General features: G+C 40.6%; 6 protein-coding genes across 7 annotated transcripts; 4 read left to right on the forward strand and 2 right to left on the reverse strand.

The window, feature by feature from the left end:
- The first annotated feature begins 553 nt into the window (after positions 1 to 553).
- PPTC7 (protein phosphatase targeting COQ7) lies at positions 554 to 48,279 on the forward strand. Its single transcript, XM_079763181.1, has 6 exons — positions 554 to 1,048; positions 25,134 to 25,313; positions 32,617 to 32,815; positions 37,121 to 37,244; positions 40,524 to 40,653; positions 41,968 to 48,279. The coding sequence occupies exons 1-6, from the start codon at positions 823 to 825 to the stop codon at positions 42,024 to 42,026; spliced, it is 918 nt and encodes a 305-aa protein (XP_079619307.1). The 5' UTR covers positions 554 to 822; the 3' UTR covers positions 42,027 to 48,279.
- Positions 48,280 to 53,166: 4,887 nt separating this feature from the next.
- Positions 53,167 to 75,091, reverse strand: RAD9B (RAD9 checkpoint clamp component B). The gene is made up of 10 exons (XM_079763180.1): positions 75,040 to 75,091; positions 72,746 to 72,816; positions 71,054 to 71,197; positions 70,733 to 70,847; positions 67,945 to 68,044; positions 62,487 to 62,593; positions 59,296 to 59,402; positions 59,146 to 59,210; positions 58,415 to 58,537; positions 53,167 to 53,720 (listed from the first exon to the last, which is right to left on the reverse strand). The coding sequence occupies exons 1-10, from the start codon at positions 75,074 to 75,076 to the stop codon at positions 53,498 to 53,500; spliced, it is 1,092 nt and encodes a 363-aa protein (XP_079619306.1). The 5' UTR covers positions 75,077 to 75,091; the 3' UTR covers positions 53,167 to 53,497.
- Positions 75,092 to 75,295: 204 nt separating this feature from the next.
- On the forward strand, positions 75,296 to 84,744 carry VPS29 (VPS29 retromer complex component). Its single transcript, XM_079763185.1, has 4 exons — positions 75,296 to 75,373; positions 81,277 to 81,468; positions 83,828 to 84,063; positions 84,314 to 84,744. The coding sequence occupies exons 1-4, from the start codon at positions 75,371 to 75,373 to the stop codon at positions 84,429 to 84,431; spliced, it is 549 nt and encodes a 182-aa protein (XP_079619311.1). The 5' UTR covers positions 75,296 to 75,370; the 3' UTR covers positions 84,432 to 84,744.
- Positions 84,745 to 84,992: 248 nt separating this feature from the next.
- Positions 84,993 to 94,361, reverse strand: FAM216A (family with sequence similarity 216 member A). 2 transcript variants are annotated; one of them, XM_079763184.1, is made up of 7 exons: positions 93,982 to 94,361; positions 92,560 to 92,594; positions 90,577 to 90,698; positions 88,341 to 88,470; positions 88,076 to 88,259; positions 87,434 to 87,516; positions 84,993 to 85,805 (listed from the first exon to the last, which is right to left on the reverse strand). In XM_079763184.1, the coding sequence occupies exons 1-7, from the start codon at positions 94,071 to 94,073 to the stop codon at positions 85,690 to 85,692; spliced, it is 762 nt and encodes a 253-aa protein (XP_079619310.1). In that variant the 5' UTR covers positions 94,074 to 94,361; the 3' UTR covers positions 84,993 to 85,689. The 2 variants fall into 2 exon arrangements, with proteins under 2 accessions (XP_079619310.1, XP_079619309.1); XM_079763183.1 differs by having other exon boundaries at positions 92,554 to 92,594.
- Positions 94,362 to 94,762: 401 nt separating this feature from the next.
- Positions 94,763 to 103,294, forward strand: GPN3 (GPN-loop GTPase 3). The gene is made up of 8 exons (XM_079763182.1): positions 94,763 to 94,888; positions 95,615 to 95,723; positions 98,660 to 98,827; positions 100,113 to 100,237; positions 101,039 to 101,154; positions 101,296 to 101,392; positions 101,923 to 102,051; positions 102,704 to 103,294. The coding sequence occupies exons 1-8, from the start codon at positions 94,841 to 94,843 to the stop codon at positions 102,764 to 102,766; spliced, it is 855 nt and encodes a 284-aa protein (XP_079619308.1). The 5' UTR covers positions 94,763 to 94,840; the 3' UTR covers positions 102,767 to 103,294.
- A 1,709-nt stretch (positions 103,295 to 105,003) lies between these two features.
- ARPC3 (actin related protein 2/3 complex subunit 3) lies at positions 105,004 to 115,723 on the forward strand. Its single transcript, XM_079762241.1, has 7 exons — positions 105,004 to 105,133; positions 107,306 to 107,405; positions 111,358 to 111,434; positions 113,302 to 113,370; positions 114,431 to 114,557; positions 114,902 to 114,996; positions 115,452 to 115,723. The coding sequence occupies exons 1-7, from the start codon at positions 105,128 to 105,130 to the stop codon at positions 115,512 to 115,514; spliced, it is 537 nt and encodes a 178-aa protein (XP_079618367.1). The 5' UTR covers positions 105,004 to 105,127; the 3' UTR covers positions 115,515 to 115,723.
- The last annotated feature ends 4,189 nt before the right edge of the window (positions 115,724 to 119,912 follow it).

The following is a 119,912-nucleotide window of genomic DNA, read 5'->3' on the forward strand; positions in this document are numbered from 1 at the left end:
CTCCCATTCTAATAGAGACATACAACATTTTCTCGAATTTTCCTAAATACTATGCAAAACGGCTCTTCTCCCCAGATTGCCAGCCCTAGTGCTTCCAGTATATAAATTCTGAAGGCGTCACTAGATATGTGTACTTCAATTTCTTTAATATATATACTACAGAATAATATTCATGACCTGATCCTAGCTTCTTTCAGGTTTTTCTTTAAAGGAATGGTGGCATTATTTAAAACAATAGCCTTTAAATGATATGGTTAAAACAGGGGAGAGAACTGTCAAACAGTCCACCTTAATTCTTAATAATTTAGGTCCCGCGTCTAGGGGAAATCCTCGAAGTCCTGGATGCTGGGCAGTGAAGTAAAAAGCGACTACAACTCCCAGGAGACATTGCGTCCACACCCTCTGCGCACTCTCGAGCTGGGTGATTGCGAAGGGCACCGAGCCCGAGGGGCGGGGCTTGGGCATAAGCCGCGAATAATGGGCGGGGCTGTGGGCGGGGCCATAGAGGGGGCGGTGCTCCCGGCGCGGCCCGGAACACGCTAGTGGAGCGGAAGATGGCGGCGGCAGCGGTGGCTGCAGCCGGGACCCCAGTCGGGCTGAGGCGGAGGTGCCGCCGGCTTTGACCTCGCTCTGGCTCCGGTGCGCGCGGCGGGGCGTGTGCGAGGCTCCGCGAGGCGGGCACGGGCGGTGGCAGTGACCGCGCGCCGCCCTGAGGAGCGCCCGAGCGGCGGCGCGGCTGCGGCTGAAGAGAGAACCGGCTCCGGGCCTCCGCGTCCTCCTGCTCCTCGGGCCCCCCGCCTCCTTGGGGGGGCGGCGGCGGCGATGTTCTCGGTCCTCTCGTACGGGCGGCTGGTAGCCCGCGCCGTGCTCGGCGGCCTCTCCCAGACCGACCCCAGGGCCGGCGGCGGCGGCAGCGGCGGCGACTACGGGCTGGTGACGGCCGGCTGCGGCTTTGGCAAGGACTTCCGTAAGGGCCTCCTCAAGAAGGGTGCGTGCTACGGGGACGACGCGTGCTTCGTGGCCCGGCACCGTTCAGCGGACGTACTTGGTGAGTCCCCTGGCCCGGCTCTCCCACCCCAGCCCGGAATCCGCCTTTTGGGGACTCCCCTGCTCGAGACTTCCCTCTTTCCTTCGGGCAGCGAGAGGAGCCCGAGAGCCAGTAGTAGTTCTCTTGTAGGGAGCGCTTACTATGTGCCAGGCGCCGTGCCAAGCGCTCGGAGGTGCATTTTCCGCTTGACCAACCCCCATTTTAGAGATGAGGAAACTGAGGCGCAGAGCGGTCAAGCCACGTACTCAAGGTCATACAGCCTGAGAATGTGACCAGTTTGTTCGAGTTCAGAGCCGCACGCTTAGTCACTTGGCTGTGCCAGCCCTGGACGACCTCGTCCCCTCCCTCCCCGCCCCCCCTCCCCCAGACACCTGCAGGCTCGTAACCTCGCTCTTGTGCCCTCCCTCCGCCCTCCCTCCGCCCTCCCTCCGCGTGTCCCCGGGAGCTCTGCTTCTTCGAGTGATCCTGACGCCACAGCCCGGCCTGGGGCTGCTGGATCCCGAGCAGACAGACTGTCGTGAGCCCCACAGCCCCGCCGCATTCTTTCGCCGCCTCGATTGTGACCAGATCTCCATCCTTTTTCCGAGTCTTCCCGAGTCTCGCAGTGGGGGCCCCTGGCCTGGTGAAAAAACACTCACAGTGCGTTATCCCAAACTGTTGTTGCCCACTTGAGGTCACCGAGGGTGGAGGAAGAGTCTCCTTGATCCAAAATAGAATAGTCAAACCTTCTTCTAGACTGCAGCCAAGAAAGCCTTGAGAACTGGTAAAAGCCTTTGAGGCCACAGGTGCTTCCCAAGGCCTATTCCTGTGACACCTTTGGAGGTGGGAGACTAGGGTGAGAGCTTGCAGAAAGGGCTAGATATAGATCACAAACTTTACCATAATGTACGTCTGTAGAGACCATGTATACGCCATGGAATCCTGTGCGTATTTCATGTCTTTTAATAAAGCACTTTGAAATTGAAGGACATGCTGTCATTGAACTTGGGTTCAAATGTCACTTTGGTTTCACTTCTCAGGTGAGATTGAGTTTTTGATTACTTTAAACTTCATGTGCTGAGGCAAAGTTTGGCATTGGAACAAATGGTCCTGTAACTTTTTATGACAATAATTACTTTTTAATTTGATCTCAGAGTAACTGCCTATTATCTTTGCTTCTACTACATGTAAATATTGGTGAACATGTAACTGGAAAGGTTGCTCTCAATGTAATTTATGAATTACCCCATTACCTGGGTTAAACAAGTCATTTAATGTTTAAGCAACACTCTAGATGTTAACTTTTAAAAGAGAAAGACAGACTCCTTAGAAGGTTGAGGAGCTTGCAGATTGAAAATGCTATAAATCTGAAGTCAATTTGACCTTGATTCAGTGTCTTTATTAAAAGGCTGTCAGTGGCTATCTTTTTCTATTACATTTAGAAGTGCTTCACTCAATGAGCTTGTGACCTGTGCTGCTTTTTCAAATTGCAGTCATAGTGCAACAGGATAAGGGATAATGAGCCACTAAGGTTCCCCCTTACAGATTTGCTATGTGCTGGCTTTTATGAAAGATTTGTGAAATTTTGGTCAAACCCATTTTGAAAAAAGTATCAACATATCATCTTGGCAGAAACCTGGCCTAATTTGGTACTCAGCTTTGCAACTTACTAGCCCTGTGATTCTGTGGTTTTGGGCAAGAGTCTCAGCTCATTTTCCTCATCTAGACTAAAGGATGCAGGGAGTAGACTATCTGACCCTCAAGGAATTCCGACCATCAGATCATATTTTGTTTTGCTTTGAAATGACAGCACCCCTTGTTATTTTGCACCTCAAATAGCAGAGATTACTTCCTGTCTTATTCATATGGGCACCTCCAGTAGATTTCTTCTGTGTTATATCTGGCTTTAATCAGTGGTTCATAACTTCCGCTGGTGTGTAGTCTCTGAGAATTTTTGAGTGCCCAAAGGCTCATTCAGGGAATTTACTGACTCCATGAAGTCCATCCATGTACTATCTAGAGGTCCATGCATGGGTTCCAGATTTTAAACCACAGCTTTATACCCCTCCTGAAAGGAATGCGGCCAGGCTTCTTCAACTATATTTGACAAAGAGCTATTTTAAAAGTGTGTGTGTGTGTTCTGTGTGAATCAGGGGGAGACGTTCTCTAGGACTGTCCTGTTGTTTTGGAGCTCTTCTGGAAAGTCATCTTGGAAGCCACCTGAAACAACTTAGGTTGGCCTCATTTGTCTGATCTTTGACTTACGCAAACCAGTACTTACGATGGTGCCTTCTATCATCACAGGTCTGATTGTCTCTTGCTGTGAAAGAGATGATGAATCTCAGCGAGTCTTCAATACTGCTTTTTACTCTGGAAGTTGGAGTTTTAAACTGAATTGTATCAAAAGGTTATGTTGAATGATCATGTTATGTTGAACCTCAGTGTTTTGAACTTTCTAGTTCTATAGATAATTCATTTTGTTTGGATTGACCCTCTTTATTGCTAAGTATCTGTGGAACTCACTTGTCATCTAGGGCTACTTGACTGTGGAATGAAAGCTGTTTATTTTTTTCTGTATTAGAAAGGGAAAGCTGTTTTATTTTAATTTAGAATTGATCTGTTCTATTAGTCATGCAGTGACTAAAGGTATTTTATGCTTTATGGCATTTTTTTGAGTCCCACTGGATTTCTTTTAGGAAAAACCAACTATAATGGGTGTGGTGAGACATAGGAACCACTCCTATTCACTGGAAAGTTGGCCAAGGTGCTTTCTCTTTATTAGGTCCAACAGGAGTAAACCAGAACCAGCAGGAGCTGTTTGCACTTTTCTTTTTCCTTCTTCCCTGTAGTTAGTAGTTCTCTTACTCTATATAGTGTGGATGCCTAAGTCCACAAGAATATCAGAACTGCCCAGCGTGTAATTGCGGGAGCTGCCTAGTGTGTAATTACTGGGCCTCCCATAGCCCTAAGCTACTTAACAATAGAATTAAAGCCTGGTGAGAGTTTAAGACTTAGTAACCTTGGAGTCCAGTTCTTTCATTTTACTGATGAAAAAACGGTGTCCTACAGAGGATCAAATGACTTTGCTAAGGTTACTCCGCTAGTTAATGGCAGAACTAGGGCTAGCACCAACACCTTTCCGTTACAACACTGGTTAAGTTTTCTTGACAAGATATATGAATTCAAAACCAGTCTAACTTCAGCTATTGTTTATCCTTTTAATGCTTTTTCTGCTTAAGGGTGTGTGTGTGTGTGTGTGTGTGTTCACAACTTCTTTATTCACTCAATGACTCATAATTAAAATGCAACAACAAAAGCTCCTGCATACTAAACCACATTTGATTGAAATCACTTCTTTAAAGAATGGCAGCATGGTCTGTGCCATGTACATTCTGACCTTTGAATATTGAGTTGTAAAGTAATTCTTTTTTAAAAATATATTTTTATTGATTTCAGAGAGGAGGAAGGGAGAGGGAGCCAGGGAGATAGAAACATCAATGATGAGAGAGAGTCATGGATCGGCTGCCTCTTGCACGCCCCCTACTGGGGATTGAGCCCGCAACCCAGGCATGTGCCCTTGACCAGAATCGAACCTTGGGACCCTCCAATCCGCAGGCCGATGCTTTATCCATTGAGACAAACCAGCTAGGGCTGTAAAGTAATTCTTATAAAAGTGTGGGATGTTGATTTAAGCTTGATTTAACTTGAAACCTTAAAAAAAGAAAGACAGCAATTTCCTATTTTAGCCTTTGGACTTGATTTGGATTGTGGCCAAGTGTTTTTGTGAGTAACACCAGTCTTAAAAGTAGTTGTTGGAAGGTACAAGGATTACATGAACAATGTCAAGATCAAAATTTTATTTAGGAAGTGAATAGATGAGGTAGAATTTGATGTTTTCCAACAGTCCATGATAATTTTAATATATTTGGTAGAACCTCCATATCTGAAAGTGAGTCTTCCTTTTAACAAAGTAGTCACCTTGGGAGAGTGTGTATGGGCACTAATTGTAGCCTTTTAAAAAGTCCTCTGTGGAATTTCCCTCAGCTAGATTTCAAGCTGCGTCAAGAAACCAGTCTTATTATTTTTATATTCATAATTTTTTGAAAGTAAAATTTTAGCCTGATATACCTGTTGCCTGTAGACATAGACATGATCCTGATTGAATTTTTAAAATTTGAGATAATAATTCACCTGCCATATCACTCAACTTTCAAAGTAAAAAATTCAGTGGCATTTCTTATATTCACAGGGTTGTACAACATCACCATTAACTTGTTTCAAAACATATTCATCACCCCAAAAGAAACTCCCTCCCCATTAGGAGTCACTCCCTCAACTCCTGACAACAGAAATTAGATTGTGACTCCAGATTTGCCTATTTTGGACATTTCATATATATGGAATTATGTCATATTTGATCTTTTGTGTCTGGCTTTTTTCACTTAGTATACTATTTTCAAGGTTCATCCACATTGTATGTATTAGTACTTCATTCCTTTTTATGGCCGAATAATATTCCATTGTATGGATATGCCACATTTTGTTCATTCATCTATTAATGGATATTGGGTAGTTTTCACTTTTTGGCTGTTGTGAATAGTGCTGCTATGACACATTCATGTATAGGCTTTTGTGTGAACATATATTTTCCATTCTCTTGGGTATATACCTACAAATGGATCATTCTGGACATATTGTAACTCTAACTTTATGAGGAACGTAATGTTTAATACATTTTTATATAGTTCTAATATAATTATTTTCTACAAGGGAAGTATTTTTTAATGGCAACAATCAGATATGTAAGTTCCAAGATCAGCAGTACTTTAAATATACCTGATTTCATAATAATCTATGTGATTATTCACATTCAAGAGAAAATTGTGGAATGTTAAGGAAATGTGAGTAATGAGTTTAGTAAAAGAACCTTTTAGGATTCATAGAGATAGCGGCGTTTAAGAAGCCACTGATCAAAAAAAAGTTACTGACTAGCTGTTGCCTGTCTTTTCTGATCTGTCATTCTGTAATAAATAAGGTTACAGGATTGATAGAAGAAGAACTTTACTGTTTTATATTGTATTTTATTTTGTTTTAGTTAACCCTCACCCCGAGATCTTTTTTCCATTGATTTTTTTAGAAAGAATGGAGGGGGAGAGAGAGAAATATCAATGTAAGAGACACATACATTGGTTGCCTCCCGCACACGCCTGACCTGGGGGCCTGGGATCGAGCCTGCAACTGATGTAGGTGCCGTTGAATGGGAATCGAACCCGAGACTCTTCAATCCAGGGGCTGACACTAGCCAGGGAGCAAACCAGCCAAGGCTGCTGTTATATTTTTTCTCATTTAAAAAAAAAATCTCTCTATATAGGTATATATAGATATATATGTATGTCTCTCTATATATATCTATGTATTTCAGAGAGGAAGGGAGAGGGAGAGAGAGAGATAAACATCAATGATGAGAGAGAATCACTGGTCGGCTGCCTCCTGCACACCCCACAGTGGGGATTGAGACGGCAAATTGGGCATGTAACCTGACAGGGAATCGAACTGGTTCATAGGTTGATGCTCAACCACTGAGCCATGCTGGCTGGGTTGCTGTTATTTTTTTAAACTCCTCCCTAATATTTTTTTCATTTTGCTGTATAGATATATTGTACTTTTTTCATAGGTTCTTATAAGGCACATTATTTTTAAAGTCATTTCCTCATTTGTTATACTGTCAGAGCTACTTTTCCTTTGTTCACAATCTTTTTTTCCTTTTTTTTATTAAGTCTTCATACAAGCATATGTTTTTATTGGTTTTGAGAGAGAGAGAGAGAGAGAGAGAGAGAGAGAGAGAGAGAGAGAGATATCAAGCCGACCAGGGATCAAACTGCAACCTTTTTGGTGCATAGGACGACACTCCAACCAACTCAGCCACCTAGCTAGGACCACAATAGTGTTTTTAAAGACAGCATGCTGCCGCCCTAACTGGTTTGGCTCAGTGGATAGAGCGTGGGCCTGCGGACTGAAAGGTCCCAGGTTCGATTCCGGTCAAGGCCATGTACCTTGGTTGCGGGCACATCCCCAGTAGGAGGTGTGCAGGAGGCAGCTGATTGATGTTTCTCTCTCATCAATGTTTCTAACTCTCTATCCTTCTCCTTTCCTCTCTGTAAAAAATTAATAAAATATATTTAAAAAATTAAGACAACATGCTGTGAATGAGATTTATCCCCTTTGTAAGTTTTCTTTAAAAATTTTTTTCAATTACAGTTTACATTCAATATTATTTTGTTTTTGTTTATAATCTTTAATCTAGAGATTCTCGAATTTAGTTTTAAATTTTCCTAAATTCCATCTTCTCTCTCAATTTGTTAATATCCTTAAAGGATTCTAGATGAATCTTTTTTGTAGAGCAAGTTAAATTTTAAAAGCATGACTTTTTATACTTTTCAGAAAATACATTTTTGTGAAAGGGTTAAAAGTTGTAGCAGAAGGTAGGAAGCAGATGTTATCTGGTTGTGGTGGGACCACGGTTGGTTTTGGTGGCAGGGAGGGGACATGGATGGGAGGAGGCTGATCCCTGAACTTTAGCACTGCTTTTTTGAAACTGGGCAATACATAACCTGAATGGTTGCAACAGTATCCAAATGGAGTTTGTACTCCTGTGTGACTCAAGAGGCACTATATCAGGTTAGAGTATTTGACCTACAACTCTGTCCTTTGAATAAACGCTTATGTCAAATTCAAGCTAAATGTCAAATTCATTTTACTTAGCTTAGGTCCTTGTGCTTTTTAGAGGGGCCTCACCTGGGGCTTTAGATTCAGAATTTTCATGAAAATGCTTTGGGAAAGTAAGTTAAGAATATTTTCTTTTCAAATAAATTTGACATTTCAAACCAGAAATTCTAGCCAGTTGAAAAATGTTGTGCCTTGTGATTTTCCCTTTCAAAGTCTCATTTTAAGAATTGGGGGTGCTCGCTTCAGCAGCACATATACTAAAATTGGAACGATACAGAGAAGATTAGCATGGCCCCTGTGCAAGGATGACACACACACACACACACAAAGAATTGGGGCCCTGGATTATTTTTCATGTAGTTAGTAATAAAACTTAGTACTTTATCTTGTTTGGGAATTGTTCGATATTTTAAAAATCTGATAGTTTCTATCTCCCCGAGATCCAATTTTTTCCTATTACTAAACAATTCACACAATTCACAGAATTGCATTGTAAATCAAGACTTTTTGCAAAAGCTGACCCACTGCAGAGAATGTGAGGCTGTTAACACATACTCATTTAAACGTGAGTTGGCAAGTGGCGCAGCTCTTGCAATTTCATTTAAAATTTTAAAAAAGAAAAGATACTAAATGTTTTAGAATAAGATCCCAAACAGGATTTTGGATGGATTGAGGTGGGAGTTGGGGAGCAATAGTAGCTTTTATTTATTTTAATATATTTTTATTGATTTCAAAGAGGGAGAGGAGAGAGAGAGAGAGAAACATCAGTGATGAGAGAGAATCATTGATTGGCTGCCTCCTGCACGCCCCCTACTGGGAATTGAGCCAGCAACCCGGGCATATGCCCTTGACTGGAATTGATCCTGGGACCTTTCAGTCCACAGGCTGATTGATGCTCTATCCACCGAGCCAAACCAGCTAAGGCTTATTTAATCTTTTAAGTATGAAATAACTGCTCTTCTTTCCACTCAATCTGTTCCCTCATCTATAAAGTTGACTCATCAATAAGGGCAGTACAGCTAGTATCATATTTAGGACTTGAACCTAAATTTCCTGCCTGCATGTCTAGTGTTTTTAAATAAGTGGTTTTGCTTTGTGTGGGGACTTGAACCTAAATTTCCTGCCTGCATATCTAGTGTTTTTAAATAAGTGGTTTTGCTTTGTGTGTATAAAAGTTTAAAAAAGTAACACATGTTCAGAAAAGCACAGTATAAAACATCTGTAACTCATAATTCAAACTATAGTCTGTGTGGTTTCCTCAGCCATTGTGTATATACAATTTTATGTATACACATTATTAAATGAAGATTACACATTATGTGTTCTTCTATGATGTTATTTTATGTTGTGTAAATTTAGCATATTTCCATACTGATAAGCATAACTGCGTCATAATTCACTGCAGTATAACCCCACAATTTATCTAACCAGTCCTCTATTTTTAGTTATTTAGATTATTTCCAATTTTCTGTTGCAAGTAACACTAGAATAAATATGTCTGCATCTGAATACTTACTTAGGATAAGTTCCTCGAAGAGGCGTTCCTGAGTGTCAAAGGCTATGAACATTTGCAAGGCCTCTGATATAAATATTAGCATAGGTCCCTCCAGAAAGATTATGCTAATTTATACTTTTCTAATTACTATGAAATTGCTCTCATCAATAAGCTTATTGTTGATCTTGAGTCTGTCATATTTGACAATTTATAAATTTACTAGGTTCTTAAACAGTTGTTTTAGAGGTGAATAAGTTTGTTGCTGGTGAATAGTTCTAGAATTGATTGAATTGTTGGTATGAATCCCAAGGACTACAAAATGACTCAAAAACTCTGCCAGAGACTACAAGTGACTTACTACAAAGAATGCTTTCTGTTGAAGGATCCAGTACTATTTTGACTCAGACCAATTCCAACACATTTGTGCACTTACTATTTTTTTACTCATTAACAGTCTATTTTGAAAAGAAAGGGAATTTCTTTCTTTTTATACTACTATGATTGTACATTTTGATCTTTCAAGGGTGCCATCATCAAGGAAGTTTTTTACTTAATCAAGGATTAATTTGTGTTGTCATTTGAGATGGATGCAAATGGTTAGCTGTGCTGAATGAAGCACACAAGAAGTGCTGCTGTTTTCACAATGTTTGAATAGGAAAATAGATTTGAGCTATTTGCATAAGAGCTAGAAAACTGTTCATGTCCTGTAGGTTGACCACTAATTGTTAATATGGTCATTAGTGTTTCTATGAGATAAGAAAGTCTAAACAGGGATGTCTTATGTGTGTTGTTTGAAAAAATCCACTTCTCCTGTTTCTTTAGTGGCAGCTTTGATCTTATTGATTTTCATGCTCATGTACTCTGAATTCACTGAACAATCAATCGGCAGTCTTTGGATAACAAGGTTAGTATGTTTTGTGAATACATTTTATACATACAAATTTATTTACAGATAATTTGAATTTACTGAAGTCAATTAATACTAATCTATAACTTTTATCAAAATTTCAAATTGAAGAAAATGGTTGACCTGATTTTTGTTACAGGCTTAAAGGAGAAAAGCTTTTCCATCTAAGTCAGGTGGTTAATCAGGCTCCCTTTTCTTGGAGTGTGACTTAGAATCTCGGAATTTTAGATGTTAAAAAAAAAAAGGAACTCTTGAGAGAATTTATCCTTCTGCCCCTTATTTCACAGAGAAAACTAAAGCTTAGAGAAGTGTTTTGACCAGTCTTCTACAGCCAGTAAGTGTCAAAGAAAGCAGGTAGTGCTGTCATCTCCAGACTGTTTTTCAAGCTTCTTTCAATCAGGCCTTCTTTTGACTGTGAGAGGAGCATCTTGTAGCCAGCTTTAACCCAGAGCATAATACTTTGTGGAACCCTAGGATTAGATAATGAGTTCATTCTCTTTTTGGAGTTCTTCATAACAGTTGGTATACCAGAGTATTGGTATTCTAACTTTTCAGTACAGTCAACTGGATTCATTGTTTACTGGTTGTTTCCTGTTAGTCCCTGACAGGTGCTGTGGAGAAGACCAAGAACAAAACAGATTTCAGCCCTGAAGTTTCATAGGCTCGTGGGAAAGGCACATATACACAGGAATAGTATAAAAGAATACACACACATTAGATTTTTGTGAAAGCATGGAGTCAGGCCTCAGGAGATGGGTAAATTGAGGAGGAGAATGGTAAGGCTGTCTGGTTTGAAGGATCAGCAACAGCAAAGAAGAAGATTCCCCAAACTATAGATGTTTATAGCAAGAGAATAGTTTGGAGTGGGGTGGGAATGGGAGGGCGGTTGAGAATTGATGTTAGAAAATATAGGTTGACCAAATTGTTGAAGGTCATAATTGTCATGTTAAGGAATTGAGTGTTGTTTTGCTTTTTTGGTAGGAAGCTATAAATGTTTTTGCTTTTGTTGATTTTGGTTTGGTTTGGCTGTTTTGAAAAGGCAGCAGGTTCAGATGGTACAGAATTCAAAAGGTATTCAAAATTAAAAAGGGTGCACAGTGAAGTTTTCCTGTCACTGTGACCTCCTAGCTGCAAAGTTCTTATCCCAAAAGAACCACTGTTATCAGTTTCTTGTGTACCTTCTAAAGAATGTTTTTATATATAAAAGTAAGTAAGTTTATATATAGGGAAGGTATTTGACTAGAAGAGTAACATGGACATAGCAATCTTGTTAAAAAATGGTAGAGGGTGTAATAGGAGAACAGGAGGCAAAAGACCAATCAGGAAGCTACTGAAATAGTCTTTGCTATAAAGGGCTTTAACTAGGGCAGTGAAAAGTAGTTGGCCTGCAGACATAGAATCAGCAGGACCAAAAAAGGGTGAAAGAGAAAGAGGAATTGAAGTTGATTTTGAGATTTTGAATCTGATAGCTTCCTTAAGGTTTCTAGCCTTGAGGTGTATGTGGGTTTGACTGCCATTAATTGGATTAGGAAATGCAAGAGAAGGATTAAGTTTGGGAATAGAAACAGGGAATTGCTTGGTTCAAGAGGCTTTCAGAGACAGAATCACCTGGCTTGAAGAATGTTTGTGTCCAGTTGGCCTTTACTAAGTCCTGGGTGTTCTAGCAGTGAGTCATTAGAATCTCCTCTGCAGTTTGGTTTTCATACTTTGCTAAAAGGCCTGGGCCCATTCTGAGCATTCTGACTCAGAAAGTGGGGCTTGGGTTCAAAAGTAATCTCAATGTGCAGTAAGAATTGAAAACTGTTGTGCCAGTTACCAGGTCAGCACACAGGGATGAAAAGGTGGTTAGCAGTGTGAAAGAAACTCAGTCCTGAAGGTGGTCACAATATGGAGAGGGAGAAATAAGAAAGTCATGATAGAGGTGCTGTGATTAATAGTAATCTAAGAAAATGGTTAGGCCTGCTTATGTATAACTAGTTGTTATAAGATTTCCCATTTAAAATGAGAAATTTCTAAGTCTGAACCATGGCACATAGTAGGCAGCAGGCATTTAAGAAATATCTATATATATAAAAGCCTGAGCGACCCACGGTCTGACTGTCTGACCATCCAACTGTCCGACTGGTAGCTATGATGCACAATGACCACCAGGGGGCATATGCTCTGTCCGGTAGCTATGACACACACTGATGACCAGGGAGCAGACGTTCAACACAGGAGCTGCTGAGCTGTGGTGACTTGACAGCTGCAGTTCTCGGGTGACATACCCGGAACCAGAGAGGAGGGAGCCCAATTCTGGGGTGCATCACCCGAGAACTGCCCTCTCGCAATCCAGGACCCCTCAGGGGATGTTGGAGAGTTGATTTTGCCTCAATCCCCGCAAGCCAGGTTGAGGGACCCCACCGGTGCACAAATCCCCGGGCCTCTAGTTTGTTAAGTAAGATTACTTCAGCGTCAATTCTGGAGAAAGAAAACTAATTCATTTCTTTAAAGTACAGGTGATTTTTTTTCTTGTGTGTTTTTTGGATACAAATATATGTTCCTTAGTGCTTGAAAATGTTATTGTTGGCCCAGCCAGAGTGGCTTAGTGGTTAAGTGTTGACCTATGAACCAGGGTTCAATTCCCGGTCAGGCCATATACCTGGGCTTGATAGAAGGCAGCCAATCAATGATTCTCTCACATCATGGATGTTTCCATCTCTCTCTCCATCTCCCTAACTTTCTGAAATCAATAAAAATATATTTGAAAAGCCCAGCTGGTGTGGCTCAGTAGTTGAGCATCAACCTATGAACCAGGCGATCACAGTTTGATTCCCAGTCAGGACACATATGTGGATTGCAGGCTCAATCCCTAGTGTGGGGCGTGCAGGAGGCAGCCAATCAATGATTCTCTCTCATCATGGATGTTTCTATTTCTACCTCTCCCTTTCTCTCTGAAATTAAAAATATATATATTTATTAAAAATATTTAAAAAAAGAAAAGGTTATTGTTAAATGTTTAATGGAATATTGAATGGTGGTGGATGTGTGACTGGGAAAGATGAATGGACAACTCATCTTTTATACACTATCTGTGAGTGGGAGTTATCTTTTGGTTGTGATCATAGACCAGTGCTTGTAAAGCTTGTAGCCTACAAATACTGGTCAAATACTTTTTTCTGATTGCTACAGGCTACACTGCTCCAAATAGTGTTATTTGGACTTTCTTAAAGACAGGCATAACTCATCCTATATAATAAAAGACTAATATGCAAATCGACCAAATGGTGGAATGACCAGTTGCTATGACACGCATGAACCACCAGGGGGCAGATACTCAATGCTGGAGCTGCCCCCTGGTGGTCAGTGCGCTCTCACAGGGGGAGCACCGCTCAGCCAGAAGCCGGGGTCATGGCTGGCGAGCACAGCGGTGGTGGCGGGAGCCTCTCCTGCCTCTGCGGCAGCACTAAGGATGTCTAACTGACGGCTTAGGCCCTCTCCCTGTGGGTTCCCCCGAGGGCACCCAGACTGAGAGAGGGTGCAGGCCGGGCTGAGGGACACCCCACCTCCCCCGAGTGCATGAATTTCATGCAGCAGGCCTTTACATATTAGCTGCCAGCTGAGCACTGTGGCAGGCTCTGTTAACACATTATTTAGCTCCTCACACCAACCTTGTGTTGCCCATGATATTATTCTCATTTAGGGGTGAAAATACTGAGGGTTAGAGAGCTGCCCAAGGACACCTAGTCCTGGAGCTAGAATTTGAACCCAGATCTGACTCTTGCCAGCAAGATGCCGAGACCTAGGTTTTTATCTTCCTGAAGGAAAGATTTCAATCAAGAGATAAAGTGCAGCAAAGCAAGAGAGAATTTATTGGCTACAGCAAAAACACACTTAGAACAGTGAAACAAGGAAGGGCATAGAAAAGGCAACAGGAAAACTTTGGCTCACTGGGAAGTCAGGGAAAAGGGGGCCTTGGAGGTTTAGGGGGCTAGCCTGGGATGAACTGCTACTGCCCACTGCTCCCCTGGTTGCAAGTCTGGTGGGGTTCCTTAGAGTGTAGGGCAGTGATGGCGAACCTATGACACGTGTAGCCATTTCTGATGACACGCGGCCGCCTTAGCGGCCGCATGCCGAGGATGAAACACTTGTGAAATAATGTTTTTTCCTCAAAGTGACACACTACCTGAGTTATGCTCAGTTTTTTGGTGAAGTTTGACATACCAAGCTCAAAAGGTTGCCCATCACTGGTGTAGGGGATACGTGCCTGTGTGGGATGGAGAGAGGGAAGGGAATGGTATGGGTGTGCTCCCCTGGGACAGAGCTCAAGCTGAGTCCCTTATGTTGAGGCTATTTATTGCAGGTGGGAATCTTAGGGGAGGTCTCAGGGGAGGGTCTCAGTGGAATATTCATCAGCTTTCCAGGAGAGCTCTTTCAGGGTCACGGTCTCCACTGATTGGTCAGTGCTGAGACAGGGGGTCCTGAGTCAGTGCAGCTGGTCCTAAGGTAGCCATTTGTCTGTTTTTGCTGTTTTTTGGGGCCTGGAGCTGAAATACAACTGAGGCCTAGATGTTATATTTAGGGAGGAAAATGTGTGTGTGTGTGTGGGGGGGGGGGGGGGGGGTGTCTGAATCTCATGAGGTTACCTCTTGTTTTCCCAGTTTTGCCCCTTGCCAGGTACCCAGGGCTTTCTGCCCTGGTGACCTTCTGCATCTGATTCATTGTCCTTGCCCTGCTCACGTCTAACTGCCTATAACAACTCCAAAACTATCTGCTGTGCTTTTGCCCAGTCTCTGTACACTACCTTTCAAGTAAAAAATTACCATTTTAAACTTTGTTTTACTGAGATGATTTTTGCTGAGTTTGAATACTACTTAGTTATTAGCTATTCTTAGGCTAATAATTGAGCAAAGCCCCACAATTAAAGCAGTGATGGCCTCATTGAGTCTTGTTGAGCTAGTCTGTGTGCCACAAGGACTTTGGTGGCCTTAGGCCAGTCCTTTCCTTCTGGGGACCTCCTAAAAGCCTTAACTCCTGCAGTGCATTGTTTGAGCTGATTGCTAGTGAGAAGTTCCTGGCCATCTGTATATATAAAAGCCTAAGCGACTATTTCAACCAAACAACTGGAACGACAGGTCAACCAGTCGCTATGACATGCACTGACCACCAGGGGGCAGATGCTCAATGTAGGAGCTGCCCCATGGTTGTCAGTACACTCCCACAGCAGGAGCGCTGCTCAGCCAGAAGCCTCTCCTGCCTCCGTAGCAGCGCTAAGGAGCGGTGAGCCAAGCGGTAAGGAGCGAGCACGCAGGCAGTTAGGAGCAAGGGGTCCCAGATTGTGAGGGCGCAGACCAGGCTGAGGGACACCCCCCTCCACCCCCTACCCCCACCCCCGCACGATTTCTTGCATTGGGCCCCTAGTGGTGTAATAAGCATTTACCTGAAGGGCAGGTTTCTTTGCTCTTAAAGCTCTATCCTCACCTTTATTACTTGATTTGTACTATATCCATATTAGTCACAATCATAGGTAACTGCCGGAAATGCCTGTCACTTCAACCTCCTCCCGCATAACTCAAGTTTTTATAACTTTAATATTTTTCTGATTCTTTCAGCTAGTTGTAATCTGATCTTCCTTGCTTTTGTTTTTATTGATGTATATGTACTTTGGTTTATTACAGCCATTTACCTTAAACCTCTCCAAACCCTCTTTCCCTACCACAATCACCAGCACTTGCTTTTAAGTTCCTGTGGGCAGGAAATCTTTTATTATATGTAAATTTCTTAGCCGCCTTTTGCCACGTCTTGCACATAGAAAATGTTCAATAAAATATGTTGGATAACTTTTAATATTGAATTTAAGTGTATAATGTAGCTCCAACTGGATTTATAGTTTTTGTCATCCCTTCCATGAAGGTAACATGTATTCATTACCAAAAAAATGGGAAAGTGTGGAAAATAAAAAGAAGGGGAAAAAATTACTTGTCCTTCCCTGGCTGGTGTGGCTCAGTAGTTGGGGCATCATCTGTACATTGAAAGGCCATGGGTTCAGTTCCTGGTCAGGGCACATGCCCAGGTTGTGGGTTTGATTGGGGTGCATACGGGAGGCAACCAGTTAATATTTCTCTCTCCCTTTCCCTTTCTCTCTCTCCAAAATCAATAAAAAAAAATCCATGGGTAAGGATTTTAAAAATTTACTTGTTCTACCACTCAAAGACCATTACTTAATTAAACAATATGTAGGGGAACATAAGTAGTGCTTAGAAAGTAAGTGTACACTTCGCTGGCTTATTCAAAGGAATTATGTTCTCATTTTTTAAAAAAGCCCAGCCCGCGTAGCTCATTGGTTGAGTATTGATCTATGAATCAGGAGGTCACAGTTTGATTCCCAGTCAGGGCACCTACCCGGGTTGCGGGCTCGATCCCCAGTTGGAGTTGTGTAGGAGGTAGCCAATCAATGACTCTCTCTCATCATTGATGTTTCTCTCTCTCTCTCTCCCCTTCTCCCTTCTTCTCTGAAATAAATAAAAATATATTTAAAAAAATAAAAAGGGCCAGTGTAGCTCAGTTGGGTAGGTGTTGTCCCGTGCACCAAAAGGTCACAGGTTCGATTCCTGGTCAGGGCACATGCCCAGGTTGGCGGCTCCAGTAGGGGGTATGCAGGAGGCAGCCAATCGATGTTTTGCTCTCACATCACTGTTTCTCTCTCTCCCTCTCCCTCTCTCTCTAAAAAAAAAATTCAATGAAAACAAATTTTTAAAGGCATTTTTGCCCTAGCCAGTTTGGCTCAGTGGATAGAGTGTAGGCCTGCAGACCAAAGGGTCCGGAATTTGATTCAGGTCAAGGGCACGTACCTTGGTTGCAGGCTCCTCCCCGGCCAGCCGTGGCCCTGGTCAGGGCTCATGCAGGAGGCAACCAATCAGTGTGTTTCTCTCACATCGATGTTTCTGTCTTTCCCTCTCTTCCACTCTAAAAATCAATGGAAAAATATCCTCGAGTAAGGATTAAAAATAAAATAAAAAACAAAACAAAAAAGGCATTTTTGATCTGGGCTACATGTGACTCTTTTTTTTTTTTTAATATTAGGTTAACCTTTAAGACCATAATTCTAGATCTGATCTTATAGATCTATAATCTCATAATCAGGAAAAATTTTCTCTTAGCCTAAAGGGCCAATACAAATAGGCACCCATCAGATAGCTGGACTTAATTGCTGTTACTCTCTTATTTAAATGTTATTAGTGTTATATAACATTTCCTAATATCTAGAAAAACTAACCAGCCTCAGCATTAATAGAAGCCCTTAATTTTGTATCACACTAAGGGCCCTTCCTCTACTGTTCATAACTTACCATAAGTGTGGCTCCCAGATGATTTGTCTGTTGCTTCCTCCTGACCTAAAAACATTGCTATCAGCATTTAGCATTTCAGGAAGATACTGTTGCAGCTCAAAGGAGTGAAGTGACCTATTCTGTGACTTCACCTTCAACTCTGCAGTTTGTGTGGTAGGGAGGCAGTGATTCATACCCCAGTCTGTGAGCTACCCAAGGTCCCCAAGCCACAGTTGAGCCAAAACACATTATTTCACATTAAGTATTTGATATTTAAACAGAAGAGCTAAAGTTAGAGGAAGAACACTTATTTTTAAAAGGTTGACTTTGAGTTTCTTTGCCTTCACAGTATCATTTCTTAACCCTCTTTATAGCATTTTCACTGCTTTTTTTTTTTTTTTTTTTAATATATTTTATTGATTTTTACAGAGAGGAAGGGAGAGGGATAGAGAGCTAGAAACATCGATGAGAGAGAAACATCCATCAGCTGCCTCCTGCACACCTCCTACTGGGGATGTGCCCGCATCCAAGGTACATGCCCTTGACCGGAATTGAACCTGGGACCTTTCAGTCCACAGGCCGACCCTTTCACTGCTTTTTAAGACAAAGCAACAGCCCAGAATAGTCTGGAAATTACTATCTCTAGTTAATGAAGTATTCTGGACAGTAGGTATGACTATGTGTATTCATATTCATTTTAACTTGATTAATTAAGCAATTTCATGTTTACTAAGCTAGAAAGGACTATTTTGTTTGGAATTCTAAAACATAAAATGAACTGTTTATTCCTGCTTTGAGCCAATATTTGAGTTTTGTTAACTCTCCTAGATAGTTCCTTTTTTCAGCAGAATTTCAGTTTTGCTTATAAGTTCCATTTATCACAGGGTTGAACCTTCCTTTCCATCCTTTCAGCTTCATTGCTTTAGCTTTTAAGTTAACTGTTCTGCTTAGAGGTCTTGAGTTCTTGAGGTAGGGTTGGTTTCTGGAGAATGAGAAATGCAGATTTCGTTGTTATTAATGCAGAGTATTGTTATTAATGCTTTGGGGAAACTTCTTGTGAAGGGAATGTATCACTTGCTTGTTACAGCAGGAAGAACATCATCTATAATTATAAAAGTGTAATATGCTAATTAGACCAGACGTCCTTCCAGACGTGCTGCGAGGGAAGCCCCGATCCCGGGTGCCTGCCAGTGGCCAGAGGGAAGCTGGTGCCAGCAGCTGGGAGAAAGAAGGCCTACTCTTGGATGAATTTTGTGCATCGGGCCTCTAGAAATTTATATAATTTCACCTCTAGAGAACTGAAAGGACTGTTAGTTAAAGTAAATTGTACTTTTGTGAATAACTCAACTGTTACATATATTTTTTCAGTAATCCTGCTTTTTTGTTCCCTTTGGGATAATTATTTGCAGATACATTTCACAGTTCTGAGTCACAGGGGAGTGTTCTTAATGCCCAAATAGTTGAGGCTTCAGAAATGTTGATACAAATGTGATCTGTTCCATTGGATAGAAATTGAATTTGTACTCTGATCTCATTTTTCTCTAGAGGCTTCAAGTTTGTGATGCCTCTAGACAAATAAGGTTGACTTGGAGAACCCTAGATTGTAGATTGAAGAAGAACCTCAGCATCTGAAAGAAGCTGGCTGTAGCACTGCCATAAATACTGTCTAACCAGCTTCCTCATTAGATGAACAGTTGCTGCAGAAAGTGTAAAACCAGATCCTTATTCCCCTGAGTACAGAGGGTCTCATGCTACTTTTATAATTTAACTCTTGTGACCCAACCAAATTCTTACTCAGTTTCTCCTTTGGAGTTTCAATTCACTATCAAGTACCCGTTCTAGTAGATAGATGTTTCACTGATGGAAAAACAATCCTGTAGAACCATCTTGCTTCATTAGGGGATGAGGATCCTGTAAAATGCCTCAAGACAATCAAAGATGCAAGGAATAAAGCTGTTACCTTAGAATACCAATTAATATTTGAAATTATGCCAGAGCCAAATTCTTCACTGATGCTTATATTAAAGTTGAAATTGAGTATTTATTCTTTGGGCATCACTTTTTTCTGGAAAATGTTGGCTTTGTAACTAATTTCATGCCAATCTGAAGATCAGTGTAGTTGGGAAGGTTTTAAGAAGAATGGCAACCTCATGGTGATGGCTGATAGAGTCCTGGAGAGACTCAGGCTGATGTTGGCTTCATTCAGTCTTTTAAGGAGAGCCTTTTGTAATTACACAGGTCACCATATGCAATTGGAAAGATAGGATTTCAATTGGAAAGATACGATTAGTATTTTCATGCATTATTTTATTTATTTTTATTAAATCTTTATTTTTGAAAGTATTACATATATCCGCTTTCTTCCCCCATTGATCCCCTCCAGCCCACCCCTGGTAACTAGAATTTTTAAAAATATATTTTTACTAGAGGCCTGGTGCACAAATTCATGCACGACCTGACCCACCTTGATTGGGGCGAGGGGACGCAGGAACCGCCCCAGCCCCTGATCAGGGTGAGGGGGGGCCGATCGGGGGCGGGGCCGGCTGGGGGGAGGGGTCATGGGTGGTTGGCCAGCCAGCCCCACCCCCTGGTCGAACTCCTGGTCAAAGGAGACAATTTGCATATTAGCCTTTTATTATATAGGATTGATTTCAGAGAGGAAGGGAGAGAAAGAGAGAAAGAGAGAGAGAGAGAGAGAGAGAGAGAGAGAGAGAGAGAGAAACATCAATGTTGAGAGAGAATCATTGATTGGCTGCCTCTTGCATGCCCCCAACTGGGAATTGAGCCTACAACCCGGGCATGTGCCCTGACTGGAAATTGAACCATGACCTCCTGGTTCATAGGTTGATGCTCAACCACTGAGCCACAATGGTCGGGCTGTAACTATAATTTTAAAATAATTTTTTAAAATGTCCTTACAAACAGATACATTGAAGTGATGTATCCATTTAAGTGAGATATACGCCCCCGACTGGAATTGAACCCGGGACCCTTGAGTCCGCAGGCCGACGCTCTATCCACTGAGCCAAACCGGTTTCGGCAGAACCTGGGACCCTTGAGTCCGCAGGCCGACGCTCTATCCACTGAGCCAAACCGGTTTCGGCATGTGACTATAATTTTTTAAATATACATATATCTTTATTGATTTCAGAGAGGAAAGGAGAGTGAGAGAGAAACATCGACGATGAGATAGAATTATTGTTTGGCTGCCTCCTGCACACCGCCCACTAGGGATTGAGCCCGCAACCCAGACATGTGCCCAGACTGGGAATTGAACTGTGACCTCCCGATTCATAGGTTGATACTCAACCACTGAGCCACAATGGTCGGGCTGTAACTATAATTTTAAAATAATTTTTAAAAATGTCCTTACAAACAGATACATTGAAGTGATGTATCCATTTAAGTGAGATATACCAGAATTATTTGTTCTCCTCTCTTAATTCTTCACTTTAGAAAAACAGTCCATGGAAAACATAAAATATTATATAAAAATCATAAATATTTTCTAGTTGATTATTTCCCACTTCATAAGACTGCATAAATGGTACAACTAAAGGAATCTTCTGTGCCCTTTAGTCTTCTCTCAGCCTTTTGCTCAGCCATTTCAGATATGTAACCATTATCTTAATCTAATAATGGTTTTAATTGGATTTTGGGTCAAAAGAAACACTTAAGCTAGACTGTGTGCTCACAGAATGTTATTAATGGAGACATAAGATGATTACAGTGAATTAAAGGAAATAGCTTCTATGTTCAGTGCAAACTCTATATCTTGGCATTCAAGGCCTTTCTAATTAACTCAGCCCACCTTTTCACCTCTAAACAAATTATATTCTGACAAACTGGATTACTTGGCCTTAATCAGTTGTCATATATGTGATTATAATTTGATGTCTAGAGTAAGAATGCAGTTCACAAATGAGCTATTGGGCCAGGAATTCTCATTCCTAAGATAAGATCTCCTTGAATTAACTCCTTGAATATATTACTCTCTCTACCCTCCCAGAACATCTCATCTGCCCCTCTGGTGTCAGTTCCGGATCTTTGCCAAAGCATGGGCTCAGATGGCCTTCCCAACAGCAGGCACATAGTTCCTGATTTCATACAGAACATTTTCTCAAAAAAATGCTCCACTGACACCTGAGACTAAGCACACCAGAGACAGAATTCAAAATCTGAAGTCATTCCCACCCCCTTCCCAACTGGCAAATCATCTATTCAGTACTCATTCCTGAAATTCAGAAACCTACTGATAAAAAAAAACCTATTGATAATAGAGCATAGGTATCTTTTGTATTTATTCCTTTGTATTTCCAGTGATTGTCTATTCTACTTTTCTCAGTACCGCGAACCTAAAATTTTGCAGCTGACTCTTGACCTCTGACCTCTCCCAGCCCATTTTCTCCACTGCTATCAGGATTATTTTCTTAAAATATAGATTGGATTATATCACTTGTATCCCTAAACCTTGTCGACTTATTATTTATAGCAGTGCTGTCCAGTAGAAATATACTATAACTACATATATGATCTTAAATGTTCTAGTAGCCACATTTTTAAAAAGTAAAATTAAATATAGTTCATTTCAATTTATTTAACCCAATATATGTAAAATATTTCATCATGTTCAGTAAAAAATTATTACTAAGACATTTTATTAATTTGTTTGTTTATTTATTTTGGTATTATGTTTTTGGAATCCAGAGTGTATTTGACATTTAATAGCCCATCTCAATCCAAACTAACCACATTTCAAACTCAGTAGCCACGTGTGGCTAGTGGCTTCCGTATTGGACAGCACAGGTCAATAGCATAAAGCTTAATGTTCTTCGTCTGCAATTTTGGGCCATCCACAATTTCAGCTACTGCTCTCCATATTTCAACTTCTCCCCACTCACTCAGGCACCAGCTATACCTAATTGTCTGCCATTCTTTTTCTTTTATTATTACCCTTCCCTGTCTGGAAATCTCTCTCTTTTTTTTTAATCCTCACCCGAGGATATTTTTTCCATGGATTTTTTTCCCCCTGAGAGAGTGGAAGGGAGGGAGGAGAAAGAGAGAGAGAGAGGGAGAGGGAGAGAGAGAGGGAGGGAGAGAGAGAAAGAGAAAGAAAGAAACATCAACAGGAGACACATTGATTGGTTGCCTTCTGCACTCACCCTGACCAGGGTTGGGAATCGAAGCACAACCAAGGTTACTTGCCCTTGACTAGAGAATCAAACCTGAGACTCTTCTGTCCATGGGCTAACACTCTTAACCACTGAGCAAACTGGCCAAGGCAGCAATCTTCTCTTTTAATATTTGTTTTCTTTACCTCTAAATGAAATTTCCCTTTATATCTGGATTAATTCCACTGTTTAAAAGGTGTCCTCTCTTTTTGTGGATTGAAGCTTTTGCTAATGTAGAAGAGGGAATATTCATTTATTTGTAGAAATAATTGCCTAGTATGAATTAAACTAGGTTTCAGATGTACATGTGAAAGATTATTCTGGTTTTAGCCTGATTCTAATCCCAACTATGGTTTTTCATATTATATAACTTGTTCTTTGTAAGTAAATTATATATGCATGCTAAGGCTTCCCTCCCCCTCCCCCCCCCAGCTGTATTGAAAAGTTTATATGGTTTTTTAATCTCCTTTTCCCTTAAAGAGATTTAGCCAATGGAATTTTGCCTGAGTTCTTTTTCCCATATAAAAGCAAACAGGTGCCTGAAAAGGTTGCACTCTATTCTGGGAGAAATCTGATTAATGTTGAAGGACTGTGTCAGGTCAGACTCTGTAACCTGCTCACAGATTATTTAATGAGTGCCGGGATCAACTCTCAACATTATCTCAGATTTTACTGGTTTTCTTGTGAAGGGCACTTGTAGATGAAACCAGTTTGTATATATAGTTAATTGTGGCTCTTAGATCAGAAACTGGTTAAGAAGAAATTCTTTCCTTGAGCAGGCAGTAGTTTGAAAGAATGAATGATTCATCAGATGGAGTTGCAAGAATTAAAATTGCATTCTGTGCTTTAACACAAATTGTTGCATTTAAACCCATGGTGAAATCTTATCCCTACTGATATAAGAATTCCTCAAAAGAAGTATCTTTTCAATAAACTATCTTAAATTCTCTTGGGGAAGGAAATGGGGAACATAAGCAATAGTGTCAACAATAAAAACTTTAAATAAAAAAGAAAAAAATGATCTTAAGAATTTTTAGGTATCCTCCCAACTGCTTGAAAAAAAGTGGTACTTCTTTATGGTAGGGTAGACCTGTCATCCTCCATGCTTCTCTTTCCCCTACCACCACTGCCCCCACCTCCCACCCCACCCAGTTCACCTGTAAGTCCTTTTGTTTCACCAGATCCCAAATCCCTGCACTCTAACTGCACTGCCACCATTTCACAATGGAGTTGCTAAGACTCCTGACTCATCCCTTCTTTCCACTGTTGTTCTCCACATCAGGCAGAAGGATCTTTTTTATTATTATCCTTATTACTATTGAGACTTTATTATTATACATTAATTAAAAATAAAAAACAGATGCTATTGATGTTAATAATGTATTCTCTTTAACACATTATATCCCAAATATTATTTCAACATGTAATCAATATAAAAGTTAATGAGATAGCTGACCCTCTTTTTTCATATCAAGTTTTCAAAATCCAGTGTGCATTTTATACTTAGAGTACATCTCAGTTTGGATCAGCCCCATTTCAAGGCTCACTGGCAACATGTGGTAGTGGCTGTTTTATTGGAAAGCTCAGCCCTGGACAGGATAGTGGTTTTCTCTTAGGGAGGAGGAAAGGGAATGGGGTATATTCTTAAATTTGTTCTGTATTTTACAGTTAGTGACTAATATTTGAAGTTAAAAGATTGAGGCTTTTGATATTCTTAATGATTGCCAGCTGTGGATCAGTTGCATTGTCACTAGCATCAGTACTTTTTTTTTTTAAATCATTTTACATTCTTATAAAATACAACAAAAATTAATAGCACAAATTTCTTCTATATAATAAAAGGCTAATATGCAAATTGACCAAACAGCGGAATGACTGGTCACTATGACACGCACTGACCACCAGGGGGCATATTCTCAACACAGGAGCTGCCCCCTGGTGGTCAGTGCACTCCCACAGGGGGAGCGTAGCTCAGCCAGAAGTCGGGCTCATGGCTGGCAAGCACAGCGGCGGTGGCGGGAGCCTCTCCTGCCTCAGCACTAAGGATGTCCGACTGCCGGCTTAGGCCCGCTCCCCAGGAGGAGCGGACCTAAGCTGTCAGTAGGACATTCCCCGAGGGCTCCCTGACTGCAAGAGAGCATAGGTAAGGCTGAGGGACAAGGGCCCCCCCCCCCCCCGCCCCGAGTGCACGAATTTCGTGCACCGGGCCTCTAGTACAATAATAATCCTGCTGAAATTGTATTCTTGGCTAGTAGGCAATGCCACTCTGTGGTAACTTGCATGTTTATTCATCAATATATGAAAGATCAAATTCTAAGTTAGAGAATATGACTTAGGAATATTAGTGTATAATATATCAAACTTGAGCACTTTTTATTCTGAATTTCAGGGTAAATATGTTTACTGGTATGTAGTAAAATGAACTGTCAGGAGGAGATGGGTAGGAATTCCTGAAAAGTTGGTAAGAACATCCTTTAAATGTAATTTTTTTTTTTTTTAGGGGTTGCAGATGGTGTAGGAGGATGGAGAGACTATGGAGTTGATCCGTCTCAGTTCTCAGGGACTTTAATGCGGACATGTGAGCGGTTAGTAAAAGAAGGACGGTTTGTCCCGAGTAATCCCATTGGAATCCTCACCACAAGCTACTGTGAGTTGCTGCAAAATAAAGTACCTTTGCTTGGTAAGTAGATATCCTATGTGTTTTCCTCTCTAAAGATGTCCAGGAAATGGTTAACAATAAAACCAAGAAATTAATCAGCCTACCTTTAAGCAGTGTTTGATAAAGAAGCTATTAAATACTTACTATTTACTTACAAAATACGACTGCTTGGAGAGAATGTAAATAGGTACAACCACTTTGGAAAACAATTTGGAATTGTAGAATATAGTTAAACATGAACAGATAGTATGCTCCAGCAGTTCCACTTCTAGGTCTATACCCTAGACTAGAGAAACTCTTATACATCTGTGTATCAAAGAGTAGGCACAAGAATGTTTACAATAGCATTATTTATAATAGCAGAAAATTGGGAACATTCTAGAAGTCCATTTATAGTAGAAAAACACACTTAGAAAAGGAATGATTTAAAGCTGCATGCAATACTCAGGAACAGCCCTGGCTGGTGTAGCTCAGTTGGTTGAGTGTTGTCCAATGCACCAAAAGGTCGCTGGTCAGGGGCATGCAGAAGGCAGCCAATTGATGTCCATATTTCTCTCAATGTTTCTCTCTCCCTTCCCCTTCTCTAAAGTCAATAAAAACATTTTAAAAAAATAAACTGTATTGTTTAGGGGTTCTAAAGTATGATAAAAGAAGAAAGAAAAGCAAGTGATTATATAATTCAGGATAGTGGTTCTTTCCAAGGGAGGAAGAAAGGAGTGAGGTCTGGCATGAAAAATTCAGTTGATTACCTGTGGGGAGTTCAGATTGCAGATAGATACCCCAGACTAATAGCAGTTAGCTGAAATAGCATGGCACAAAATAGATCCCTGTTAACCTTTTGCACTCGGATGTCGAGTGTGACTCGACATGGTTAGCATTAGAATAAAGGAATCGAGAAAAAAGCAAGCGAGTGCAAAGGGTTAATCTTGTTATTAGAAAATGTACAAATACCTAGTGCTTATTTGGTATACTAATGAAGCATCCTTTGGCCAAGCTTCCACAGTTATTTGTTAAATGGTTTCCTGGAAACTTACCCAGCCTTCTATGCAGAATTTCAGAAAGGGTGTTATTAATTTTCTGCTAATTGCCAGCATCTTTCTGGTTACTAAAAGGCCCCCCCCTCCCAGTCACCATCCGCATTTAAAATCAGCCTCTGTTCAGTGTTAATGGAGAGCTCTACATTATAGAATTTTGCCTTCAATTTAAATCCTTCTTAAGAACGGTTTCTTTTCATTATGCTGCCATCTTCTGTTTTCTCTGTGCTGTGATTAACCAGCTTATTTTATTTCTAACTAAAGAGAAATCTTGCCTTGAGGTTTCAATATACTGCTTTGTCTTAATCTGCTATTTTGGGCATGCAATTTGGAGCTTGCCTGGCATAGTGAAACATCCTAGATTCTCTTTCTAGTACCTCTCTGTCAACTTTCCATATGACTTTAAGCAAACCACTTAACCCCCTGACCCCTTGCTTCATATGTTGAATGGAGAAATGTGTGTGTGTGTGTGTGAGAGAGAGAGAGCTGGAGGGGGGCGGGGCAATTAAAGCTTCCTGCAGCACTCAGAAACATGTTGTTGAAGGAAAAGAGGACATTGCAGAATACCATCTAATAGTCTAACATCTAAAGAGAACCTATAAACAAATTCCAGAGGCCTGAATGTTTCCATGAATCCTCTACCCCGTAACCCCGTGCATTTATTATGACTTGGAATAACCAATTACAGAAGAGCAGCTATCCTATTTTTGCACTTTGAAAGCTTTCTTCTTGCTAAATTTTTTCCTTATCCTTACTTCCCTTTTTGTTTACCCTCATGTAATTGGGAGATCTTAATAAATTTAAGGACATATCAAAGGTTTTTTTACATTCAATATTATAGTTTTTTCTCCTAACAGACACATTGAAATAATCCTTTGTTACCATGTTTGACACATATGTACTTCTTTCTTACCTAATCTACAACTATCTAAGCTATTTGTAACTAAATTTAAGCATACTAGTATTTTGGCCGAGACAGACTGCTGAGTTTTATTAAACCTCAGATATAGACCAAGAGACTAGAAGTGGGGGGTGGAGAACTGAGCAAGAACATGTGCCACATGCTATTCATATTTTTGACAAATGGCTATTGGGCAGAACATATTTTGTATGATGATTCTATTAATGATAAATGATGGGATTTTTCTGTGCATTGAGTTAAGAAGGAAGGGTAATTGGCTATCTTGGCTCTAATGTAAGCTATGGAGTAGGTTATCTGACAGCACTTCCAGTTTGTTTGTTACAGTACCTTTGTTTTTCTTTGACATTTAATGGATAGAGACTAGATAGCTTAGCATTAGAGTGTCAGGTTAGTACCCATGCATATACTGTATAGAAACAACAAAATGGAATTTCTGAACATTAGGATGAGCCTAATGCTTATATTTAAGTGTTTTTAAATTATTAAGTTATACATTTTCACTTAGAAAAAATTATTAGCAAAAATTAAATTAGTGATTATGCTTTCTGTTATTTTTCTGTGCATGTTTGTGCATAGTATAATGATAACAGGAATTGAATCTACTGTGTGCTCACAACAGTGCCATGAACTAGGTTCATAGGTACTTTTTTGTTTTGTTGTTAAATATTTTTATTGATTTTTAGAGAGAGAGAAGTAGAGAGGGAGAAAGAGAAACATCAATATTGGGAGCAGAACAATGATAGGCTGCCTCCTGCACACCCCCTACTGGGGATCTAACCCCAAATCCGGGCGTGTACCCTGACCTGGAATCGAACTAGTAATTTTGGTGGTGCATGAGACAGCACCCAACCAAATGAACCACCCTGGCTAGGGCTCAGAGGTACGTTATTCACCCTTTTGTTAGGAAGAGACTGAGGCCTAGAGAGACTAAGTGACTTGCCTGCCGGCAGTCACACAGCTAAAAATGATGGAGCACTGGGATTTAACACAGCTAGTTCCACCCCCCGTTTTCTTTGTTTCATTTTGCTTAACAGTTTGGCCTTTGCCTACTATTGCTTTTTTAAAAATAAATTTCACTGTTTTTGATGTACAATTCTTTAAGTGTGGTATCACTTTTTTTTAAAAAGGAAACTTCAATACTAGCTTGTAATTTACTTGTTTGACTTAAGTTATCATCCTTCCTTTTCAAATATATTTCTCTAACACAATTTTAGTTGCTATTAAAAAGCTAACACTTGAGAGAAGCAAGATGGCAGCATAGGTAAGCGCCTGTACTTGCTGCCTCTCACAACCACATCAATACCACAACTAAACGGCAGAACAACTATCACCCAGAACCGCAGGAAGGCTGGCTGAGTGGAAGTTCCACAACTAGAGAGGTGAAGAAGGCACATTGAGACTGGTAGGAGGTGCGGAGGCGTGGAAAGTGCTGGCACCTGGATGTGCTGCTCTTTTAATCGTAAGGGAGATACAAGCTCCCACTTGCTCTGAACTCCAGTTCCTGGCAAGACTCTGGGGGACCCAGGCACATACGGGGAGAAACTGGGCTGTCTGGCATCGGGACAGGAATGCGAGGGCAGCTTTCTTTTAGAGGGGCTTGCAACTATCATTGTTCCTGCACAGGAGTTTGGGACGCGGAGAACCAGGGACTTCTCCAGTTCAGGGCTGACTGGCAGCCATTGCTGTTTGCTCCGCCCTGGTATTCCCAGAGATCCCGCTCCACCCAATTTACAACCCACCCAAGCTGTGCACATCGGTTTTTGCATATGAATAGCTGCTTCTTTGCCTAAAACCTGTCAAACTGCAGCTGGGTCTGAGAGCCCCAGAGCTTCCAAAAGAAAGCCCGAGGCCCTGCCAGCCTTGCTTCACAGCTGGGCCTCATCTGGGCACTTCAAAACCCCATACAAAGAGGAGGAATCTGCAGATGTCTCTGTAGCTCTGGCTGGGCGGCCCCAGACAGTGGCTGACCTTGCACCTCCTTGGAGATCCAAGAGCCAGCATACCCATTGGTCAGAGTGATACTATACCGGATTACAACTCTTCACATCCATAAGAGACACACTCAGGGGGCAGACTCATTGAGCACCAAAGCCCTACTGAAACAAGTCCTGCCCCATAAGGGTGTCTACTGCACAACAGATCTTCCAGTGTAGACACAGCTGGTCATCACAGCCAATTGGCTTGGAGGTCAATTCCTCCCACTGATACCAACAGCAATCAAGGGTTAATTACAACAAGACTGTGCAAACAGCCCACAAAGGGGTGCACCAAGAGCGTTCACCTCAGGTGACTAGGGAGGCTGAGCCACTGGGCCCTATAGGACACCAATCACACAAGGCCACTCTATCAACTCAAGAAGACTTAGCAGCTACCCAGTACATAGAAACAAGTCACAAATGAAAGAAATGGATGAAAGCAAACTACTGGATATAGAGTTCAAAACCATGGTTATAAGATTATTCAAGAATCTTACAGAAACGTCCGAGAAATTTAGTGAGACCCTCAAGGATATGAAAAAGGACCAATCAGAAATTAAATATACACTGACTGAAATAAAGAATAATATACAGAGATCCAACAGCAGACTAGAGGATCCCAAGTATCAAGTCAAAGATTTGAAATACGAAGAAGCAAAAAATACCCAACCAGAAAAGCAAAAAGAAAAAAGAATCCAAAAATATGAAGATAGTGTAAGGAGCCTCTGGGACAACTTAAAGCGTACCAACATCCGAATTATGGGGGTGCCAGAAGAAGAGAGAGAGCAAGATATTGAACACCTATTTGAAGAAATAATGACAGAAAACTTCCCCTACCTGGTGACAGAAATAGACTTACAATTCCAGGAAGTGCAGAGAACCCCAAACAAGAGGAATCCAAAGAGGACCTCACCAATACACATCATAATTAAAATGTCAAGGGTAAAAGACAAAGAGAGAATATTAAAAGCAACAAGAGAAAAACAGTTAGTTACCTACAAGGGAGTACCTATACGACTGTCAGCTGATTTCTCAACAGAAACTATGCAGGCCAGACGGGAGTGGCCAGAAATATTCAGAGTGATGAATAGCAAGAACCTACAACCAAGATTACTCTACCCAGCAAAGCTATCATTCAGAATTGAAGGTCAGACCGAGAGCTTCACAGGTAAGAAAAAGCTAAAGGAGTTCATAACCACCAAACCAGTATTATATGAAATGCTAAAGGGTATTCTTTAAGAAGAGGAAGAAGAAGAAAAAGGTAAAGATAAAAATTATGAACAACAAAATGACAACAAATACATACCTATCAACAAGTAAATCTAAAAATTGAGTGAATAAAAAATCTGATGAACAGAATAAACTGGTGAATATAATAGAATCAGGGGCATAGAAAGACTGACAATTCTCAGGGGGAAGAGGGTGTAGGGGTGTGGGAAGAGATTGGACAAAATCTTACACCTATGGACGAGGACAGTGGCGGGGGTAAAGGCATGGGGTGGTGGGGGGGAACCTGGTGAAGGGGAGCTATGGGGGGGGGGAAGAGGAACAACTGTAATAATCTGAACAATAAAGATTTAAAATTAAAAAAATAAAAGAACACTTTGTGGGGAGGGGGGGTAAGTGAGCAACCCAAGGACTTGTGCATGCATATAAGCATAACCAATGGACACAGATAGTAGCGGGGCGAGGGCATGTGCTGGGGTGCAGGAGCAGCCGGGGAGAGGTCAATGGGGGGGAAAAAGACATATGGAATACTTTCAACAATAAAGAATATAAATTTAAAAAAAGAAAGCTAACACTTATTGTGTATTATTGTAAGTGTTTGACATGATTTAACTAATTTTATCCTCACAACGCTATGAGGTAATTACTGTTATCCCTATTTTCATAGATGTAGACACTGAGGCACCGAGAGGTTAATTTGCCACAGGTCACACAGCTAGTAAGTAGCAGAGGTAGTATTCAGACACAGGCAGGCTGATTTACCTAAGACAGTGGTCGGCAAACTGTGGCTCGTGAGCCACATGCTGCTCTTTGGCCCCTTGAGTGTGGCTCTTCCACAAAATACCATGGCCTGGGCGAGTCTATTTTGAAGAAGTGGCGTTAGAAGAAGTTTAAGTTTAAAAAATTTGGCTCTCAAAAGAAAGTTCAATCATCGTACTGTTGATATTTGGCTCTGTTGACTAATGAGTTTGCCGACCACTGACCTAAGAGAATACTCTTTAATATTATGTGACAGTGTATATAGCCTGCCATGGTATGGATGTACTATAATTTATTTAACCAGTTGCTTAATTTTAGATGTGGTTGCTTCCAGTTCTTCCTGATATTAAACGCTGTTTTGATACTTAAGTCTTATTTGCATCTCTAATTATTTTCTTAGAATAAATTCTTACCAGTGGATATGCACATTTTTTAGGGCTATATTGCCCTTTAGAAAGGTTGTTTAGTTTTACTCTCTCTCTCCATTATGGAATGAGAGTGACCATGTTTGATATACTCTTGGTAACAGCATGCGTTATCTTCTTTTGATTCTTGTTAAACTAGTAGATAAAATAGTTAGTAGTGTGATGATCATTTTTCATGTATTTCTTGGTGAACTGTTTATATTTCTATATTGTCTTTTTTTCTTTAGGTATAAGTTTAAATTTTAGTACTTGAAGTAATCTTACTAGTTGTAATAACAACCTTTCATTCTGGGGAAGGTCATGCGAGCTATGTGCTGCAAAGGTACATGGAAGCTTTTGCTCTCTACTTAGAATGTGGTCTCTTCCATCTGAACATTATTAGTCTCTGTAAAGTGAACAGGTTGATTCCATAAGCCACCTGGGAAATTAGTCTTGTTACTTCAGAGTGAATCAGTTCCCAGTAAAAGTTCTTTGTGACCTCAACAGTTGGAAATCTGGTTAAAAATTGTAGTTGCGTGCCCTGTCTTAAATGCTAGTGAATTTTGTGGAGGCTTCCTACCAGTGACTAATGAGAAATGTCAGGGAAATGTAGCATTCTCATTCTGGCATTTAAGTATTAAAGCTTAATATCTCAACAACATGCTTTTGAGCATTTGGCATAGATAATCGCACTATTGAAATGAAATAATATGGTTAAATACCAGCCATTTTTATTGTTTTCTTTCTCTGCAAATGGAAGAATTCAGATCATCAATGGCCCACTTACTATGTATCATACAAATTCCTTTTTCTTTCCCACCATTTGGACCCTGATCCAGGTTATTAATGACATTTGTTGCGACATGGAGCATAACTAAGAAAGATCCTTTTTAAGCAAAGGCTCAAATTATGGCATGTTGTTCTTTGAGGTAATATGATAAAAATATGTGTACAAAGGCAGCCTTGGAAGAGAAAATAAATGGAGACCATTTTTGTTTCTAGGTAGCAGTACCGCCTGCATCGTGGTGCTGGACAGAACTAGCCACCGCTTACACACAGCAAACCTGGGAGATTCAGGCTTTCTGGTTGTCAGGGGTGGCGAAGTTGTGCACCGATCAGATGAGCAGCAGCATTACTTCAACACTCCATTCCAGCTGTCAATTGCACCACCAGAAGCCGAAGGAGTCGTCTTGAGTGACAGGTAATTTCCCCTTTCACTCATTAAATTGTGAACAGGGCATGGCTTACTCACAGGTTCTCTCCTATCCCCCTCAGCCACAGTGGCGATAGGCAATTTCCATTCCCAGATGAGAAAAAAAAGACATTGAAAATGTTCTCATCAGGAGAACCTTTTAGTTTGACTTTGAAAGATATTTTGCATATACTTGATATTGCAGCCAAGTTGAATTCTGATAAACACCCAATAATTTGACAAGACTGAAAATGCTATTTCAAGCTTACAAAATATCAATTTTTCATACCAAGATCACGTGGTATGTACAGTTGTGTTAAATTTTGCTAGAGAAATTAGTTATTGTTCATGCATGCCATTGTCTGTGCAAGATTTTGCATACGTTACTAGGGAAGAGTACAAACAGGCATCTGCTTTATTTATCAGAATAACTTCCTGATTCTCAGGGCCTCCTACTACATGTATCAAATAGAGCTTGCAGTCCAGGCAGAACCTATTAGGACCAAGTTAACATACAGGAAATGGAATCAAAAGTGGTCTTGGATATTTCTGTGATGATGCTGTTGAGGTGCTCTCTTTTTCTTCTGACACCTTCTCTTGGTTCTTTTTTTTTAATCCTCACTGGAGGATATTTTTCCATTGATTTTAGAGAGAGTGGAAGGGGGAAGGGAGAAGAGAGAAACATAGATATATGAGCAAGATGCATCGATTGGTTGCCTCCCGCAACACATGCGCCCTAATCAGGGCAGGGATAGAACTTGCAAACCAGTTACGTGCCCTTAATGGGGAATCGAACCTGGGACCCTTCCATGTGTAGGCCATTGCTGTTCTAACCACTGAGCACCCTGGCAGGACCCTCAGTTCATTTTTAAATTGGGAAGAGAACTTTTTGAGACAATCAGTACTTTTTAAAATCAACTTTTACAGTTTATCTTTTCTAAGATCAGAACACAGACAAGGCTAAGACAATCTGTAAGACCTAGGACAAACATTGTTGGTAATTCATTGATGTTGTTAACTGGGTGATAAACCTTTTGTAAAAATTGAAGCATTTTAGCAAGTATCTGTTGTCTCTACTTAATAGTCCTTATAAAACCATATCTTAAGCCCTAACTAAGATAAAATGATTATTCTACCATCTTTTATTTTTTGTTAATCCTCACCTGATGATATTTTTCCATTGATTTTTAGAGAGAGTAGAAGGGAGGGGGAGAGCCAAGGAGAGAGAAATATCAATGTGAGAGAGACATCATTTGGTTGCCTCCCACACGTGCCCTTGACCAGAATCGAACCTGCAACCCTTCAGTTCAAGGGCTGACGCTCTGTACACTGAGCCAAACTGGCTAGGTAGGGCATCACTACCATCTTTTAAACTGTAATGAGTATATTACATAATGAGGTATTCAGTATCACCCATCTAAAATCTGTTGTTAAAAAAAAATAAAAATCTGTTGTTGACTCCTAGAGAGAGGTAAGCATTATTTACTTTCAGATTAAGGCAGATTACCGTAAGTGGAAGAATATTTGATTATGGTCCCTTCTTCAGTGTAATACACATTAATATTAACCATATTGGAGTGAGCAAATCTTAGAACCCCAGGACTTGATAGATATTAAGTTCAGCTAACAGTTTTTAGAGAACAGTGTTTTAATTTTTCTTTATTTGATTCTTCTTGATTTGGCTTCTGAGTGCTAGAGCAGCCCTGCCTTATCTCACACACTATCTTTGGGACAGTCTGATTAGGGCAGCACTTGGCCTGGCCTACCAATGAGGTGGAGGTTTCTTCCCCTGGAGCCCAGAGACAGCTTATTAGCATGTGATTTCAGCTCGTGTTTCAGTGCAGTCAAAAGTTTCCAGCAGCACAGTATGTTCAATCAAAATGGGCAGAACTGCAGCTGGCAGAACACCAAGCTCATGGGTGGGAGTGTTGGGAGAAGAGGACAAATTGTCCAATGGTAGTGAGTCTCTCACAGGCAGAATAGCAAAGGACACTCCTGTGGAAAGAAAAACCTCAGCATAAAATCGAGCTTCAGTGCCAACCTGGTCATTAATCAAAACTTCTAGGATCTGACTAGCTTCCAAAGACTGAGCAAATGTGAAGTGTCTTGTATTTTCTCTTTATTCCACAGAAGAAATCAACCTGATTTCCACCAGTTTTAGTCCCCCGACCCTCTGCTGTATCTTAGCTATTAGTCCATCTTATCTATAAACTATTATTTTAACCTTGACTTACGGGTTTTCTTTTAGTAGCTGTTTTTACAAAATATTTATTATATGAATGTATAAATTAATTTGTTCCTTGACAAAGCCCATCATAGAACTTTTAGATGTGCTGCTTCTTTCCTCTGATGAGACGATGAACCAGAAATTTTCTCAGTGCACTTTTAAGGCATTTCCCAGCAGGCATGGGTGGGTTGTTAGTTTCTTGTGTTTTCTCTTCACAACTTTTATAACATGTTGCTTCTACGGGTTTGGGGGTGGTGTTTTTTTTCTGTCAAGCTTAGGGTGCCTTAGTTCTGGCCCCACCCTTCTGGGTCAATGTATGCATTTTTTCCTGGCTCTTGTCACTTACAGGTTAAAGCAGGTTATCAGGTATCTATCTCACCTTTTCCTCACCCTGGAGGCCTGGAAGCAGTGAATCTGGACATTGGAAGTGGCTGAGAATTGGCCTCTCAGGGGGCCATTAACCCTTTGTATATATGGTCTTTTCTGTTTTCTCCCCACCTGGGTTTTTCCCCCCCATTCTCTGCTTTCATTAGGTTTTGTCAGAGGAAAAAAATCTCCCATCTATTTTTTTTTTTAATATATTTTATTGATTTTTTACAGAGAGGAAGGGAGAGGGATAGAGAGTTAGAAACATCAATAAGAGAGAAACATTGATCAGCTGCCTCCTGCACACTCCCCACTGGGTATGTGCCGCAACCAAGGTACATGCCCTTGACCGGGATCGAACCTGGGACCCTTCAGTCTGCAGGCCGATTCTCTATCCACTGAGCCAAACCGGTTAGGGCTCCCATCTATGTTTTTAAAAGTTTTATGCAAAAAGATGTGGTGCAAAGTCTACCTCCTATTCCTGCCGCTAGCCACACATTCTCTCCTCAGAGGCAGCAGCCACTGTTATCTTTTTCACTCTCTGTACCTTCCTCTTTCATTAACAACATATCACAAAGGTTATTTTTGTGTGTTTTTTATTCCCCAATTTGGAGGGCCAGTTACTTTGTTTCTTCATTCATTTAGTCATTCAACAGATATTTATTGAAGATCTATGTGTCAGGCACACTAATAAATACTTATGCATGTGGAGCACTTTGTAAGTCCTGGGAGATACACAGTCCTCACTCTGCCAGAATAAGTATCCCTTAGTAATACTAACATAGAATTTCCAATAATACACTAGTAATTACTAGTATTACATTATTGCATGTGTTTTCCATCAATGAATTCTTAGAGGATTTGCATGCTCTCATAGTTATTCCACTATAACACAACCTCCTGAGAGCCAGGTTCAAGTCTGCAGGGAACTGATAAGTGGACAATGAATAAGAGAGGATGGAATGTGGCTCTAAAGAATTAGGAAATAAAGATTCATTTGCACTAGGATTTTAGAGACATGTTAGCATCTGACTCAGAAAAGAACCCTTCCTCCTTTGAAATCACATATGACTAATCACCACACTCTGTTTTACTTGGTAGTTTCAGTTAAGCTTTTGAAATCTATAATAATAAAAGCATAATATGCTAATTAGACCAGACTTCCTTCCGGACGACCTTCCAGACAAAGCTGGGGCTGTGAGAGAAGCCCGGGTGCCAGAGAGAAGCTGGTGCCGGCAGCCAAGGGAAGGAAAGCCTACTCTTGCACGAATTTTGTGCATTGGGCCTCTAGTATTTATATATGAGTGTTTAATTAATTGTTTTCAAGGTTAGGAATTTCAGAATGACTGGCCCTTATTATTGACTCCTAATATAAATTAGGTTTTGTTTTTTTTGAAATATATTTTATTGATTTTTCACAGAGAGGAAGGGAGAGGGATAGAGAGGTAGAAACATCGATGAGAGAGAAACATTGACCAGCTGCCTCCTGCACGCCCCCTACCGGGGATGTGCCCGCAACCAATGTACATGCCCTCGACCGGAATCGAACCTGGGACCTTCCAGTCCGCAGACCGACACTCTATCCACTGAGCCAAACCGGTTTCGGCTAAATTAGGTTTTTTTATAGCATTATTACATTGTAACATAGTGCCTGTTGAAAACTTTGAATGGTATCTCTAAAGAGCTTTCTTAACTTTGCACCTACCCTTTCCATGTCACAGCCCGGATGCTGCTGATAGCACATCTTTTGATGTCCAGTTAGGAGATATTATCCTGACAGCGACAGATGGACTCTTTGACAACATGCCTGATTATATGATCCTGCAGGAGCTAAAAAAGTTAAAGGTAATTAACTGAAAGATTGGCCCTTGGAAACAATGGCCCTCTCTGGGCAGTTAAATTTTCTCCATTCAATTGCATTATCTCTTTTTATAGTTTTGAAAAGGACTATTTTGTGAATATAGGAAACTAATAATAGTACCAGTTTTTCAATCAGTTGTAAATGGAAATATTCACAAATGGAGAACTTAAAGGAAAAAGGCTTTTCACCAAGCTTTTAGTAGGGTGGTAAAGGTAGGAAAAGTCCAGATAAGAAATTTCTTGTTTGCATTTTTCATTGTATTTTAATGGTATTTAATAGTGTTACCTCCTGGTCCTTTTCTCATTTTATTCTCATAAGAAACCCAGCAGGTGTTGAGGCTGGGAAAGATAGGAAGTCATCATACCAGAGCCAGCCAAGGCAGCAGTCAAGGGCATCAGGCAGTTAGGGGCCTTGATGTGATTTGAGCTATCACCAGTAATAAAGCAGTTCAGCTTTGACCCATACAGAGAATGGAAGAAAGTGAAAATCAGTGTTTCCATGTTCTTTGGCTTTGTAAAAATTGTAACTCTGGGAAAAGTTAGCCTTTTCTCATGCTTTTATCGCTAACCACTGTAACTTTGAGTAAGTTTTTAAACCTTTTTTTTTAATTTAATATTTTATTGATTTTTTACAGAGAGGAAGGGAGAGAGATAGAGAGCTAGAAACATCGATGAGAGAGAAACATCGACCAGCTGCCTCCTGCACACCCCCTACTGGGGATGTGCCCGCAACCAAGATACATGCCCTTGACCGGAATCGAACCTGGGACCTTTCAGTCCGCAGACCGATGCTCTATCCACTGAGCCAAACCGGTTTCGGCAGTTTTTAAACCTTTTAAGCAACATTTTCTTCACCTGTAAATTGGGGGTACAAAAGGCCCTGTTTTATAGGGTTATGGTGAAAATTAACTGAGACCAGGAGTACAGAATCCTTAGTACCAGGCCTCATCTGTGGGGTTCAATAAAGGCCAGGTGCTTACTGTAGTGATACTATACTCTGTGGTGACAGGGTGGTGAGCAGAAATGACATTCCCTGTCCTCTGGAGCTTCTATTCTAGTGGAGGAAGGTAGCTAATACAGAGAAAGAAAAAGATAATATACTGGGTGGGGCAAAAGTAGGTCTATAGTTATGAGTACGTGTAACAGTTTATTCTTGTACTAGAGGCCCGGTGCATGAAAATTTATGCACTGGAGGCGGGGGTCCCTCAGCCTGGCCTGCCCCCTCTCACAGTTCGGGAACCCTCAGGGGTAGGAGGCGACCCGGCGATCAGGGGAAGGCGACGCCCCATCACACCTCTGCTGCTGCCACTGCCGGCAGCGCAAGCCTCGGCTGGCTCTGGTTACCTGAGCCTCAGGCGGCCCTGGGTGGCTGGGCAGCCACCATCCGAGGCTTGCCTGCGCCTCGGGCTGGCCCTGGGCGACTGGGGGGGCTGAGGGGACTGGGGGACTCTGGAGGCAGGCGCGCAGAGTGGCCTGGCCCGCCTGCTGCCCCGGTGGGGCTGAGGGGACTGGTGCCGCCATCTTTGAGGGCATGGCAGTCAATTAGCATATCCCTCTTTATTAGATAGGATTATTTAATTGTTGTTAATCCTCACCCAAGGATATTTTTTCCATTGGTTTTTAGGGAGAATAGAAGAGAGAGGGACAGAGAGAAACATCAATGTGAGAGAAACACATCAATTGGTTGCCTCCTGCATGAGCCCTGACCAGGGCCCAGGCTGGGAAGGACCCTGCAGCCAAGGTACATCCCCTTGACCTGAATTGAACCCAGGACCCTTTAGTCTGCAGGCCAATGCTTTATTCACTGAGCCAAGTCGGCTAGGGCTTGTTATATTATTTTGCATACGAACAACTATAAATCTATTTTTGCCCCACCCTGTAGTGTTTATGGTAAATAAGAAGAAAAAGCAGGGTGAAGGGATAGGGAATAGAGAGGGTTGCTGTTTTAGAAAGATTGGTCAGGGAAGGCCTCTCACTGAGATAACATTGAAACAGAGGCCTATTATAATTTATACTGAAACCATTCTGAATCTTAGGATGTTAGAGCTAAAATGGACCTTGTTTCCCATTCCATTTTACTGATGAAGTTGAAGTAGCAAGGGTAAGGGAGTGGCTCAGGATTATACAGCTAGATAAGAATCTTCATCCTATATAATAAAACCCTGATATGCAAATAGACCAAACAGCAGAATGACCGGTCGCTATGACACTCACTGACCACCAGGGGGTGGATGCTCAACACAGGAGCTGCACCCTGGAGGTCAGTGCACTCCCACAGGGGAAGCACCGCTCAGCCAGAAGCCAGGCTCATGGCTGGAGAGCACAGCAGCAGTGGCGGGAGCCTCTCCCACCCCCGAGGCAGCACTAAGAACCCTCGGAGGATGTCCACCTGCCGGCTTAGGTCCACTCCCCGCGGGGAACGGGCCTAAGCAGGCAGGCAGACATCCCCAAGGGGTCCCAGACTGCAAGAGGGCACAGGCCAGGCTAAGGGACCACCCCCCCCTCAGTGCATGAATGTTGTGCACCAGGCCTCTAGTCATGATATAAAATTCTAAAGGTATTTTCAGTAGGGAAACTGGCAGCTCTTAGAGAGCAAACTGATGTTGGCCAGGAGCGCATTTATAAGCAAGGGGAAAAAAAATTTTTTTTTAATCCTCACCCGAGGATATTTTTCCATTGATTTTTAGAGAAAGTGGAAGAGAGAGGGAAAGACAGAGAGAAATATCAGTGTGAGAGAAACTCATTATTTGGTTGCCTCCTGCACATGCCCTGACCAGGGTCTGGGCCAGGGAGGAGCCTGCAACAGAGGTACGTGCCCTTGACCAGAATCGAACCCGGGACCCTTCAGTTCGCAGGCCAGTGCTCTATTCACTGAGCCAAACCGGCTAGGGCAGCAAGGAAATTTTTGAGGTCATCCCTAAAGTGCTATAAAAATTTGCCCTTTCAATCTCATCCTATTTTAGCAAAAATTCCTTAAGAATTTCAAGTGGGAAAAAAAGCAGAAATAAAAACCCAAACCTCAGGGCCCAAGGCCACCTATCAAAAACTTTCTGATTCACATTGTATGCAGGCAGCACTGATGGGCTCATTCCTTTTAGTGAGGGTGCAATGTTTATTGTCTTCTCTAACTGGAATAAAACGTAAATGGTGGAAACTGATTAGATAAATGTTACTATCTTAAAAAGTGATATTTGTAAGTATACTTGAATACAAAAATCATGTGAGACATTATGATAAAAATAACTCTCTCATCCTTCATCTTAGAATTCAAATTATGAGAGTATACAACAGACGGCAAGAAGCATTGCTGAGCAAGCTCATGAGCTGGCCTATGACCCAAATTATATGTCACCTTTTGCACAGTTTGCATGTGACAACGGACTGAATGTGAGAGGTAAGCAATCTTTAGGAAGGTCATAGGGACATAGTAAGATGGGAACATTCTGGGCTGTGGGGTGAGGTAAACTAGAGCACTAGAGTGAGACTGTTGAGATGTCCTCTCTTAGCTGTGAGTGGTGGCTTTGAGCTAGGTCATTAGGCCTTAACACTGGAAGACAAGAGCAAGTGCATGTCATCATGTCTTCCCCACAGAGGACGCCCTTCAGAGCTAAACTTCATAGGCTACAGAGGCAGGCGGAATCTGAAGCCCTTTATTGCCACCACTGCACTGCTTGGACCTCAGCCCAAAAGGCCTCCAAGCTCTGCCTGGAAGGACTGGACATTCCCAGCAGTTTAACATTTGCCCTTCACGGGTCTGACATTTCACTTCTCCCTTCCTCTGGCTTTGTGGGACTCGTTGACAGTATTTGCCTGCCAAATTGCCACAGCAGGTTTTGAAGAGGGAAGTAATGTTAACCTGTCCTTGCTTGAAGAGCCCTTCTATCTACTAAGTGATATTAACTTTGGGAGCAGGACAGTAGCTCTGTCTTGGAGCTGGGATGATGTGTTGGTGGTAACATATCAGAACTAGTACAGTTGGTCAGTTTCTTGCTAGTATTATATTATGACATGTAAAGCATTTCTTAGCCTTCCAGGAAATATTAAAATAGGAAAAAGCACATGCCATAGCTGTTTGGCAGATTAGAGTACAAGATTGTTCCTAATTTCAAAACAGTGGGTATGTTTGTCCAAATTAGGATTATGCATAGAAACATGTAACTTTCTTGTCAGGCAGAATTTATCTTAACCAGATTTTCTTTACTGTGATTGCTATAAACAGAGGAGGTAGTGGCCATTTTATCAGAGCTACTGTTTAAAAGAGCAGGGAAGGTTTTTTTTTTTAAGTGTCAGTTAAGTTACGTGTAATTTCTTGGTGTTTTTATTCCTTTCTTTTTTAAAAAAATACTTATTTAATTCAGAGAGGAAGGGAGAGGGAGAGAAAGCTGGAAACATCAATGATGAGAGAATCATGAATCGGCTGTCTCCTGCATGCCCCGCCACTGGGGATCGAGCCCTCAATCTGGGCATGTGCCCTGACCAGAAATCGAACCCTGACCTCCTGGTTCATAGGTTGATGCTCAGCCACTGAGCCACGCCAGCTGGACTTTATTTCTCTTCATCATTTTTCTTTCTTTCCTCTACTAGAATATATTGACAAATCAAACCTTCGTGAATTGCAAGCATTTGTCTCCTAGAACTTACTTAGGCTTACAGTTTTGGTTGACTTTACTTTTTACGATACATGACTACATTTTCATTTTTGTTTTAGGTGGAAAGCCAGATGACATCACCGTCCTTCTTTCCATAGTGGCTGAGTATACAGACTGACACACCTAGGTGTCAACTCCTGCCTTTCCTTCCATCATCCCAAATTTTCCCCAGCCGTGTGTGCTGATCCTGCTGGCAGGACCACGATTCTTTGCCACTGATCTCAATGGCCAGTGATGTAAGCCTTTTTGCCTGTCTTTTTGAGACCCCATTGAGATCCTTGTTAAGAACCACTACTGTCATTCACTAGCTCATATCTGCCAGCAACTTCGAAGAGAATCAAGATTTGAAGATTGGCCTTCACTTCTCATTGTCCTTTCCATGATGGGATCGGAGGTTTTCAAAGCTAAAATGGCTATTACTTTTCAAAAATGCTTGAAGTATTGAAGAAAATGAGTAATGTTGGTAAAGTGAATTAAAAATTACAGTGTGTAAAAGGGATTTTAAAAGTCTAACACAAACTCTATGTTATGGTACATCTCCTAGAAACATACATTATTCATCAAAAGAAATGTTACATGTGTACTATACAGTCTTTGTTATGATGATTGAGTGTGGCTTTGTGTTTTCATTATAAACTCCTATTTTTCAGGGGCTTATAATTCTGCTCTAAAACATTGCTCTGGATTATGAAATCTTGATCCACGAGCTTTTTTTCTTACAAATTGGAAGAAAATTTTAGTTTAATTCTATGGATGCAAACGTTTCATGGTTTTTAAAAGATGCTTAATTGTGATCCTATGATCAAAGTTTTGGCAGTTTATTGATTCATCCAACTCACAGGCTGGTGGCCTGATCTGCAGGAGTAGGGAGACTCTTTACCAAAATTTTAATGGGAATGTTACTCAAGATTGTAGAACTCCTCAAAGCCAAGGAATTTAATGTTATGGCTGAAATCCTCCCAGCTGTCTGACATGATGCCCCTGTGTGGGAGCTCTAGGCCCATAGGCCTAATGGGCTGAGAATGGACAGCTGTTATTTTGAATTTTGGGGGTCATGCTACTTCTAGTCTCACTCAGACCCTTTATTAGTAGCCTTGCTTTCTGTATAGCATGCACCAAATTCAGGGGGTCCATGTGGAAGGAGCACTGTGGGCAGTAGCAGCAACACAAGAGTCCATGAGGAAAACTAGTGATGATATGACATTTGCATTTACCCTACACAGAAATTTAGGGGTTTCTGAATCAAGCTTAATGTTTACAGTTTCCAAATAGCCATCTTGCAGTGTATAGTTTCCTTATAAAACTATCCCACATTCAGTTTTCCCATTATCTGCAAGTTCAAACTTATTTTTAAGGTTTGTGTATAAGTCGACTGCTGTAAAGATATATATTTTTGGGTCAGTCTTTTTCTTCATTAACTTGGTGGTAGAAAAATATAGTTAGCAATCCTTAAATTAAAGCCATGTTTTATATATAAGTCAGGTAACATTGGTGTATAGATGAGAATGCAATTAAACCTGAAGAGAATCTACTTGAGGAGAATATAGAAAGTCTCTTTCTCTAAAGGAGATACATACTCCCTGGTTTATTGCATTAAAACTTATGTTTGAGGTTACCTCAACTTGTTTTAAAAGATTTTGTTTTGTGAAATTGTACTGTATATTTGAGTAACTGTCAAGCTTTTGTTTTATTTAAAATTGTTTAACATGTACCATGTACATGTCATTACTATATTTCAATGCATCATGCTTGTAACAGGCATTTCATTTATAATAAGAATGAGTTATTCATTTGTAAACCGTTCAGTAATTTATCTACTATTCCTAAATTGGCATAATGTTAGATATCTATTTTGAATCACCTTTAATTACATGTCAGAATGCCTTAACTACCCTAACTTGACAAAACAGTTCTTTGGTAGAGGAGATGGGGGGTTGAGGGAGACTGTTTAAGTAATGAGAACCCATTGTGCTGTGATAAAACACAGAAGCCAGAGTGGCAAGTGGCGGGGTATTTATTTTGCACAAAATATTTGCAGTCTCTGTGTATTTTAAAAAGTAAAGAAAGTTGCATCCAGAAGGGTTTTGTTGCAAGAAGTACATTTATACTTGGGCTGATGACATTAGTTCTTTTATTGAATTTCTAATTATTTCTGGTCAGAGGTGTGTAGCCTATGATCTGGATATATTTTGCATTAATTTTCCAATGCCTACATTTGATTCCTGGTAGAGCAGTGCTGATTAAGTCACTGGCTTTGCTCTCATTTAACCCATCAAACACAATCTTTGTAAAGCTAGATTGGTGGTATTTTAACACAACTTATTTTATCAACTTATCTTTTTTGAGAAATTATTGTTAGAAATTGACAATATGTTTGTTCCAGTGATGTTGAATTTAGTGGGACAAGAATTGAGTTTCACCATAGAACTAACTTTTGGACCTGGCCTGTAAATTTAGTAATACAAAATATTTTCTCTTTTCCCTGTCCTTTTTGTGTTATGCACTTAATTTTTTGACTGCCAGTGGTCAGTTGGAGTGCTGCTTATCAAGTAACTCTCCTTCCACTCTCAGTGGTCAGAGGCTGTGTTGGACCCATGCTGGAATTTTCCAGTCACAGGACCCAAGCCTCTGTGGGGTATGACTGAGATATGCCACTTGGTGGGTCTGATTCTGAACTTGATGTGTGTGTTAATTGTATTTTAAATCAAGCAGTATAAAAAAGACACACACATTTGCCTCATGTAATGGACTTTTATAACAAAAGAGAATTTGGATTTCTAATTTACAAAAGGCAAATTATTTATCTCTCTCTGGATGCACCAAAGACCAGTAAAGTTTATAGCTTTTCCATCTATATTTATAAAGCAATACTGTATTATAAAAAATCAATATTTTTATCACATGCTTGAAATTTTTATTTTGTTCTGTTTTAAAATGTGCACTCTAAACATATCAGAACCTTATTTCTTCCTGTGAACTTAAGCTGCCTGCGCACAAAAAATATTTACCGAACGGATATGCAGTAGAGCCCTAGGCTCTTAAAAAGTGAAAGAAGAAATGAAGGGGAAAACAAGTTATTTGTCCTGAATTACTGTACTGGCTTGACATGGTCGATGGGTACTAAATCACAAAAGAATCCATTCCAGGTGTGTATGTCTGGGGGTTGGGCTGTGTCTAGATTAGCAACTAGATTTCCAGCTTTGCATGATGGGAGTGTCTCTCCTATCAGCTACATTTGTTTTGGATAGAACAGTAGCCTTCAGTACCACCTTCAGTACCACCAACCTACCGCATCAAGTAACAAGGCAGGAATTGTGGGAATTTACTGAGTTCGTTTTTGAGAGTTTTGGAGATTGTAAACAGGATTGACTAGAACTATAAGTGTTTGTACTTTGGATAAGTTCTTGGTTCCTTGTCACCTTATACCAGCTATCTTTGGTAGAAGCTACGGCATCAAATTTCCCTGGAAACAATCACATTTTTGCATTTAACAAATTTTACAATATCAAACAAAAAAACAAAATCTGCTTATAAAACTGAAAATATGAAACAAAACATTTGGATTTTATTCATAAAAAATTAAATTCTTTGTAAAATTGAACTTCTCAACTAAAAATTGGCAGTGTCAATGTCAAAATTTTAACGGTTAGCAGGTAGTTTGTGGCAAAGATGGCTAAATAATGAAGCAAGTTTGAATTTATACTAATGAGCTGCTTTTTTCTGTTGAGACTATCATTATTTGTCTTACCCAAGAGGCAATGACCTGAATTGGATGTCTGAAATATAACTTATGCAGGAATAGTTCTGTAAATACATTTAAATAAACTGTAAAGATATTTAATAAATATAGTATTTATACTAATCTGTGTACTCCTTTTAATTGAAATAGTAACTAAATAAGACACCAACCCTGACATTGAGTTTGTTGGTCTCTATCAAGTCCTCATTTCCAACACTCTTAGCCTAGCAGTGACTCCGTACTTTGTAGCTATTATTTTGTCTGTTACTAGTTCTCTGCCTTAGCTCTTTTCACCAGCTGGTTTACTACAACAGTTTATCTTCCTCAAAAATTCATCAAAATGGACTGATAATTCAATGTAAAATACACATGGTTTCCTAGCTGAGAAGGCTTTTGCATATTCTACATGGTATGAAGTGAAAGCACAGAAAAATCTGGTGTCATTTAAATTTAGCATTCTGTATCTAAAATCCAAATTAAATACAGTTTAACAGTATAACTATCTTTTACAGATTAGTGCAGCATCCAGGCAATTACTGATGATGATGTCTCCAGGACCTAACCCCCCTGCCCATTTCCAAGAGTGAGCCAAAAACTTCCATCCTCTGCAAGGAGATCTATAGTTGCCCGCGTATCATGTGAAATTCAGTGTTAGTCACCAGTGTAAGCATAAGATACATAAATCTTTAGCCTACATGTGAAAGAATTGCTTGAAATTATGTGGGTATTGTCAGTTTCCACAAAAAGCCCATTTTCATTCACTGAGGAACATTTTGGGATGAACTTGAGTTTTTATTAGGTTATTGTGGGTAGCTCTGACTCATTACTGAGCTACAAGAGCCAAATTCATTCTGGTTTTAGTTAGAAGTCTATTCACAGTTCTAAAGTTGACTGATCCACTCAGCCACCTTTGTTTATGAATTCCTCACAAAATCTGAAGTACAATTGCTTACCAGTTAACACTTCTTTGGGATTTGGTGGTTTCACAAAGACTTAACAAGATGTTACAGCATTCTAGTTTGTCAGGTTATAATTGACTTTTAAACAGGTTTGGGGGAGGGAGAGGCTTACATCATCAGATATTACATAAGAATGCTTCTGTGCCAGATATTTCAGTCTGTGCAGGTAACAAGATTATTCTTAAAGGGGAAAAGAACAGAGACACTCATTTCACTCCAAATCCAGGCTTTTTTGACAGTGGAGGTAAGTGCTCTATGTCAGATATACAGATATAACTTTTTGGCATCACTTCCATTAAATCCTTTTTTTTGTGTTACACTGCAGAAAATCGCATCTGAAAATCAGGATAATTTAAAGCTATCACATATAAGATTTTACAATATATAAAAAGACTCCAAAGTGAGGGAGATAGCTATATACCTGGTGTACCAGTTAATCAGATTTTGTAATCAAAACAAGGTAATTTTAAGAGAAACATCAAAAGTGCTTTATTCTAAGTAATGTCCATCGCTAGCTACACATTTCCCCCATCTTTCAGGTAATTTGTGGATACCGTCCCAATAGAACTTCTCTTGTTTTGAGGCAAACCATCCAGAGACCCCATTTTCCACTTCTATGTACGTTTTGAAGTGCTGCTCAGAAAGTGTGTGTGCCATGGATTGGAACAAGTGGTAATCTGAAGGAGCAAGATCTGGTGAATACAGCAGGTGGGTTAATACTTCCCAGGCAAGATCTTTTAACGTGTCTTTAACTGGTTTTGAAGTGTGTGATGGTGCATCATCATGAAGCAAAATTATTTGCTGTGTCTCTTGGCCCATTCTGGTCGTTTTGCTATCAAAGCATGGTTCAAATTGACTATTTGTTGTCGGTAGCGATCAGTATTAAGTTTCATCTGGTTTTAGAAGCTCATAATACACCACACCTTCCTGATCCCACCAAATGCAGAGCATTGTCTTCTTTCCTAAGCGATTTGGCCTTACAGTCACTGTTGATGGTTGACATGGATCAACCCATGATTTTCTGTGTTTGGGATTCTCAAATCCACTTTTCATCATCAGTCACAATTTGATGCAAAAAAAGACTTTCGTGCCGTTGAAGCAACATTTGACTGATGACTTTTCGGTTTTCCGTTCAGTTGATGTGGCACCCATTTTCCTTCCTTTAAAATCTTTCCCATTGCTTGTAAATGATTGAAAATTGTTTGCTGAGCAATGTTTAATCTTACTGCAAGTTATTTTTGAGTTTGACACACATCTTCATCCAATAATGCTTGTAATTGTTGGTCTTCAAACTTTTTTGGTTGGCCTGGACGTTCTTTGTCTTTCACATCAAAATCATCACTTTTAAAGTATTTAAACCAGTGTTCACAGTATCTTGAGATGGAGCATGTTCACCATAAGCTTCCCGAAGTATACGATAACATTTAGTAGCACTTTTCTTCAAAATACAGTAATGAGGGAGAAACCAAGATGGCGGCATAGGTAAACACCTAAACTACTGCCTCGCACAACAATATCAAAACTACAACTAAAAGACAAAATGGACACCATCCAGAACCACAGGAAAGCTGGCTGAGTGGAAATTCTACAACTAGAATGAAAGAGGAAAGCACATTGAGACTCAGAGGAGCTGCAAAAGGCTGAGGTATAGAGATGCGCGCGCGCGGAGAGGACGGGCGGCTGACTGCATGGCTGGCTTTCTAAAGCGGGAGGGAGACAGAAGCTCCCGACTGTGCTGAACTCCCGTTCCGGGCGAGTTTCTGGGAAACCAGACTCATTCGGAGAGAAACAGGACTGTCTGGCAGCGGGCGAAATTCGAGGGCGGCTTTCTCTCAGAGGTGCTTGCAGCGATTACCGAAGGACACTGAGACCCAGGGGCCTCATAGGGCAGGGCTGATGGGAAGCCAAGGCTGTCTGCTCCACCCTGAGACTCCGCCCCATCCAAGCTGAGCACAGAGGCTTTTGCAAGTCTTCTTCATAAGGGTGTCTCCAGCACAGAAGTTCTCCCAGCATAGACACAGCTGATCCTCACAGCCAATTGGCCTGGAGGTCAACTCCTCCCAGTGATACCAACAACAATTAAGGCTTAACTACAACAAGACTGTGCACACAGCCCACAGAGGGGTGCACCAAGAGTGTCCCCATCAGGTAATGAGGGAGGCTGAGCCACTGGGCCCTATAGGACAGCTAGCACACAAAGCCATGCTACCAACACGGAAGCAGCCAAAATGCGGAGACAAAGAAACAAGTCACAAATGAAAGAAATGGAGGAAAGCAAACAACTGGATATAGAGTTCAAAACCATAGTTATAAGGTTTTTCAAGAATTTCCTAGAAAAGGCCGATAAATTTAGCGAGACCCTCGAGGATATGAAAAAGGACCAACTAGAAATTAAACATACACTGACTGAAATAAAAAATATTATACAGAGACCTAACAGCAGACTAGAGGACCGCAAGAATCAAGTCAAAGATCTGAAATACAAAGAAGCAAAAAACACTCAACCGGAAAAGCAAAAAGAAAAAAGAATCCCAAAATTTGAAGATAGTGTAAGGAGCCTCTGGGACAACCTCGAGCTACCAACATCCAAATTATGGGGGTGCCAGAAGAAGAGAGAGAGCAAGATACTGAAAACCTATTTGAAGAAATAATGATAGAAAACTTCCCCCACCTGGTGAAAGAAATAGACTTACAAGTCCAGGAAGCACACAGAACCCCAAACAAAAGGAATCCAAAGAGGACCTCACCAAGACACATCATAATTAAAATGCCAAGAGCAAAAGACAAAGAGAGAATATTAAAAGCAGCAAGAGAAAAACAATTACCTACAAGGGAGCACCCATACGATTGTCAGCTGATTTCTCAACAGAAACTATGCAGGCCAGAAGGGAGTGCCAAGAAATATTCAGTGATGAATAGCAAGAACCTACAATCAAGATTACTCTACCCAGCAAAGCTATCATTCAGAATTGAAGGTCAGATAAAGAGCTTCACAGATAAGAAAAAGCTAAAGGAGTTCATCATCACCAAACCAATATTATATGAAATGCTGAAAGGTATTCTTTAGAAGAGGAAGAAGAAGAAAAGGTAAAGATAAAAATTATGAACAACAAATAAATGTCTATCAACGAGTGAATCTAAAAATCAAGTGAATAAAAAATGTGATGAACAGAATAAACTGGTGAATATAATAGAATCAGGGACATAGAAAGGGAGTGGACTGACAATTCTCGGGGGGAAAGGAGTGGGGGGTGTGCGGGAAGAGACTGGACAAAAATCGTACACCTATGGATGAGGACAGTGCGGGGGAGGTAAGGGCAGAGGGTGGGGTGGGAACCAGGTGGAGGGGAGCTATGTTGGGGAAAAAGAGGAACAATTGTAATAATCTGAACAATAAAGATTTATTAAAAGAAGAAAAAAATACAGTAATGAATTAAAACCTCCCACAAATGCTCTTTTTTTGGCACGAAATTTGACATTTTTTAAAATATATATTTTATTGATTTTTTACAGAGAGGAAAGGAGAGGGATAGAGAGCCAGAAACATAGATGAGAGAGAAACATCGATCAGCTGCATCCTGCACACTCCCCACTGGGGATGTGCCCGCAACCAAGGTACATGCCCTTGACCAGGAATCGAACCCAGGACTCTTCATTCCCCAGGCCGATGCTCTATCCACTGAGCCAAACTGGCTAGGGCTTGACATTTTTATGTGTAAAAATATCTATGATGTTTTTACACCTTCAGAAAATTTGACATGAAGTTTTGAAGCTTGTCAATACAACAAAACAGGATAAATATCAAATCGCATATATATCAACATATGTGTAACTCCATCTATTGAAAAAAGTCCACGCCCTGACCGGTTTGGCTCAGTGGATAGAGCGTCGGCCTGCGGACTCGGGGGTCCCAGGTTCGATTCCGGTCAAGGGCATGTGGCTTGGTTGCGGGCACATCCCCAGTGAGGAATGTGCAGGATGCAGCTGATCGATGTTTCTCTCTCATCGATGTTTCTGGCTCTCTATCCCTCTCCTTTCCTCTCTGTAAAAAATCAATAAAATATATTTTTTTTAAAAAGGAAAAAAAAATCCACATTATTAACCGGTACACCTAGTATTTTTATTCTTGACTCCCTTCCCCAGGGATTTTGCTTAAAATCTTAACAATATAAAAAGCAGGCCGAAGCCGGTTTGGCTCAGAGGATAGAGCGTCGGCCTGCGGACTGAAAGGTCCCGGGTAGGATTCCGGTCAAGGGCATGTATCTTGGTTGCGGGCACATCCCCAGTAGGGGGTGTGCAGGAGGCAGCTGATCGATGTTTCTCTCTCATTGATGTTCCTAATTCCATCTCTCTCTCTTTCTCTCTGTAAAAAATCAATAAAATATATTTAATAAATAAATAAATAAATAAAAATAAATAAAAAGCAGTGACCAAAAAGGTTATGGTACTACAAAAGACTGCATAACTATGTCTGAAAGCACCAAAACTCAAATGTTTGCAATCAAATACAAAAATGCCTATTAGTCACGAAACTCTACAAGAGGTATTGGGTGCACTCCAAATGACTGCTGAAGAACGTTTAAATACCTTTATAGCCTGGCCATCATGGCTCAGTGCTTGAGCATTGATCTATGAACCAGGAGGTCACAGTTCTATTCCTGGTCAGGCACATGCCTGGGCTGCAGGCTCTATCCCCAGTGTGGGGAGTGCAGGAGGCAGCCAATCAAGGATTCTCATCATTGATGTTTCTATCTCCCTTCCTCTCTGAAATCAATACAAATATATTTTTAAAAAAAACAAATGCCTTTATAAAACTGGCAAAGAAAATGCTAAAAGCTCTAACATGAACATGCATTGAAGAATTCTAATGAGCCTTTTTCCTGCCCAGAAAATGTCTGCTTTCCAAGTCGTATAATGGATTTAAAGCAAATTACATATAGTTAACAAGCAGCTATTTTTACATGTGGTTGTGGTATGAGATGAAGATGTTTTGAAAAGTACAAGTCCATCCTGCATTTCAAGGGAGTCCAAGACAATATAGACTAAGTGTGAAATGTGTTTGAGGTGTGTCAGTAAATGGGGTCATTAAATGTTAGAATATATAAAAACTGCCATTATTCATTTCCTCTTCACTGTCACTTGCTGTTGCCAGACTGTTGAAAGGGTTGTCACAGTGTTCTCGCTGGTCGGAAGAAACTGTTCTAAAGAACATGCAAGTAAACTGGAGGTGGGGAAAGTAACTGTACTGTTTATTCAAAGTAAAGTTCTCATTAAGTGCTCCAGGGAATAGCCCTTTTCAGAAACTTGGCCAATGTGGTCACCCTAACTTCGATGACGATGGTTCATGAAACACCCAGAACCTTCATGACCAGACCAATGCATTCTCTAAAACAGAATCCTTCCCCCAAAGGCACAGTTTGGGATCAGTGATCTGCTTCTGACTCCCCTGCCTGAGCCATTTAAACTAACGCCAGGGTTGTAAGAGACAGAGGACAAAGGCAGATTTTGCAGGCAATTCTGCTTAACTCCCATCTTCTCTCCTTTCCCTCCTCCTGTGACAGAAGTGAACCCCCCTTCCCAGCTAATGCCCATCCTTTCCTCCCTGTCTGCCTCACAGCCTCCCCTCTACTGGATAGGAATATAAGCATTTTGAAATAATGTCTCTAATCCGTAAAGTATATAAAAAGTCCCATCCTGTTCCTCCCTCCCTGCCTTACCTCTGCTGTAGTTGTCTACACTTGCTGTCTCCATTTTCTTATTCTCCTATTCAGTCCTATCTAAAAGCTCCTGACACCACCATTTCACAGAAACTCCTATTATGGTTACCAAAAATCCTCACATCCTTAAGCCAATGGCCATTTTCAGTCTTCATTCCCACTTCCTACTTAGACACTTTCTTCTCGTACCTTCCTCATGCCATGCTCTCCTGGTCGCTCTTAGACTTTCTACAGCCTTTGCATCAGGGTTTCTCAACCTCAGCATTAGCTTCATCTTGTGCCATTGTTTCCCCCTGGCTATCTACTCTAACCATACTGGCCAGCCTTCAGTTCCTTAAAGCCACCATGTTTCCTCTATCACAGGGCTTTGCACACACCACACATTCACCCAACATCCCCCATCCAATATTACTGTCCTAAAAAGTCTTTTGTACAGCTTAAGATAGTGACTTTTAGAAACAATATTTCTCCTTCTAGATTTCTAATTCTAACTAAGAAACTCATATTCCCAAACCAATAATAGCAGCAATAGCAAAACAGGCTTGAGTAAAATATTAATGTAAATGTAAAATTGAAACTCATTATTTAAGATACTTCTGTTTCTGATAAATTGTGTTTATCCTCAGTAGATTTCATAAGGTTTAATGTTAGCATTCTGTGAAGCTTATCATCAATCTAGTAAAATGTTGGTATTTTTATATGTTATTAACTGTGACTTTGCTATGAAGGAATTTGTGATGTTTTGGGGATAAAAGTTATATTGTATCACTATAAATAAATGATTTTCCAAACAGATTTGAAAAATGAAATGAGAAGAATATTTATTTTAGAAAACAAACTATATGACTAGCATATTATTTGTATTCAAAGATATGTATGCTATACACGGTCATAATTTATTCTTTAAAACAAGTGATCCAAATCCCTACTTGAATATACTATGTTAGAAATTACTCTGATGAAGGGATTAAGCAAAACAACAACCACATAAAAAAATAATTGTATTAACGGTCTATAAAATAAATGAGTCTTTTCTCCATCGCAGATTGGTTTCACCTCTCTAATGTCAAAAAGTAAGAAAATTTATCTTCTGGATATTAAGGGTGGGCTGGAGCAGGGAGACTGCAAAAGGGTGACAGATGATGAGAATTCTTGACTAAGACATGGTTATGTCTCAATGTTTTTCTTTTACCTTCCTGAGAGATGGAAACCCTGGCTCTTCCTCGGTGTCACTATTCACTCTTTTCATTATAGGACTGCCAGAATTTTCCAACGCAGCAATGTTTGAGAGAATCTCATCGGCATAAAGCTTTCTGGGTGCTACTTTTCTTGAGATAGACTCCATGGCCTTGCTATCTTTTTTGCCAGCCTTTGAATTTGAACATGCCAGATCTGACCTGAGGTATTAATATAAATTAAATGAATAAACAATTTACTTTGAAATAAATATATAAAAGCCTAAGCGACTGTTACGACCAAATGACTGGACTGACTTGTCAGCCAGTCACTATGACGTGCACTGACCACCACGGGGCAGACACTCAGTGCAGGAGCTACCCCCGGGGTGGTCGTTGTGCTCCCATAGCCAACCTCCCATGGCTGGCCAACCTCTCCCAGCCCCTGCCCCCTGCCGGCCGGCCCCCGTGATAGGCCCCAATCAGGGGGCCAGCCGGCCAACCTCCCAGGGTCCCTTCCCCCAGTTGGCCCCCCAATAGGCTTCGATCACCAGCCAGGCAGAAGGACCCCACCTGTGCACCAATTCATGCACTGGGCCTCTAGTTTTTATATAACTAATGGAGCAATATGGGATGACAATGATAACACTGGTTTAGGGAATATACTGAAATAATATGGAACTGTTTTCAAAGTTAAGATTTACATATATGATTATTTAGAAACTAGAGGCCCAGTGCATGATTTTAATCATGCACGTGTAGGCTGTCTGTCCGCTGGTCGGGATCCGGTGTGGCCGGCAGCTCCGAAGTCCCTGGGCCCCTAGGGTCCTGTGGCCGGAGCCCAGACCGGGGTCTTGCCTTCGCCTCCCACCCAGGAATGCTGGGGCTGCCGCCGCCTCCTCTGCCTTCGTGGAAACCCGCGTCCTCTGCGGACACCGGGACACCTCCGCGCTCCTGCGGCCCAACTGCCGCCAGACTCCTCCCCTGTGAGCCGCGCCGCCCGCCCACCCGCGCCGCCTCCAAACCTCCAAAACGCCGGCTCGCTGCCCCAGAGGCCCGTCTGTGCTGCAGCACAGCCATGGCGCAGACGCTGAGCTCGCGTCACCGCTGGCAACGCGAGCTCAGCGTCCTGCCGGCCCAATCACCACCCCAGCCACCCCGAGTCCCGCCCCCTGTGTCTCCCGCTGGCCCAATCGTGGGCGTAGAGGAGTGATGTTAATTTGCATATTACCATTTTATTAGGTATGATTCTCTCTATAGACTTGAATTTTTTTTAACCTACTGTGCATGAGACAATCTTGTGAAATGGTAACAGGACCAAGTTAAAAAAAGAGTCAAATAAATTACTAATACAGGCAGTCCTCGGGTTACGTTGGACTCAACATACGTCATTTCATGGTTACGTCGCCATCTCCATTTCTTTATTAAAAAAAAAAAGTTCCATCATTTCGACATATGTACATAGTGCTTTATGTTTTTTATTATTTTTTCTAATAAATCTTTATTGTTCAGATTATTACAATTGTTCCTCTATTTTTCCCCCCATAGCTCCCCTCCACCTGGTTCCCACCCCACCCTCTGCCCTTACCTCCCCCACACTATCCTCATCCATAGATGTACGATTTTTGTCCAGTCTCTTCCCGCACCCCCCACACTCCTTTCCCCCCGAGAATTGTCAGTCCACTCCCTTTCTATGTCCCTGATTCTATTATATTCACCAGTTTATTCTGTTCATCACATTTTTTATTCACTTGATTTTTAGATTCACTTGTTGATAGACATGTATTTGTTGTTCATAATTTTTATCTTTACCTTTTTCTTCTTCCTCCTCTTCTTAAAGAATACCTTTCAGCATTTCATATAATACTGGTTTGGTGTTGATGAACTCCTTTAGCTTTTTCTTATCTGTGAAGCTCTTTATCTGACCTTCAATTCTGAATGATAGCTTTGCTGAGTAATCTTGGTTGTAGGTTCTTGCTATTCATCACTTTGAATATTTCTTGCCACTCCCATCTGGCCTGCATAGTTTCTGTTGAGAAATCAGCTGACAGTCATATGGGTACTCCCCTGTAGGTAACTGTTTTTCTCTTGCTGCTTTTAATAGACTGTCTCTTGCCCTTGGCATTTTAATCATAATGTGTCTTGGTGTGGTCCTCTTTAAATTCCTTTTGTTTGGGGTTCTGTGCACTTCCTGGAATTGTAAGTCTATTTCTTTCACCAGGTAGGGGAGGTTTTCTGTCATTATTTCTTCAAATAGGTTTTCAATATCTTGCTCTTTCTCTTCTTCTGGCACCCTGATAATTCAGATGTTGGTACGCTTGAAGTTGTCCCAGAGGCTCCTTACACTATCTTCATATTTTGGGATTCTTTTTGCTTTTTGCTTTTCCGGTTGGGTGTTTTTTGCTTCTTTGTATTTCAAATCTTTTACTTGATTCTTGGGATCCTCTAGTCTCTTGTTGGATCTCTGTATATTATTCTTTATTTCAGTCAGTGTATGTTTAATTTCTAGTTGGTCCTTTTTCATATCCTTGAGGGTCTCACTAAATTTCTCGGAGGTTTCTAGAAGATTCTTGAGTAACCATGGTTTTGAACTCTATATCCAGTCGTTTGCTTTCCTCCATTTCTTTCATTTGTGACCTGTTTCTTTGTCTCCGCATTTTGGCTGCTTCCCTGTGTTGGTAGCTTGGCTTTGTGTGCTAGCTGTCCTATAGGGCCCAGTGGCTCAGCCTCCCTCATTACCTGATGGGGACACTCTTGGTGCACCCCTCTGTGGGCTGTGTGCACAGTCTTGTTGTAGTTAAGCCTTAATTGTTGTTGGTATCACTGGGAGGAGTTGACCTCCAGGCCAATTGGCTGTGAGGATCAGCTGTGTCTATGCTGGGAGAACTTCTGTGCTGGAGACACCCTTATGGGGCAAGACTTCCTTCAGTGGGGCTTTGGCGCTCACTGAGTCTGCCCCCTGAGTGTGTCCCTTATGGATCTGAAGAGTTGTAGTCTGGATGGTCTCTCTCTGACCACTGGGTACACTGGCTCTTGGATCTCCAAGGAGAGAGGCCACCCAGCAGGATCTACAGAGAGATCTGCAGATTCCTTCTCTTTGTTTGGGGTTTGGAGGTGCCCAGATGAGGCCCAGCTGTGAAGCAATGCAAGCTCCTGTTGAGCCTTTGGTCTTCTTTTGGAGGCTCTGGGGCTCTTTGACCCAGCTGCAGAATATTAGGTTTCAGATTGCAAAGGGCCAGGCCATTCATATGCAAAAGGCTCTGCATACAGCTTGGGTGGGGTTGTAAATTGGATGGGGCGGGGTCTCAGGGAATAACCAGGGTGGAGCAAACAGCAATGGCTGACCGTCAGCACTGCCTGGAAGAGGTCCTGTGCCTCTGTGTCCTGCAGCACCGTGCAGGAACAATGATCGCTGCAAGCATCTCTGAGAGAAAGCGCCCTCGAGTTCCGCCTGATGCCAGACAGTTCAGTTTCTCCCAGTATGAGTCTGGGTCCCCAGAGTCTCACCCGGAACTGGAGTTCAGAGCAGTTGGGAGCTTGTATCTCCCTCCCGATTGAAAAAGACAACAGCGTACTCAGTTGCCAGCCCTCTCCACACGCACGCGCCTCCATACCTCTGCACTTCACTTCTGTACCTCCGCACCTCCTCTGAGTCTCAGTGTGATTTTCTCTTTCCTTCTAGTTGTAGAATTTCCACTCAGCCAGCCTTCCCGTGGTTGTGGATGATGCCCATTTTGTCTATTAGTTGTAGTTTTGAAGTGATTGTGCGAGGCAGCAAGTTCAGGTGTTTACCTATGCTGCCATCTTGGTTTCTCCCCTATTATTTATTTACCACAAGTAAAGATCAGGAATTGTTATCTTTTAAATTTTTTTTACTGTTTCACTTCATTACTGCTGTGTATGTGCTCTATGTGAGTGATGTTGCGCCATAGGAACGGATATCCGACGTAACCCGAGGACCTACTGTGTCTGTATAACAAAATTTATACAGTCTTAAAAATCATGTTTCCAAGTCATGGTTTTGGAACATGTTCACAATATAATATTTTTTGGGTGAAAAACAGGATACAAAACTACATATGCTATATGATCTCAATCTTGTTTAAAAACACAAGTATATGCAAAATAAGTCTGAAAGGAAATATGGTGAGCCAAATGTTAACAGTGGCTATCTCTAGGTAGTGTAATTGTGGGTGATGTTCGTATTTTTCTCTGTACTTTCATGTATTTTCCAAATTTCCCATAGTAACTTTATGTTGTTTTTACAGTTGAAGCACCCTCACCACCACCAAATGAAAGTTATTAAGAGACCAAAGGGGAAAAAAAAAAAGAAAGAAAGAAAAACAATGGCTGTCCCTATGAGAAAGAGAGTTCTAGGTAGGAATAAACTTTCCTGTGCATCTTAACACCCTGTCACTCCTGAAAAGCAACTATTACAAATGAAAATGAGCCCTAGCCGGTTTTGCTCAGTGGATATAGCATAGGCCTTCGGACTGAGGGGTCCCAGGTTCAATTCTGGCCAAGGACATATGCCCAGGTTGCGGGCTTGATCCCCAGTGTGGGGCATGCAGGAGGCAGCCAATCAATGATTCTCCCTCATCATTTCTGTTTCTATCTCTTTCTCCCTCTCCCTTCCTCTCTGAAATAAAAAAATATATATTAAAAAACAACAACAAAAGAAAATGAGTTTTGGGTAATAACAAAGATAAATTAGAGAGTCTTGGTAAATTTTGACCAGAAAAGGAAAAGCAAATATCCAGAGCAAGGTCCGTGATATTTCTGTTACAGTGAAGTCTTCCTGATGCCGTCAAAATTTCTGATCGAATGTTTTACTCCTCAATTGTTTCCGGAATTATTTCAGAGTAAATGGCAATGGCTTTTTCCCAGCCAATAAAGATGTTAAAACATGACCTTACCTTTTTCGTTTTTGTGACAGACACAATGATTGCGGAGAAGATGCTCTACTTGGCTCATCAGCTAGTGTAGCCAAAATAAAGTTAGCTTCCAATAGCATATGGTCAATACTTAAAGCCATAGGTCTAAAAAGGCAAAATCAGAGCAAACATCACAATCATTTTCTGTTGGACATTGGGAAAATATGAAAAAATTATATCTAATTCAGGAATAAAAAGAAACAGTAGAAATAGAATTCCTTTTAGTCTTCTCACTGATTAACACAGTCCTAAGAGCTGAAATCATGAGATCTAATTTTATAAAACAGCTATCCAAACTCAATCTCATTTGAAAGTTCAGTCCTGGAGTATCATATAAAATATCATAGTTTCACAGAGATTTAAGCCATGTATTATTTTCTAATTAGGCAATTTATTCCTATCAAATTTATAAATGTTTTCACTCTGCAGAAGCATATATCTTTCTCAATCAAATTTACCAATTAAAAAATGTTATGGCATCTTTCTTTCTTTCTTTCTTTCTTTCTTTCTTTTTTAAAAAATTTTATTGAGGTATTATATGTGTACATATCTTACCATTAGCATCTTTCAAAATTTTAGTTTGATAAGTATTGCTAGTGAGGTTAAGGAATTCCTGAGGTATGAATTAATTTCAAAGTGATTATAATGGTTTTATTATTAACATATAACAAAAGAAAAAGAAAGATACTCAGAAAAGTTCCCTAAGGACCTACTTCCCAGGAAAATCAAAATGCATGGTTATAGGAGCATGTGTAGCTTCCGAAAATATCAGCATTCCCTAAAAGGAAAAGAAGAAAGAAAAATGAAATATTTCTTTAAAAACTACCAGTGAAAATTTTAATTTTGTACAAATTTTTCTTTACCTTCAATTCTTTGCAGCAAAATGTTATTTCAGTGTCAACCCCAATTTGAAAGAACTCGAACTCATGTGGACCCACAAACATCTCACTGTATACAGAACTGTTCAAATCTGTTCAATATAGTAGGAAAATGAAGAATAAAATTAGTTCTGGAGATATTTGTTAAGTTTGAATATAAAAATATAACCTAAGTGGTAAGTTAACCATAGCCATAAATTCCATGACATTCCTTCATTGAGAGGTGGAGTCTATGTCTACTTCCCCTCTCCTAGAATCTGGGTGGGTGGGCTCTCTGACTGTTTTGACCAATAGGACATGATGAAGTGATTTGGTGCTGGTTTCTGGGCCGAGGCCTTTAGCAACTAGTAGCCTCCCTGTCTATCCTCTATCCACTTCCTTTATCCTGCAACACTTGCTCATGCTGACTTCATGCTTTCATAAATGAAGAGGCCACATAATGTGCAGGTACTCTGGACAATAATCCAGCTGAGTTCCCAGCATCAATTACAAGCCATGTCAATGTCTGTTCAAATCCATTGCCTATTTTTCACTTGTGTTTTCCACAAAATTAGCTTCAATAAATATCTTTGATGTACACTCTCAGATAGGAGTGTATATACACAAATACGAGATTACTTTTTTTAAAAATATATTGTATTGATTTTTTACAGAGAGGAAGGGACAGGTATAGAGAGCTAGAAATATCGATGAGAGAGAAACATCGACCAGCTGCCTCCTGCACACCCCCACTGGGGACGTGCCCGCAACCAATGCACATGCCCCCGACCGGAATCGAACCTGGGACCCTTCAGTCCACAGACCGACGCTCTATCCACTGAGCCAAACCGGTTCCAGCACGAGATTACTTTTAATAGCTTCAAGGTATTTCATTACTTTCACACAACCCATCTCCTATTAGATCTGAAATATAGAAACAGGTATTAAAAGTGCTCATCTCTGGATAGTGGGATTTCAGGTGACTTTTGTATTAGTGCTTTTTAAAAATTATTTTATGATGCCCTAGCTGGTTTGGCTCAATGGATAGAGCGTCGGCCTGTGGACTGAAGGGTCCCAGGTTCAATTCCGGTCCAGGGCACATGCCCGGGTGTGGGCTTGATCCCCAGTAGGGGGCATGCAGGAGGCAGCTGATCAATGATTCCCTCTCATCATTGATGTTTCTATCTCTCCCTCTCCCTTCCTCTCTGAAATCAATCAATAAATATATATTTTAAATAAATAAAGATTATTTTATGAACATAAATTATGTAAGTACTAGAGGCCCTGTGCATGAAATTTGTGCATGGGGGGAGGGTGTCCCTCAGACCAGCCTGCACCCTCTCCAATCCAGGACTGCTGGCTCCCAACCGCTCGCCTGCCTGCCTGCCTGCCTGATTGCCTCTAGCCACTTCTGCCTGCCAGCCTGATCACCCCCTAACCACTCCCCTGCCAGCCTGATCGACGCCTAACTGCTCCCCTGCCAGCCCAATTGCCCCCAACTGCCCTCCCCTGCAGGCTTTTCCCTGCCAACTGTCCTCCCCTGAAGGCTTTGTCCCTCCCAACTTCCCTCCCCTGCTGGCCTGATCGCCCCCAACTGCCCTCCCCTCCAGGCTTGTCCACCCCAACTGCCCTCCCCTTCAGGCCTGGTTGCTCCCAACTGCCCTCCCCTGCCAGCCTGGTTGCCCCTAACTGCCCTCCCCTGCAGGCCTGATTCCCCCAAACTGCCCTCCCCTGCCAGCCTGGTTGCCCCTAACTGCCCTCCCCTGCAGGCCTGATTCCCCCCAACTGTCCTTCCCTGCAGTCCTGGTCGCCCCCAACTGCCCTCCTCTGCCAGCCCAGTCACCCCTAACTGCCCTCCCCTACAGGCCTGATCGCCCCCAACTGCCCTCCCCTGCCAGCCATCTTGTGGCGGCCATCTTGTGTCCACATAGGGGCAGCCATCTTGTGTGTTGGAGTGATGGTCAATTTGCATATTACCTCTTTATTATATAGGATAAGAACAAAGGATAAATGGTATACATTTTTTTTTAAGGGCCAAACAATACCTTACAAATATATTAATCTCAAACAAGAAGGCTCATGTCACTCCAGGGTGCTAGCATAGAGTAAGTTCAATAATAGAATTAAACAATTGGGTCTCTAGTCAAACATAACTATAACTACTCATTAGAAAGTTGTTCATGAGGGACAGCATCTCCTGGTTATTAAATGGCCATCTTTATTCATTTAATATGGCATTATGGAATATAAACCAGACTCCTTCACTAGTCAAGTATATATTTCCCAGATCATGCACTCCTGAGTGCCAAGAAACAATGTAGAGGAAATTTGAGAGAAACAATAATAGCACAAATGAGTTTGTGCCCTGTGCTCAGGTCACAGCTTACTGTGTGACACCAGCAAGTCACTTAGTTTCTCTGTGCTTCATATTCTTCAGATGGAAAAGAGGGATCATAATAGTACCTACATCACAGAGTCGTTACAAAGATCAAATGAATTCAGAAATGAAAATCATTTAGAACAGAACCTGGCACAAACTAAACACTACAAAAGTCATCTGACACAACTTAATCCCCGGTTCTACTGGTTTTTCACTTTAAAATAATATAGTTCCTCCCTTTGTATTCTTTCTTTACTGCCTGCTATCACCAAAAAAAATTATCCAAGGTCAAAGAGTCTCAAACAACTTGTGCCAAAAAGACCCCATAAATTTTATTGATACCAAAACCGATTTGATAGTGCCTTACTTTCTCCATTCCATCCAGGTAACTCTTGGAAGAACTGACTTAAGAAGTATTCACATTTTCTGCCCTATACATTTGCTGTCTGAAATATCTTACATTTCCAATTCAAATATACTTTTTCTTATGTAGTCAAATTGCTGGCCTCTTAATTTTTCTTTATGCTAAACACAAAGTATAATAAAGGATGAGAAAAACTTTAAAATCTTAACTTTAAAAGTTTTCTCAGTAACCATTTTCCTAATTTTAAAACAACTGGAATTTCAAAGTGAAGCATTTAAATTACTGATTGTGTAAATTTCCTGGATCTCTTAAACATTTTAATGATCTTTCTACATCTTACTGCTTTTTAAACAAAAATAAATATTATGCCACTAATATTTACTGCATGGTTAGTCATCAAGAAAACAAGGAAGTGATATTACATTAAAGCACTATGACAGATATAATCCTTACCCATTGATTCCTCAGTAGAACTCTTAATGCAAACTTCCAGTGGAGTAACTGCAAGAGTAACTTCCTCTTGACTTGATGTGAAAAGAACAATTGCCTCAGCAAGCACTCTGGGAAATGTAATAAAAAATATTACCTTCTCTGGAAAATAAAGAAACGGCTTTCTAATGGGACTCAAATCTTTTTTAAAATATATTTTTATTGATTTCAGAGAGGAAGGGAGAGGGAGATAGAAACATCAGTAATGAGAGAGAATCATTGATCTGCTGCCTCCCGCATGTCCCCCCCTAGGGATGGAGCCCACAACCCAGGCATGTGCCTTTGACCGGAATCGAACCCGGGACCCTTCAGTCTGCAGTCTGACGCTCTATCCACTGGGCCAAACCAGCTAGGGCAGGACTCAAACCTTTAATCTAGAAATAGGTTGGCCTAGATTTAGAAAAATTTACCCAAAATGTAAATTTTTCTTCTTTCTTCTATATGAGCTGCTATATTTTAGTATATTTTGAAACTGTAACTTCATTTAAAGGCCAAGAGAATAGTAAAATGCATTCTTAGTAAAGCATGTGAAAGCTGTAGGATAAACCAAATACTAGAATAAAATGCTTTTAGTTCTTTTTTTTTATGTAACAATTTTTTTTTAATTGGCCTGGGATCATACTCCTAAGGGAAATAGTAGAAAACAGAGCCGTTCTAATACAGTTGGGGTAAATGCTGGAGACCCAGCTGAGAGGTAGAAGTTTACAAGCAGTCTGCTGCCTATATTCTCTTTCCCTTTGTTACTTGTCCTGGATTACTAATTATTACTTTCAAGGTTATCTTGACATCCAAGTGCTTTTTCATTCTGTGCTCCCATTTTAAAAACAGATTTATTAAGATATAATTAACATACTACACAATTCACAGATTTCAAGTTGTTTGACTTGGGTTTCCCCAATGATTAATAATACTGAGCACCGCCCTAACCGGTTTGGCTCAGTGGATAAAGCGTCGGCCTGTGGACTGAAGGGTCCCGGGTTCAATTCCGGTCAAGGTCATGTACCTTGGTTGTGGGCACATCCCCAGTTGGGGGTGTGTAGGAGGCAGCTGATCAATATTTCTCTCTCATCGATGTTTCTAATTCTTTATCCCTCTCCTTTCTTCTCTGTAAAAATCAATAACATATATTTAAAAAATAATAATGCTGAGCATATTTTCATGTGCTTATTAGCCATTTTATATCATCTTTGGAAAAATGTCTATTCAAATCCTCTGCCTATTTTTTAGTTAGGTTATTTGCCTTTTTATTATTGCATTATAACTTCTGAGCTACTTTTGAAATTGAGGTGTTATTTGATAAAAAAAAAAAAACAAACAGATACTTAGAATTTTTGTAATATTGGTATTAGTGTTTCTTGATGCCAAAATGGAGGAACGCCTACCAAATTCATCTGGAAACATTTCCAGTGTTAAGGGGGAAGTTTTGTACAAGATACCAAACAACCTGATATGAAAAAAATGACATGAATGTGCAATTAGGGAAGAAAAATACCAATTGCTAATAAGTATATGAAAAGATGCTCAAACTGCCTAGTAATGAAATAAAAACAACAAAGAACTCTAGTAATACCATTTTCTACCTATTATGTTGGAAAAAAATTTAAAAGATCGTTCATATCTTTTACTTGGAAGGATTTTCCTACACTTTTGGTGGGAATGTAAATTGATACAAACTTTCCAGGTAGCAATTTGATAATCAGTATGTAGGCACATTTAAAATTAGTAAGCCTTTGAGTCAGAAATTTAATTTCTAGGACTCGATTTGTGTTTGGCAGCCTAGAAGAGGCCCCACTGATCCCACCTCCTCTTTTTCAGGTCCTATGTAAATCCCCTCCCCTTGAGTGTGGGCTGGACAGGTAAGATTCACTTCTAGCAAAGAGAAAATGGCAGAAGTATAAAACAGCAATTCTGAGATTAGGATATAAAAAGACCATGGCTTCCATCTTGGGAGACTTCCCCTCCTCCTCTCTGTCTCTGTCTCTGTCTCTGTCTCTGTCTCTCGTCACCATGTAGTGAGAACAATCAGGCAGTCTAAGGAGAGGCTTGCCTGGTGAGGAACTGAGGCCTCCCAGCAACCATGTCAGTGAGCTTGGAAGTAACTCCCTCCACAGCTTTCAGATAAGACCACTGTCCTGGCTGATGGCTTAACTTCAACCTTGGTGACCTTGAGCCAGATGCACCTTAGTAGTAGGAAGTAACAAATGTCTGTTTTTTAAGGCTCCAAGATTTGGGGAAATTTGCTCCACAGCAACAGACAACTAACACATTACCCTATGTACTACTAGCAGCATTGTTTGTGATGGCAAAAAGTTGGAAACAATCTTTTTCACCAATACAGCAGTTCCCCCTTATCCGAGGTTTCACTTTTCTGGATTTCAGTTATCTCCAGTCAACTGTGATCTGAAAATATTAAATGGAAAATTCCAGAAATAATTATGTTTTAAAATGCTTGCCATTCTGATTAACGTGATGAAATCTCATGCCATCCGGTGCCATCCTGCCCAGGATGTGACTCATCCCTTTGTCCAGTGTCTCCACGTTGTATATGCTACCTACCCGTTAGTCACTTAGTAGCTATCAGTTATCATCAGCTAGACTGTCGAAGTATTGCAGTGCTTATTTTACTTATTAATATCTCCAAATCGCAGAAGTAGTGATGCTGACAATTCAGATATGCCAAAGAGAAGCCAAAAAGTGTTTTCTTTAAGTGAAAAGGTGAAAGTTCTCCTTAATAAGGAAAGAAAAAAGTCATGCTGAGTTGCTAAGATCTATGGTAAGAACAAATCTCCTACCTATGAAGTTATAAAGAAGGAAAAGAAATTCCTGGTAGTCTTGCTGTTGCACCTCGAACTGCAAAAGTTACAGCCACAGTGGGTGTGGTAATGCTTAGTTAAGATGGAAAAGGCATTGAATTTGTGGGTGGACGACATGGGCAGAAAACATGTCTGACTGATGGCAACATAATGCACCAGAAAGCATTGAGTCTATAGGAAGACCTGAGCAAGTCACCACATTCACCTAACATTTATTACAGTATATTGTTATAATTGTTCTATTTTATTAGTTATTATTGTTAACCTCTTACTGTGACTAATTTATAAGTTAAACTATCATAGGACTGTATGCATAGGAAAAAAACAATATATATAGGGTTGAGTACTATCTGCAGTTTTAGGCATCAACAGTGGGGAGGGAGGACTCCCGTATTGTAGGATAATGGATAAGTAAATTACCAATCAGTCATACAATGAAAAGTTATATAGTCATTAAAAATAATAAGATAGATTTAGGTGAACTGACATAGAAACTGAAAAAAAAACAAGTTGCCAAACAAAAATAATAGTGGGACATTTTCTTTGAAAACACTATGTATAATATATTATAAAAAACTATGTAGGTCCGGGCGAGGCCGTGTGCCCCTGGATCTGGGTGAGGCTGGGTCCCGGGTCCGGGTGAAGCCACGCGCACCTGGGTCCAGGTGAGGCCACGCACCCCCTGGGTCCGGGTGAGGCCACATGCCCCTGGGTCCGGGTGAAGCCGTGCCCCTGGGTCCGGCCGAGACCAAACCAGAGGGAGTCAGACCTGCATTACCACCATTTGTCCACCATCCAGAGCTGAGGGGTCAGTGCCGACATGTGCACATGAGGAACTGGTGGACATTGATATTGGGTCTCAAAAGAACTGTTGGTCCAGAAAGAAACTCACTACAGACTGATTCATTTGCCTGTCAGCATAACTATTATTGCTCATCTCACATTCAGTTCTTATAAGTATATCTCTAGTGACACATGATTTCGCTCATCTAGGGGAAATGATGAACAACATAGACTGATGAACAACAACAGAACCAGAAACAAGGAGGCATCGATCGGACTATCGGCCTCAGAGGGAGGATAGGGGAGGGTGGGGGGAGGGGGGAGAGATCAACCAAAGGTCTTGTGTGCATGCATATGAGCCTAACCAATGGTTAAGTTCAACAGGGGGTTGGGGCATCCGTGGGGAGGGGTGTGGGATGGGAATGGGGGGATGAGGACAAATATGTGACACCTTAATCAATAAAGAAATTAAAATAAAATAAAATAAAAAAACTATGTATAATAAAGTATGTGATATCAATTTGAGAGGCGGGAAAAAGAGATCACAATAATTATAGGGAGAGTTACAGAGAAAATGGCTATAAATTTAACAAAATAGCTATGAAAAGAAGAGCTAGAATGATATACACCAAATTATTAATAGATATTATCATTGCCAGTAGAATAAAGGGGACAGGTAGAGGAGAAAGATTTTCATTTTTTAATCTTTGCAATCTTCTATAAATTTTAGATGTATTTCGAGAACATGTATTTCTTTGGCAATTTAAAAAACAACAAGGATAAAATATATTTTGGCTTACAAAGTAACTAATGTTTGATGTTATGGCTTAACTGAAAAATTGAGTACACTGACTCATTCTCTAGAGGAAAAAACTGGAAATACTTAAGGATAAAATCAGTTCATATAAAAAATGCTGAAATTTCCTATGCTGTGTGTTTTAAGACGCAGACAGAAGGCACCATGTAAATGCAAAATATTAGAAAATATATTTTTCTCTTGATATCATTTGATGAAGAAAGCTACTGATGGAATATTTTTAGAATTTTCTTGGCCACTAAATTATTATTGCTACCATTAGGCAATTACAGTAATTTTCAACCAGTGTGCCACAAGAATTTTTAAGACATGCAGTACATGATTAGTCAGGGGCACTGACCTCTTTTCTCTTAGATTGTCCAATTTTTAAAAATGACAACAGCTCTCTCCCTCCCTCTCCCTTCCTCTCTGAAATAATAAAAACTTATTTTTTAAAAATGACAACAGCCTTTGCCGGTTTGACTCAGTGGACAGAGCTTCAGCCTGCGGACTCAAGGGTCCTGGGTCTGATTCCCATCAGGGCACAAGCCCAGGTTGTGGGCTCAATCCCCAGTAGGGGGTGTGCAGGAGGCAGCCGATCAATGATTTTCTCTCATCATTGATGTTTCTATCTCCCTCTCCCTTTCTCTCTGAAATCAATAAAAATATATCTTTAAAAAAAAATGACAACAGCCAACACAACAATAGCTGTCTGGCGTGAATGAGTCAAAATTATACTTTTTTTTTTTTTTTTGTCAAATCAACAAAACATATATTTTTTGGTGTTATGCAAACCAAAAACGAATACTTTAGTAATTATTTTATGTGTGCTGTGGGATGAAAAAGGTTGAAAATCGCTGATATACTATTATCTTTATCAAGATTTCCTCTTGATCCTATCTGGTGATTTCTCCAAGTCCAGGATTAGCTTTAAAACAAAAAAGTGACTTATTTAAAAGCTCTAGGACATTAATTCTTTACTCTGTAACCATACTATTTTCAGAAAAAGAATCAACAGAGAATTCATTACCTTGGCTGAATCATTAGTATATTACTACACGTATTCTTTTCAAAAACAACTTGCAAAGGCTGACTTTCTTGAAAACACACATTGTGAGTCTTTTTAATACCTTCAAAAGAATAAACAACCTGTTAATTTTAAGTTCAAAATTAAAATATTAAGAAGTTTTTAATTTTCACAGCCAAATTAAAATAATATAAGTAAAGTTATATTTAATATCTGGCAGGTGCACACAGCATGGAGAAGCACTATTCCTTAATGAATGTGTTTATCGCTCCCTAGTGGACACCAGGCAATATGTCAGACCATCTCACCAAGCAGGCAATAAAGAGTTCCCACATTCTTTTGAAATACAGTTAATTTCTTAAATTGTGTGTAAAATAGTGATTGCCCACTACAGCTCAGCTATCTATGGTTCAGTATCTGTCATCCAGGCCTGATATTTCTGAATGGGACCTTTGGAATATAAAGCTGAACATCTAGCCTGTGAATTATTTTCCTTTGAGAAAAATGTGTAGCAATAATAGCTATGGCCCTATATGCCAGGAACTGAGGTATACATTTTACATACATTACCTCTGATCCACACAATATCCCTATGGGGCAGGTACTTAATCTCAGAAGAGGAAACAATAACTCAGTGAGGCTAAATTACTTTTCAAGGCTATGCTTTTTAAAAATATATATTTTTTAAGTGATCCCAGAGAGGAAGGGAGAGGGAGAGAGAGATGGAAACATTAATGATGAGAATCACTGATTGACTGCCTCTTGCACACCCCATACCGGGGATCAAGTTCACAACCTGGGCATGTGTCCTGACCAGGAATCAAACCGTGACCTCCTGGTTCATAGGTCGATGCTCAACCCCTGAGCCACGCCAGCCAGGCAAGGCTATATATATACCTTTTTAGAAAGTACAGCAGGTCCTGGAATAATGTTTTTCATTCAAAGTCATTTAATTATAACTTGATGAAATGCCATAGGAACTTAAATCTTGTTTATACCAACTAGCCTATGGTAAAATTGTTTTCAGTTATATGGGTTTTTTTTTTTTTTTGCCTACAAAAGACATTAAGTGGAAACTTAATTGTATAGTTAGAATTTGAATCTAAGTTTGAATATAGAGCCCATGCAATAAAATCCAGTGGGCTATAACTTTCTACAGCATAATAATGTTGCTGTGTGAATCAAAAGGACTTACTAAAGATAACATTTCTCAACTTATTGTTTTACTTAAGTAATAACAGCAACATTTAATAATTTTATAAATATTTACTGAGTACCTACTAACAAAAAAGATTTGAATCAATGTCATAAGTACAAGATTTAAAAATTTTTTTAAATTGATCAATTTTTAAGAGAGAGAGAGGAAGAGAAAGAGGGAGAGACATAGATTTGTTGTTACACTTACTTATGCATTCATTGGTTGATTCTTGTATGTGCCCTGACCAGGGATCGAACCCATAACCTTAGCAAAGATTTTTTTAAAGCATACAATTTTACCTGCTAACTTCAAATAAGATACCAGCATTCATAATGGATATAATTAGAGCTAACAGAGAATGTGCCAGGCATTCTTTTTATATTTATTGATTTGAGAGAAAGAGAAAGAGAGAGAGAGAGAGAGAGAGAGACATTGATTTGTTGCTCCACTTATTTATGTATTCATTGGTTGATTCTTGTATGTGCCCTGACTGGGGATCCAACCCGCAACCTTGGCACATCAGTACAACACTCTAACCAACTGAGCTACCTGGCCAGGGCCCAGATTTTCTTTTAAATAGATTAGAACTATAATTTCCTAGAAAACTCATTGAATCTTCATAAAAACCCCAGGAAGCTGGTACTAACATTATCCCCAATTTATATATTGAGAAACAGAGACACAGGGATATAAAATAATTTGCCCAAGGTCTCAGCAAGGAAGGGGCAGAGCAGGATTTCACCCCAGACCTTATGGCCTCCAGAGCCCATGCTGTTGATCACCAGGCTATACACACTCAAGCATGTAAAAGTCCTATGAGTACAACATTCAAATATTGACCACACAAAGCTGGCAGGCAAGAAATCTGTTTTATAGCTTGGTGTGGCAGAGAGAATGAGTGAAGGTTTTGCTCCTACTATTGTGGGGCAGGACTTAAATCCAGGCTCTATGACTTACTAGTTCTGTGACCTTGAACCAGTTACCATGCTTCTTTCAGCCTAGAAGGAAATATTCTTTTGTTTGTTTGTTTGTTTGTTTGTTAATCCTCACCTGAGAATATTTTTCCATTGATTTTTTTAGGGATAGTGGAAGAGAGAGGGAAAGACAGAGGGAAACATATTGATTGGTTGCCTCCTGCACAAGCCCTGACCAGGACTGGGGCCAGGAAGGAGCCTGCAACCAAGGTAAGTGCCCTTGACCAGAATCGAATTGGTCTGCAGGCTGACGCTCTATCCACTGAGCCAAACTGGCTAGAGCAGGAATTATTCTTTTTTGTGCTTACCAAGGAACACTGTTACCATGGCATTCTTACAGAATATCAAGCAGCCAGTTAATTTGAGAACATTAAAAATTGGTTTGTATGCAGGCAAAGCTTGTGTCACTGACAAGTAAAGAAATAATACCAATCATCTCACAATACTTCTACAGAGACAAATAAGATAATATTTTTCAAGTACTTCCAACTGCCCTATCATAAAACTACACAAATTCTAAGCAATAATGTAATGAGAACTCTTGACATGCAGTTTGAATATTCTAAACATAAAAATATTAACAAGAAACACACAATACATTAGTTTTGATAATACCTACCATGTCTGCAGAATAATTGAATGACTACTTTGCCCTTATCAGATCTGGTGAATATTTTGCACATCTCTACATTTCTTTCGAGGGAATTCAGACATCTAAAGATGGGCAGAATTGACTGTAATACAAATAAGATTATGAAACAGCATATACTCAATGTTTAATTAGTTTAAAAACAAACAAAAGAAGAGTATGCATATTCATAAATGAATAAATTTGTCCTACCTGCCATTTAAACCAAGTATTAAGTACAGAACAGATGTTCTGTCTGATATACCGAATATTTCCACAATGTAAGAGACAACCAGGGCCACTTATATTTACCTTCATTCCCAATTTGCAATTTAAATTTGATTTTGTGCCATTCATTTCTACTGAGGTTGACCATTGATAATGCTGGAAAAACACAGGAGAGAAGAGAACACATCCATATGCTGAGCGACAAGAATTCACAGACCTTAAAGCAAGCTGGAGGAAAAAAAAATAGCTATTAAGGAAAAAAAAAAAGTTCTTTAAATGATTAATTTTAAAAATTCTATTTTGTTTAATATAGCAATTAAATGTTCAAATAAGGTGATCAGATGTTAACTGCATTATATGGCTACAAATTATATTATATGGACTGCATCTATACACTGTATATTAAATTTGCATATGCATACACACATGTGTACATATCTATATTGAATATATATAGGTATTAAATCTAAAATTTTGCATGTTGAAATTGTAAAATTGCAAATGCCTACAGGGGCCTTAACTTTAATGTACAAAGTGGCAGAAGGCAATATAAAAGGGAGTAAAAAGAGTTCACAGCAAAATGGCAATCTCTTGCCTTTTCTAAGGGGAGAAACTGTTAGTCAGTCTCAGCCAACTACTTCCACTTGGGAATACAGGCCCCAAACTGTCAGATCTTCTTGAGTTTTCAAGAGAAACAGGAAATTCATATTTTTATGTGGACTCTCCCAATTTTTAACTGTTAGAAATAATTTAAATTTTCAAAAAACACAGTGTAATCCCCATAAAACACTTGTACAAGCCATATCTAGCCTCTTGACCACCAGTTTGTGACTTTTTTTTTTAAATATACTTTATTGATTTTTTTACAGAGAGGAAGGGAGAGGGATAGAGAGTTAGAAACATCGATGAGAGAGAAGCATCGATCAGCTGCCTCCTGCACGCCCCCTACTGGGGATGTGCCCGCAACCAAGGTACATGCCCTTGACCGGAATCGAACCTGGGACCCTTCAGTCCGCAGGCCGATGCTCTATCCACTGAGCCAAACCGGCTAGGGCAGTTTGTGACTTTTGATTTAAATTAATTGTGTTTATCTGCATAATTTTAAAATTTACTATGCTCTAAATCAGTGCTTTTCAATGGGTGTGCTGCAAGAATTTTTAAAACATGTAATACATGAGTATTTATTCAGGGGCACTGACCTCTTTTCCCTTAGATTGTCAAATGAAAAATATGATAACAGCCCTGGCCGGTTTGGCTCGGTGGATAGAGCGTCGGCCTGTGGACTGGAGGGGGGGGGGGAGGTCCCGGGTTCGGTTCCACTCAAGGGCACGTGCCCGGGTTGTGGGCTTGATCCCCAGTGGGGGGGTCATGCAGGAGGCAGCTGATCGATGATTCTCTCTCATCATTGATGTTTCTATCTCTCTCTCCCTTCCTCTCTGAAATCAATAAAAATATATATTTTTTAAAAAATATGATAACAGCCAACACAATAGCCGTCCAGTGTGAATGAATCAAAATTATTCCTATTTTTTGTTAGATTAGCAAAAAATATATTTTTTGATGTGCCAAAAAATTTTAGTAGTTTATGTGTGCCATGAGATGAAAAAGGTTGAAAATCACTGTTCTAAGTATATTTAGATATGTACAATAAATATGAACAGTGAAAAGGATAATTATAATTTCTGGATTTCCTAGTTAACATACAATCTGTACTGGAATCTTAAACTTCTTTTGTCTTAATAAATGAATGGTCTATGAGTTAACTTTCTTACTTACACCTTTTTCAGATGGGTCTAGCCACAGCTCGTCACTAATTCTTGATAGAGCTTGGATTGCTTTCCCAAATACTACAGAGAAAAAGAAAGGTGCTGCTTATATTCTTTCTCTCAAACAAAAACAAATCATAGGTCTACTTCAGCATTCATTGGACTTAAATTCATAAAGAGCAGTGTTTATAGACTAATACTACAAATTGCTTTAAGAAATACATTATGAAAAATAACAAAAAAAGAAGAAAAAATAAAAGAAATACATTATGGGGGTTGGGAGCAGGGTGGAGAGGGTCAATGGGGAAAAAGGGAACCTCTGTAATACTTTCAATAATAAATTTTTAAAAAAGAAATACAGTATAATACTATTGGCAAAATGCCAAGTTAATAGTAAGAGCTCAATAAATTCAAAGAATGAGTATATGAAATAACATGCAACAAAATTCTTCCTTTCTGCATGTTTGCATGGAACTACTGTGGCAAGCCAATTTCCTCCCATACTAATGTATTTTAAAACTTGTATCTTCCCCTACCCCACCCTGGGAAAAAGTGTACAAACAAAGAATGGAGAGGATGGTTTGAAGGTTTTTAATAACTTGACTGGTAGCAAAGTCAAAGCAAGTCATGAGATAAATTAGAGGCTCTCAAGATGCATCTCTGATGTTTGAGGGTTGCATGAAAGATGCCAAATCTTCCCACCAAACACACTTAGATGTCCTTTCAGAAAGAGAGACTGGTCTGACCTGGCATGACGCTTGCAATAAGTAAAAAAATGTGGCAAACAGATATGGAATGGAATGCTGCAAAATAAACACAGATATCAATTTATGGAAAAGTACACAAAAGGGAAAACAATTCCAGAACATAGTTAGATTATAAGGCTTAAGAATCATAAGTATGTGAGTTGGGAGTGTGGACCTCAAACTGAGAAAGACTGGATGACTGGGGGGCGGGGCGGGGAAGATAGATGCATTTGTCCCTTTTCCCACTTCACATTCACGTTTTCCTGGAGCTGCCTAATGCAGACCTTTCATTCAGCCAATGAATATTTATTGAGCACCTACAATGTTCCAAGTACAACCCCAGGGCAGTGGGGGTATAGGGATGAACAAGACAGGAATAGTTCCTGCCCTCACAGTGTTTACAGTTCAACATAATGTAAATAATTGCTCATTAAGAATTGAGGTATACACTGCCAAAGAGAACTTCCTGTTCCATAATACTGTTCCATAGAAGTCCTCAACACAGGGAAGCCAGCCGCATTGCAAGATGCCTTTCCATGATCGTTTTCAGGTTACAGTTTGTAGGAAACCATTGCTTTTCCAAATACAGATTTTTTTTAGAGTAATTTACATGTTTATAAAGTACCATCCTATATAATAAAAGGCTAATATGCAAATTACCCCCTTGCGAGTTTGACCCACTGGGAATTCGACCCATTGGGAGTTTGACCACCTGGGAGTTCGACTGCTGGCTATGATGTGCGCTGACCACCAGGGGGCAGCACGGAAGGAAGGTCCTGGCTGGCAGCCAAGGGAAGGAAGGGCCCAATCACAGGCCAGGCCTAGGGACCCTGGGACCCTACCTGTGCATGAGTCTCATGCACCAGGCCTCTAGTTTATAATAATCGTCCCTGTACCTTCCCATTTATTGAGCTCTTTACGTGCATTTCCTTTCATGGCTACAACAAAGATGCTATTTGTCATCTTACTGATGACAAGAAACTGAGCCCTAAGGTGATTCTGTAGCTTGTCCCAGGTCACAAATTAAAAAATGGTAGGATTGGGGCTGGGCGGAGGGGGATAAAGGATTGGGGGGGGGGGGGGGGGGGGGGGGGGAGAATGGGAGACATCTGTAGTACTGTCAACAATAAAATAATAAAAAAAAATGAAATTTAAAATAAAAGATAAAAAAATGGTAGGATCTAAAGTAAAAAACTGGTTTGCTTTTCCCATGACACTAAAATACTTTGTCCATGCGTTATTTTTTATCCTCAACTCCGCCCCACGGTTCATCCCGATTTTGAGGCCCGCACTCCCAATCTCTGTCCCGATGGTTCAACTTCATTTCGTAGACACCTATGAAAATAAATATTAAGCAGAAATCAAAGCACACGGGCCTTCATCTTCCCCTCAGAAACTAACAGGACCATGGGGATCGGGGGCTGGTTGTGGCCAGACTTTGTGTCCTCAGCCCTTATGCATAAAAGCAAAGGGTTAAGAATAAGATGATGGCGGAACGCCCCTGTAACCCTCAGGCTTTCCCTTTTTCTCTGTAGGAAGGGAAGAAAGGCCGCTCCACCTTTAACCTGACTGCCGCTCATCCCGCATTTCAGCATGGCTGCGGGCCCTAACAAGCAGAGTCGCCAGGAGCGCCTCAACTCGACGCCCCAGGTTCCCGGATGTCGCCCGCGCCTTCAGAAGCTTCGAGATCTCATCCCTCCCTTCCACTTCCACTCCATCCCCGGAAGTAGCTTCGCTTTACGGCGGGAAAGCGCCTATGCGGGCCACCGTACAGCGGTCTCCTGTGGACTTCTTTTTCCATTGGCTGTGAGCGAAGTGGGCGGGCCTCCGAGGAGTCTGAGGAAGAGGGCGGCGGCGGTGGTGGTGACTGAGCGGAGCCCAGTGACAGGATGGTGAGGATGGCAACTGCGGTGACCGAGGCCTGGCTCTTGGCCGGGGTGCTGCGTCGTAGGGAGCGGCTGGGAGTCTCCGGGCGAGGGTTGAGGCGATCCCGGAGGCCTGGGTGGGCGCGGTTCCGGCCGGGCCTGGGAAGGCCCAGGGGGAGGGCAGGGGAGGTAAGGGAGCGGCCACTTCTGGGGGAAGCCGGCTCTGGCCTTGTACCCCCGCCCCAGGGGCCAGAGGACGTCCGAGGGGGAAAGAGGCCCCTCTCTTCTGCTAGTCCTGTCGCGAGACCCATACGCCCGAGCGGGGAAAGGCCCAAAGGGCCTGTGCTTGGACCGTTCCGGAGAAAGGGGCACGGTCCCCCTCCGTCTCTAGACGTTTCCCGAGTTCTTCCCCGCTGGTTGGGGTGTACAAGTTATCCCCCCCCCCCGCCCCCAGTTGGCGAAAGCGGGCTTCTCAGGAGCAAACCGGGAAGTAGCGAGCAGAATCCCTCACCCGGTTTAGTTTGCCATCTAGGGAAAGGGGATAAAAACGATCCCTTTCGCCCTGAAACAGGGTGCAGCTGCCATTGCACGGTGGTAGTGTGCTCTCAGAGGACTGCAGTTTGGGCCCTTCGAATTGCCGAAACTCCTGGTTTCTTCAGGATGCTGCGACCTTTTAGAATAGGATTCCCTAATGATCTGTGAACTCCTTGAAATTTTTTGGAAGATTTTGAGACTGTGTACGTTTTTCTGGGTAAAGGGCCAGTGTTTGGTGCTAAGGGGGTAGTTTGGGGAGCTTTACTTTAGTCTTTCATCGGCAGGCCCGTCACCCTCTCACCCCCAATAGGTTGCTACCCCTAAGACCTTCCTGCAGAAAAACTCTGAGAGCTGCCACTGGTGAGGGCTCATAGCTATACTCAGTTTTCTAAGGTGCTCTGGACGCCCTAAAACAGGCGTCCTCAAACTACGGCCCGCGGGCCACATGCGGGTGTGTTTTTTGTTTGTTTGTTTGTTTGTTTTTAAAATATATTTTATTGATTTTTACAGAGAGGAAGGGAGAGGGATAGAGAGCTAGAAACGTCCATGAGAGAGAAACATCGACCAGCTGCCTCCTGCACACCCCCCACCAGGGATGTGCCCGCAACCAAGGTACATGCCCGTGACCGGAATGGAACCTGGGACCATTCAGTCCGCAGGCCGACGCTTTATCCACTGAGCCAAACCGGTTTCAGCCACATGCGGGTGTTTTTGCCATTTTGTTTTTTTACTTCAAAATAAGATATGTGCAGTGTGCATAGGAATTTGTTCATAGTTTTTTTTTAAACTATAGTCCGGCCCTCCAACGGTCTGAGGGACAGTGAACTGGCCCCCTGTTTAAAAAGTTTGAGGACCCCTGCAAACGTTAAGAACAGTTTCAAAAGGAACTCTGATTATCTTGGTATTTGTGTTGATGAGATTTAACTGTAAAGGAACTTTTCTTCTTGGTGGGTATCCATTGCATTTTTAAGATTATCACGATTCTGTGGCAAACATAGCTTTTGAGGTGGCTTATAGACATGACAGAGATTTATGGTATATACTTCCTTATAAATGTAAAAAGCTTTAATCTTATTTTTGATTTTTACTTCTAAACCAGACTCCAACTTAGAGCACATTTTACAGTAATTTTGAGACAGTGATCCTTGGGAGAAGACGAAATTTCTCTCCCCCCCCCCCCCCGTTTTTTCTTTCACTTTATGAAGACAAAATTTCTTGTCGTGTAACAGTTTTTGTTGAGAGGTTAACACTTGTTTATGGTAGCTGCACCAGCACATCATTTTTCATGTCAAATAGAAAGAACTGGGCGAAATTTAGCCTTAGCCCATCTTTTATTTGGCAAAGGAGACTAGAAACATTCAACACTCAGTAGTATCCAAGAGTCCACAGGCAGCATATTCAGGGGTGGGGAAGGTCCATTTTTATGTGGAGGAATGTGTTTGTTTTTATCATCTTTAGTTGGTGACTTCATCACTTGATAATGTATTTGTAGTGCTACATTAGATCATCTATACAAAATAATGACCCAAACTGCAGCATAATTTTACAACTAGAATTTTAACATAATTAAAATCATTATACTTGAGGAATAATTAGGCCATTAGAATCTAGAAAATGTTAGCTTTCATTAAAGCTATGACTGATTAATTTTCAAAATAGTCTTATAAAATGCTAAATAAACAGGAAATGAAAGGGTATGAGAGTCATGTGGAGAATAAGATTAGGAAAAAAATTGACAAGGCAAAAAATTTTACAAGTATGTATGCATGCGCGTATGTGTCACATTTAAAATACAGCAAATGGTTCTTTTGGTATTTTGAGCAAAGCTGATTTTTAACATTTTCTTTCATAACACTCAGAAATCATTAACAATTGTTTGCATATTCATTTGATATGAGTTTTTTTGGGTTTGTTTCTTTTTGTTGCTTTCTTTTAACATTGGTCATGTTTCACCCTTTTTTTTCATTCCCCCTGTCTGCAATCAACTTCTTCATTCCACTAAGGCTGGGCACAGAGTAAGTTTCTTCTCTTAGCTCCTCCTAATAATGGTGGTTGGGTGTCTGATTACTGGGATTTTCACCCTTTTATAGTCTATCAAATAGGAAATAGCCAAATTCCTATGCTTTGATTGGGTTGGTTCTTTATTTGAATTTAACAAGACTGCCATTTCCAGGATCTTTTGCTGTCTTAAAAGACTATAATCTATGTCTAACCTGAACTGTCAAAGTGTGGGATTTGGGCAAGGACATTCCTCAAAGTCTGATATTCGTTATGTGACACTATTTCCCTTAGAACTTTGTCACTTGCAGGAAACCAGAGCCCTAGTTAGGACCCTTACTAATTTTAAATAATTTCTGTGTGGTCTTTCATACAGTTATATCTTTAGAATGCTGATATCTGGGCACACGGGCATAATCCACAGTAAATTATAGAATTTAGGTTATCAATCATTATAAAATATCATGTCTTACTAATGTTCTTTTTAGTTCATTCAGATGGAACAACTCATTCACTATTAGACCCAAATATTTTTTTAAAAATATATGTGTGTGTGTGTGTGTGCATATATATATATATATATATATATATTTTTTTTTTAAATATATTTTATTGACTTTTTACAGAGAGGAAGGGAGAGGGATAGAGAGTTAGAAACATCGATCAGCTGCCTCCTGCACACCTCCTATTGGGGATGTGCATGCAACCAAGGTACATGCCCTTGACCGGAATTGAACCTGGGACCTTTCAGTCCGCAGGCCGACGCTCTATCCACTGAGCCAAACCCGTTAGGGCTATGTATATATTTTTTAAATATATATTTTTATTGGTTTTCCGAGAGGAAGGGAGAGGGAGAAAGAGATAGAAACATCAATGATGGGAGGGAATCATTGATCAGCTGTCTCCCGCACGCCCCCAACTGGGGCTGGAGCCCGCAACCCGAGCAAGTGCCCTTGACCAGAATCAAACCTGGGACTCTCCAGTCACCAGGCCGTTGCTCTATCCACTGAGCCAAACCAGCTAGGGCAGTCCCAAACATTTTCAACCTGTTATAGACATATACCCTTTTATGAGTTTGAGATTCTTTTTTTTTTTTAAATAAGGATATCTTTTTACCTTTTTCTCAAATGCCAGCTTCCCACATTAACTATGCACTTCAATACATATCTGAAGGGATCTCCCTCTAAAGATGAATATTGTTACATCTCTAGGTACTTTTGTACTCATTACCAATGAAGGTCAAAACTTCATGGTGGTTTTAGTTTTACAGATATTTTACCCATCTGGATTGAAACAATGTAAGTCCTTGAGCAAATACCAGCTGAATCTAGTCTTTATAAAGAAACTTATTTAACAACTTCTTTTAAAGTGCTCTAATTTTACTGCAGTTACTCTACATCCTGAATAGTTCCTTTCCTTTGTAATCATTTTGATATTTGTTGCAAGATGAATCAAGCTTGTTTTAATAATTTTCATTTTGCACATTTTGTTTTTTATTAATTTCAATTTACAAAGTCAGTGGTGACAACTATTTTGTTTTATCTTATTTTAGATATTTAATGTTTTCTTTGATAATAAATAGTCATACCTTTTTAAAAAGCAGTTAAAGGGCATGTACATTTATGGATGGGACAACATGCTATCATAGAATGAAGGTGCTTATACTAATCAACATGAAATTGTTGTCCTTTGGAGGGCAGATATTTTTAAACTAGAGGCACCGGTGGGGGCCTGCGGGGATCGGGTGGAAACCGGCTCTCTGACATCCCCCGAGGGGTCCTGAATTGTAAGAGGGCGCAGGCCAGGCCAAGGGACTCCACCAGTGCACGATCCGGGCCTGGGGAGGGACCACAGGAGGGCTCCAGGGCGTGTCCGGCCTGCTTGCCCAGTCCTGATGGGCTGGACCCCAGCAGCAAGCAAACCTACCGGTCGGAGCATCTGCCCCCTGGTGGTCAGTGCACGTCATAGCGACTGGTTGAATGGTAGAATGAACGTTGGACACAGCATATTATTAGGCCTTGATTATATAGGACTAGAAACCCGTTGCACGAAGTTTCGTGCAATAGACCTTCCTTCACCTGGCTGCCGGCACCAGTTTTCCGCCAGCAGCAGTTTTCCTCTGGCCACCCGATCGGAGCGCCTCCCGCCAGCGCAATCGGCCACCCTGAGAGGAACTCTGATCGGGAGGCGCTCCGATCGGCAGGTGGCCAGAGGAAAACTGCTGCTGGCGGAAAACTGGTGCTGGCAGCCACGCAATCGGCCACCCCGAGTTCCGCCACCGGCTCCATCGGTCCTCCCGCAGTGCCGGCTAGCCTACGGGAGGAACGGAGGGCGGGGATTCACGAGTGGGCATAGCGGAGTGATGGTTATTTGCATACTTCCCTTTTATTAGGTAGGATAGGATGACCTCTTTGAATATTAAGTGACTTAGTTAAATAATATTTACATGTAAAATCATTAAAATTTTATAGGATTGAAATTTTTATTCTTTAAAGTGTAAATTTTTTTTTGTCATCTGAGACTATGTTGCAACTCTAAACCACTTCCTACTAAATTCATCACTTATTTAGCTGACTCTTTTTTTAATGCTCTAATGCACATGAAAGATTATGAAAATGTTATTTTAAGTTTGGAAATTAAACTGAGGGCACATAGGCAATTTAATCTAGACAATGAATATATGGCAGTGAGGATTTCTAATGAAAGAGAAGATAAAGATTATGAAAAGTACACATTTGTCCTATTGAAACTTTGTGAAACATAGGTTGTTTTTATTCCTCTGTAATGTGTAGCTAATAGTTTTAAGTAGCAAATATTGTAAATTTTGGCTATTATTCCTCCAAATAGTTGTCAGGCTAGTAAACATAAATTATAGAATTAATTTTTTTCTCCATCATTGCTTTTTTTTTTAATCCTCACCCTGGGATATGTTTAGAGAAAGTAAAGGAGAGAGGGAGGGAAGGAGGGAAAAACATCAATGTGAGAGAGAAACTTCCATGTGAGAGAGAGACATTGATCAGTTGCCTCCAACCTGGGATCAAACTGGCAACCTAGGTATGTGTCCTGACTGGGAATCAAACCTACAACCTTCTGGTGTACTGGATGACACTCCAACTAAATGAGCCACCTGGCCAGGGCTCTATCATTTCATTTTTAACAATTCTCTTTATTAATGTTCCTGGAATCAATACACGAGATTTTAAGAACAGAGTACGTTATCATATGTGCTATGTGTGTTTGTTTAAATGGTTATGATAAGGAACTGTATGAATAACCTCTGCTCCTTTGTGTCCTGGAATCTCTGATTAGTTTAATTTAAAAGGGGGTTATTGGAAGAGAGTATCTTGCTTTGACATAATGTTTAACATTACACCTTGTCTCACCTTGACACTTTAAAGTTGGTGTTGGTATTAGGAGACCTGCACATCCCACACCGGTGCAACAGTTTGCCAGCTAAGTTCAAAAAGCTGCTGGTACCAGGGAAGATTCAGCACATTCTCTGCACTGGAAACCTTTGCACCAAAGAGAGTTATGACTATCTCAAGACTCTGGCCGGTGATGTTCATATTGTGAGAGGAGATTTCGATGAGGTGATGTATTTCCCTTTCTTTCACAATATTTCCTTTTCTTGATTTTCACGTGTAAAGCTTTATCCTTTAGACTAGTTTCTCAACTATTAAGATCTCTTCCCCCCTCCCCCAATATAAAATTACTATACATACCCTTCCTTCCTGTTTGAAAATCACTGAATTTTAGATTGCTCAATAAACATATTAAGTACTTGTTCTAATTAAATTGATACGGAGTAAAAGTAGTTTTGTCACTACTTTTTGTAGTACTATCATTTAGTTTATAAAGTTTTTGTTATGAACTTCTTACCACCACCATCACCTCTACTACCGTGTTCCAAGAACCGCATCACTTTCCTATTTTCCAACTTCCTGATTCTACCCTTCCTCCCTCCACAGTTTGTTCTCCAGGTAGCAGAGTGATCCTTTTTAAGTGAAGATCCTACCATGGCTCTCTGTCATCAGGGTTAACCATAAAGTACTGGCAGGAGGAAGTTTTGAGGAGGTCATAGAATTGTTCTATATCTTGATTGTGGTGGTGCTTACATAACTGTATGCATTTGTCAAAACACCTTGAATTATATACTAAAAAGGGTAATTTTACTCTATGTAAATTATACCTCAGTACACCTGACTTTAAAAACAAAAAAAATGTTAGAAATTCTGGGGTTCCAACTTTGCCCATTAATTAACAATGAGATTTTAGGCACATTACATCCTCTTTCTGGCCTTAGTTTCCTTCTGTGTAAATAGATTGGAATAGATGATTTTTAAAACCCCTGCCAGTATTAACGGTGTATGATTTTAAATTAAAAATCTGAGTCTGAAAAATTTATTTTGTATTTCTGGGAATATAAACTTTCATAAATTATTTACTAACTTTATTGTTGCTTTTTAATGGGGCTCTTTATATCAAACTGAATGACCATAGTGTTTTTAGTGGATTTTTAAAAGTTTGGGTAAACTATAGGTTGCACAGAGGTGAAAGACGGGAATGAGAAGGGAAGGGGCAAACTTCTTGTCAATAATTAGAATATAGGTCTGGTTTGTTAAAAACATTAGGTGTTCTGTTTGTGTTTTACTAAAAATAGTTTTAGACCTAGCCAGTTTGGCTCAGCAGAGCATTGGCCTGCAGACCAAAGGGTCCCGGGTTTGATTCAAGTCAAGGGCATGTACCTCGGTTGCAGGCTCTTCCCTAGCCCCAGTCCTGGTCAGGGGGCGTGCAGGAGGCAACCAATCAATGTATTTCTCTCACATCGACGTTTCTGTCTTTCCCTTTCTCTAAAAGATCAATGGAAAAATGTCCTCGGGTGAGGATTAACAAAAAATAATAATAAAAACAGTTTCAGTAGCAAGAATTCAAATTTTTGCTACAAATTTGCTCAAGTCATAGACCCTGGAGCCATGCTACCAAACCCTGGTAGCTCAACCACTTACTAATGTGTGACTTTGGGCAGGTTATTTTAACCTCTCCATGCCTCCGTTTTTTTCATTCATAAAATGGGGGTCAATAGAATCTACCTCTTAGGATTTTTTTTCCCTTAAATATATTTTTATTGATTTCAGAGAGGAAGGGAGAAGGAGAGAGAGAGAGAGATAGCTTCTTGCATGCCCCACACTGGGGATCGAGCCCTCAACCTGGGCCTATGCCCCCACCAGGAATGGAACCGTGATCTCCTGGTTTATAGGTCGCTCAACCACTGAGCCACGCCCGCCAGGTTTAGGATTGTTTGTAAGCATTAGGTAGGTTGTTATTTATAAAGCCCTTAGAATAGTGCCTGGTTCATACTAAGTACTATGTATTTTATTTATTTATTTATTATTATTTTAAAATATATTTTATTGATTTTTTACAGAGAGGAAGGGAGAGGGAGAGAACGTTAGAAACATCGATGAGAAAGAAACATCGATGAGCTGCCTCCTGGACACCCCCTACTGGGGATGTGCCTGAAACCAAGGTACATGCCCTTGACCTGAATCGAATCTGGGACCCTTCAGTCCGCAGGCCAACGCTCTATCCACTGAGCCAAACCGGTTAGGGCAGTACTATGTATTTTAAATTATTTTAAGCCATCTATATAACTTAAAGCCTGGGGTACAGGCCATATGCCTAGGATTCTTAGGTAGAAGAAACCCAGACATTTGGTGGGAAAATCATTTTCTACAGCATGCCCAAAAGAATCCATATTCTATAAAAATAAACACAAGAAGGTATTGCATGAGAAATTTCAGTTATGTGCATAGTTGCAGCCTTAGAGACTAAGGAGAAATCATATTTAATAAATGTGTTGGTTGTGGAGGAAAACACCCATATGAGACTGAATATTTAAAAGCAGGTTGTTTTTTAAACATGAGTATGTCTATTTCTTTCTTATTTTAGAATCTGAATTATCCAGAACAGAAAGTTGTGACTGTTGGGCAGTTCAAAATTGGTTTGATCCATGGACATCAAGTTATTCCATGGGGAGATATGGCCAGCTTAGCCCTGTTGCAGAGGCAGTTTGATGTGGACATTCTTATCTCAGGACACACACACAAATTTGAAGCATTTGAGCATGAAAATAAATTCTACATTAACCCAGGTTCCGCCACTGGAGCATATAATGCCTTGGAAACGTGAGTAGTATGTACTTTGGGAATTTGGGGGTTTTATAAATTTAATAATTGCTTGTGTGACATTTCATAAAAGAGAAATGCAATCACTTAAATAATTATAGCCTTTCTGGCCATCTTCTTTTGGTAATTATTCTTTTTAATATGTAACAACCAGATTTCTCCTTGAATCCAAATTGTCATATTAAATTGAAATTTATAGTGCTGTGGCTTTTTAGTACAAAACACTGACATTCTTTATATCTCCTTCCAGAAACATTATTCCTTCATTTGTGTTGATGGATATCCAGGCTTCTACAGTTGTCACTTATGTGTATCAGCTAATTGGAGATGATGTGAAAGTAGAACGAATCGAATACAAAAAATCATAAAGCCAGGCCTGTCTTGATTTTTTCTGTTGTTGTTTCTTATTAATTCCCCTGTTCAAATCAAGTAATTAAACATTTAAGAGCCACAAAATTGTATCACTTTTATAATATTTTGCAGTAAAATATATCGTCTTCTGTTAATACAATGTCTAAGCTTCTTGTAAACTATAAGAATTTATTTAGTTTAAGTATATGATTTCTATGAAAAAATGTCCCCCACACAGTAAATGGTTACATGTTAAGAAAAACTTATCATTGTAAATATCTTCAAAGATGATATTTAGAACTTTATTATAAAAGTAGTGCATGAGGGAAAAGAATCTGGACTTTCTTGTATACATTTTTCTCTTCTCCAGTAATAAAGTTACCTTTCATTTATACTTTCTTGATAATCTGTTTTAATTTTTTAAAACCATAAAAATGAGAGACCAAATGAAACTGTGGACAAGCATTAAAGTGATGAGATGACTTTTTAGAGCTCTCATTTCTTAGAATATTCTGGGTCATAATGTTGGACTCTGATTTCATTTTCTAAATAATATGCCATATGGACATATTAAATCAGGAGAGATCCTTCAAACAGTTACTTTAAATTGCCCTATTTTTCAAGTTTTAACAAAAAAAAAATTTTAACACTAATGTTTAGAAGGGAAGCAACCTAGAATGAATATATACTGTAAAGAATCCTCTCATTAGTACAACCACCCCCAACTTAATCTAGTTTGAGAGGCCAAGTGTTTGTGTAGCAATTTTCATAAAATAGGGCAAACTGACATTTCCATTTTTCAGTTGTATTCAAGCAGCAAATATTTATTAAACATCATTTTGCAATCCAGGGTGTTATCTCTATTAAATGCTATGCTATATTAGGATATTTCAAGACTTTTCCTCAGCCCAATCAAGAAAATATTTGTCAGATATTCTAATGTTGCTGTTTTAGGACTTATTGTAAACACAGAGAGAATTATACAATGTAGTTGTCAGATTTAAAGAAAAAATAATTCATTTTAAGTGACAAAAATTTTAATTGTATCTAGCTAGAAATAAAAGCATATATTTACACAGAGACTTTATTACACAAATATATTATTGGAACATGGAACTACATCAAACCAATTACATGGTTTAAACATTTCTGAACAAACCAAAATTACTTAATGACTTAATGGTAAATAACAGTATCATCCTAAATGTAGAGAGGACACAATTCACAAACCCTACCCCTACCTTTGGCACATTATCAATATATAAGACAAGATTGTCAAGTTAACATCAGATGTTCTCCCTGTTCTTCAATTGACATTGATTGCATACACTTACTTAGTAAATCTTCCTTTATTTCTTCATTGGTGTATGATTCAAAATCATTTGTAGAAACTAAAGACAAAAGAAAAAGAGTTTATAATGTCTGTTTGGAAACAAAATTGTATTTCATCCTAAAAATTGAGATTTGTATATAAGAACAACCTTCAAAATGACCTACCTTATTAATAAACCTTTAGCAAAAACAGATTGCTTACATCTCAAAACTTAACTCCCCTTTCCTCCAAATCTCTTACTTTTAAAAATAAGACACTCAATACTGCTTGGCCAGAAGGTCACAGTTGGATTCTGGTCAGGGTATATGCCCAGGTTGTGTGCTTGATCCCTAGTGTGGGGCATGCAGGAGGCAGCCAATCAATGATTCTCATCATTGATGGTTCTATCTTTCTCTCCCTCTCCCTTTCTCTCAATTCAATAAAAAAAAATTTTTTTTTAAATCTTAAAAATGATACCCAGTGCTGTATTCTAGCCAAGTTATTGTACAGCAAATTCTGTTACTAAGTTCTATTTTTCCTTTGCTTTGTAACTTTATTTTTATTGTTAACACTATTACAGATGTTCCCATTCTTCCCCTGCCTTAGTCTACCTCCAGCCAGTGCCCTTTGTTTTTTAAAATCTATTGGTTAGAGAGAAATTACAGTTTCAGCATTCTCCATTTTAAGTTCCTTCTTATCTCTCTTCTCTTGGGGACCACAGGGACCTTTCCCCTGCCTGGGGTTTTCTCCAGCTGTTCTTTTTGGAACCAGACTTGCCTTTATCCCTGCAGTTTCCCTCAATTCTTGGATAGGCATAGCATGGTATTTACAGCAGAGCTAAGTGGCACTGTCACACTGTGGTAGTAACTAGGAAATGACGTAACTTCCACTTAATCCTTTCCATTTATCAATTCTGAGCAATACTTCTGAGCATTTGGTCTTTCTTCCCCTTTTGTCTTTTTCATTTTGTGCTATTCTGTAATTGTAGAAGGATCCTTTAAGCCGATCCTTCCCAAGTCTAGATTTGTCTGAGTTGCTCTGTCACCTGCTTGGCTTGCTTCCACTGGTTTGTTGAGTAGTATTAAAATGGTATTGGTGATAATAGCCCTTTGTAAACTATTTGATGCTATACAAACTATGTTATCCTTCCAAAAAATGGCACTACCTCATAAAACAAGTGCTATGGCTTGGAAAAAGTCATGTTTTTGTGAATCTGGGTTCTGATATGGTAAATTCTGATAAGTCTCTAACCTTGATATTATACCTTTTAAAAAATATATTTTTTTTATTGATTTCAGAGAAAAAGGAAGAGGGAGAGAGAGATAGAAACATCAAAGATGAGAGAATCATCGATTGGCTGCCTCCTGCACGTCCCACACTGGGGAATTAGCCCGAAACCCGGGCATGTGCCCTGACTGGGAATCGAACTGTGACCTCTAGTTCATAGGTGGACACTCAACCACTGAGCCATGCCAGCTGGGTAACATTATATCTTAATTTATAATTGGAAATACTTTGAATCTTACTCCTCTGAGCAGTGTGTTCTTTTAAATGAAAGCAGAAATATATTCCATGCTTAGTTTTATTTGGAGCAATACAAGCAAATCACATTCTAAATTTTCAATGGCTTCTGTAATATAAATCTATATTGGGTTTAATTATTTTTTAAGCATAAGATATTTTAAAATGCCTATTTTTCAAATTTACCTGATTGCATGAACAGTCTGCCTGGTTTTCTAAAAATCTTCAGCGACTTACATCTTGTTTTAGACACATATCCAGTTTTTAAGCTATAAGAAAGAAAAGCATCTTAATCGCAACCAGCAAGTGAACAGCTGCCTAATGATTGTGGAAGGCTACACAAATTCTCTATTAAGCTGCCAGCATCACCAAAGAGCCCTTTCAGCCCCTGAATTCTCCTGTGACTTACTAACCCTGAAATGCAAAGCTAACTATTACGCAGGTTGAATAATTAGGCTTCTTATCTCATTTTCCCTCCTTTTTTGTTTATAGTATTCCTCTGTGCAGAAGTAACCATATGCTTCTCCTTTTGGAAGTGTTTGCATTATTTTGAATTTGAGTGGGAATCACTGAAAAGAGCAGTCTTCCATATCTCTAGCTGATCAAGAAATGTTGACAATTCCACGAAATAAGTTCTAAAAGATGTGGCATATCCCAGTCAGCTCAGTAAAGAGACCATATGGTAACATCCTTTTGTGTTTTTTTGTCCAGCCGCTTTTGAACTTAGCAAAGTCAACATAATAGGGAACATAAGTTTTAATATCATTTAGCTACCCTTCAAATAAAATTGGGGTACATTTTCCTCCTTTTAAACAATAAGAAGCAGACCTTCCTTTGTTTCTCATGGGTCGCCAAAGGGAATGCTGTATGATCATTTCAGGTGCAGATGCGGCTGCGATGTTGGAAGGCACTGAGTCCCCTCTCTCCAGTTGGTGTCGCCACGTAGTACAGGGGTAATGCTGCTTCGGGGAGTGACGAGAACTGAGGTGGCTCCTGTGATGAGTGAGGACGCCTGTCATATAAATCACTTCAGTTAGAGGACCCTCTCATTTCTTGTGACAACTAGTAAGAAACTAATTGCAGGTGCACGTGCCTGGCTTGTGAGAGTTGTGCTGGATCATATGCATGTACTGCCTCTTCATTAACACCCTCAGATAGTTCACATTACAGATCTTAGCAATGCTGCACAGATAATGCTTCTGGCCTATGGTGAGGTCTGGATGCTAAAAGACAGAACAAGATTTATAGGCTTTATCTGAAAGGATGAATGTTTAGCAGAGTGTACCATCTGTACGTTTTACTTAAGCAAATTCAACTGTGTTAATTTGGCCAAGAAGAGAGAGAAAGAAATGGCCATTTAAATAGTACAAGTGACTCTGCTTGCCATTTCCACTCAAGTGACTCAGATGCCCAATGAGGTTTGAGGACCAATGCCCTACAAGAGTAAGGAAAATATGAGTCCGCTGTTATGTCAGTGAGTCTGTTTTGGGGTGTATGTGTGTGTGTGTATGTGTGTGGTGCTTTTTTTTAATTGAATTTATTTGGGTGACATTGGTTAATAAAATGATATAGGTTTCAGGTGTACAATTCTATAACACATCATCTGTGTATTGTTTTGTATGTTCACCACCCCAATCAGTGAGTCTTAATTCCCATGTGCCTCTCAGTGAATGTGGGAATCTCACCTATATAAAGTAGTATCTAAAAGCAACCCAATTACTCTACTTAGTTTAACTAAAAACAAAAAAACCCAAAATGGTCCTTTCTAGAACCATAAGGATAACTGAGTTGGACAGATAGAGGGATAGTCTGATGGGCTCTGATATAAGTAATTTCGACTAATATTTTCACTGTACTTGCTGATTTTAGAAGTTAACACTTACCTAAAATGCAAGACTCCACTACATATGTGCCGCGCGCAGACACACACACACACACACACACACACACACACACACACATACAGGATTTACTGAACTGGATAGGTAATGATCCAGAGGAAATTCAAAAGGTTGGCCTGAAAACTTTACCAGTTGGCACAACTCTTTAGTAAGCCTAATTTGTGTTGCTCTGGAGAGGCTACCCTGCCAGCTATGATTTTTAATGGGTAATACAGGACAATAGTTGTGTTAAAGGGTTACTGCCATTTTCTCTACTTGCTTGCTTCTAATTTTGTAGTCTTTGAGAAAAATCTTTATGAGGTTGGATTTCTATCTCTAGAATGGAACTTTCCTCAAGTGCCTTCGTGTTTGAGGCATTGAGTTTCCTGCATAAAGGTACATCAAATCTGAAGGTCATAAAGTCCTGAAAGAACTCATATGATAAGAAATCTATAATAAAATTCTTGTATTCATTCATGGTTGACCCAACAGATTATATATATATATACATATACATATATATATATGTATGTATATATATACACATACATATATATATATATATATATATATATATATATATATATATTCCTACAGAGTACCTTATCCTCTAAGTCAGCAATTTCCAACCAGTATGCCACAAGAATTTGGTATCTTATTATTTAGTTGAGGGCACTGGCCCCCTTTCTCTTTTTTTAATTTTTATTTATTTATTAGAGAGAAAGAGAGAGAGGAAGAGAGAGATTTGTTATTCCACTTACTTATGTATTCATTGGTTGATTCTTGTATGTGCCATGACAGGGTCAAACCTGTAACCTTGGCATATCGGGACAATGCTCTAACCAACTGAGTTACCCTGCCAGAGCCTGACCTCTTTTTCCTTAGATTGTCAAATTGTAAAAGTGACAACAGCCAACACAAAAATAGCAGCCCGGTGTGAATGAATCAAAACTATACCTATTTTTTTTTGTCAGATCAGCAAAAAATATATTTTTTGGTCTGCTACAGAATTTTAAGTAATTAGTTTGTGTGTGCCATGAGATATAAAAGGTTGAAAATCATTTCTCTAAGTAGCTTGTCTATATATATAAAAGCCTAAGCTACTGTTCGACTGTCCGATCCGGTAGCTATGATGTGCACTGACCGCCTGGGGCAGATGCTCACTGCAGGAGCTGCCAAGCTGCAGTGACTTGGCAGCTGCAGTTCTCGGGTGACGCACCCAGAACCAGAGGAAAGAGCCTGGTTCTGGGATGCATCACTCGAGAACTGCCCTCTTGCAATCCGGGACCCCTCAGGGGTTGTGGAGAGCCAGTTTCAGCGAGATCCCCGAAGGCCAGGCCCAGGGACCCCACCGGTGCACATGGGGCCTCTAGTCTTCAATAAAAAGTTCAGCTCTGAATACAAAGAGTATTGGTATTTAAATAAAGTATTGGTAGGTAGTTAGCATACCTTTAGAAAGGACACATCTGTCATTGATTTAGGGATGTGAATTGTTTGAATTTGAGGAGTTTTCCATAACTCTTGTAGCTTGGCTATATGTGAGTTCATTTTGTGTCCATCTTTGATTCCATCTGTAGGCAAGGACATTATTATGTGAATTTCATGAGAAAGATCAGTTTAACAAATTAACTATTAAGGTCTATGTATTTACATGTGCCAGTGATTATTCTGGAGTAATAGCATGGGCTGTTAAATTTTTTTAATTGCTTTTAGACAGAGGAAGAAAAAAAGAGAAACATGGATGTGAGAGAGAAACCTGTTGATGGACATTTGTATTTTTCCAGTTTTGGACTATTACAAATGAAGCTGGCAGAACAGATTTTAAGTTAAAAGTTTTTACTTAATAAAGTGAATTAAATAAGCACAGTTTTGTTTTAATGTTATTGATAACAAAGGCCACTATAATTTTATATATTAAACTTTAATTTTAGTTATTTAAGATTTGGGCAAACCAGATATGGCATAATGAAAGACTAGTTTGTCAACAAATAGAAAAATCATCTGGAAATTGTTATTATGACCTTTAAATCATCATTTGGAAACTATAACAATAAAATGAATACTAATTCAACATTTCAAGTTTATTATTATTTTTTAAAATATATTTTTATTGATGTAAGAGAGGAAGGGAGAGGGAAAGAGAGATAGAAACATCAGTGATGAGAATCATTGATTGGCTGCCTCCTGCACGCCTCCTACTGGGGATCGAGCTGGCAACCCCGGACATGTGCCCTTGACTGGAATGGAACCTGGGACCCTTTGGTCCGCAGGCCAACGCTCTATCCACTGAGCCAAACCAGCTAGGGCTCAAGTTTATAATTTTAAATCCTTACTGAAGTCATAAATGTGGGCTAACTCTCTAAGAGTATATCTTTTGTGTCCCTGCTAATAAATATTTCTAAGATGCATATCATAACCTGGCCTAAAATTTTAATTGCTCAAAAGCTTGTTAGCATTTCGTTACAGAAAATCAAACATTTAAAAATAATAGTTACACTCAAAACAACAACCTAACTGAACTATGGGCAAAGGACTTGGATAGACTTTGGATGTCTCCAAAGAAGACACATGAATTGTCAATTAGCACATGAAAAGATGCTCATTATCACTAATCGTTAGGGAAGTCAAAATCAAAACCATAGTGAGATACCCATAAGGATGCCTATCATAAAAAAAAAAAAAAAATTCCAAACAGAAAATAAGTGTTAGCAGGGATGTGGATAAATTGGAACCCTGTGCATTGCTGGTGGGAATGTAATATGTGCAGCTGCTATAGAAACAATGTGGCAGTTCTTCAAAATATTAAACATAGAATGACCATATGAATCAGCAATTCCATTTGAAAACCACACTATTTATATATATTTATATGTATGCCTGCATTTTTATATCTATATACTTACAGGTATGTATGTTTTTCTTAGGTAACTGTCAGGACTATACAATTTCCAAGGAAAAGCAAAGTGAATCCAGGTTTATATATCATTGAATTGAAATTGCTCCCTCCCCAAAATTAGTGAGACACCTTTGGGAGGGGATCTTATCCTCTCAACTCCAGCCACTCTATCCTTTACTCCAAGGGAGAGGAAAACAGCAGCATTAAGAATTATTTTGTTCTTTGAGTTTGTTCCATTTAAAAATTTTCCTTCAATCTGTGCTCTCTTCTTTTCAACCAACATCAGTTATAAACACAGTTTTCAGATTCATTGCTATTTTGAAAGACTATTTTTAAAATGCTTGATGTAAGATATCTTCATGGGAGACAAAATACCTGCTGATTGTTCTCTGAGAAATCTTAAAGACTAAGATCACCAAGGAGGCTAATGAAATCTATTTTTAAACCTCCTTTGTGTAAGAGTTATAGCAAAATTGACTTCTCTGAATCAGGTTATTATAGGTATTATCTGATTTATGTGCTCTACTCACCAGTACCTTTGGAATTCTGGTAATAAGAATGTCCAGCTGATCTGTTAAAAAAAAAAAAAAGGATGTAAATAGTAGGTGGTAACGACAAGTAATGACAGCTTTATAAGCATTAAAGAAGGTATTTTAAATGAAAAAAAGGACAGTATTGCATTTGCTTTATACTTTTCATGCTTCCATCAGACAGAATGTCTTGCAAATTTTCTTCTTTCATTCTGGTTATATCCTAATGGCTCCAGACTTATTTAAAGTGAGTTATCTGATATTTTATATTTTCTTTGCCATATTATTAGGCAGGATTTACTTTAAGCCAAATTTGGCCTTAGTTTTATAGCCTCCTAATCTAATTCCTACATTGTGTTTAATAAAGTAGTTTGGGCTTCTAGTCTTAACCATAATATTTTCTTGTTCTCTTTATTTTTAATAAAGTATTTTGGCTATGGAAAAGACTATCTTGTTTTTTAAGGTATGTAATTAAGGTGTTTTAGAACCCTGGATTTGGAATGTTTCTAATTTTGTATAGGTTCTTTTATTTTTCTCTCAAATTGAGACAAAACCCCCTTCCTTCCTCCCTCTCTCCCTCCCTCCCTCCCTCCCTTCCTTCCTTCTTCATTCTCCTGATATACTAGGATCCAGCACTTCACTAAGCACTGAGAGGAACAGAAAAGAAACACAAGACCCCATCTCATCTTTAAGAAGTCTTCAATCCACCATATATTTTTTTAAAAAATAAAAAAAGGCCATGGGTGCAGCAGCCATGTCTGTGAGCTGCATTGGCAAACAGCCAGCAGCTCTCTGTTTTAGGGAATAATTGATGAAAGGGATGAGGAGGTACTGCCTTCAGCAGTGACTTCAGCAACTGTCTTCAGCATCAGGAAATAATAGTAAAACCCTGCTCAAAATAAAATAGATTTATGAAGAAATGAACTTCTGTGTGAAGGAAATGTCAAGTGCTTCTAATATTCATAGTCATCTGTTTCATTGACGATTATGAATCCCCACTTGACATAAAGGTGGCTAATGTCACACACAGGGAACTGATTTATTGACTTGGGAGCCCTCCATTGAGCCAAGGACGCTTGTTCCCGCAGTCTCCCCCTCTCCCCCGGGTTTACGCAGAAGTCCGGTGACCAGGCCGCTTTTCCAGCAGGTTTCCCGGCGCCCCCTCGGTGCAGAAAGATGCACGCAGGTGACTGTCGCAGACACCGCGTTGTCATTGCTCCAAACAGCCCTCAGAAACCCTTCCTTTGAACAGTGAGTCGGCTTCCATATTTCCCATCCCGGCCACAACAAAGGTTCTCCCTGCCTCTCTCTTCAGTTCACTGGGGCCAGTCGATTGGAGCAGCCAGCTCCCAACCCCTCCTCCACAAGCGGGATCACGACCCGGCCGATCTCCGTCCTCCCTAACCCCTCAGGGCCCCGCAGCCTCACCCGCCTCCGCCACCCTCGGTCCTGGCCACTGCCGGAGGCTCTGCGGAAGAGCTGCAATCCGTCCAGGCGGACACCGGACCCTGGCCGAGCATCTCCTCCCGGGTGCAGGGACCGCGAGCTGTGTGCGGGAAAAGCTTTCCCTCTTCCCCTCCCGGGTCAGCACGCTTGCGTCAGGTCGGGAGATATTGGGGGTGACGAGGCGGATGCTGGATTCTAGCCCCCTCTGGGGCGTTCCGGACACTGCCCGAATAGCTCCGGGAGAGCGGGGAGGGCAGATCCACGATCCTGGAGTTAAATTGGGGAGGAGCGGGAATTCTTCAGTTGACTACGCGTTTGCACGTTTGCATCTTTTTGTGGAACGGTTGCGTCGCGGAAAGGAAATATTATATACATATACATGCCCTCCACAACAGGAAGTGTCTTCCACCTCAGTATTCCAGACCCTCGGCAAATTTGCAAATCTCGAATGTCACCATATGTGTCAAACATCCGTACGCAAACCAAGGACCCAAGCACCCCGCGCAGGAATGCGGAGTGCTAGCCGTTATCTGTAAACAGTTATTACCAAGGCAACCAGGCTTCCCCGGTCTCACCACCAAGGGTTTGGACCAACAACCCTGTGCGCGTGCGCACACATCCCTCCCTTCCCAGGGTTTTCTTAGGACGCGTTTCACTCGGGACTTGACCTGCGGGACGCTCCGTACTCGGAGGTGTGGCCTCTAAGCGGAATTTGGATTGTGATTGGTTCGCATCTCGCGTCCCCGGAACTCGGGGCGTCGCGCGAAGGCTGAAGGGAGTGTGGCAGCCAGTCTTGGTGACGGCTGCGCGCCGGGCAGCGCCGGGATCTCAGGGAGTGGACATGCCTCGGTATGCGCAGCTGGTCATGGGCCCCGCAGGCAGCGGGAAGGTGAGGATTTGGCGGAAGAAGGAGGGAAAAGTAGGAGTTCGTGGGGGGCTGGGAGGTTCGGGTCCAGAGGAGGGGACCGGCGGGTTTTTGTACTGGGGACCCTGAGACCCTGGGCAGCTCCCTTCTGCAGTCTGGGCTTCAGTACCCTGTTTGTTGTTGTTTTGAAAGGGGAAGAATGATAGTTGCTAATATTTATTGTATACTCATGCTCCAGATACTGCCTGAACACCTCATTTGTTTCCACAACAACCCTCTAAAATAAGCTCTATTAATCCGGCTGTACAGATAAGGGAAATGAGACACAGAAAGGCTTTTAGCTCAGGATCACAGCTAGTAAGTGGCGGCTGGAATCCAGTTTTTCTAAATATATTTTTTTATTGACTTCAGAGAGGGAGAGACAGAAACATCAGTGATGAGAGAGAATCATTGATAGGCTGCCTCTTGCACGCCCCCAACTGGGGATGAGCCTGCAACCTGGCCAAGTGCCCCAACCAGGAATCAAACCATGACCTCCTGGTTCATAGGTCAGTGTTGAACCACTGAGCCACACCATCCGAGCTGGAATCCAGTTTTGTCTAATCCGACCCTGGTCTAGCTCCCAGGGATTGATGAAGGCCTAGTTTTGTCCCTAGCAGACACTGCCCAAGGTGTAGAGTCCTTCTGGGGGTGCAGGAGATAACATTACATTGCTGCTGCTCTGACCCCTTGAGCCCTGTGACATTACAGAGTACTTACTGTGCCACCATGGTCCAGCACTGTGAGGCCCTCAATCGGTCTGTCCAAGTCGTGAACCTTGATCCTGCAGCAGAACACTTCAACTACTCCGTAATGGCTGGTGAGTCCTGAGCAGAGCTGTCCCCCTCCTTCAGGAAAATTAAGGGGGTGAGGAAGCCGGGAATGCTGGCTGCTGGGCGCAGAAGCTGAAATGTTATTACAGTCTGGTCCCCTGGTTTCACGGTGAACAGCATGAGGCTGAATGTCATTTGGTGACATCCACTTATGTTCAACAGTATCCTTTCTCGTGGTCTCTTATGTACTAAATTCAAGTAAGTAGGTGCCTTCCTCCCTACCCTTCCCTTCTGTACTTTCCATGCTTAGTGCTGCTACGGCGAATCTGCTTTACTGCTGATCGGAAGAAGACATACTAATCCTATTTTCGTGTACCTTTTAATCAGGGAGATAAGCAATAAGCAACATGTTACAGATTGTGATAAAGACTGCCAGTAGACTGATTAGAGGGAATAACTAGAGGAGATTGCTTTAGGTAGTGTAGTCAGGAATGGTGTCTTAGGAGGAGGGGATGTTTGGGCCCAGACCTAAAGATGGTAATATGTTCATCAAGCTGGGGAAAGGCTTTCTAAAATGAGAGAACATAGCCCTAGCTGGTTTTGCTCAGTGGATAGAGCATCGGCCTGCAGACTGAAGGGTCCCGGGTTCGATTCCAGTCAAGGGCACATGCCCAGATTGTGGGCTCGATCCCCAGTGGGGTGCATGCAGTAGGCAGCCGATCAGTGATTCTCTCCCATCATTGATGTTTCTCTCTCTCTCTCTCTCTCTCTCTCTCTCTCTCTCTCTCTCTCCCTCCCTCTCTGAAATCAATAAAAATATGTTTTAAAAAAATAAATAAAATGAGAGAACATCAAGGTCAATACATAGCCTAGAGATGGAAAAGGGTTTGGTATATTCCAGAAAAAGCAAAGATATTGATAAGTTGGAGCATATTGAGGGAAGGAAAGAAGTGGGTAGGAGCTAGTAGGACATGAGAAGTTTTGTTTTTATCCTGTGCTTGTTTGTGGTTTTGTTTTGTTTTTACTTATTAACTGTAATTCATCTGGTGGATCCAACAGAATTTGTTTCAACACTCTTTTTTGTTTGTTTGTTTTTTGTTAATCCTCACCCAAGAATATTTTTCCAGTGATTTTTAAAGAGAATGGAAGGGAGGGGGAGAGACAAAGAGAGAGAAACATCCACATGAGAGAGATACATCGATTGGTTGCCTCCCACATGCACCCCAACCAGGGCCAGAATTATGCCTGCAACTGAGGCACGCGACCTTGACCCTATTCAAACCCAGGATCCCTCAGTCTGCAGGCTGACACTTTATCCACTGAGCCAAACCAGCCAGGACTATACTGTTTCCTTATTCTGTTTGGGCTGCTATAACAAAATGCCATAGGTGGAGACTTGCAAAAAATAGAAATGTATTTCTCACATTCTGGAAGCTGGAAGTCCAAGATCAGGATGCCCACACAGTCAGATTCTGGTGAAGACCCAGTTATATTCTGTAGGCTGCCAACTTCTCTCTTTGTCCGCACATAAGGGGATGAGGGACCTCCTTGGGGCCTCTTTTATAAGACCCCCTCATGACCTAATCACCTCCTAAAGTCCCCAGCTCTTAATATCATCACCTTGGGCTTTAGGTTTTGAACATATGAATTTTGGAAGGACACAAGTATTGAATCTCTAGCACTTGTCAGCAATGGAATGTCATTAGAGGGTGTTAAGCAGGGGAGAGGGTTGGCATCTGATTTATGTTTCTAAAGGTAACTGGCTCTTGGATGACAAATGGACTCTAGAGGGTCAAGAGTAGAAGCAGGGACCAGCAGTGCAGCTATTACACTTGTCCCAACTTGCATCAGATGTTATCCCTGGGAAAGTTCGTGGGAAGATAGTATCCACATACTAGTACATGCGGCTGTGAGTGAGGCACAGTTCTCTGGGAACAGAGATTGTAGGTTTGAACACAAAAATAAAAACCTACCGTAGATAGTTAAAAATACTGATTCCCAAAAATTAGTAATAGAAGAGAACCATGCATATGCCAGAATTTTTTAAGCTGCTGCTATAGGTGATTTAGCTCTGTTATCTCATAGTCCTCATCCTTCTACCCTAGGATGTATGATTTGTACCCCATCTATCAATAAGGACAGTGAGGCATTGGAAGGTTAAGTAGCTTCCTTGGGCTCATTGTGTTAAGAAACAGTAATTGGTTTTCTTGGTTTGTTTTATTTACTGGTTATAGGATTCTTTTTTTTTTTTTTTAATATATTTTTATTGATTTTTCACAGAGAGGAAGAGAGAGGGATAGAGAGTTAGAAACATCGATGAGCGAGAAACATCGATCAGCTGCCTCTTGCACCCCCCCCACTGGGGATGTGCCTGCAACCAAGGTACATGCCCTTGACCGGAATCGAACCTGGGACCCTTGAGTCCGCAGGCCGACGCTCTATCCACTGAGCCAAACCGGTTTCGGCAGGTTATAGGATTCTTAGTGTATATTCACATGGTTCAAAATGCAAAAGGTACAAAAGAGTAGATGTCTCTCCAGCTCTGTGTCCCCAGCAGTCAGCTGCCCTCCTAGGAGGCAGCCAGTATTGCCATTTTCTGGGGTGTGTTTATCCATAGAGAATCTATGCATATAAAATCAAAGATGCATATTGTGTATATATTGTGAGTCTTTGTCTTTTTTTTTTTAACACAAACAATGGATTCTTACATGGACTTCTATACCTTACACTTTTCACTTAACAGTATAACTAGGAGATTGGGTGATAATCAAATACTTAAAGAGCTTTCCTTTTTATGGCTGCATAGGATTCTATTGTCTGGCTATACAATAATTACTTCCCACAGACACTGCTATAGGGAATAACCATGTACAGAAATAATCTCATATGTGTGAGTTTTTATATGATGGTTAATTATCATTTGTGAGGATAACAGTTTTCAAATGGATGTGCTTCTATTCCGCGGCCTACTTATCCTTTTCAGACATCCGGGAACTGATCGAGGTGGATGACGTGATGGAGGATGATTCTCTGCGGTTTGGTCCCAATGGAGGATTGGTGTTTTGCATGGAGTACTTTGCCAATAATTTTGACTGGCTAGAGAGCTGTCTTGGCCACGTAGAGGATGACTACATTCTTTTTGACTGTCCAGGTAGGTGAGCCATTTGGATGTGTCATTTTCCTCAAAGTCATGCGGGTTCTGTCCTCAGTTAGGAGAAAGTGCTATGAGCATTTGTTGCTCTGAGTTGTACAGATTGCAATAAGGTACAAAGCTCCTATTCATTGGCTCTAATCATTCATTGAGCTTACAGAGTGCTTAACTTTGTACATGGAGAATACCATAGAGAACCAGGCAGCCATGATCTCTGCCCTGGTGGAGCTCATAGTCCAGTGGCAGTGCTAGACGGTATAAACAAAGATCACCCAAATGTTATTTAATATTCCTTTGTGACAGGAATAGCATAGAGCAGCGGTCGCCAGCTGGTGGTCCGTGAGGTCCGAAAGGTTGGCGACTGCTGGCATAGACCATCACACAGCAGGGAGGTTAGAGGAGGCTTTGATCCAGTGGCCTGTAGGCTGGGCCATAGCCCGAGGGTGTGGGAGACTGTGGTCCACGCAAAAGTCATAGCACGTTGTAGGCCTGCGGGCAGGAAGGAAGGAGGTGGGTTTGAGGCACCAAAAAGGCTGTTGTGGCCGAAGCACAAAGGGAGATGTTGGAAGTGAGGCTGGTCGGGGAGAGAGAAACGCATGTGACTTGTTAAGCCAAATTGTGAATTTTAGACTTGAGCTTAACTTAGCTTTGATCATATGTGGCTCTCACTTTTTCCTTTGCTTTTAATTGAACATACACACACCCACAGAAAAGTGCAGATGTCATAAGTGTTCAGCTTGATGAATATTCCCAAACTGCAATTAGCACTCGCTTTTTTTGTTTTCCTTTTTATTGAATTTATTGGGGCGACACTGGTTAACAAAATTGTAGCGCTTGCTTTTGATGGGCAAAAACTAAAAAGCGTGATGAACCTCATGATTTTGTGATTGCTTCAAGAGGCTGTAAGACCCCTTAAAATGGAATATATTATTACCAGGGCTTGACTTCCTTTTTTTGTTGTTGTTGGTTTGTTTTTAATTTTAACTTTTTTAAATACATTTTTATTGATTTCAGAGAGGAAGGATGAGGGAAAGAGAGAGAGAAACATCAATGATGAAAGAGAATCATTAATTGGCTGCCTCCTGCATGCCCCCTACTAGGGATTTAGCCCTCAACCAGAGCATGTGCCCTGATGGAAATCGAACTGTGACCTCCTGGTTCATAGGTTGAAGCTCAACCACTGTGCAAGGCAGTTTGATTGTTTTTAACCATCTTATGGGAAAAATTTTTTCTGTATTTTTTAACATTTTCTGATTCTAATAGTCTTGCAATTTTCTTCATGTAGGTCAGATCGAGTTGTATACGCATCTGCCTGTGATGAAACAACTGGTCCAGCAGCTAGAACAGTGGGAGTTTCGAGTCTGTGGAGTTTTTCTGGTCGATTCACAGTTTATGGTGGAGTCTTTTAAGGTTTGAGGATAAGTCTGTTGTTGATATTTCAGTCATGGGTACAAGTAGATTTCTGTCTCCTTTAATCATTGTGTGATTCTGGACATTTCACAAACTATACTTTAGAGCAGCGGTTCTCAACCTGTGGGTCGCGACCCCTTTGGGGGTCGAACGACCCTTTCACAGGGATCGCTCAAGACATCCTGCATATCAGATATTTACAATACGATTCATTAACAGTAGCAAAATTAAAGTTATGAAGTAGCAACGAAAATAATTTTATGGTTGGGGGTCACCACAACATGAGGAACTGTATTAAAGGGTCGCGGCATTAGGAAGGTTGAGAACCACTGCTCTAGAGTTACTTAGTATCCCTTATAATGGGATTATTATAATAATGTATTTTCACTTCAGATGGTAAATTATGATATTATATAGAGAACTTACCAAGAAAAATGAGGCAGGTGCATATTATATATGTGCATTTTTAATTCTCTGAGGGCTATTTGTCTAGTTTATGAACTGTCTAAAACTTTATTTCTCATTAATAGCTCTTAAGGGATTTTTTAAGGGAAAGAAGGTTAAAGATACGGTCTAAATTGAGATTTGTGACCACCATAGATGAACTCTACATCTTTGTTTCTCCTCACCTTCGGAAACCAAGCGCCAGCCTCTGATTAGTGGACTGTCCTTTAGGATTAGTGTTTCTTTGATTTAGGCCAGTTCTGCTCCAGTGAGGCACAGAAGCCTCTTTCATGCAGAGACTAGGGAACTTTGGTGGCACCTGTTGATTTATCTTCCCTTTCCTGTTTCCTTCTTCAGTTTATTTCCGGCATCTTGGCGGCCCTGAGCGCTATGATCTCTCTAGAAATTCCACAAGTTAACATCATGACGAAAATGGACCTGCTGAGTAAGAAAGCCAAGAAGGAAATTGAGAAGTGAGTTCATGACCTCCATTACAATCAGATCTCAGTTGCAGAGATGAATCTTCTAAGCTTTATTTACATGTGAGGTTCTGTCTGTCTGTAAATCGGATTTCTTCTTCCTTTTATTCATCAGTCTCTTTCTCACTTTTAAAGGTTTCTAGATCCAGACATGTATTCTTTATTAGATGATTCCACAAGTGACTTAAGAAGCAAAAAATTCAAAAAATTGACTAAAGCTATATGTGGACTGGTAAGCTGGTTATATTGTTTTTTTGTTGTTGTTGTTTTTTGTTATTCATCGATGTCCAGTCAGTGGCCAACATTACAGAAAGCACAATCCAATTACAGAAAGCACATTTCCTTGCAATGGGGAGGTGGTGGTGACAGGCTGTGGGCTGGCCAGTCAGCAGTTTGATTTTTTTTTTCCATTCCCCCCCACAGTTTAATTTAGAAGCAGTTATTGGTGATAGCCAGTAAATTAACTGACATGTCCATTATTCCAAGCCATTTTGGGAGTTCTGAACTGTCTGTGCCCTGTTGAAGTCTCCAGTGGTTGTTGAATTCAGATAAATGCCTATGAAACAGTATCTAGTTATGTAGTAAGTTGAGTGTTCTGGTAAGTCAGACCAGAAAAATGAATATTGATTTTCCGTTTTGTCTCTGTCTATCCCTCCCCTCCCCCACAAATGATAAATGGTTATAAACCTCAAATATATAAGTTGAAAATTAAGCATGTTGCACAGTTTCAGAATGACCCTTTCTGAAATCTCCAACTTATAGATTGACGACTATAGCATGGTTCGATTTTTGCCTTATGATCAATCAGATGAAGAAAGCATGAACATTGTATTACAGCATATTGATTTTGCCATTCAGTATGGAGAAGACTTGGAATTTAAAGAACCAAAGGTAATTTCTGGTTTAGGGGTATTTATTGGCTTTTAGTAAAAATGTTTGCCGGCACTCCTTGATCTCCTGCTTAATCCCAGGAACTCAAATTAATTTTTGTCTTAGTGGTGGCAGTAACCCGGGCTTCTCTGGGTGATGACTGAAATTGACTCCTGAGCTCAAAGAGCAATACTCTCTTCTGTGGCTCAGTGTGTTGGAATATGGTCCTGTGCATGGAAGGGTCATGGATTCAATTCCCAATCAGGGCATATACCCGAGTTGCAGGTTTTATTTCCCTGCCAGTGTGCATATGGGAAGCAACTGATCAATGTTTCTCTCTTGCATAGATGTTTCTCTCTCTGTCTCTCTCTCTCTCTCTCTCTCTCTTTCTCCCTCTGTCTCTCCCCCCCTCTCCTTTCCCCTCTCTAAAAATCAGTGAAAATGACTTCAAGTGAGGATTATAAAAAAGAAGAAGAAATGCTTCTAATGAGATATAAACACTTAAATATTCTGTCAATCATGCCTTTTGTTACTATTACCTCTGTGCAGCACCAAGAGCTGGCACTGAGTGTTAGCTCCTTAGAGAGCATTACCTGCAAAATGCGTGAACACATGCTGTGTCTGACTGAGGGGAAATCAATGTATTTTCTATCTTGTGTTTCCTTTGTGTCAGGAACATGAAGACGAGTCTTCTTCTATGTTTGATGAATATTTTCAAGAACATCAGAATGAATAAAGAGTTTATTAACATGTAAATGTATATATGTGAAGAGCTTGTGGCTGAATCGGCAAAACATTTTTCTCAAAGGATGCAATACTAAAAAGCTGCTTATTTTAATGAAAAAAATAATATTTGGCTCGTTATCAACAGCACACCTGAATCAAGTTCTTGGTTATTCTGAAACTGCTGCTGTTTAAAGTGGAATCTTTCAGTGTTATATTTTTATTAAGCATCAATTTATATTTTAAAAGTTGAAATTGAAATTAATTCACATAGATTTGTGTATAATGTAAATTAGCACCTGTGGTACAGTTAGGAACAGTCTATCTTTATTTTTTCTGTTTGGTTTTGTTATTTTTGAAGGTTTTTTTGGAGGAGCAGGAATTATTGTAACAAAATATGTATATCCAAAGGTGAAAATATGTAAGGATATAGATAAAACCATTGTTTATATGTATTCCAAATTTTTACATTGAAAATATATTATTTGTATAATTAAAAAATGAAAAGTGACTAATTTTAAAGATATGTAGCCTATTTAATAAAGAGGGATATGCTAATTGACCGTCACGCCCTCACAAATGGTGGCGTCCACAGCCAATAAAGAAGGAATATGCTAATTGATTGCCATGCCCTCACAAGATGGCGGTGCCCAGTCCCCTCAGACCCGCCTCATCCAGCCAGAGTCCCCCAGTCCCCTCAGGTCCACCTCATCCAGCCTCAGTCCCCCAGTCCCCTCAGCCCCGCAGGGGAAGGCAGTTGGGGGCAATTGGGCTAGCAGGGGAGCAGTTAGGTGTCAATCAGGCCAGCAGGGGAGAGGTTAGGGGGCTATTAGGCTGGCAGGCAGAGTGGTTAGGGACAATCAGGCAGGAGAGTGGTTAGGAGCCAGCAGTCCCAGATTGTGAGAGGGATGTCCCCGAGGAGGCTGGGTTGAGGGACACCCCCTCCCCATGCACAAATTTCATGCACCGGGCCTCTAGTGTATATAAATAAAAGAAACAGCATTAACCTTTCATTACACTCCTGTTCTCCATAATTTGAAATAACTCAGCCAGAGAAAATTTTTGAATTAGTAAAATTTCCCAAGTAGGAAATGCCAGACACGAGATAAAATGGGAGCTCGACAAAACCTTATTATTATTTTTTTAACCTTATTCTTATGGAGCTGACATGCTGGGTCCTTGAGATTAACCATAAACAGGAAAGCCTCTGAAAAGGAATGGGAAGAAGAAACAGTAATGAAAGGGAAAGTGATAACTGGCTACTTTGGGCTCATTGTCAAAGAAGGCTCCTCCTAAAAGGTGCTATTTGATAGGAGACCAAAATGAGAAATCAGTGTGGGAACCAAAGTATTCCAGTCTGAGGAACTGGCAGAAGAAATGGGCCAAAGCAGGAATGAACTTGTCTTTTAACATGAGGTGCTTTTTAGTAATAGTTTAAAAATTCCTGAGCCTTTAATATGTTCTAGGCATGTAAGTGCTAAGCACATTACATGTAATTCATTCATCCTCACAAAACTGAATTAAGTACTGTTATCTCCGTTTACAGGTGAGGAAACTGAATAACTAGATTAATTAGCCCAAAATTACACAGCCTGTAAGTGTAGGAGCTGGAATTCAAATCCAGAGTGCATTTTCTCAATCATTACACAAAGAATTGCAGTACAGAGTAACCCACAAATCCCTTACCAATGTGCTCTCCTTCCCCATTTTTAAAACTAGTAGGTTCATTCATTCACTTAGCAAAAAATTGTTGATGCTTCTTATGTATCATCACATTTTTAGACACGGGGTACACAGCAGTGAACAAAACAGACAAAAATCCCTGCCTTTTTGATGTTCTCATGGATGGGGAGATAAACACCAAAAGTAGTTAAGTAAAAGAATCGTGAGAGGGAAGCCTATGAACCAGGAATTCATGGTTGGATGCAGGTCAGGGCACATGCCTGGGTTGTGGGCTGACCCCCAGTGTTGGGCGTGCGGGAGGCAGACGATCAATGATTCTCATCATTGATGTTTTTATCTCTCCCTCTCCTTTCTTCTCTGAAATCAATTTTAAATGTATTAAAAAATAAAATAAAGTAGTGTGACCCAGGTAATGCTTCACAGGGATTTGTAACCCCAAGACCCATCGCAGCTCCAGGCCTCACGCATACGCAACACTCAGCCTCTACTTAGGGCTGGCGCGCCCCCTGGCGCCCCTTCGGATCCCCGCAGCTCCAGCAGCCAAGGGCGGAACTTCAAGGCCGGAAGCGCAAATCTTCCGCTCGCCCTCCTCTTCCGGTTCACTTCCGCCTACCCCTCCCAAGCTCGGGACCGGAAGCTCCTCTCTCTAACCCGATTCTCTTAATTGAGTGGAAACTCGGGAGACGTCAAGATGCCGGTAAGGAGCCCGAGTCAGCGGTGTGAGGTGATGGCGAGAATGGGGGGGGGGGGGGGGGGGGAGCGGTGAGAAATGTGCGTGCGCTGCGAGGAGCGGACCAACCCGGTCGGAGAGGAAGCAGGATCCAGAGCAGGGAAGAGGGGAGGCAGCCAGTTCTTGTAGGATTGAGGACCGGGGAGTGTCGGCCGTGGGGTACGAGAGAGGCTGCCTCAGCCCTTTGGCCCCTTCTCTCCAGTGCCAACCCCATCTTTGCCCCTTCTGCACCTCCCCCTCCCCCCCCCCCCCCCCCCCCACACACACACATCCACTGGCTGGGTCTCCAAAGCCTCATGGAGCCACTAAGTCAAGGGATACACTTTTTATTTTTCATTTTTCTAGTCCAGGGTCCGGCTTCTCCTTTTTTCTGAAATCCCACTTCCCTCTCCAACCCAGGGGACGGGTCCCTTCCGCTTCTTGTCCTCTGTCAGACCCCACTTCCTCCCCGGTCACCACCCCCTGGGGCCGCTGTTGGTTTAGGGCCCTCGGGGCAAACTCAAGGGCCGAGCCTGGTTTCCACACGTTTCAGTTTGTGCATTAGAATAGGAGTAAAATTAATGGTCTGGTTTCTCTTCATTTCTGATAGCCAGTCTGTGGGGTAGATTTATGGCCGTCGTGGTAGGTCTCCATTTTGCAGATTGGGGAAAAGGAGGTTTTCAGCAACATGGGATTATTCAAACAACAAACATTACTGAGCACCTACTGCGTGCTAAGCACGGTTATAGCAGTGACTAAGGCAGCGAATCCCTGTTCTTACGGAGTTTACATTCTAATAGGGAGGCGGACAGGAAACAAATGTAAATAGAATAAAGGAGATAATTTCTGATAGTTGACAAATGCTATGAAGAAAATAGATGGGGCACAAGACAGTAGTTGTAGTAGCTGGTGGAGGCTGCTTTAGATGAAGCATACCTGTGATTAAAAAAAAAAAAAAGGTGCAAGCCATAGTTCTAGATACAAATATTGTGAATCCCATAGCCACCATTTGATTCCTGATGTGTTCCAGGCAGGCCCTGAGCTACACACTCTATATATAAATTATCCCATTTAATCCTCACAGTGATCCTATGAAGTAGATTTGTTATTGTTTTCTCATTTTCCAGAGGAGGAACCTGAGGCTGGGAGAAGTTGAGTAATTTACCCAGGGTTGCACACTAACTAGTGCAAAAGCCTTGGTAAGCCAGGTTTTAAGCCAGTACTCTACAGCCCTGTGCTCATTCCAGTTGCACACCAAGCACTTATTTAATACCTTGATATTACTCAATATCTGTCTTCTCCATTAGCCCGAAAGTTCTTCAAGGATGGAGACCATACTGGTCTTGCATACCTTTAAGTGACCAAGCCTTGCATTTAGAAGGTGCTTAGTAATCATTTGGTGAGGGAATGGATACATGAATGGGGCCTGTGTTGTCTTACAAAAAGCCAGAACTAGGAATCATATACATATTGCTCTCATAAATGTGATTTTCTCCCTTTAAAGGGAGGTCCTTTAACTCACACCTCCCCACTGAAGGCAGTATATATTTTCTCATTATACAAATTTGGAAACAGGCTAAGAAAAGTGATGTCTTGGTCAAAGATATAAAGCTAGGAAGTGGCAGAACAGAATAACTAGTGCTTGTGTTCTGGCTTAACAACAGCTGATGGGTGGGTACTCCTGGTTTATATAATGTTTGCCTATTTCTGCAGTGTAACTATTCCCACCAGTTACCAGTGTGATGTCACTGAATGTAAAATTGAAAGAGATGCATAGTAGCACCCCATCCATTATGTAGTACTATTTCTGCCATAAAGATACAAAAGACATAAATAACTTTTAAGATCGTAGTCAACAGTAAAATAATTTTTAAAAATAAGGAGTAATGCATTTTGAATCTTTATTACCTTTGTTTTTAATATAATTTATTGCAAATTTATATAATTTAATTTTTGAAAATTCCTAGGGAGGTAACAGTTGGTTTTCATAAGCCAGTAAGAGCCAGCTCCGCATATTGCTGCCACCCTCCCCTCTGCCACATGCCCTGGTTGATCTTGGGTGGGTTACTCTTTTTTTTCCTTTGGAGAAATGTACTTGTTTGCCCTGCTGACATGTGTTCTTCATCTGGTTCTGCATTCTTATCTGGCTTGCCACTACAGGCTTACCACTCTTCTCTCATGGACCCCGACACCAAACTCATTGGAAACATGGCACTGTTGCCCATCAGAAGTCAGTTCAAAGGACCTGCCCCTAGAGAGAGTAAGTCTTTCCATTATTTTCAGATTTTGGTGTGAAGCATCTAGCAACCCTCTGACATTAAGTCAGGGAAATTCTTGGCTCAGTCCTCTGTCTCTGGTTGCTGTTGTATTTTCTATTTGTTTGGTGGCTATTGCTTTTTAGGCCTGTCAAGATTATGGGTATATGTTGCATCTAATAGGAAACTATCTTTGCTGCTAATTTCTCCAGGATATCTTGTTAAGGGAAAAGAGAAAATGTGCTTAAATCTTGACACTATTTCTGTTATCACTGTCAGTTCTTACAAAATAATCTAATGCTGCTACTTCTATAGAATGCCATGTCCCCACCCCTTCTCTTACCAAGCTGGGAAAAAAAAATTTTTTAAACTTTTATTTATTTCATTTTTAATCCTCATCCGAGGATATTTTTTCATTGATTTTTAGAGAGAGTGGAAGAGAGAGGGAAAGACAGAGAAATATTGATGTGAAAGAAACTCATCAATTGAAAAAAAAAAAAAAAGAAAGAAACTCATCAATTGGTTGCCTCCTGCACACGGCCTTACCACTGTCCAGGCCGGGGAGGAGCCTACAACTGTGTACGTGCCCTTGGCTGGAATCGAACCCAAGACCCTTCAATCCACAGGCCGATGCTCTATCCACTATCCGGCTAGGGCAAAACAAAACATATTTTAAATTCTTTTCCTTCTATTTCCTTTTTCCATTTTTCAGGAGTTTCAATTTTTAGCAATACCTCAGTCTTAAATATATATATGTGTGTGTATATTTTTTTTCTAAGATTTTTTAATTGATTTTTAGAGAGACAGGAAGGGAAAGGGAGAGAGAGAGAAAAACATCGATGTGAGAGTGAAACACAAGCAAGGAATGTGCCCCAACCAGAATCTAACTGGCAACCTTTCTGTACATGGGACAACATCCAACCAAATGAGCCACATCGGCCAGGGCTCAATCTTTCTTTTTTTTAATATATTTTATTGATTTTTTTTACAGAGAGGAAGGGAGAGGGAGAGAGAGCTAGAAACATTGATGAGAGAGAAACATCGATCAGCTGCCTCCTGCACACCTCCTACTGGAGATGTGCCCACAACTAAGGTACATTCCCTTGACCGGAATCGAACCTGGGACCCTTGAGTCTGCAGGCCGACACTTTATCCACTGAGCCAAACCAGTCAGGGCCAGGGCTCAATCTTATTATATATTAAAAGATATGTCCTAAGAAACATTACTAATTCTGAATTTTATATCTGCTTTCTTTCTTGGTACTCACATTCCCCCTTTCTCCTCCCCCCCGCCCCAAACCATTTTTTACTGTTCAGAAGCTCCATTCTTTTTTTTCTTTTTTTAAAATATATTTTATTGATTTTTCACAGAGAGGAAGGGAGAGAGATAGAGAGCTAGAAACATCGATGAGAGAGAAACATCGATCAGCCGCCTCCTGCACACCCCCTACTGGGGATGTGCCCACAACCAAGGTACATGCCCTTGACCGGAATCGAACCTGGGACCTCTCAGTCCGCAGGTCGATGCTCTATCCACTGAGCCAAACTGGTTTCGGCTAGAAGCTCCATTCTTTTTAGACACTATCTGAGACTCTTCTGACACATTTTGAGATAACCTGCCAACAGTATGATTTGTATTCTATTAGACATGGTTTCCCTGCACCCAGAAAGGGTCTGCACTGAGTTCCATTCTATGGTTTCCAAGGCCATGGTTTTAATTAATAATTTTTTACTGAGGCCCTCTCCATCCTTCTGCCAGACTGTTAGACTTGACCTTTATAAATTTAATTTTGTTTCAACACCAGTTGAAAGCTCAATAAACTTAATAAATCTGGTGAGTCACTATAGTCTTTACTTGATTTTGAAATGAAGAAAAAGGAACAGATGGGGAAAAGAAAGCAGACCAAAGAGAAGAAAAATGACATAAAAGAATTACAGTGCAGAATAAAAATAAGAGTCAATGTTGGCTTAGATTCCTTGAGAAGAACCCTTTCAGATCGGCGCAAAATACCATATGGTATTTCAAAAGATACGGTTGATCAAGGGGTTAATCTAATTACCACCCTTACAGTTCTTTGGGGATTTCTACAGATAAGGAATGACCTGTTACTCTTCCTTAGAGGACTGGATTCTAACCAAATTGGAATTATGGATGAATGTAATCTTATGCTGGGAGTTACCAGTAAATAACTCTTAGCATTAACCTAATTATTTGCAAATATCTTTTGAACACCTTTTATGTGCCAAATACCCTCCTAGGTTCTGAATCTTGTAGCCTCCCCACCACCTATGGTGACATTTAAAAGAACTGGCTGGTTTTTGTAAACACCGTTAAAATCTTAGAGGAAGTTTCTTTTTTCAGATAAGAAAATAGATTGCAAGAAATACACATCTAGCCCTAACCAGTTTGGCTGAGTGGGTAGAGCGTCGACCTGCGGACTGAAAGGTCCCAGGTTCGATTCCAGTCAAGGTCATGTACCTTGGTTGCGGGCACATCCCCAGTAGGAGGTGTGCAGGAGGCAGCTGATTGATGTTTCTCTCTCATCGATGTTTCTAACTCTATCCTTCTCCCTTCCTCTCTGTAAAAAATCAATAATATATATATATATATATATATATATATATATTTTTTTTTTAATATATATATTTCTTTATTGATTTCAGAGAGGAAGGGAGGAGAGAGAGAGATAGAAACATCAATGATGAGAGAGAATCATTGATTGGCTGCCTCCTGCACGCCCCCTACTGGGGATCAAGCCCGCAACCCAGGCATGTGCCCTTGGCCAGAATCGAACCTGGGACCCTTCAGTCCGCAGGCTGACGCTCTATCCACTGAGCCAAGCCGGCTAGGGCTAAAATATATTTTTTTTAAAAAGAAATACCCACATCTAGAGTTCAAATTCTATTGAAATTCTTTCGCAGAGGAACGAGCAGAAATAATGACTGCTGAATTACAGAGTATTAAAACTTAAGGATTATTTTGCATTTCTGCTGTGTGAGAGGGATAGCAGGCATAGACAAGAGATAAAAATAACTTTCTGTGTTGCTGAAACCAGCTGCCGGATACCAAGACCCTGGGATTGTGACCTTTTAAAAATAAAAAAAGGGTAACAAAAAATTGCCAAAAAAATTGTAATGAGATTTGTCTTTGTCACAACAGTATTTCTGGCTTTTTTCAGTCTAGCCACCTAGAACAGCTTGTACAAATATATTTGAAGTCATAGTTTTTGTAAACAGAAAGATGTGTATGAAAACCCCAATGGGTTCCTAAATGACAGTTGAGAGGTGTGTTTTTTTTTCTGAAACTGTCATATGTACATTCAAATAAAATTCTATTGAATGCTTTTTAAGTCATTTTATTAAAGTTAGTTTATGTCTCAGTCTGTTTTTATAAATGCATTGAGAGATGTCTGGAATGATGTTCACCAAGTGTTAATAGTTATTTCTGGGAAGTGAGATTAGGGTGACAATTACAAATTGTTTTGGGCCCTAGCCCGTTTGGCTCAGTGGATAGAGCGTTTGCCTGTGGACTGAAAGGTCCCAGGTTGGATTCCGGTCAAGGGCACATACCCGGGTTGCGGGCTCCATTCCCAGTAGGGGGCGTGCAGGAAGCAGCCCATCATTGATTCTCTCTCATCATTGATGTTTCTATCTCTCCCTCTCCCTTCCTCTCTGAAAGCAATAAAAAAATATATTTTTTAAATTGCTTGGTATTGATTAATCTTTCTAATGAGTATGTATAGTTTTTGTAAAAACAATAAAGCTATAAGAATAAATTATGTATATATTTCTCTAGAAATTGTCTAAAGACTTTATATTTCAGTAGCCTCATTTTATTTTATTCAACTCCAAAACTCTTGTTCATTAATCTTGGATAATTTATTTTCTTTATAGCTTTTCTAGATATTATGTTTTGCATTAAGCTAATGTTCTCTGCCCCCTTTGTATCTTGCTTAGCAAAAGACACAGATATTGTGGATGAAGCCCTCTATTACTTCAAGGCCAATGTCTTCTTCAAAAACTATGAAATTAAGGTAAAGTACAGAGCTTTTAATATTCAAGTAATTTTCTGATGGGAAAAAGATCTAGCTGGCAGTCAGGTTGCTCCAAATAAAATGAGATGATATGATTTTAAAAATCCAGAATAGTACTTAATGTTAGACTTTATGTCAATATTAATTTCTTATTTTTCTTTCAAAGTCTACACCACAGGTTGGCAAATGACAGCCAAAGGGCCAAATCTGGCCCACCACCTCTTTTTGTGAAAAAAGTTTTATTGAAACACAGTCATACACATTTGTTTATATTTTGTCTATGGCTGCTTTCACGCCACGATAGTTGAGTTGAGTGGTTGTAATAAAAACTGCATAGCCTGAGATTTATTATCTGGTCTTTGTTTCCTTACCCTACATTAATTACCTACCTACCAGTCTATAATTAAAAATCCTATATGCTGTGTTATTTTTTATACACTTCTGTATTCTGGACCTGAGATGGAGAAATAAACTTCAATGACCCTGACCCTTCCTTTAAGAACCCTTTCTCCCCTTCTCTTAGTTCTTGGTAGGAATCAGGTTGAGAGGAAGGTGGTAGAGCAGGAGAGGGGGAAATGGAAAAAAATTTTTCGAGCTTCCGCTATGAGTAAGTTACAAGAAATGTCAACACATTCTATGGATAATATTCTAGAATATGAAACTTCAGCTCCCTGCCAAACTTTGACTTTTTAATCAAACAAGGTCTGAAATCTTTATTTGTAGACACTTGGCCTACAAATTGTAGTCTAAATATTCTGTGTTATTAGCAGAGTGTTTTCTGTATCTAATGCATGGTCTTACGTGTTTTATTTGTAATAGGTGTAAATAAATATTATAATTCTGCCACATTTCATTCTCGCTTGAATATCACATGATCTGAAATATAGGGAAATGTATAGTTTGTTTTTTAAACTATAAATCTGTGTAAACTTTTTTTTTAAGTATATTTTTATTTATTTCAGAGAGAAAGGGAGAGGGAGAGAAACATCAATGATGAGAGAGAATCATTGGTCAGCTATCTCCTGCACACTCCACACTCTAGGGATCGAGCCCGCAACCCGGGCATGTGCCCTGAATGGGAATTGAACTGCGACCTCCTGATTCATAGGTTGATGCTCAACCACTGAGCCACGCTGGCGGGGCAAATCTGTGTAAACTTTGACCTGAAGTACGTGCCACATTGGGTCCACACCCAATCACCTTTTCCACATTTTCCTTTAGGATAAGAGTTGGGCTTATGGAGCTCTTCAAGAACAAGTCACACATGAAATGTTGTTTCCTCTTGTAGAGTCATGAATGTTTCTGTTCTCGGCAGAGATCCTAAAGTGAAGGGGTTTTTAAAATTAGCCAACCATATGGTGCACCTCAGCTTTCCTGGCAACTCTGTGGCTCAGCTTCCTACACAGAGTGAGGAGCTGTTGGCACCGTTCCTCGGGAACCCAGGGGCAAGAGGGACGGAGGACAACAGGAGCAGCACAGGGCAGACAGAAAGCGGGCTTCAGAAGACTGCATTTGAAGTTAATGTATTTTTATTGATTTCAGAGAGGAGGGAGAGGGAGAGAAAGATAGAAACATCAATGATAAGAGAGAATCATTGATTGGCCGCCTCCTGCATGTCCCCCATTGGGGATCAAGCCCGCAACCCTTGACTGGAATCGAACCTGGGACCCTTCAGCCAGCAGGCTGACGCTCTATCCACTGAGCCAAACCAGCGAGGGCTGGAGAAGGGGAATTTTTGATGCTATAGTAACTATACTTTTGCAGTTTTCAGTTGGTAATCAAAAGACAAAGATGTGAATTCATTTGTTCCACATAATTGCTATGCTTTGTTCAGGACTGTTTTTAAGTTTTGTTTTCCCCTTTGTAGAATGAAGCTGATAGAACCTTGATATACATAACTCTCTACATTTCTGAGTGTCTAAAGAAACTCCAAAAGGTAATGAAACTTGCATGATCATCTATCAGGAAAACAAATTACTGATAGGTATTTGGACTCGGTGAGACTTTAAGGGCAAATAGAACATATTTCCTCTGACTTAGAGCATGGACTTGAAAGAAAAATCTGAATGTAGATCTCTAAACTTAGAGTGTAGTTGACTAATCAGAGGATAAGGCATTGCATGTCTTCTCCTAAGACAGAAATCTTGAGCAAAAAAATCCCGGTTAAGCCTTTGGCTCAGAGGTTCTTTTTAAAAAAAAAAAAATATATTTTTATTGATTTCAGAGAGGAAAGGAGAGGGAGAGAGAGGTAGAAACATCATTAATGAGAGAGAATCATTGATCAGCTTCCTTCTGCACTACTGGGGATCGAGCCTGCAACCTGGGCATGTGCCCTTGACTGGAATTGAACCTGGGATCCTTCAGTCTGCAGACTGATGCTCTATCCACAAAGCCAAACCAGCTAGGGCTGCCTCAGAGGTTCTTAACTTGGGAGTCCAAGGATAGAATTCAGGGGTCCATGAACCTGAGTGGGAAAAGATTCCATCTTTCTTTTCCCTAACCTGTAACTGAAATTTAGCATTTACTTTCATTATTAAGGTGGACAACAACCCACAGTTGTTTTAGCAATACCTGTGACTTTTTCTCCAATAGAAATCACAGTATTTTGCAGTTAGAGTGGAAGATTTTTTTGCAATATTGTTTACACATCACTACTTCAGAATTTAGTTATTAGAGCCATGGCAAGATTTTGTATTTAGTGCATGAATAAAGAAGCATATGTATGACTATAACATAAATTTGGGTTTTTTTTTCATATTATAGTTATTGCATTTCAGTATAATTGGTGTTGTTTTTTTTTGTAATTCTATGTATTGTATTTTAATTATTTAAAACATTATTCTGAGAAGGGCCCACAGGTAAAGCCTATGGGCAAAAGGTCACCAAAAACATTAATCCCAGCCAAAGCTACTTAAACTAAAAATTACAATTGTATATTATTATTATTTTTCCCCTGTAAAATATATTGTGTATATATAATTTTTTTTTTTTTTTAGTGCAATTCCAAAAGCCAAGGTGAGAAAGAAATGTATACACTGGGAATCACTAATTTTCCCATTCCCGGAGAGCCTGGTTTTCCACTTAACGCAATTTATGCCAAACCTGCAAACAAACAGGAAGACGGTAAGAACAGTATCTTCACTTCTCTCTATTTGGCACAATGTTTTCTCCATTTGACTTTTTACCCTCTTTCTCTTCTTGCCTTGATTGCTATACAATTGAGAGTGGAATCATTAGCACATACATTCTCTTACTAGCCACTCTCAAGAGATTCTTGATAGCAATATAACATGTAGAGAATCTTTTGGATCAAAATGAATATAGTAATAAAGACTTTTAAACTGTCATTTCTATTTCTTAACCTGTTTGAGTGTACAGAAATAAATTGCAAAAGTCAGTGTCCAGATCAGTCACGAGCACATTTGTGATACAGTTTTTTGTGTTGTTCCACCTGCTCCTTATTTTAGAAGTGATGAGGGCCTATTTGCAGCAGCTAAGGCAAGAGACTGGGCTGAGACTTTGCGAGAAAGTTTTTGACCCTCAGAATGATAAACCCAGCAAGGTAAGACGCTCTTCTTTGCCTATTTAGTTGATAACTCACCTTTTATCCTATAGTCTCCATTAAATGAATCACACTAAGATCTTTCATTGCAAGAAAACCTTTAGTTTCTGAATTGCAGTGTGGTTAAACTTTGAATATGTGCCTTGTACATGGTAGGAGTTCTCAATGAATCACAGTGCATAATGATTACATATAGAACAGATTTTTTTTTTTTGCATGAGATATCTTGAATGTATTACCTCCATTTTGTCTTCGTAATTTTGAATAACCTGTCAGTCACTAATTGAAAAATTAATTTTACATTTTTACCTGTGCTTTCAAGGAATGTGTATAACATAAGGGCTGCCAGACTAACACAAATTTTAATATTAAATAAATTCATATTCTGGCCTTACCTTGAACTTGCATTGTAATTTGACTGCCACTGTGCATTCTGTTTTGTCCCCTCTTGTTAGTGGTGGACTTGCTTTGTGAAGAGACAATTCATGAACAAGAGTCTTTCAGGACCTGGACAGTAAAGAGAGCTGGGCAGACACTGTTTCCACAACCGTGGGCAGCATTTCACAGGAAAATGTACACAGTTCTTTGCCTTTATTTCATAAAGTTTTATACAGAAGAGAGAAGAGAACATGTCTTTACTTGAAAGGTTCATTATCAAGAATTTGGGGGGGTAGGGGGAACGAATTGTCAAAGGGTGATTTGAAATTTTCTGCCGTATTAAGCTGGTGCTTAATAAGTAATAATAAAGGAATTTCTAACATTTTGTCAGAAAAACGTTATTCCTTTGCCATTCACTTAACATTTTTTGTAGATAATATTCATTCTCTTAAAGTGTACAATTCAGTAGTTTTTAGTATATACGCAAAGTTTTGCAACTATCACTACCAAAAAATTTTCACCACCCCAAAAAGATGTCCTCTTTAGCAGTCACACACACCACCAACCCTCCCCCATTCCTCTCCAACCCCTTCTTCCTAGTCCCTGGCAACCACTGACCTATTTTCTGTCTCTGTGGATTTGCCTATTCTGGACATTTCACATCCATGGGGTCATATAACATGTGGCCTTTGTGTCTGGTTTCTTTCACTTAGAACAATGCTTTCAGGATTTATCCATGTTATAACTTTGTTTCTTCCCCCCCCCCCCCCCCCATTTTTTAATTGTGGTAAAATACACATAACATTTACCATTTCAACCATTTTTAAGTGTACAGTTCACTGGCATTAATCACATTCCATTCACAATGTTGTGCAACTGTCATCTCTTTATTTATTTTTTAAAATATATTTTATTGGTTTTTCACAGAGAGGAAGAGAGAGGGATAGAGAGTCAGAAACATCAATGAGAGAGAAACATCAATCAGCTGCCTCCTGCACACCTCCTATTGGGGATGTGCCCACAACCAAGGTACATGCCCTTGACCGGAATTGAACCTGGGACCTTTCAGTCCGCAGGCCGATGCTCTATCCACTGAGCCAAACCGGTTAGGGCTCTTTATTTATTTTTAAACTAGAGGCCCGATGCACGAAGATTCATGCAAGAATGGGCCTTCCTTCCCCTGGCTGCCAGCACCGCCTTTGCTCCGGCCTGGAGCCACCTTTCCGTCTTCCCATGCTGCCCAGAGGCCCGGAGTGGCTGGGGCGGTGCAGAACGCCTACATCGTCGCCATGGCAACGATGCAAGCATCCCGCTCGCGCTACTTGGCACTTGAATTTTCATGCACCAGGCCTCTAGTTTGTCTATAACATCCTAGTGGGTTTGAAGCAGTATCTCATTATAGTTTTTATTTGTATTTCCCTAGTGACTAATGTTGACCATCTTTTCATGTGAATATCAGCCATTTGTATATCTTTTTTGAGAAATGTTTATTCAAATCCTTTGCCCATTTTTAACTTGAATTATACTTGACCCTTGTCAGATATGTTTGCAGAAATGTTTTCCCATACTGTTCTGTTTTTTCTCTTTCTTGATTATGTTCTTTGAAGCACAGACATTTTTAATTTTGGTGAAGTCCCATTTGTCTATTTTTTCTTCAGCCACTTGTGTTTTTGGTGTCATATCTAAGAAACCATTGCCTAATCCAAAGTGTTGATTTATGCATATTTTCTAAGCATTTTATACTTTTTAGTTCTTATATTTAGGTCTCTGATCTATTTTGAGTTAATTTTTATATCTATAATAATAAAAGCATAATATGCTAATTAGACTGGATGACCTTCCGGACAAAGCCGGGGCTGTGAGGGAAGCCCGGGTCCCACATGCCAGAGGGAAGCTGGTGCTGGCAGCCAGGGAAAGGAAGGCCTGCTCTTGCACAAATTTCGTGCATCGGGCCTCTAGTATGATATTAAAGTAGGAGTCTAGCTTTATTCTTTTGCATGTGGCTACCCACTTGTCCCAGCACCATTTGTTGGAAAGACTATTTTTCTTTTCTTTTTATTTTTTAAAATATATTTTATTTATTTATTTATTTTTTAGAGAGGAAGGGAGAGGGATAGAGAGGTAGAAACATCGATGAGAGGAAACATTGATCAGCCGCCTCCTGCACACCTACTGGGGATGTGCCCGCAACCAAGGTACATGCCCTTGACTGGAATCGAACCTGGGACCTCTCAGTCCGCAGGCCGACGCTCTATCCACTGAGCCAAACTGGTTAGGGCACTATTTCCCTTTTAATTATCTTGGCCCACTTGTCATAAGTGTATGTGTTTATTTCTGGACTCTATTTTCCATCCTTATGTGACATTCACTTTAATAGCTGGCCGGTTTTTAGCATTTATGAAGTTTTCATTATTTGGCTGACAGAAGTAGCTATTATGTGGGTTCTTCCAAAAATATATGAGACCACATATTTCCTGGTATATTAAAGTTATAAATTAGGTATTTCAGGAAGTGCCTTGAGTCCTTTGGATATAAAGTTACTGACTGCTATATCTGTCACACCTTTATGTGTTTGGCTTTTCTTTTAAGAAGCAGTTGTGCCCTCGCTGGTTTTGCTCAGTGGTTAGAGTATCATCCCCAGGACCAAAGGGTCAATTCTGGTCAAGAGCATGTACCTCTGTTGCAGGTTCGATCCCCAGCCCAGTCAGGGTTCATTCAGGAGGCAGCCAATGGATGTGTCTTTCTCAACATTGATATTTCTCTCTCCACTCCCCTGTCCCCCCCACCTCTCTCCTTTCCACTCTCTCTAAAAATCAATGGAAAAAATATCCTTGGGTGAGGATTAAAAAAAAAAGGCAGTTGTTTCAGTATTTGGCCACAAGGACAGGGTGCCTTTGAGGTTTTGTTTTTCTTTTGAATCTGGAAGTAGTCCCTGCACGTTCAGGGCAGTCATATAAGGGTGTCATCGGGAACCCCTAATAGTTACCTCCTATTTTCCTGCTTCACCCTCCTTTGCATTTGGCTCTCATCCTCAGTGTCTAGATGCTGCTGCATCCCTGGGCTTGGCAGGAAGAAGGGGTATACTAGCTGAGTGCCCCATACATAGGCTTCCCAGAAATCCTGCCCAAAGACTTACACTTGTGTCTCCTTGGCTTCCAGCTACAAAGGAAGATTTTAACTGAGCATATTATGACTCTGATTATCTGTGTTTGCTACCAAGGACAAAGGGAAACACTATAGGATCAGAATGAGTTTAAAGTTGTATTAAAACTAGAGTTTACCCTGATGCTCAGTCAACTAGAGTGTTGCCATTTTGGTTTTATGGGTTAATATGTAGTTTTAACGTATGAGTTAAATACTCTTGAGCAGCGGTCACCAACCTTTCGGACCTCACAGACCACTGGTTGGCGACCACTGCTCTTGAGCACCTGTTCACTGAAAATCTGAATTATGAACTAAGTACTATATTTTACATACAGTATGGGAATGTCAAAACATACTCTAGATACATGCAAGACAGTCTTGAAACCAAAAGTGTTTGGTGGGTTTTTATAATTTAAACTAGTGGCCTGGTGCACGGATTCATGCACATTGAAAGGAAATTAATTAGAAGAAATATTTTAGTATCATTATTCGCCATTTCTCTATTGTCAATGACGCGGGCTTTCTTTCAGCTTCAGAATGTCAACAAAAACAACCAAATTCATGATCAACAATGACAGATCAAAACACACGCGTGTGATTGGCACCAGCGAGAGCTTTATATATATTGCGCATGCGCCAGTCAACATTTATTTATTTATTTATTTATTTTAAAATATATTTTATTGATTTTTTACAGAGGGGAAGGAAGAGGGATAGAGAGTTAGAAACATCAATCAGAGAGAAATATCCATCAGCTGCCTCCTGCACACCTCCCACTGGGGATGTGCCCGCAACCAAGGTACATGCCTTTGATCGGAATAAACCTGGGACCCTTCAGTCCACAGGCCGACACTCTATCCACTGAGCCAAACCGGTTAGGGCAGCATTTATTTTTCAATTGCCAGTGCACGTCATATATACCAGCCGGTTGGTTGGTCGGACAGAAGGCCAGCCGGCCGGTCACTTAGCCTTTTATATATATAGACTAGAGCCCTGTGCACTGGTTTGTGCACTGGTGGGGTCTCTTGGCTTGGCCTGTGGGGATTGGGCCAAAACCGGCAGTCCAACATCCCCTGAGGGATGTAGTAGTGCATGAAGTGGCAGGCGGCTAGGGAGGAGCCCAAGCCCAGGCCAGGCGCTGTGCTGCTCCCACTCATCCCGGCTCTGCTGTGCCTGCCACCGCCGCCGCTCGGTAGGCTCGCTGCTGCTCTGCCACAGTCTACGCACCCAGCCTAGGGCGTTTCTGGGGTGCCCATGACCAAGAAGCAGCCACGGGCTCGCGCCCAGTCAGTCCCGATGCAGGTCCTGATCCTGGTTCCTGTCCAGATGGGGGAGGGGCACGCAGGGGGAGTGTCCGCGGGAGAGGCTCGAGCCGACACAGCTGCACTTGCCAG

The sequence above is a fragment of the Cnephaeus nilssonii genome, assembly GCF_951640355.1.
Source record: "Cnephaeus nilssonii genome assembly, chromosome: 22".
Lineage (NCBI taxonomy): Eukaryota > Metazoa > Chordata > Mammalia > Chiroptera > Vespertilionidae > Cnephaeus > Cnephaeus nilssonii.

What these genes read in the sequence shown, in the direction of transcription:
- VPS29 (XM_079763185.1), top strand. An exon ending in TGAGAGGAGATTTCGATGAG is followed by an intron (nt 81,469 to 83,827) that starts GTGATGTATTTC and finishes TTCTTATTTTAG; the next exon opens with AATCTGAATTATCCAGAACA. An exon ending in GCATATAATGCCTTGGAAAC is followed by an intron (nt 84,064 to 84,313) that starts GTGAGTAGTATG and finishes ATCTCCTTCCAG; the next exon opens with AAACATTATTCCTTCATTTG.
- FAM216A (XM_079763183.1), bottom strand. Translation starts at nt 94,073, where the DNA reads ATGCTCGGCCAGGGTCCGGTGTCCGCCTGGACGGATTGCAGCTCTTCC. An exon ending in CCCATGAGAAACAAAGGAAG is followed by an intron (nt 87,517 to 88,075) that starts GTCTGCTTCTTA and finishes TCTTTCTTATAG; the next exon opens with CTTAAAAACTGGATATGTGT. An exon ending in CAGACTGTTCATGCAATCAG is followed by an intron (nt 85,806 to 87,433) that starts GTAAATTTGAAA and finishes TTTTGTCTTTAG; the next exon opens with TTTCTACAAATGATTTTGAA.
- RAD9B (XM_079763180.1), bottom strand. Translation starts at nt 75,076, where the DNA reads ATGCTGAAATGCGGGATGAGCGGCAGTCAGGTTAAAG. An exon ending in ATTGCAAATTGGGAATGAAG is followed by an intron (nt 70,848 to 71,053) that starts GTAAATATAAGT and finishes TTTGTATTACAG; the next exon opens with TCAATTCTGCCCATCTTTAG. An exon ending in ATACTAATGATTCAGCCAAG is followed by an intron (nt 62,594 to 67,944) that starts GTAATGAATTCT and finishes TACATTTCCCAG; the next exon opens with AGTGCTTGCTGAGGCAATTG.
- PPTC7 (XM_079763181.1), top strand. Translation starts at nt 823, where the DNA reads ATGTTCTCGGTCCTCTCGTACGGGCGGCTGGTAGCCCGCGCCGTGCTC. An exon ending in CCGTTCAGCGGACGTACTTG is followed by an intron (nt 1,049 to 25,133) that starts GTGAGTCCCCTG and finishes TTTTTTTTTTAG; the next exon opens with GGGTTGCAGATGGTGTAGGA. An exon ending in CAACGGACTGAATGTGAGAG is followed by an intron (nt 40,654 to 41,967) that starts GTAAGCAATCTT and finishes TTTTTGTTTTAG; the next exon opens with GTGGAAAGCCAGATGACATC.
- GPN3 (XM_079763182.1), top strand. Translation starts at nt 94,841, where the DNA reads ATGCCTCGGTATGCGCAGCTGGTCATGGGCCCCGCAGGCAGCGGGAAG. An exon ending in GCCCCGCAGGCAGCGGGAAG is followed by an intron (nt 94,889 to 95,614) that starts GTGAGGATTTGG and finishes GTGACATTACAG; the next exon opens with AGTACTTACTGTGCCACCAT. An exon ending in GCCAAGAAGGAAATTGAGAA is followed by an intron (nt 101,155 to 101,295) that starts GTGAGTTCATGA and finishes TCACTTTTAAAG; the next exon opens with GTTTCTAGATCCAGACATGT.
- ARPC3 (XM_079762241.1), top strand. An exon ending in AGGACCTGCCCCTAGAGAGA is followed by an intron (nt 107,406 to 111,357) that starts GTAAGTCTTTCC and finishes TATCTTGCTTAG; the next exon opens with CAAAAGACACAGATATTGTG. An exon ending in AGAATGATAAACCCAGCAAG is followed by an intron (nt 114,997 to 115,451) that starts GTAAGACGCTCT and finishes CCCTCTTGTTAG; the next exon opens with TGGTGGACTTGCTTTGTGAA.